Consider the following 101345-nt stretch of genomic DNA (forward strand, 5'->3'; position numbering starts at 1 on the left):
CTTAGTGGTAGTAACACGAGGGAGAAATGTCATGATCTGGAGTACCTTGACTCTGACTTGGAGCACTTTTTTTTCCAGATGGAGTTTTAGTGCATAGTCATAAACTGTAAAATGATGTAGGCAAGATTCTGCTTGAACTAGTGCAGCTATAGGGATGGTGGAGGCTGTATTGTCTAGTTCTTTCAGAAAATTATTTAAAAAAATTTCAAGAAAATGTGTCATTTTTGGTAGTCATGGGAATAGCCAGGGAAATTTTTCTACAGATTTGTATGGACAAGTAGACCTAGTTGAAAATTGTTCTCAGCCAGATCCGTCCAGAAGATAAACTCCGAGGCATATCCTCATGGAAAGCCAGGGCTGGTTCTTTAACGGCGTGTGGCATCGTCACCACATTTCATTCCCGAAATATTCGATTTAAAATGAGATAAAACTGCTCCTCGTGAGTCAGCAGATTGCTTGAAGTTATTCGAGTGACTGAAGCACCCTTATTGACCGGTGTATCAGCAGACTGGTGGTGCAGCCCAGAGGGTAAGCTGACCAGACCTGGGGAGAGCCTCCAGCATCAGACAGACCGCTCCACGGGGGCACACTAGGGGGGGGGGGGGGGGAAGGACAAACTGCCCTCAGCGCCTCGAGGTCAGCCCGCGCCGACCACGACCCTGCTTCAGCCGCGAGTGCTGGACCACGAGTCTGCGGGCCCGTGCTTCATCCCCCCCTCGCCCCCCCCCCCCCTCCTGCTTCCCCGGGCTGAGTTGGAAGTAACAGAGAAACCTTCGTTCATGAACCAGTATCTCCCGGACTTTCCTTCTTGAATAATTATTAGTTCAAACCAATATTCCTTGAGACAGACGTACAATCCAAAAACGTCATATATCAAAGAGAACAGGCCTATAATTTTAATTCCTCATAACTTCAATCTAAAAAAATGTATCAGGGATATGAAAAAAATATTATATTGTTTTAAATATGGCTTTTCAACCGAAGAATTAGGCTGATTTCAATAAAAGTCATCTTAGTTTTTTTTTAAAATATATACTGAATAAAAACGCGTGCTGCTATTGGTTGGTTGGAGATAACTGGCACTTCGCGTAAGTAAAAAATTTCTGATTCGAGCCTAAAATGTGGATTTAGGTAAAAAATGTTTTTGATAAATCATTATATAATTAGACAAACAAACTGAATTTTGACTAACAGAATCTGTATGAAATACAGGTTTTAAACCAAAGTTGCTGGGTTTATATCAATTAAATTTTTAAAACAGAAAAATTGAATGAAAGGAAATTGTGTACTAAGAAATGAGCTTAGCGGGAAACAGACTTATATTTGATATTTGTAAGTCGTGTTTGGTCAGGAGACTCGTAGAGAGACGGAACACACTGCAGTGTCAGTAGCGGAGTCCTGCCTGATGGCGTCACAAAGTCAGTTTGACGGACACAGTGAAACATCTAGAGGTGGATTTGAGAAAGATCGCAAAAGTTTACACGTGACTACTAAACGATTTCAACTCCACTCGTATTTTTTATCTGAGTACTTATGTTGCTATGTGAGCTGCAGGTGTTCCGACATTCATTTTTTTTCTCGTCATCGAGAGGAAATCTTTCTATCGCCGGTGACAAGTAACTATGGCGACCGGGGCAAAAAAAGGGGAGGGGGTTTAGTTCGAACGATGGAAGGGGGAAAGTAATTTACATTCGCTCTCCGACCTGTCTCTACAAACCTCCTTCCCCTCACCGCCTCTTTGCAAACACACGTCCTTGGCTCCTGGACGGAAAATATGATATATGATATTTTTAAAACACGGAGCTCGTAACCAGCTAATCCTGACGAGTCCTGCAAGCGCCCAGGTGGAGGGGGGGGGGGGGGGTGTTAGCGCTCCAGAAGCTGCCGCCAAACGGGATTCCCCCTCTCGATTCCGCCGAATGCGCCTCTCCATATTCGGACATTTAATAACAGAGTTCATTACTACCTCTGACAAGTGACCTGTTCTCTCCCGGCGATACTTCACTTCTCGCGCCGGCATCCACTTGTCCACCGAACAGGATGTAAAAAAATGATGAGAATCAAAGCGGCGGCGTGATGAAACAATCTACAGCAGCAGCATGTGTTCATTATTGCCACGTGAGCTGGCATGATTGCAATACGTCTTATCATCTCGTCGTGATCAAGGCCACTGGCCATGAGAACTGAGCGTTGACTATTAGAAGCTATGTAGCAATGATATATGCGCCGTCAATCATAACATCAGGTAGGTCAGGGAATAATTTTCAATTGAAAAAATATGTTAATATTTTGCTACATAATTTAACTGATGAAGAGATGGCTTTAGTATTTAAGTAAGTTTTATATATTGTTATAACTTTGTACCTGTAATTTACTTTAATACTAACTTTTATTTAATTATATTTTCATTTATTCATGTAACAATGTTATAGTTTATACGTTTTTTGTTTATACATAATATTGAATTTTAATAAATTGCTCTTTTTAACTTTCATCTTTATATAACTGATGTAAAGTGTCTTAGGTTATATATTATATATTTAGTTATCAGTTATTATATTTTACAAATGTTTACAATCGTCTAAATATCGCATGTAATTTGAAGTGACTAGATGCACTCACATACAAGCTTGCTTTCGTGAGTGCTAAATTTCCTGGTTAATTAAGTGAATATTGTTAACAAAGTGTAAAATAAATGGGAAATAAAAAAATATTATTATTATTATACATTGTTTACCATTATTTGAAATAAAATTATAGTACTAATATTTCAGTCTCAACACATGTTAAACTTAATAATGTGTTGTTAATTATTTCAAAACTTTTATTTATGCAGATGAATGCTAACGACATCAGGCATTGTATTGTACGGTCGGTCAAATAGTTTTATTACTGTTAGTGATGGTGATTTAAACTACAATGTTAGGCTTCAATAAATTTCGTATAGTGTCTGCAAAATGTATTCCTCCTGTCTTATAGTCTCGGCTTCTGAATGAGCCAATAAGAGCGTAACTGCTGCTTTAGATAATGTCCGAGAAATTCGTCTGAAAACTATATACATCCTGTTGAAAACCGTTCTTCCAAACACAATAATATAGTGAGGGCTAAGTGTCTTGTAAGCATTGCGGGTAAACTGGCTTCAATGGAGCACAGCTGGTATTGCGTTTTCATAGAGTGCCAATCACGTCCAAAATATTCATATCGATGGCTGATGTTTTTACAACAGTTGATGGGTAACCGGGCCCTGCACTATATAGCGCACTACTGCTAGTCTCTGCCGGTCCGTTGCGGGTAAAGCTTTCCCATCTAACAATACAGCTAGGCTCGGCAGACTTTCTACCCGCACTATACGAAAAAGTTTCGTTGTTTTGTGGACCGACTTGAGCCCGAAAGTAATTCCTATTAATCATCGCCTGTCAGGAATGTAAGCATTCTCCCTACGCCCCGAGTCACTCGTGACAGCACCGGCCAGCGCTGTCACGCCGCTGACAGCTGACAGACGGAGCCGACGACAATATAACTGGAATACGGGAAACTCTACCTTGTGTTTCTCTACCCTCATAGAATCGCCGAATACACTGCCATCTATGAATCTACAAATGAAGCAACGTGATAAAAATGCTTGGCGATAGAGCGTATTGAAAAAAAATCGATTGTCAATGGGTTTCGAGTTCGAATGGAGGCACTAGATAGCATTATATTAATAATAAACGCTTGAGTACTTGTTTATCGTCCAATTCTTACCTGCAGGATGCTCGATACAATTTCAGTATGCTGACAATGTTCCTCCTTTTTTTAAAATATGGACAAAATTACACATACTCATTTAATTTTTTCTCAGTTATCATAGAAGCGATACCCTGGAAAAACACACATTCTTTAAACAGTGATAATAAATGATTATATTTAAGTTTTTACAAACATATATATTTTAATATATACATTTAGTTCCGTTTTGAACATTTCAATGAACACTGTATCACGAATGTTAGCGCTTTCTTTGAAATTAAAAAAAAAAGTAGTTCGCTATAGTAGAGCTAGCTATCGTACAGATTTCGAACACTGCCTGGCTCTTTAAGTTTCCACCCGCTGTACGAAGCTGTGTGGCAATATTGCTGTGTTGCCGTATTGCTGTGTTGCTGAGCTGCAATGTTGCTGTGTTGCAATGTTTCTGTGTTGCTGTGGTACAATGTAGCTGGGTTGCTGTGCTGAAATGTTGCTGTGCTGCTGTGTTGCTGTGCTGCAATGTTGCTGTGCTGCTGTGTTGCTGAGCTGCAATGTTGCTGTGTTGCTGTGCTGCAATGTTGCTGTGCTGCTGTGTTGCTGAGCTGCAATGTTGCTGTGTTGCTGTGTTGCAGGCAGGTGGACCCGCGACCTGGAGAGCAACAGCGTGAGCGAGGAGTTCACGAGCGGTGAGTGTCCACTCAGCCACGGGGCGGGAGTACCTCACTGCTCAGCGGTGTACCTCACTGCTCGACAGTATCTGATACGAGATGTCTGTTTAAAAGCCTGGAAGGATCTCGCTAGGGCCGTCATGAAGCGAGGATGTCAAACAAACATATAAACAACACATCAGAAAGGAATTATAGTTAAACTTCATCAAAACCCAAACATGTGTAACTATCCTGATGGGAAAGGGGCTTGGTGGTAAGAGGGGTTATCATCTAGACTTCAATTGAGGAACTTTCGTGCAAAACTCGACATGTCCATCACCAGTAAAAATGTATTTTTCACATGTTTTGAGACAACCTTTTTCACAAAAACCCATACTTCATACTTGTAAATGACTTGGACATGTTGGGGTTTGTATCGTCGTGAGATGGTAGTGTTCTTCGCCTCAGAAAAAAAAGTCTCAAAACATGTGAAACATACATTTTTACTGGTGATGGACATGAAGAATTTTTGCACGAAAGCTCGTCAATTACTCTGATGGCAAAGACTGCAAGCACCTCACCTCGTCTACACGCAGGGCTGGGTCTCGCCCAGACGTCGCCGCGAGAGGGTGTCCGGTGCCAGGCCTCGTGGTGCTACAGTTAAGCCCCGGACACGACAGACATGTCTTTACACATAGCGACAAGTTCTTGCGCAACGCAAAACTAGCACAGCGCCCGGCTACAACGGACACAAACTCAACCCCATTCCTTTGTTTATTATGGTTGTTTTAGCCTTTGAATATCTCTGTTGCTGTCGTTGGTAGTGTGCAATAATAAGAAAAAATAGCAAGTCTCAGATTTAGTTCAAACGTTATTTCCAAAAATAATAATTCAACACGCCCAACTAAATTTTGTGTAATGACTCCAGGTCTCCATGGAGTGGCTGGAGCTCTATGGAAAAGGGTGTAGTGGGGGAGGGGGTCAAAGGGCAAGACCAGGGACTTCAGAACGTTTACAGAATAAAATCTATAATAGCACAGAAATTTCGAAATCAAGATCATATATTTTTTTTTTTTGCCCTGAGTTTGTAACATAACTTAATCGGAACACAATAAGACAAAAGTATATTTTATCTTTCAAAACCCAGTCAACACAAGCATTTTCTAATTTGTTCAGTAAAGTCCTCAAATGAAGACGTGGGAGGTTCAGAAAGCGTGTCGTGGTTCTGGCGATGGCACGGTATTGTTGCGAGGACGCCAGCGAGGAGACTGGCCGGAGAGCGCGCGCGCCATATTCGCCCGCGACTGCGACTGTAGCAGTATCCCGTCACTTCCAGCCACGTGTCCGTGTTAGCTGCGTTGCCACGTGTCCGTGTTAGCTGCGTTGCCACGTGTTCCTCGCGCGAGGCTGCGAGGCCGCCACGGGGAATATTCAAAAGGCGCGACTTACGCCCTCACATAACCGTTGTAAGCGAATACGGGGAACACGGCCGCCCGCTACGCAGAGCCCGCCTTTCCCAGAAGCCGGGAGGAAATGTGTTTCTCCACATAACAGCGCAGTTCGTACCGGAAGTTAGTGTCAACTGTGGGGGGCGGAGACGATGGCTCGGGGCCAACCACGAGGCCACCAATCAAACCACGGCCTCAGCGCGCTGCTTTCTCCCCCCCCCCTCGCCAGGAAGGCATACAGGTCTGTGTATATCGTGAGCGCTGGTCCCCAGGAGGACTTATACCCTTACGTTTTCTTCCCTTCCTTCTCCGAAACCCAATATTTGGCGATACCGCATGTTTTCTTTGTGATATGTGAACAAATACTCTTTCCAGACTAAAGATACTTTTATTTCTCTGCCGTAAGTCTTCCTCTCACAGAATAAAAGGTTGTCTCACTTGATACTCAATGTACGCATATTTATTTTTTACCGACGTAAATTTCAGTTTTGACATATTGGCGGAAGAAAGTCTCAGATTTAGTTCAAACGTTATTTCCAAAAACACGCCCAACTAAATTTAGTGGGTCACAGGGTATGACTAGGGACTTCAGAACTTTTTTTCAAAATTGATGGAATTTTTTAAAATATAAATATTCCAATATGTATGTACCAATTCTGGGAAGATAAAAAGAGTGAGCTTTTTTGTAAGAAGTACGTTTGAAAAATACTGAACTGATTTTTAATATTCTTTCACTGTAATAAAATTACTTTATACCTACCTGTGAGACGTCTAATCGAGGTGCTATAAAAGATTTAAGAGCTCGGGCATATGTTTAGAACAATCTAAGCATCCCAAAAATTTAAATGAATTTAAAGTTATGAAAGAAATAACGAAAAAAATGATATATCATTTTTATTTTATTTTCCGGTAATGAATTTACGGTGATCACATTATTTGGCCTTACGCCTGAGGTTTACTGGTCTTCATGCACAAGCTTAAAATTTATGCCTGATTCAGTCTTAATTAATATGCTGCAGCGCAAAAAGTTTAGCTTAAATTAAACATCATGTAGCACAAGGTACTAGCATAAATAAAGCATTATACATTGTGTGCATTTATAGGGCCTCTAAATAGCATTAAAAGCTACTGGAATATATTCCAAAAGATTAAGGCACTTATACTTCAAATTCAAAATTACTAAATGACTCACAAAAAAAATACAAAGGACCCATAGCTAAAACTATCCTTAATGTTTTGCTAAAGCCAAAGTATTGTTTGCTAAAATAGTTTTACGTAGACCGGCCATCAGTTCTTATGGTCACTGATGAAGAAGCATGGATTGACCACCTCCATGTTTCTAAACTTCGCACAAACATGGCTGTCCGGGAAAGCCCACAGCAGGCTGCGGCCACGAGTGTGTTAAGTATTAGTGACTTTTTGACCCACAAGCTAATGTCCGCGCAGGGGACAACCAAGCGCACAGACGTCTCGCTGTGATTGGTCAGTAGTGCAAGAACATTCAAGTTTTTAAAAAAATAACTTCTTGCCTCTACGTGGTCTCGACCTGGCACTCTGAAAGTTTCGAGTCCAGGGCAGGGCTCTTATCAATGTTATACATCTGTATAAGTGAATATAACTGTCCGATATCAAACCAGTTTCTCTGTAACATTGGCTAGGTACTGGTTAAATAAATTTTAATTTAATGGTCATACAACAGAAATAAGTTTGTGTACGTTGTCATTAATGTAAAATGTAAACATTAATGTAAATATCAGTTGTTTAAAGTTGGTATTAAAATAATTTTGCTCTGATAAAATTATTTATCAATTCGTGTAAAGCAGGGTTCCTCGGCTAGAATATAGACAGAGTTTTAGTTAGTAACTTTTCGTTGATAACTTAAACGTCTTAACATACAACTTATAAAAATTTGCAACTGATTATGAACAATTTTTTTTTCACGAAATGTGAGTTTTAAAAACGAAAAATTTCCAAATTTTTTAACAATTACCAAGAGTTAAAAAAAGACAACTGTTACCAAAGGAGTGTTAATCACTATCCAGACATAACCATGCGTGTAGAATGGCACAGGGGCAGGGAGGGGGGAGGGGGAGTCCTGACAGCACACAGCCGGCGTGCGCACGAGCGCCCTCTTGTTCGCGCTGTTTCCGAACACGCGGCTGCAGGAATCCTTCCGCAGTCACGTGCAGCTCCGCTTTCCTCCGCCTGTCATATGTAAAGTGCGCGAAGAGTTATATTCGCCCCCGGAGGAGCGCGACATCGGGCGACAACGCCTCAGGCCAGCGCATGCGCACAAGCGGGGCTGTTCCCCGCACCTGCAGCAGCCGTCACATTCCTCTTCCTTACTCGGTCCCCGTCCTCGTCCAGCCTGTTCCTCCGGCTATTCTCCTGCCTTCTCCTGTCTCTCTGTTCCTCTGACTCTTCTCCTGCCTTCTCCTGTCTCTCTGTTCCTCCGGCTCTTCTCCTGCCTTCTCCTGTCTCTCTGTTCCTCTGACTCTTCTCCTGCCTTCTCCTGTCTCTCTGTTCCTCCGGCTCTTCTCCTGCCTTCTCCTGTCTCTCTGTTCCTCCGGCTCTTCTCCTGCCTTCTCCTGTCTCTCTGTTCCTCCGGCTCTTCTCCTGCCTTCTCCTGTCTCTCTGTTCCTCTGACTCTTCTCCTGCCTTCTCCTGTCTCTCTGTTCCTCCGGCTCTTCTCCTGCCTTCTCCTGTCTCTCTGTTCCTCTGACTCTTCTCCTGCCTTCTCCTGTCTCTCTGTTCCTCCGGCTCTTCTCCTGCCTTCTCCTGTCTCTCTGTTCCTCTGACTCTTCTCCTGCCTTCTCCTGTCTCTCTGTTCCTCCGGCTCTTCTCCTGCCTTCTCCTGTCTCTCTGTTCCTCTGACTCTTCTCCTGCCTTCTCCTGTCTCTCTGTTCCTCCGGCTCTTCTCCTGCCTTCTCCTGTCTCTCTGTTCCTCCGGCTCTTCTCCTGCCTTCTCCTGTCTCTCTGTTCCTCCGGCTCTTCTCCTGCCTTCTCCTGTCTCTCTGTTCCTCTGACTCTTCTCCTGCCTTCTCCTGTCTCTCTGTTCCTCCGGCTCTTCTCCTGCCTTCTCCTGTCTCTCTGTTCCTCTGACTCTTCTCCTGCCTTCTCCTGTCTCTCTGTTCCTCCGGCTATTCTCCTGCCTTCTCCTGTCTCTCTGTTCCTCTGACTCTTCTCCTGCCTTCTCCTGTCTCTCTGTTCCTCCGGCTATTCTCCTGCCTTCTCCTGTCTCTCTGTTCCTCTGACTCTTCTCCTGCCTTCTGTGTCTCTGTTCCTCCGGCTATTCTGCCGTCTCCTGTCTCTGTGTTCCTTTGACTCTTCTCCTGCCTTCTCCTGTCTCTCTGTTCCTCCGGCTCTTCTCCTGCCTTCTCCTGTCTCTCTGTTTCTCCGGCTCTTCTCCTGATTTCCCCCGTCTCCACGAGGAATGCACCGAGACGCAGTCTGGCAACACCGCCGCTATACCGTCACCACAGCTCGAGGTCCGCGGGTCTAGTCCCAGGTCCACCGACTGCCTGCCTGCACTGGAGAACACAGCTGTCAGGTTGCAGTGGTGGTGTGGATAAGGGATGCTCGGTGCTACTGAGCTGTGCGTGAGTTGGGTGGTTCGGCGGGGTTGCATTCAGGACTCAATTCGCGCTGTGCTGAGGGCTATTTCCAGAAGCACGATGGGAGGATGTGGGTGGATGTGGGTTGGAATCCCAGCGGGAGCTGTGTGCGCCAGGTGCGGTGTCTGGTCGCTTCACGTGTCTCGACTGCGATGCAGGGGACCCGGGGAGGGGTTGTCTCGACCAATAGCCGGCCAGGGGTCACCGGCGCGGCCAGTAATCTGTCGCTGGGGCGGCTAGTGGCTCCCGCAGGAGCCCTGGACCACTCCCGGCGCCGCGCAGCCGGACTCAGCCCCGGATGAATAAAAGATAGCCGAGGCAGCACTAAAACAAAGTAGCCGCGGGACCGCGCGCGAGAGAGAGAGCGCCGTCGTCTTCATTCGAACCCGAATTTTGATCGACTCCGGGCGTGGCGAGGGTGGGGGCAGGTACCCCGGCCCCACCAGGGAGGAATAACAACCCGCCGCGGCCGGCCATGCTCTCTGTGGGAGCGGTGGGGGTGGCTGCTCCGCCGTTATCCGCGCCGCTCTTGTTTTCCAATTCAAATATCCCGCATGCGTTATTCCTCCCCGCGCGGTGGGGGGCGGAGGGGGGTGGAGGGGGCGGTAATCCCCGCGAATGGCATCTTGTTCAGCGCGTCTCAGGGCCGGAGGCTGTGGGTATCGATCCCCTACCTGCGGCGCGGTGTCAACCAGATGTCCCCGGTGCTCAGGGAGGGACCAGCCTCCAGGCGGTCTGGAGCCCGTTCCTCTCAGGGGAACAGCTGTATCCTGAGAGTTCACAGTCATGTTTGGTATAATACAAAGGTATATATATATATGTTTATAAATGAAATTGAGTGCAGTAACTACCCTTATCAAAATAAATTTCTCTTAAAATATATAACTCAGCTACCCCCCCCCTCACAAGATAAAAAAAGTAAAAAACTGATTAATACAAATAAAATGGAGGCAGGCGAAGAGTCGCGACGTGCCAATAGGAAGCGGACCTAATAATTAATCTAAAAAAAAAACCAAATATTTCCGAATCATCCTAATATAATTTTCAGTTGGAGTGAGACAATGCCTTAACTTCCTTATATTAACAACTAATAGAGATAAATAAAGATAAAAATAGAGAGAGATAGAGAGGTATAGAGAAAGAGAGATAGAGATAGGTAGATAGAGATCCATATGAAGATATAGAGATATAGATAGGTATAGCGAAATGAAGATATAAAGAGTTATTGAGAGAGATATAGACAGACGTATATATAAAGAGAGAATTATATAGATGGAGAGATGCTTTGTATGTGTGTAATTACGTCAAACAAATTACAAAACGAAAATTGAACTAGGCATTGCAACGCAGTAGCTAGTTAACTTGTAAAGATACTCGATGGTTCCGTGTGAAGTGAGCAGTCAGGTCGGCAGGACGGCAGCTCACGGGGATGTTGGGGGTGGACCCTGCCGACAGCTCGCCGCAGTTTGGCTCGGGGTGACTGCGACTCTGGAGTGAAGTCCGCCTTGCTGCAGACCACGTGGCGGGTACTGAATCCCGCCTTAACAAGCCACGGACTATCTGCAATTAACTTTATTCCACTGTGAATCAGAGTTAGAGCCAGTGCAACTCACAGAATTACACGTAGAAATAACTATTAAACTATTAAATTTCAGTCAATGATATAAAACCGCACGGTTGTCGGACAGATATTTTCGTGAAACAGCTTTAAATCCGTGAAGTAAGTTATCAACGGTCTTCGTTCAAACCACTCCCTGCACTGCTCGAGGCTTGCGGAAATTCACGTTCGAAATTTTTTTTTTCCAGTACAGGCCCCGCAGAGACTTACGTAATAAAGTCGGTGCCATTTATCCACAACCAACCTTTTGGCCCGGGTTTATAGCACGGAGCATACATGAAGCAGCATTGGGGTTTGCAACACGCCTTAATGTCAACAACCACACCATCAGATAAACAGACAAATAGAGCGCATTCTGGCTGAATGACTCGCAAAGACGAAGTGAAATCTTTGCCTCCACTCAGATCCTGCAGTCAGCATTGGACTACCAGCTCGCAGTTCATCACGCCCAGGCTGCGCTCACTTCCTCACTTCCTCTTCTGTGCTATGATTCAAGAGCGTGTCACTTGTCTTTGGGCGATGAGTGTACTATGAGCTCGGTGCACGATGTTTTTGTTCATACTACTAGAGTTATGACCCATTTTTGACGGGTTTTCTACCCATTTCGACGCAAAACACTATGACACACAAGGCTTTATTTTATGTACTTTTGCTCAGTTTTGGACGTTAGAACGGACGTTGGTTTCAGCAAAATAAACTCTCTGACTCTTTTTAAAAACAAATGTTATTTTTTCTAATAGTACATATTAAGCTATTTTTATATCAATTAAAATTACTATGAGTTATTATTTATTTTAACTATTGATGCCCATATGAAATAAGTTTTATCTTAAAATTGTTTTTTAACACTGTAAGTGTTCTCAGTTTATAATTTGACATTCTGTCTGATCGTAATGTGCTATCCTAAATATCGTAAAGGGTCTATACTCGGTTAATACAGCAAGGCTTTAAAACAGCCACCGTCTTAAAACGGTGAAACAAAAGGGAATAATTATAGTACAATGTACTTGTCAGGTATTACATCTACGTCCATGTGAAATTTCAATTCTATAAATTGGAGCTTTCACGTGCAAACATTTGTTTCGAACAAATTTCGTGTGAATAGTGATTTTGCAAATAGTTGGACAACACAAAAACTGAGCACAGTAGAACCAGATTTAGTTTGTAATACCAAAATGATCTTTGACAGCAGGCCACTATTTGAAATCACAAAAACAAGAGCTTTCAAAGCTCTTATCGAGCCTGACATTTCTCGTGGAGCCGAAGAGTGGCTCTGAGAAAGAAAACAAATAAAAGTTGGAGATGGCTGGACCTCGTATCAAGAAGAGAAGAATACAAATGAACAAAAAAATGTGGCTGAAGAGCCCAGAAACACTGACAGTTTGAAAGATCAGGAAAGTGATAGACTTAAGACCGAAGTTGCTAGAGAAATCACCAAATTTTAGGGTGCATGTAATTTTCGTGAAAATATTTCAAGACCAGCTGTGTATTAAAACACTGTATCATCCCCCGTGTATTGTGATTGGCTTAGCTTCTTTTAGCCACACATCTGCTGTCAGCTCATGGTCACAGCAATTATGTGCGTCCCGAGTGGCCGGGTCAAATAAGGCTTCGGCTTCTAAGAAGAACAAAGAAGAACGCCAGCCAAGAATATGGAGACAATATGTCAGCGGTGCCAGAAATCCTGTAAGCTTAGGTAATGACAAGTAAGGCAAAATTAAGTCAAAACATAAAAATGTATTGCGAGGGCTATTCGTAAAGTAAGCTGCAATTGTTCATTAAAAAAATTAATTTTTAAAAAAGTTTTTAAATTACTGTTATAGTTTACTAAAAATAAACTTCACATTTTCACATAATTGCTATTCAGTCACAAAAACGTTTTGCAATGCTGCGTCGTTTCTTTAACTACTCTGCATAAAAGTTCACCGCTAAGTGGAACGGACGCCTCCGCCATAGGCAATACGGACTTCGAACACGTAATGCGCGGAGCCTAAGTACATGCGCTTAGAAAAATCTCTGGAAAACGTTTAACCAATCTCCGTACATGAGCTATAATTTTTTTAGGAACGAAAAAGGCGTCAATTTGGTTAATTTCATGAAACGTGGGTCAACAATTACATAAAACATTACACAGTTACGATTGTCAACTGGTTTAATTTCCAGGCGGCGAACTTCTATGCAGAGGAGTTACAGAAACTGGTGCAGCGTTACGAAGGGTGTTTGGAACTGAATTGAAATTCCGTGAAAATGTGAAGTAGATATGTAGTAAACTAAAACTTTCAGTAAAAAAGTTTTCTCGCGATTTAGTTTTTTTTTTAACAACCAAACGGAGCTCACTTAACATATGGACACAAAATAAATTACAATATGAGAAACACACACGACCTCACAAGTAGGCAGTCTTCTACATATGTAGTTATCGTACGCAGTATCTGTGTCGTGCGTGCTTGCAGGGAGGGGATGCTAGCGTGGAGACGCGGCGCCACTGCCTGTTATCGCTGCTGGGGAGGGGCAGACACGAGTCTCTCTCGCAGTGACTTACGCCCTCCCGCGCGCCGCTGAAACTTTAATGCCGCGGCATGAGTGCAGATTTATTGGGTGTTTTGTGCCCGAGACGCCTGCCCCCTCCCTACCCCCCCCCACCCACCAACCCCCGGGCGCCCTGAATGTTTCATGCGCGCGTTTAAAGACGACGCTCTCTTGTCCACGGGTCGCTGGGCCTAACTGTCCGCGCGTCACGTGGTCGTGGCCTTGAAGCTCCAGCAACATGGCCGTCTGCGTGCTCTGTGGTAGCACGTGTTTGGCTCACCCGACAATATGATTTCCCAACTCACTGTGTGTTTTGCTACACGTATATATTTAATATCACCCACCAAATATTTTGTTTCAAGTATACATTTGTTTCGCAATATACAAACACGTATTTGTTTGCCTTAAAAAAAACCCTTTTTCTCTCTCTACATGTCTACTTTGTTCCACTTCGTTTTCAATTTTATATAACTTTCGAAATTAATGAATCAATTTTGTTCAACTGTAGTATTTATTAAATTTAAAAAATCTGTCTAGAAGTTTCAAAATCAACATGTCATTAAAATTTACTTAGTCAAAGTTGCTCCTGTACTATTTGTACGTAATGATTTTTATTAATTTTGACAAGTTTTAGTTCTCATGCATAACAATATTTTATCTATTAAAACAATCTTGCAGCACAGTATTGAGTAGCGACACAGCGATTGGGGAAACCCTGGCTAGCACAGTCGGCGAGACGCAAACCTAAACGAAAGAACAAACATGATCAATAAGCTCAGTAGCAGATGAACACAGGGGTGCACTCGTGTCTCCGGTTAAATGAAATAAGCTATAAAACACTACATGACGGCGTTAATCCGCCGGTAACGAGGAGTCACAGGGGATCAATGAGCAGCCTGAGGGGGGAGGGGTGTGGAGGGGTGGTGCGGGGCGCGACCCGCTAATTGCAGAGTAATCCTCGGCACCCGCCGTGGCGCGAGTAGCGCGAGTAGCGCGAGTAGCGCGAGTAGCGCGTGTTGCGCGTGTGGCGCGTGTGGCGAGGAGGGGCGTCATTACCACCGCGTAGGAGCCCATTAGCTCGCGCCAGGTGTGATCCCACCCTCCTGCACTGCTGCCACCCTGCAAGTATACTCCTACCTTACGAGTATACTCCCACCCTCCAAGTATAATCTCACCCTCCAAGTATATTCCCACCCTCCAAGTATACTCCCACCCTCCAAGTATACTCCCACCCTCCAAGTATACTCCCACCCTCCAAGTATACAACCACCCTTCAAGTATACTCCCACCCTCCAAGTATACTCCCACCCTCCAAGTATACTCCCACCCTCAAAGTATACTCCCACCCTCCAAGTATACTCCCACCCTCCAAGTATACTCCCACCCTCAAAGTATACTCCCACCCTCCAAGTATACTCCCACCCTCCAAGTATACACCTACCATCTAAGTATACTTCCACCCTCCAAGTATACACCCACCCTCCAAGTATACTCCCTCTAAGTATACTCCCACTCTACAAGTATACTCCCACCCTGCAAGTATACACCCACCCTCCAAGTATACTCCCACCCTCCAAGACTACTCCCACCCTACTAGTCTACTCTCAACCACCAAGTCTACTCCCACACTCAGCTAGTCGTGTTAGCTAACACATGATGAGTCGATACGGTAAGCAGCGCGTGTGAATTTTTAATCGGGAAAGATATTACGTCATTGAAGTTGACGAATGATAAAATATTTGAATGGAGGAACGAAGGTACTATTTTTAGTTAGGGAAGGTCAGCTAAATTATATATTTTATGTGGCGGTGTAGCACAATTTACTTTTCTTGAGAAAATGACATTATAGTACGGAAAGTAATATATCTTCGACATCGTGTTCTATACTATATTGGTTAGGATTATAGAAAAGTTGGTTTCATAAAGAAATGTATTTAGTGTAATACAAGAGTCTGAATGCTTCCTGCCCGAAAAACCCCATATCCCCGTGAGATTGTAGCCAGACAGTTTGTTCTACTTTCCATCTCCCCGTTTACGAGCTAAACAATCTGGGTGAATTTTTTTTTGTTCTGCTTGTCCTGACAAACTGTTTAAGTATTTTTAATGTGACTCGCCTCACACAGGGGTGGGATATAGTCCTAGGCCAGGGGTGGGATATAGCCCTAGGCCAGGGGTGGGATCTAGTCCTAGGCAAGGGGTGGGATATAGTCCTAGGCCAGGGGTGGGATCTAGTCCTAGGCAAGGGGTGGGATCTAGTCCTAGGCCAGGGGTGGGATATAGCCCTAGGCCAGGGGTGGGATCTAGCCCTAGGCAAGGGGTGGGATCTAGCCCTAGGCCAGGGGTGGGATATAGCCCTAGGCCAGGGGTGGGATATAGCCCTAGGCAAGGGGTGGGATCTAGTCCTAGGCCAGGGGTGGGATATAGCCCTAGGCCAGGGGTGGGATCTAGTCCTAGGCCAGGGGTGGGATATAGCCCTAGGCCAGGGGTGGGATCTAGTCCTAGGCAAGGGGTGGGATATAGTCCTAGGCCAGGGGTGGGATCTAGCCCTAGGCCAGGGGTGGGATATAGCCCTAGGCCAGGGGTGGGATCTAGCCCTAGGCCAGGGGTGGGATCTAGCCCTAGGCCAGGGGTGGGATCTAGCCCTAGGCCAGGGGTGGGATCTAGCCCTAGGCAAGGGGTGGGATATAGCCCTAGGCCAGGGGTGGGATATAGCCCTAGGCCAGGGGTGGGATATAGCCCTAGGCAAGGGGTGGGATATAGCCCTAGGCCAGGGGTGGGATATAGCCCTAGGCCAGGGGTGGGATATAGCCCTAGGCCAGGGGTGGGATATAGCCCTAGGCCAGGGGTGGGATATAGCCCTAGGCCAGGGGTGGGATATAGCCCTAGGCCAGGGGTGGGATATAGCCCTAGGCCAGGGGTGGGATATAGCCCTAGGCCAGGGGTGGGATATAGCCCTAGGCCAGGGGTGGGATATAGCCCTAGGCCAGGGGTGGGATATAGCCCTAGGCCAGGGGTGGGATCTAGCCCTAGGCCAGGGGTGGGATCTAGCCCTAGGCCAGGGGTGGGATCTAGCCCTAGGCCAGGGGTGGGATCTAGTCCTAGGCCAGGGGTGGGATCTAGCCCTAGGCCAGGGGTGGGATCTAGTCCTAGGCCAGGGGTGGGATCTAGTCCTAGGCAAGGGGTGGGATCTAGTCCTAGGCCAGGGGTGGGATCTAGTCCTAGGCCAGGGGTGGGATCTAGTCCTAGGCAAGGGGTGGGATCTAGTCCTAGGCAAGGGGTGGGATCTAGTCCTAGGCCAGGGGTGGGATCTAGTCCTAGGCCAGGGGTGGGATCTAGTCCTAGGCCAGGGGTGGGATCTAGCCCTAGGCCAGGGGTGGACAGACCGCGGCTCGCGAGCCGCATGGGACTCTTGTCACGGGAATGTAGACTCTACAGCTGACTGCACTGCCACAAACAAGTCCTCAACTGCGCTGCACCGACCATCGCAGCGCCAGCACTCACCCAGTTGCTTTTTATTTTAAACATTCAATAATTACAATTTGGTATTCTTGTTTTATCAGTAAAACTCTACTAGTGACTATCATAATTTTTCCATTTACAGGAGTTTTTTGTTTTCACGTAGCCTTTATTTTTGTGCGTCTTTATGTTCAATTTATGAATAAAATTATTTGTTTTTCTGTCTTTTTTTTATCGTCTTCAAATTCCATGCAGATACAGACAAGAGCATGTTGCGGCTCTCTACAAAATAAGACATGTTTAGTGATAAACAGTTTTTTAAGCATTCCATTCTTTAAAGTTTACAAACAAAATGTAGCGTAAGTAGTAAAGTAGTATAGAATAACAATTTCTTGAAATGTAGCCACTTATGAAACTGAATTTCGAATTATTCCTATCTTTAGGAAAGAAATGTCTTAAATTGCCTTAATGGGAGCTGTATAAACCGAAAAACTCCATGTTATTATCAAAATTTTTGTCAAAATTATTTTCTGATTTTTAATTAAAAATCTTAATTAAAGAAAAATAATTATTTAATGAAATGAATTATCTTAATACTCACTGGCACAAATAGTTTACCCTGTGAAGCCATTGACACTTAGTATTGAATGCAATTTCAGAATGAATACAACTGAAAAAAAAAATACTGTGGTTAAACGCTACCTTACTGCAACCTGGTGTACCAAAGAACACAGATTTGTAATACTTAACTATAAAAAATTTAATGCGATATGGTGTCTTTCAATTCGTGTCATTCCTCCTTAAACTGTAACAACTATACTTTATGCTAGTGTCCTTCATCCTTGAAACCCGCAACAACTCTACTTGACGCTAGGGTCCTTCCTCCTTAAACCGTAAGGAATCTACTTTACGCTAGTGTCCAAGTTACAGCATTACGGACATTTGGGATGCGGGGCTTTCAGACACAAAGTATTTTTTCTCTAACGAGGCAATAAAACTGATAGCGCTTGGAGGGGGCTGGCAGGGGCCGCGCCTGCGAGTCAGGCTTCCCGCCTCGCAGTAGGAGTGGCACGCCGCCAGCTCGCCCGCGCTGCGCTGCCGGTGGCGGCGATTCAGGCGGCGATAAGGGGCTCCGCGCTCTCTCGCTCTCCCTACCCCCACCCTTGCTCCAGCGGGGAGGATGCGACTATCTGCGGCCCAGTGCCGTCCCCAGCCTCCCTGGACCCTGGACCAGAGCAGCGCCGCTGGCGGCGGCTCACTGCTTTCAATCCAACACCCTTCCGCCTCGCTGGCTGAATAAACACCCACTACTTCAAGGCAATTACTGAAACATGAATTTAACGCGGCTATTAAATTCATGTGATTTCTCGAGTGGAGTAGGAAAGAATTTTAAACGCCCACCAAAATATTTGTCGGTTGCTTAAATCAAATAATAAAATTTTTTAAAAAAAGGGGATTTCTGTAAAGTCGGTTTACGGACGATAATTTTACGCGATAACGTCATAAGAAAACATTTATGAAGAATTGCATACTTTTTAATTTTCAAATATTATTTACAGTTTTTGCAAATTTAATTAAATTAATTTGTTCAAATATAATCACGAACAATTAAACAATTAGTTAAAAAGACCCCCTTAACCTGTTTGATATTATAAAAGATTTTCACGCACTGACGGACTGTTGTAACTGCGACTTCACACGGCTTCACACGGCTTCACACGGCTTCACACGGCTTCACACGGCTGGTGGCTGACTCACAGGTGGCGAGAGACAACCCTCTCTGACTGTACTTGCGAGAGGCAGGTGGTTATTCGCACCTACACATGGCCATATATTACACGATTTTACTGGATTTTAACCGTATCATTGATCAACGAAAAACATTTTATAATAGCGTTTGTAATCAAATGGTGTGCTAATAATATTTACTCAATATATGAAAGTATTAAAATCAATATTATATATATATAAACACAAGTAACGTGTTAATATAAATAAAGTTCAATATATGCAGACACCTCGTGTACCATAAGCCCCCGGAAGACTATAAGGCAGGCAAGGGACATGAAGAACAAAAACAAAGAAACTAAATCCCAGGACACGCACATCAGGGATAATACCAAGGAGATGGAGGATAATGGCGGGATGGCAGCCGCCAACACTGGCCTTCATCGGGCAGTCGCCGGCCGGGTGAGGGGGTGTGAGGAGGGGGTAGTGAAGCAGTGCGAAGAATGCCCGCGCAGTGAAGGAGCGCAGAGAAGGTGGGGGGGGGGGGGGAGTCCTGCGGGCGGTTTGCCCACATCTTGACTTGGGGAGGTTCTTGGAGCGGACACGGCCCTGATTTACACCCTCCCCCTCCCCCTCCCCCCCTCCTCCTACAGGGGGCTGGCCGCTGCCGCGTCGCCCGCATTCCCTCTGGTGATTCACGCCAGCAGCCACCGCCCTGGTTCCCGTGTGCCTGGCCGCGCTTTCCTTCCTCCTGCAAGCACACCGCCTCCTGCAAGCACGCCGCCTCCTGCAAGCATGCCGCCTGTCTCACGGTCAGCACGTCCACGCAACAACGTCCCAGTTATACACTTCAATAGTGTCAACTGTGAGCCGCTGTAGAGTTTCAGTCCAAAGTCTCAGGTAAGTAGGAACTCAAAACAGTTTCAGATAGGCGCATACGCGAGTAATGCTTTCTTACTCTTTCTCCAATGAGCAGAGGGTGAACCTGTAAACTTTATTTGGCAACAGGATGTAGCCCCTCCCCATTGAAATCTCTGGTTGAACATCCATGTTCCTCCCTGACCGTTGCATTGGTCGCGATGGTCGAGACGAGCGTGTGAATGACTTGTCTTGGAAAACCTTGACGTTTCTATTCTTTGGCCCGGAATTTCCATTCCTCTCGCACGACGATACCACGTCATCTGGCTGGGTTGTTGTTGGCTCAGGCCGTCAAGGGCGTGTCAAGACCAGCGACGTGAAGCAGTCAGTATGTGTGCTCCAAGTGTGATTTTCTTCCCAATGAATATGCGAAATGCGAGTGGGAAGAGAAGAAGTAATCGAAGCTTGCGGGCAGATTGGCAGATCCTGACATACCACCGAGATCTGATCCCAGTTAGGGGATACTAGCGGTTGTGCATCTGAGTCTCTTGTGGCCTTATTCATCCTGTTTTTCCATCTGGGTTCTTATTCTTGTCGTTGCTTACATCCCTGTTCTTGTGTCTTGATCTTGTTTGGTGCTTGGTCCAATTTTATTCATACTTCCTTTCCAAGACGTCTAGATAAAAAAAAAATGGTTTGTCTGTATAGTCGGTTTACGGACGATAATTTTACGTGATAACGTCATAAGAAAACATTGATGAAAAATTGCATACTTTTTTTAATTTTCAAATATTATTTACAGTTTTTTTTTCAAATTTAATTTTAAATAATTTGTTTGAATATAATCACGAACAATTAGTTTTAAAAGCCCCGCCTTAACCTGTTTGATATTATGGAAGGATTTTCTCGCACGGTGGTCGGCCGGTTCTCGCACGCTATAGGCTCAGGCGGAACGTGACAATTTTTTCGTGCGTGGCAGCCGGCGGTCATCGATTTATAAGACGTTATCACGTCGATAAAAAATGCTGGTGATCATGTCGGTGCATGTTCTCGTCGGACAGGCGGGCAGCTGCAGGGGGGGGGGGGGGGGCACGGACCACGAGGGGCGGCGCGCTGGGAAACAGCACACGTGGCGCCCCGGGCTGCGGGCTGGTCCAGAACTTGCCCCGGCCTCGCCGACGCCTCTCCGGGCGAAGCAAAGTTTCACCCCATTCGATTAACCTCAGCGAGCTCTCGGCGGGATCTGCCCCATCTGACTGCGGCCTCATTCTTCCCTTCCCCGCCCCCAGCTGCGCGACCACTCCCTGTCAGCACCGCAACTGCTGTCCGCTTCCCAGGAAACCGCCATAACTTGTCAGGAATTTCTGTAATTAATGCATTTTGTAGAGACCGGAAAAATTCGCGGGGTCAATGACCTCCAGGATAGACTCCAATATCCTCTCCACACTCGGGGCAAATGCCACCTGTTCATTGGCTGCTGACTTGTGAGTCGTCTCGACTGGGTGGTCTGTGATTCGACACTTCTACGAGTGAGGGTCTCTAATTGGCCCTCAGTCCTCCAGATTAACAGCGAACCAATGGCAGAAGCAGCGCTAAGGTATAATTATTTGAATTTTTAGCATAACAAGAAATTAATCCACGAATTTTCCAGGTCTCTAACATTTGGTGATCGGGGACTCTTGTCGCGCGAGCTCTTGCCGCTACAACGGCACAAAAAAAAACTATTTTAACTTCGCGCTGGGCTAAAATGCTAACACACAAACGTTAGGGCAGCTTTTATGACTAGCCCGAATGTTTCTTCTAGAGTACCACCATCAACTGAAGAGCACAGCTGAGACGTCCCACAATAGTTATCAGTCGACGAACATCCGACATTCCCCGGGGTATGTGAGCGGTCGTAGAGTCCAACTGACAGGTCATTAGACTTTTGAAAGTTTCTAGTCCCTAAATACTTTAACATTACTTTGATTGCTGGCAGAGGCCAGAGTATATTCGTTGGCTGATTTGAACAAAGCTCTTTGAACATGGCATTTACATTTCTGAGCCTGTGATGACTACTTTGCAATGAAGTTGCATGATAATGTGCAACTAATCCGCAAAAGCAGTTGGCTCCTCACAAATAAATCAGTCAGTTCAGTGAAAATTGTTGAATTGTTGTACTAGTAAAAATATGACTGTCTATTTCAGCCAGGTACCAAATGACTATGCGAAATTTCCCGGTCTTTGTTGATTGGACCATGGTTTGAATAGAAAGGGAATGGTACAAGTAATTGTTTCAGTGCTATTAGACTAACTTCACACTTCTCTGCAAATAAGAAAAATATATATATATTTTTTTCATTTGCTGTTGTTTTCGATTTCTGACACACGCCTTAGAAGCAGTTAAACCGAAGGAAAGTGACTTCGCAAATGAGCCATGTCTTAACACAGTATTTAAGTCAATAAGTAACTTACATTAACCGGTCGTCACAAATAGGGCAATGGTATAAATACAGTGTAAGCCCAACTGGGAGCATCTCATAGAGAATTTATCACCGCAAAGTGGCGCATAAAAATGCATCTATTTAAAGTATTTGAAGTCCCAATTGGAACAACTCTATTAATTTAAAGAATTTGGTGACCAATGTGGATTCACGAATTAAATAATAAGAAAACTGACCATTAGCTGAAACTTTGTTGAATACTGCCTGCAAAATATTTAATAGATTTTCTTACATGCTATTGTGCAAGAGTATTTTTTTGCTTGTCTCTGGTCTTATCGTAGAGTTAGGTTAGGAACCCTTGTGTTAGGAATCCAGGTGTTAGGAATTCAGCTGGTTATTGAAACCATTCTTTTCTTCATCGCTTATAGAATAACATGAAAGTTGAATACTACTATTCCAGCCACATGAGAAAAATTGGCATTTGCAGGTCAAAGGTTGGTGTAAAATTATTGTTAATACTACCTGTAATATAAATGTGCCAACTTAAAATTTGTGTTGTACTTTAATAGTGTAGCCGAGACTTGTTTTCAATGAGTAATATTCCTTATTCCGATGTCGCCCGCCTACTTGATCCTGCGGTTCTCCAGAGATCCTCATGAATACAGCGTAGCCGAGGCGGTTTTCTGAAAGGCAGAGATGAAGTTTAGTGTTAGTGCGTTACGGCCAGGGCAAATATTGTTTTCTATCCTATTTGGTTTTCCATTCAAAGCGAATATTGTTCGATATTTTTTTGACGTGACAACATCTAATAAATCGATGAACGCCAGCTGCACGCACGAAAAAGTGTCCCGTTACGCACATTGTTCCGTTACGCGGTGTCCCGTTACGCTAATGGTTCCGTTACGCTGTGTCACGTTACGCTGTGTCCCGTTACGCTCATTGTACGCTTGCGCCGCATCTCTCTCTCTTCCACTCGATTGGCCTATGCGTCCGAGGAGAAGAAAGACAGCGGCAGCACACAACTTACATCTACACGTGAACTGTTTCGTCGACTGTTTATAAAGTGAAGTGAAAAGTTAATGTGGTTTTCATTGCTTATTACAACAAAAATTTCGGCAATAAAGGTTAATAAAGGTTAATTATTCTTGCATTTTAAAAATAATCTGATTACTAGTATAATTTCAAGTATTTATTCTGTTATTATTAAAATTAAAATTATTCAAATTTATTCATAAAAGCGTGCAATCATTTCATCAAAGTTTTGTTATGACGTTGTCACGTTAAACTATCGTCCGTAAACCGAATTTACAGACAACCAAATATTTTTAATATTAATTTTTTTCCCTTGAATTCGGGTGCATCTGCGTGCCCGAGCGGATCTTATCGGGCACCCTGTAGAGAGTCAGCAGTTGTGGCACCCGGTAGAGAGGTGGTAGAGGGGCAGGGGGGGAGGGGCCAGGTGGTAGAGGGGCAGGGGGGGAGGGGCCAGGTGGCGATCACCCGGCGCGTGTCGGAGGTCGCCCAGACGTGGTCCATGTCTCCGGAGTGGCTGCGACAAGGGCCGGAGGGCGGGAGGGGAACTCGATTAGGGTCCCTACGAGGCACCGCCATTACACCCCGGCCCCCCTGCACCTTGGCCCCAGGGCTGAGTGCTCCTCCTGATTAATAAATGCCCCGACCGAGTATGGCAGTTCCATCAATAATTCCACACACACTCCCTCGCGCAGTATTGTTCTTCCCTCGCCTGGATCCTGTGGGGGCAGGGGGGCGGGGCAGGGGGGACGAGAGAAGAAGGCGCTATCTTCGCGGGTGATGGATCTGCGCCATCACAGCCCGCGAGGCTGTCGATAACACCGGGGAGACGCGCCCGGCAGGTTGGTAACAATGACGACATTGATCGCTACTTGGGGGGGGGGGGGATGTCGCAGTGTCAGTTGCTACGCTGTGTTACAAGTGCAACTTCACATGTAACTTAGGTTCACACCTCATAATTCATCAATACTCCCCCAGGCATATGATCCCGTTGCGGTGTGGTCCTGGTTAGGAAAAAAGATGGGTCTTTAACATGCCAGACACTGTTAACCAGTGCCCAACATGGGTTCCGAGAACAAGGTAAATAGATTCGCCATATTTCCAATCGCGGCATGTTGCTGGCGAGCGCACGGCTAGGTCGAGAGGTTGAGGAGACTTCACAGTCGGACTAGTGTGCGGGTACAGAAGTATGCAAGTACAGAAGTACGCACGTGTACTACGATGCAGATATGTCATCGAGTGCTCCTGCCATCTGTGTTTTGTTTTCAACTTCAAATTAAAACACGCGATACAGATTCACAGTATGGGAGTCCACAAAACGTGGCGACCGAATTCCTGTAACGTGTCTTACAGTCGTCCCTCTGCTTAATTCGTTATTCCCCCTCCCCCTCTTTCATTGGTGCACTTTCCCGCTGCTCTCGGATGAGTCATTGTCTACGTGTTCCGCCGACAGCACACATGTCGCCCTTCAAAACTTTGAAATCGGTCTGGAAAATATTATGCTCTCCAATACATCCAACGATTACCAGTTCTTGGGCGGTTTTGACGCATTAACAGAATTTGTAGTCTTTCAAGTAAAATACGCTGTTACTAAGAGTGGCTGAAATTTAATCTGACTGTTGACTTTCAGTTAGAAAACCAAGTTGGTAACGACGAAATTGTGGTTGTAAAATTTCTCTTGATCTGCACTTAAGTATTAAAAAGTTTAAAAAAAAAATACCGAAAAATCAGTGGTGTTTCACTGGAAAACTTTGAAAACGTCTTCTTGGAACTGAATGAAACAAAGCAGTAGCTGTGGTAGTGTTTAGTGAAGTATTACTATCCGCAGTAGCAGCTCATACAGAGCACGAGGCTTGGGCGGAGCTCCAATGCTCTACCTCGAGGTCCTCTAGAGGGGGCAACGTCCGCCACGCTTCCCAGCGCGGGATACGCCCCCCGGGGACCGCTGCCCCGCCATCGTCTGCGCGCGGAGGACAAGCGACAACTAGCATTCCTCTGTTCATTGTTCACACTACAGCGACGCTAAATGTTTTTGGACGTGATAACGTCTTATAAATCGATGAACGCCGGCTGCACGCACGGAAAAAGCATTACTCATTGCCACGTTCCGCCTGAGCCGAGCGTGCAAAAACCGGCCCAACCACCGTGCGAGAAAAATCTTCTATAACATTCAAACAGGTTAAGGCGTAGCTTTTTAAAAGCAGCAATTTAATTTTTTTTTAAATTATTTGTCCAATTTTGTCATTTAAAATTAACAATTTATTGACATTGATTTGATTTCAGTTTATTTCTATAACTAATTGTTCGTGATTACATTTAAACAAATCATTTAAATTAAATTTGCAAAAACTGTAAATAATATTTGAAAATTAAAAAAAGTATGCAATTTTTCATCAATGTTTTGTTATGACACTATCACGTAAAATTATCGTCCGTAAACCCCCCATTTTTTTAAATCAATGAACACAGAAATTTTTAAGTTAAATAGAAATGTGTTCTTGAAAATAAGAAGCTAAGCCACGTCGACAGGATTGAATTGAGCTGAGTCAGTGAAACACTGTCGGTCCGGCGCCTGGCAGGATCTGCGGGTCGCTGCTTCACTGGAGTCGGAGCCGCGCGCTCGGCTGACGGCAAGTCGTGGCGTGGCTCGCTGCGAGGCGCTAATTAATTCACTGCAAGTGGCGGGCGGAGAGGGAAGACGAACGAGCGATGGAGAAAGTGACGCGGGTTTTCGCTCGGTGCTGCGGGGAGGGCGGGGGAACACCCTTAGCTACATGTAAACACCATTAGTTCCCCCACCCCGCCGACCATGGCGGTGGATCACTAACGAGAAGTGTGTGGGGTGGGGGGATGGCTACGAGTTCAAGTTGTATCGGAAGCGAGGGGAGGAAATGGTCGCCAATCAATGCTGCCAACACCTTGTTCTCACGCCAACCTGGTAAAATTAAATTTCGCCTCGTTTCCCGCGCGGCGCGAGATCGCGCGCGGCACGCGACGGCAGGCGGGCAGGTGCCTACCGCGGAGCTCCGGCGGGATGTCCCGTGGGAGCCGGCGCCTACTGCGGGGCTCCGGCGCGAAGGGTCGGCGCACTTTGACCTACTTTTTATATTCTTGTTCCCGTGTGTTGTCACATGCATAGTCATTTTTTAAAGATAAATTTCTTAAGGTACGTTTTGAAAAAAAAATATTGTGAGAGTGAGTGTTCACGATGCACGCGCAACATACTTTTTTTTCTTTTAAATCATATAATTTAATGATTCATATTGAATAATGGTCCATACATTATAAAAAAAATTATTTGGTGAATTTTACTGATAGAAATTGTGTTTATAAACTTTTTCAAGTGTATTTATATAAGTCAGTTCAGGTTATGTTTGTTTGGCGCGTTATAAAAAAAATTACGAGAATGAATTTTTACGTTAGGCCTCAGCATTCATCAAAATTGACAGGATAAACTATGACTATATGCAAATAAAATTTTTATGTCTGCTATTATAGCATATACTTAAGTGATTGATATTGAATACTGGCGCATATAACTTAATACGTTTTTTTATTGTGAATATAACTAATATAAATTGTATTTATATAAGTGAGGTTATTTTCCCGTATGTTTAATTCATTTGCATTATAAATTATTACATCAATATTTAAAAATAATCTAAAATTAATTACAATATATATACAACGTATTTTTGATTTTAATTATTAACTAAAAATTTTCTCAATACTTTTACTAAATGAAATTACTAATTTTATACACATTTTTATATTAATATTGAATACTGAGTATTTTATTAAATGTTTTATTTGATTGAATTTATGTTTTACCAACAGTATTCATAATATCACTCCAGTTCTTCTATTATTTTGTTCCTATTAATTATTTACATGAAAAATTAATACTAGTTTGTTATCACGCCCAGTAAATATAACTTCTAACGCGCGTACATAGGTACACGCACCCCCCTTTTTTAATAACAAAGAAGACATATATTTGTGCATCACAAGACACACATAAAAGTAATATTTTGTTGAGTGAAAATATTGTTCCACCCAAACTGAATTTAATTTGTATCACATGCATCCTGTTCATGCAAACAAATTTAATTTAAGTTTTTATATTTTTTTACTGTTTCGCGAAATAAGATTTTCAAACAGATATATATTTTTTTGGATCAACAAAACAACTACGCGTTTTAGTCGCATAAAATTAAATTGTTTATAATATTTTTCATCAGTGAAATAAATTACGCTTACAAGATAAACATATATTGATAATATTTTGTCGACCACTTTAAAGTCAACTAAAGAGAGTTTCAACTTTTGCTGTTTTATATAATAATGCATTAAATAAACGGTAAAACATTAGAAAATTACAGGGGCCAGTTAGAATACTGGTTGTGTTAAATGAATCTGAAACTGTTTCAGTCAAAATAATTTAAGCATATTTAAGTTTTCAACAGAATATTTGCGATAAACCGAACTTGTTACTTTGGAACCCGCCGCAAAGTAACTTACAAAGTCGCACTGCTATTTGCGTCGCCACTAGAGGAGGTCGCGCTGTGCAGGCCTGCCAGTGAGGCAGGTCATGCCAAAACAGTCTCACTGCTTCACGCGGTGCATGCCGGGAACCAGGTACTCCAAGCCGCTCAGGAAATTGAATCGATCAGTGCTCTGGCAGCGGGGGCGCCTGCGGGAAATACTCCAGACACACGCTAAGCAGCGCAGTAGTGAGGGTCGTGTACCACGCAGGGGGCTAAACTGCACCCTTTCAACCAGTGTAGGTAGCAGGCTGAAATGATGGCGTGCGAAGCGGCTAAATACCCTGCACTTTGGAATGATAAAAAAATAAGTTATCACTCGAATTCCTGGAGCCGGATTGTCAGGCATTCGGGGGCACTTTATTCCATTGCCATATTTTAATAATGCAAATGAAAGTATTAGAAATATTTATGCAAATACTTAACTTATAATGTACTTTGCAAATTACTTTCAACCATCATGGGACATGCACTTTAGTACATATAAGTACCCTTAAAAGAAACGGATATTTTTTAGTCGTTGGCAATATTATAACGCTATTATTGTCCTGAAAGATAAAACAGATTTCTATACAGGAAAATTTCGGAAAGTTCTTGTATCAGCTGGCTAAACCCCAAACGCCTCTAATTAAGCTCAACTGATGCCGAATCAGAGTAGGTTCCACACACCCTAATGGGCTGTTAGGTTGAACACCCCTCAAGGGAGTGTTTTAGAAAATGATTTTCATTTTGTTATTTAGAAATTTTGCCCATTAATTCAATTTAATTTTTAATATAACTACATTTAATGGTTTTTAAATATCTTTTTTAAAATAAAAATATATGTTTATTATTTGGTTTTAAAAACTTTAAATATTGATTTATTTTTTTAAACTCAAGCCTGAACTTCCAGCATTTTTTTCTTGCTGCTAAAAGTGTCAATTTAACCGTTTGTATGTAGCCTTCATTATAAATAAAATTGTCGTTTTTTATGTGTAACATCTTAGCTCTCGGTATGCGGTATTTGGTGCGAGTCATTTCGTGAATGGAACGGAAGTCGCATGGGACAGAAATGTGTAACCACGGTGCTGCCATCTGTGGTGGATGGCGCGAACCAACGTTCTAAAAAAAAAAGTTTAAAACATTTATATAAGATGGGCAGTATTTTAATAAAATTACTTGTCAAAAATCAGGTCCGAAGTTGGGGTTTAGCTTTTTTGTCAAGTATTTTTCGCTTTCGCTATAAAATACTGGAAGTTCAGGCTAGAATTAAAAAATATAAGTTAAACGGCACTTTTCAAACAAACACCGGCACTTGTCAAACATAGACCAGCACTTGTCAAACATAGACCAGCACTTGTCAAACAGAGACCGGCACTTTTCAAACAGAGACTAGCACTTTTCAAACAGAGACTAGCACTTTTCAAACAGAGACCGGCACTTGTCAAACATAGACCAGCATTTGTCAAAAATAGACCAGCACTTGTCAAACAGAGACCGGCACTTGTCAAACAGAGACCAGCACTTGTCAAACAGAGTCCGGCACTTGGCAAACAGAGTCCGGCACTTGGCAAACAGAGACCGGCAATTATCAAATAAAGACAGGCACTTGTCAAACAGAGACCAGCACTTGTCAAACGGATACCGGCACAATTCGAGTTGTTTGCTTGCAACAGGATGAGCTCCACTCGTGTGAACAAACGAGTCTGCTGTGCCACAGTTCACCTTCCGGCCGTATTGCGGGTGTTTGCGTCATTTGAATACAGTCTCGTCGTTCTTGGGTTCTTGTCACAGCATGTTGAAGAGTCCGTCGAGAAAGCAGTTTAAGTGTCTGGTGTCATGCATTCGATAGTCCCTAAAAAAAAAAAAAAAAAAAATTTCGCGAAGCCTTTCAAACATTTCCAAGCGCGGAGCTAGCGGGGAAGCCTACGATTCACTCGTCCTTCTGGACATACCCGAATACTCACGTTGGCAAGCCTTCTTTTCACAGACGAGAGAGCCAAACCCGAAGTTCCCCGAAGTTCATGCTCGCGTTTTTTTTTCCCGTACCACAACATGTGTATTTATTTGGGGGAAACCGTTTACATGATTTCACAGTATCTTTAGTGTAGCTATCCTAACCAAATCAACAGTCCACAATGTTTTAAAGTATTTATAATGTAGCTAACCTAACCTAATTGACCATTAGTTATCATGAGTTGTATATTTATTTACAATGAACAAAAAGAAACCGAAGATGCACGATCGTGCGTTTGGCTCTCTCGTCTGTTGGAAGAAGGCTTGCCAACGCGAGTATTCGGGTATGTCCAGACGGACGAGTGAAAAGTAGGCTTCCCGAGCTAGCGGGGTCTGTGTCGATAAGCAGCCCAGCCCTCGCGCTTAGCTGGACAGTGGAGGGGGTGTGGGGGGAGATGGGGCGGGGAGGGAGCGCATTAAAAGCGTCGTTGTTTTCATTACTTGGCCGTTGGAGCGACGGCGCTAATCCGGCGCCAGGCGGCGTCCATGCGCCGGCAGTGCGTCTGGCCGTCCGCCTCGCTTAGCCGCGCGGGGAGACGCTGCCCCCCTCCCTCCCCCCTCGTCCCAGGCCGGCGTCACTGCTGCCCGCACAGCATCCCAGCTTCCCTTATGTACACGATATACACGAGTTGAGACCCCTTGCGGGACGTTTTACATGTCGGAAATAACGTTCTGTGATTATTTTATTAATTTATTTAGACTTCAGTGTGACGTGTACGCCTTTTCTTACACTGAACCATGAGGCGTGAACAACGCATAATAAGTTATATCTAGGAAGCAAAAATAAAATTACGTTATATCAAACTACAAATCACAGAAATTACTGATTTGATTGATCATCTACAAATTTAACATCCACGTTTAGTAAGAACTTAAACTATGTAAAATGTTTTTAATATAAGAAAATTAAATTTAACAAAATACAAAAATAAAACATATAAAATATGGTTTTAAATTTAAAAAAACATAATACAATTAAAATTCTTATTATGTTGTCATCACACACAATCATTCAGTATTCCCTTGGTTACGTGTTGGGAATTTAGAGCCAGTTTAGTTTAAAATAAGAGTTTTTTTTAATATCTGGGCAGACCGCTCGTGTCCAGCATCCTGTACGGGCCCGCTCCAGGGAAGATGCAGTGACTGTGGAATGATTTTGACATCGTTTTGGTTTTCCGCAGGGCGAGACACAACAACAAGTAAAAGAGCTCTGTCATAAAGAACTACCTATAACTGCCCGAGTTGTGGTGGGGTAGGCTGGGGCTGGGGGTGGGGGTGAGGTCCCTGCACCAGGTGTCCCGGCCTGATTGGTGGAGCCAACCAGGCCTGCCACCCGAGGCAACAGTCACTAGGGTGACCACCTCTGCGAATCCAAACTACCGGACACTGTGGATAATAAAAAAGTCACGTTTAAAAAATATCTTGTTTCTTAAAAACAGAAGAAGGTTTTTTTAATGTTAAAGTTGCACCAAATTTCAAATTAATATCTTTGAAAATAAAAGTACAGTGACGAAGAGAGACGGATTTTCCCCCCAAATGATTTGTAATGCGATGTTGTGGATGATGATTTAAGAAATGTGAGTGAAACAAGAAGTGTTCACACAAATAACTTTATTTAAGATGAGCTAGCCTTCATTTTGTTATAAAACCATTTTGAATGCTATGTAAAATAAAATACCAAAAAACACCAAGTAATTTAATAAAATGAAAAATACAAATGGTGGAGGACTGAGAGTAAACCCTCAACAAGAGAAGTGTCTAGTCGCAGACTCCGCAGCTGAGACCTGGCGCGGCTCCAGGAAGGCTTCTTGGCAGGCGCTGCAGTTGCAGAACACCACACTAAGGGCGTGCCTCCCATTTCAGGTCAAGATTTTATATTTACAGTAATTACAGATAAGCTTGTAGACTTTTTCAATTGTTTAACTTTCACGAAATGAAAAATATATACATCCCATACTTTTTGTATAATTAGCTGCCGAAATTACATTTTTAACGTTTTTGGATTGTACAAATAAGGAGAATTCAATTTATTGCAGAACTGAAACTTTTTAGGTTTAACTGCAATGCCACTGGCTACTCCAATAAATGGTTTGAATTTATTTCAGAAAATATTAATTAATTATACCTGGAATTTCAAAATTCTCAAATTTGTTACGATTTTGACAGTCAAGAAACATGAAATGATGTTTTTGTGGTAAACGTGCAAACCATATCATGAAGTCGCCAACGGCATTGCAGTTAAACCTGAAAAGTTTCAGTTCTGCAATAAATTAAATTCTCCTTATTTGAAAAACCCCAAAAAATTAAAAATGTAACTTTGAAAGCTAAACATGCAAAAAGTATGGGCTGTATATTTTTTTAATTTCGTGAAAGTTAAACAATTGAAAAAGTTTAAACGTTTACCAGTGATTAATATAAATATAAAGTCATGACCTGAAATGGGAGGCACCACATTAAGGTCTCTGCGAGCACCAACAGACACGCGCCACTCCGTGGTCGCGTGGCACCAAGCAGAGCCACTCACACTGAGTGGCGCATTCACGCCAGCATGGCCGGGGTCGTGCGCACTGGCGCGTCTATACAAGCCACTTCCTTCCAGCGGCGGCGGGATCCAGCTAGAAGTGCAGCAGGGAATCTTACTCTGGGTTATTACTCAGAGAGTTGGTTAGAAATTATTATGTTACTGCTCAGCAAAGGATCGGATGAACCCAATATCTTCTCTTTTTTTACGGTCTTTCTATCTCTGTAGCAACAACACGAACACTGCACTCGCTTCCTCCAGATCAGCGACTCTTGCGCGCTTCTGAGTGGTCCAGAGTGGAGCAGCCTGGGCAAGTCGGAGATAGACTGGGAATATTTACAGGTTTATGTTCTCAAACACTGTTATTTATAAGTTATACACCCTACACCCTACAATATAACAATGCGTGCTCGGGAGGACTGCCGGTATATCTGGAGCCGCTCTTGGTGGAGACATCCCCTGACGTCACAGCCAGGGCCTGACCCTCGACGTGTGAGCCTCGAGGCGAGGGTCGGTGCCTGCCCGCAGGTCAGTGACTCGCCAGGGCCTGGCAGGCCTCCAACACAACCCCGAGCTCTTTTATCTCTATCTCCGGAGAAGAATAAAAGAAATGGCTGGTGCGCCAAGAGAAACTGTAAAAAAAAAATATCCACACGCCCTTTAACCCTTTCTCTCTCTCTGTCTGTCTGTCTCCGTCTTCCCGCACAGCATTTCGCCAAACAACGATGTTTCATAACGCGAGGAGACGAGAATTTTAATAACATAAGAACCTCACCGTCTCAAGGAGGGGAGGGGGGGGGGGGTGGGAGCCACGCCCCGCGGGTGACGCAGGATCACAATCCTGCGCGAGGGGGGGGGGCAGGATCTGCTCCCTATCCTGATCGCAAGGGTTCGCGTCTTATCACTAGGGTCTGGAAAAATTCGCGGGTTCAATGACCTCCAGGATGGACTCCCAAGATACTCCGCACGCTCGGGCAAACGTCGCTTGTTCATTGGCTGCTGACTTGTGAAGCGTCTCAACCGGGTGACTCGTGATTCGATACTACTTTGATTGATATATGTGGTTTCTAACTGGTCCAGAGTTTCTAGGATTTAAATTAAACCAGTAGCAGAAACAGCGACAAGGTATGCATATTTGTATTTTAGCTTATCACGAAATGAATCCGCGAATTTTTCCGGTCTCTACTTATCACACGTCCCACAACCCGAGACGAAATCTACACTTCGTTCAGCTTCGCTTCGCAATTGGGTCCGTGAGGGGTTTTTACTTTCATTATCTACCTTTTAGCCTGCAAATATTTGTACACCTGAAACACCCTTGTGATTGGAATACGTGTCATTTGAATCTCCCTGGAAAACTAAAACCTGCTACAGGCATTTTAAAAAGTATCGCCGAATCACGTATTGTCCGACCAGGATGTTGAATGCGAAGGCGACCAATGAATGAGCAGATGATACCGACTTGAATACGTACAAGTTAATGCAGTCTGTCGTTCAAATTAGAGTCGCGAGAATTCTTCCTGTGGATAAGCACAGAGAGTGGAGATTTGAAATATGCCTGGGGAGCACAGACCATGCTAGTTTTATAACATTTTTACAACAATCAAAGATATAATTGCTTTTTTTCTAAATATTTTTCAATGTTCCAAATTATTTCCGATACACTGTAGCCCATACACAATAGCTACGGTTGTTTCACAGTCTGACCTAGACTCTAATCACACATACATCTCCTTCACGAGGATGGATTGACCACAGGTCTCTTAACACGTCTGACACCCTGGGCCAGTAGTGAACAAGTAGGAGAAGAGGTTACTCGTCAATCACATGTAACCCACAAAAGAAAGTTGCCTTATTATTAGGGTCTGGAAAAATTCGCGGGTTCAATGACCTCCAGGATGGACTCCCAAGATACTCTGCATGATCGGGAAAACGTCACCTGTTCATTGGCTGCAGACTTGTGAGGCGTCTCAACCGGGCGACTCGTGATTCGATACTTCTTTGATTGATGGTTTCTAACTGGTCCAGAGTTCTCAGGATTAAAATTAAACCAGTTGCAGAAACAGCAACAAGGTAAAAAATATTTGAATTTTAGCTTATCACGAAATGAATCCGGGAATTTTTCCGGTCTCTACTTATTATTTACCAAAGATAATTATATATGTGCATGTATATACATGCTGTAGTCTATCCTGAACTAAAATGAATCCACAATATAATCGTGACTCTAACCATAAGCAGAGACACGGGATTTTTTACTCATCTCGATGACCCTGTCTATTCTCCAGCCTTAATGACTTGAGGATTGGGCCCTTTTCTCCAGGACTGCTTGAATGTGATCAGTCCGTCCAGGTGTAGCTGGCTTGGTACTGGTTTAGTGTTAGCTCGCGGCGTGTCGGAACAACGGTGGACCAATTGAAGACGTGTTTGAATTGAAGTGAACTCGGGTCACTAAGCACGGAGAGAGAGATGACGTTACAGAGCTGTCTCGGCGCAGAGCACGATGTATAGAGACTGGAATAATTCGCGCTTTCAATGACCTCTAGGATAGACTCCACAACCCCCTACACACTCGGGCAAATGCCGCCTGCTCATTGGCTATTGACTCGTGACATCTGTCAACTGGGACGCTTGCGATTCGATACTTTTTTGGTTGGAGGTTTTCCATTGGCTCAAAGTCCTTCAGACAAACTGTAAGCCAATCACAGATCCAATATGAAGGTACAGTTGTTTGGATTCTAGCATGACGCGAAATGAATCCGCGAGTTTTTCCGGTCTGTAACGAGACGGCCGTATGTCCTGGCTGACTCCGTGTCCGTTGCGAGCCCCGTGGAGCTGCTGTGACGTCACTGGGGCGGTGGCGGCGTTAGCATTCATATCGCCCCGGCGACGCCGCCATGTCGCTCACTGCAGCGGCGGGGAGGGGGGGGGTGGTGCTTATTGGCCGAGCAGCGGGGTGCTGGCAGCAGCAACCACCCCCCACTCCTCTAGTCTCGGCGCTCGGCGAGGGGTTGTAATATTCCAACTCGACGAGCACCCTCCTAGAGAGAGCTATCTCCCCCACCACCACCCCCCTCCTCCAGGGCTGCGGACAGCCACCAGCACTTGACGACTCGCTTCCCTGCGGGCTAGCCTCGACTCGCCGCGGCACAAGAGAGCTCATTGGTCGAAAAACAAGTCACATCCTTTGGCGTATCAGCTAGGGACCGGGAAAATTCGCGATTTCAATGACCTATAGGATGGACTCCAATATCATCTACGCACTCGGACGAACTACACCTGCTCATTGGCTACTGACTCGTGACACCTGTTAACTGGAATGATCGCATTCGATACTTCTTTGGTAAGTGGGTTTTTTATTGGTCCAGAGTCTTTCAAATAAACTGTTGCCCAATCACTAGAGACCGGAAAAATTCGCGGATTCATTTCGCGTTATACTAGAAACCAAACAACTGTAATTCATATTGCTTCTGTGATTGGCTTACAGTTTGTCTGAAGGACTTTGCGCCAATGGAAAACCTCCATCCAAAAAAGTATCGAATCGGAAGCGTCCCAGTTGACATATGTCACGAGTCGATAGCCAATGAGCAGGCGGCATTTGTTTGAGTATGTAGGGGGTTGTGGAGTATATCCTAGAGGTCATTGAAAGCGCGAATTTTTCCAGTCTCTACCAATCACTGAAGCAGCAAGAAGGTAATCGTATTTGGGTTCTAGCCTGTCGCGAAATGTATCCGCAAATATTTCAGGTCTCCACGTATCACCATGGGCGAACTCCACCCTCTACTTCCTACGGGAATAACAAGCCCCTCACTAAAGGAGGCCCGCTTGCACTGGCAAAAGCGCGACTGTCAAAACGAGGTTGATATCAACATTTCAGCGATACCCTGAAGTGGCACGAACGAAGCCAGTGCTTGATATTTTATCTTTTCAACTGTTCAATTCAATTTCCAGTTTAATTTTTTTTATAATTATTCATAAAACTAAAGAACATATACACACGCATTAACATATACCAATCAAGAGTCTAATAACAGTTATCTATCTTGCCCTATTTATTTTCTCGTTTGTCTATTTTATTCTTGTGACCTTCTGTCAACCTAAGTAGATATTTAGTTTCCTTTCCTTTAATTTCATTCTTCATTTATTATATCTTCTCTTTTTTTCTTCTACGTTTGGTTGTCAAGTATTCTTTTGTTATCTTCATAACCATCTTCAAGTCTCGTATCCATGACATCCATTATTTATTTTATCTTTCCTTCTCTCTTCCCTTTTTTTCATTCTTTCTTTTCCCTCTTTGCTGTATCTTAATTCATGCCTTCATTTTCACTCTTATTTCTTCTCAGATTCTCGGAAATACAGATGTTTCTGGTTATCGACTGAACCACAATACAATTTCAACACGCAAGGCACAAAGGTTGTTAAGTTGCCTGAACATATACAGATTGTTAAATGAAATAAAATTAGTTATATATTTTTTTGTTCTGGATCTCTGGGGCATGTGTTATCAACCCGTGATGCAATTACATAAGTCATTCCAACACATATGGGTGGGGACAGAAAAAATTCGCGGATTCAATGACCTTTAGGATAGCCTCCATTATCCTCTGCATTTCTCAAGTAAACACGCTTGTTCATTGGTTACTAAATTGTGAGTCGTCTCCACTGGTTAGCTTGTGATTCGACGCTTCTTTGGTCGATAGTCTCTCATTGGCCCAGAGAGCTCCAGTTAAACTGCGAGCCAATAGCAGAACCAGCAGAATTGTACACATGTTTGAATTTCAGCCTATCGCGAAATGAATCCGCGAATTTTTCCGGTCTCTACAATTGGGTGTTTATGTAGTATAGCTTGTTGCTAACTTTTGTGGTACCAACCGATGGTCGAAGCACAACCCGAGCCGTGGTCGCTACCCGAGCCGTGGTCACCGAACAGGCCCGCGGCTGGGAGACAGGTAGATAACGTCGCCCGCGGCGAGCTAGGGTCATAACGCGCTAACTGCGACGGTAAAAGGTTGGAAAGGAAAAGAAAAACTACAAAATTACAAAAAAAAAAAAAGTTTGCGTGGCAAGTGTCTGAAACAATCCCGCCGGAGAGTCCACCCCCCCTAGGGAGGAGGCAGGGGGCGCGGGGAGGGGTCTAGTTCGAGGATGGTGATTCCGTGCTGCGTTCAATTTGCGCGCCGAATTGGTTCCGCGAGGAGGTGATACCGTGGCGCAGCAGCGGTGATAGGGGGGGGGGGGGGGCTACACCGTCATCCCGCCAGCCCTCATGTCAGCTGCAGGGGTGCTACAGGCCTCACCAGCACACGTGGTACCTCCCCTCCCCCCGCTCCCCTGACCACACACGCCGACCACTGGCCGCTTCACATTTGTACCAAATATAATTTTTTTTTGAAAATTTGTGATCTCATGTAAGTAGTCATAGAAAGTTTTTCGAAATTTTGTTAGGTTCAAGTGTGTGAAATTATGTGGTTTTAAATATCGCTACAAGTTATTATTTTTGTATATTTTAAATTTTTACTTTCGGGCCGACGATCAAAGTTTTTTTATTTCACTGCTGTCCCTCTTGACAAAACCCTCTTTTATCCTTCTCTATCCACCCGTTTCCCATCAAGCTATATCTCTCTCTCTTACGCCATCTATTAGACTGTCAGAGCTGCCAAACATTGTCCGTAAAATGGAAAAAAACGAAAACTCTTTTAATGGAAATAATGCGTTTCCACAAATTACAAACCTGCTGGGACACAGAGGACATTGCCCAGTAACACTCGTGTTTCTCCTGCAGTGCATTTTTAGCGGCGTACGGGATGAAAACTGCGCGAGTGAAGGAATGGATTTTCCGCCGGGGGAAAGAGACGCGGGGAAGAGATTGGGTGAAAAAGAAGGGAGACAGGGGGGTTGGCCCCCCTCAGGGCTACGGCCGTCAGGTTCGATTTTGAAAACGTCACTCATTGCTATTCAGGGATTGTAGCTCGCACGAGCCCGCGGCGCGGCAGGGGGGGGGGGGGGGTGAGGTGACTCCTGGGACGTCGCCCCTTCGCCCTCGACCCTCGCCTTCCCGGCCAATCAGCGAGGGCTGTTCGCAGGCGAGGCGTGGGCTCACTGCAGCTCGCCCAAGTGGCTGTGCCATCGCCGGCCGTGCTTACCGCTGACGCTTTGTAAATACCCTCTAACGTGTAAACACCTGTGCATTTACACGTCCCGTGCAGTTGCTACACACCGGGGAAATTCTTGATGGATCCAAATTTCAACCACTGATAGGTAGAAACGTGAAAAATTCGCGGATACATTTCGCGACTGGCTAGAATACAAATACGTTTGCCTTCTTGCTGCTTCAGTGATTGGGCAACAGTTTATTTGAAGGACTCTGGACCAATGAGAAACAATTAACCAAAGAAGTATCGAATGCGATCATTCCAGTTAACAGGTGTCACGAGTCAGTAGCCAATGAGCAGGTGTAGTTCGTCCGAGTGAGTAGATGATATTGGAGTCTATCCTGTAGGTCATTGAAATCGCGAATTTTTCAGGTCTCTAGTAATAAGGTATGGCCGTGCCAGCGGTTTCTTCCTTGTAGTTGGACACGGTCTGAAGCAGTCCCAACCAATCACATCCCAGCTGCAAGTGGACAGCTCAGGCCCTCGAGAAAGAAGCGAATGAACGAGGAAACAGCAGCAAGTCCACCGAGCGGGCTGGTGCAGTGGTAACACACTGCACATCCAGTCCGGCCACCCCTACGTCCCACCAAGTGGGGGGCAGACTCGTCCTGAATGGCCCGGCCGAACAGGGCAATGGCCGCCAATTAAAAACTAGCGTTAATATATTTTTTTTGACGTGATAACGTCTTATAAATCGATGAACGCCGGCTGCACGCACGGAAAAATTGTCACGTTCCGCCTGAGCCGAGCGTGCAAGAACCGGCCAACCACCGTGCGAGAAAATCTTCTATAATATCAAACAGGTTAAGGCGGGCTTTTTAACTAATTGTTCGTGATTATATTTAAACAAATTATTTAAATTAAATTTGCAAAAACTGTAAATTATATTTGCAAATTAAAAAGTATGCAAATTTTCATCAATGTTTTCTTATGACGTAATCACGTAAAATTATCGTCCGTAAACCCACTATACAGACAACCCCCCCTTTTTCGTGAAAAATACGTATCCATGACAACAGACAAAGTCCGGTTCTTCGCAATACGTCCTGCCGGTTGTGTCGCCGTCCATAATGACGGGACGTTAAGCAGACTTTGAAAAAAATGCTCACCGGAGACCCGTTCACGAGTTGTTATTAATTTGTCTGGGTTTCTGTCGGACGCTAACATTCCCGGCGGTGATTGATCGTCGTGGACCCAGGTTGTTGTGCTCCTGCGGGGGGAGGGGGGGGGGGGAATTGTCATCGGCCGTGTCAGCCGTACTCGTCACTAGGCGTGTGACAGCTGTCACCCGCCTGGAGCTTTTCATCTCGTGTCCTGCTGCAGTTCGCGCTGTCGACACACGGGACACTCGCTCTGAGAGGTTCCTGACTCCGCCGCCAGGCGGTGCGTGGCGCTGCAGTCGCTCTGCAGGCGCAGTACCCCGCATTCTGTCGCTTCCAGTTTCTAGTGTTTAGTGTTTCTGCACGGCATTCGTTCGCTCAAAAACCTTAAATCTCAGTAGTTATTCACCGATTTAAGTAGCTTGGCTTCTGGTTTGTAGCCGTGTTCTTGGCGAATAATTCACCGAGGTTTCGGTCGAAATTGCAGTCGCCATCATCAGGGAGCAGTTACCTACTCGTAGCCGTGTTCTTGGCTAAAAAAAAAAACAGAAACCAAGCTACTTCAGACAATGGCCGTGTAAGCCTGCGAACATTATTCTTCACCGATTGATTAGAAATTTTGGACACAACGTTGCATTCGAATACGCGTGTGTGTTTATCTCACCTGTGATAGGTAACAAGATAGATGGGTAGAGACTGGAAAAATTCGTGCTTCCAATGACCTCTAGGATAGACTCCACAACCCCCTACACACTCAGGCAAATGCCACCTGCTCATTGGCTATCGACTCATGACATCTGTCAACTGGGACGCTTGCGATTCGATACTTTTTTGGTTGGAGGTTTTCCATTGGCTCAAAGTCCTTCAGACAAACTGTAAGCCAATCACAGAAGCAACATGAAGGCACATCATGCAGGCGAATCTGAATTCGACCGAAAATCTTCCACGACCAAACAAGTTGAAAACCTCTAAACGACTTGTGCTCTAAATTGTTTTTCAAGTCTAGTATACGTCTTTGTAGTTGGGGCTGAACAATTTTATTGTAAACTAGCCGTGTGCCCGATGGATAAGTATTTGATCCTCATTTCTGATGAAGTCCAAATACCGATTTCCACATTTCTAAATTCACAAATGACAAACTTCCATGTAAAATGTTATCCCCTTAGGGGATGAACGTTCACAGATCCTTTCCTAGTGCTCACAGACGTAACATAAGGAGCTTCTATGCAAAACTTCGTTATTCTAGACCAACCGGTTTAATCTGTACGATGTCTGTCAGCCGGTCAGTTTTATTAAGTAGGTAGTAAAGTATTTAAGATGAATCTCTGGAATTATCGATTATGTTTAATTGGATGATGTCCTACGACCACCATGGATTTTGCGGCTGAAGCGAAATTATTTCATTGAAATAATTTGTATTACACCTTTATTTCCCTCAAAATGTTTGTGACGTATTATTGCTAGGGACCGGAAAAATTCGCGGATTCAATGACCTCTAGGATAGCCTACATTATACTCTGCACATCTCAAGTAAACACGCGTGTTCATTGGGTGCTAAATTGCGAGTCGTCTCCAATGGGTAGCTTGTGATTCGACGCTTCTTTGGTCGATGGTCTCTTATTGGCCCAGAGAGCTCCAGTTAAACTGCGGGCCAATAGCAGAACCAGCAGAATTGTACACATGTTTGAATTTCAGCCTATCACGAAATGAATCCGCGAATTTTTCCGGTCTCTAGTTATTGCTAGCCCGGAGTCACCCCAGGGAGTGCCAACTGAACAGACTCGATAAAACCGTCCCAGGACCACACGCGCCTTCAGAAGGAAGTCAGCAAGGTCGTGCAGTTGGCACGACTGGTCTTCCCTCCCCTCCGGCTGTATGAGGGGAGCGATGCCACCCCTTCCCCTCTCCCCTGAAGCCGTCCTGGCGTTCGGGGGAGCATTCAACCCCTGCAGTAACTCGATTGTGAAAACGCTCGCTCTCAAACCCCATTTGGAAGCTGAGCCCCGCGCAGGCAAACAGCTGGGGGAGGGGGGTAGTCTGTGAGGGGAGCCCCCCTCCCCCCACCCTTCTCCACGACATGCAGCCACAGTTGCGCTCAGCGGCGTCCAACTTACGTCACGCGCCTTGAGTTGACATTTGAACAACATTTGTCGTACGTTTACCCCTTCTCCCAGCCTTACTTATTAATGACTATTAAGGGTAGTTGCAGGTGTTAAGGTTTAATTGAATACCATTTCAATTATTTAAATTAGCCGCATGTATAGGTGATTATTTGATATTGGATATTTTTAAAATTATATTTCTAAAAATTGAATAAAACTCCACATTTATGATATGGTGTGTCAGGCAATAGAAAAACTCCTACCACTTGGACCAAAAATATATATTATTTAAATCCTTATTACGTAATGGCGGTAATCGTGGATGCGCCATTTGGTTTTTGTCTGCTAGGGTGCACTATTGCCAAATTTTTTTTTCTCTCTCGCTAGAGTGCACTAGTGTTAGTCACCAGATCGCCGTCTATTGCGTCCACCGAATTGTCAGGCGTCTTGGCAGCCATTTTGAAAATATGTCCTTATTTCCATCCTTTATTGATGCAAAAAAAATAATTTTAGCTTAAAAATACTTATTATAAATTTATTAATTACATTTTATGAAATATCCAAAAATTTGCTTAAGATCTCCTTCCCACACACCGGCAAGCCGATAAACATTTTGGCCACCATCTTGAAAGTTCGAAATAATCGTCCGAAAATTAGGGAAAAAAGCATTAAAAATATTTAATACCGTCCTTTGTCAGATCACAGGCAGTACAGAGTTAATTTAACTGTCTCATTACTAGGGACCGGAAAAATTCGCGGATTCAATGACCTCTAGCATAGCCTCCATTACCCTCTGCACATCTCAAGTAAACACGCGTGTTCATTGGTTACTAAATTGTGAGTCGTCTCAACTGGGTAGCTCGTGATTCGACGCTTCTTTGGTCGATGGTCTCTCATTGGCCCAGAGAGCTCTAGTTAAACTGCGAGCCAATAGCAGAACCAGCAGAATTGTACACATGTTTGAATTTCAGCCTATCACGAAATGAATCCGCGAATTTTTCCGATCTCTACTCATTACACATTCATGTTCCATTTACAATTAATAAAAAAAAACCTTCAATATCACATAAAACAGCTGGACAGAGGAGAAAGGAGGTAGCACACACAAAGTGACAGTCACTCATGTGGCGATGGTCGTGTGCTCTATTCCTACCTCAGGCATAACAGCTACTCTAAAATATTCATTTCACTAATTATTACTGCAAACAAGGCTGAATAAATATGTTACTTAATATCACCACGCATACCAAAAAGGCCTTTCTCGATACTTGGCATACATTTACACCTTGTCATGTACAATTTAGGGCGTATAGGCCAAGCGAAACCGAGCCATGAAACCTCTTATTCGATATCTGGAACACCTTTCAACAAGACATGTCCAATGTCAGGCTTATATAGCTCCGAACATGAAGCCTTATACGCCGATAATTGTTATATGTTTCAAACAAGCCATGGCATATTTCAAGCAAACAAGACAAGAGTCTCCGAACTGCTAGACCTACGGTTTGGATATAACCTATTACAATATGAAAGGCTAATTAACTAAGTATGTTTTATACTTACTATAGGACCAAGAAACCCTGAAAAATAATTTCCGCTTATTACAAGACCAAGAAGTTTTGATTCAATAAATATTCAGACCTGACTGCAGGTATTTTTACGTACAGTGAACGGAGAGGACACACACTGGACACAGCCTGAAGTCTGGCCTCAGAACCGGACCACGGGACGTTTGCTATCTCCACTTTTTACAACCTCCCCCCTCCTACCCCACCCTTCGCTACTCGGCGGCACTAGGATCCTGCAAGACTCGCAGTGTTATTCGTAGAGAGGATGGAATGCACACAGTTATACGTTGGAACTGAGTTCTCATTATTAGTAGGGACCGGAAAAATTCGCGGATTTAATGACCTCTAGGATAGCCTCCATTATCCTCTGCACTTCTCAAGTAAACACGCGTGCTCATTGGGTGCTAAATTGTGAGGCATCTCCACTGGGTAGCTTGTGATTCGACGCTTCTTTGGTCGATAGTCTCTCATTGGCCCAGAGAGCTCCAGTTAAACTGCGAGCCAATAGCAGAACCAGCAGAATTGAATTTTACATATGTTTGAATTTCAGCCTATCACGAAATGAATCCGCGAATTTTTCCGGTCGCTACAAATCACCCTGCCAGCCGCGGTCAGCTGATTGGCGTCGCCGCAGAGTGACGTCATGCACCGCGCGGCTAATTAAAACCTCCCCCCCCGGGTGTTGCCCCCCCCCCCAGCCTCCTGGTGTCTGCGGCTCTACCCCGGGTGCACAGCGGCGGCAGGTGTTTCAAAACACTGTTGCATCGCCGGTGCTTGTGACTTCTTCCTGAGCGGGCCTGATCCCGCGGGGAGCTGATTGTTAGAGACCGGAAAAATTCGCGGCTTCATTTCGCGATTGGCTTGGATCAAAACACGCTTACCTTCATGCTGCTTCAGTGATTGGGCCACATTTTATCTTGAGGACTCTGAGCCAATGAAGAACCCTTAACAAAATAAGTATCAAATCACTAACATTCTTTTTGGCAGGTTTCAGGAGTTAGTAGCCAATGAGCAGGTGGTATTTATCCAAGTATGTAGATGTTTGTTAGGTCTATACTAGAGGTCATCGAAATCGCGAATTTTTCCGGTCCCTAGTGTTTGTCCCTTGAGGTGTCGGAGCTGCTGCCGGCTCTAGTATCCGAGACATGATCCAACAAGTGCATTGAAGCGAGTACATAGCCTCTCCGCACCAATGGCAACCCCCTGCCTTCACGTGGGCACCGCTGTTGGGGGGGGGGGGGGTGTTTGCTGTGGCTATCCTCGGCCTCTGGTCGTAGCTGCGTCTCCGACTGAAGAGGACTCTGCCGTCGGCTCGAACCATGTTCTCAGGGCGCGAGAAGAAGACATAGATGATGGTCGGAACGTAGTGTTGCCATTTCGATGCGTAGAAAACACACACACACGAGCAAACAGGGGGCCACAAAAATTGAATTGCGGACCAGTAAAACTACTTGCGAATTAATAAAATTTCTTGGACATACGCCATTTCAGTTTTGTATTGTTTGTCATAGAAAAAAAATCATAAATGTAAAATAATTTTTTTTAAAAAATTAACCTACATAAAACAAACATAAATCAGTTAATGACAAACAGATAGACCTAACGACGAACCTTGACAGGTGTTATCGTCAACACAGCGACGACAGCACAGACGATCACATTCAAACTTGACGCCTTGGGCATAGGCATCACGGACTTCAAGTACGCAATGCGTGGAGCCTAGTAAACATCTCCGGAAAACCGTTTAACCAATCCTCCGTACTCGAGTCGGAAAAAAAAAAGTCTACCTGGTTTAGCCGGGCCAATCAGCACATAGTTGCTGTGCTCGGTGTGGCGACAGACGACGCGACAAGCAGGCGATGTTACATGACGAGTGCATGCCTCCAGCTGCGACATGCCTCACCCGTGCGCGCATCAGGTGACGAGGGCTGGTCTTGTTCCTGGACGTGTCCCCTCCCCCCTGGGGACAGCCCTCGGTCCCGCCGAGCCGCATGCGATATTCAGGAGGGGGGGTGGGGAGTCTAAGAGGCCGTCACGAGCTGCCGTGAATTATCCAGCCGCCGCTGCCTAATTATTCATGCCGTCCCGTCTACCCTTAAACCTCCCCTGGCCGAGACGTCTGATTGCCTGCCTCCCCTCCCCGACCTAACCGGCCAATCACTCCGCCCCTTGACGGCGGCTTGAGGCAGCTCGTCCGCCAACCAGGGCCACGACAGCTGTGACTGGCTAGAGACCGAGCTGGCGAGGCTGTGATTGGTTGCGCGTGATCCGGTGTTTACCCTGGGTACTGTCAGGCAACATCGCCCTCATCACAACATACCGACAACCGGCCCAGCTCGTCATCGCGTTGAGATATCATAAACGGACTTGCTGAAACTGGTACAATCTGAGCGACAATCGTTATTTTTGACGTGATAACGTCTTATGAATCGATTTACGCCGGCGGCACGCACGAAGAATTGTCACGTTCCGCCTGAGCCCCAGCGTGCGAGAACCGGCCGACCACCGTGCGAGAAAATCTTCTACAATATCATACAGGTTAAGGCGGGATTTTTAACTAGTTGTTCGTGATTATATTTAAACAAATTGTTTAAATTAAATTTGCAAAACCTGTAAATAATTTTAAAAATTAAAACCTATGCAATTTTTCATCAATGTTTTCTTATAAAGTTATCACGTAAAATTATCGTCCGTAAACATATTTTACAGACAACCCCCCTTTTTTATGCTAGATAAATAGTCATTTGAAATAGTGTTACACATGGTCTTGTATGGCCTAAAAAATTTTTTTGAGCCTGAATGTATACCTAATAATAATAATTAAAAAACTGGTGTTGGTTCCGGAATTTTAGGAATGTTTACTTTACCGCTGCTGCGACATAAACCGGGCGCTTCAGTTTTCCATTTACATGCTCGGCAATTGTTGCAAATATTATTCATTTTGTCAAAGTTGTTTAGCTTGGAATAATCTACATTAGAGTCATAAACAAATGCCAAACTTAGTAATTGGGTTTGACTACGTCCTCTGATGACATTTAACCTCACTAGTTGCTGGGTTAAACGCTGAGAACGTTCAGTTTTCGATTCCCTGGGCCGGTTTTGTTCGGTAAGGTTACATTGACTGTCCAACCTATTCATACGCTCATATTACGTTTCATTTTCACGCAAATGTCTAAGACGCTTTGATGTTGCAGACTGCCAAGAAAGCTGAGATTTTCTTCGAGGCATTTCGAATTAAACAAAATAATCAAAAAGGTAAACAAATATATCAACTATATATATATATATATATATATATATATATATATATATATATATATAAATATCTTGAAGAATAGTTTTATTGGCAGAAGAATAATAAGTTTTGTATACACATTTTTGAAAAAATAAAATAAAGATAGCAAATCAGCCTACTTTTGTTAAGAAAATTATTTATACTAACATATCTATGGAACAACCAGTATTGTTTCCCACCTCGCACCGCATTGCATCACTCGCCCGCGCTGTTACGTCGTTTTCGCTTAGCGTTCTTTCTGACTTTTTTTGGTTTGATTTCTAAGGATTTCAGCGTGATATTAAATAGCTTACAACCTCCTTCCTAAATAATTGTCCTATCAAACGCAAAAAAAAAAACAAAATTCAAATCCGAAAGGTAGTTCCAGAGATTAGTGCGTTCAAACAAACAAACTCTTCAGCTTTATTATATTAGTATGCACTGAGAGAAAGGATTGTTTGCCTCAACAAAATATTTGTTCGTATACGGCGAAATAGAAATAATTTTTTTTAATTCAAACAAATATTTTGTAGTAGGAAAGATGCTGTTGACCCAACAAAATGTTTTTTTCAACTTAACTGTATATTTGATTAGGTGAAACAAATCATTTTTGTTACATACCAAGTTTGGTTAACCTAATAAAATGTTTTGTTACAACAAGTAAATATTTGTTTCACCCTTAGTAAACAAATATTTGTTTGATTCAAAGAAACCTTTTTCTCTGTGTGGACTTCACTGTGTAGAACTCTAACCCTGCCCATTGATGCGGCCTGGCCACGTGATCAACCCCCGCGGGACTCTTACCTCGGCACCCCCTCCCCCCCTCAACCCCCCAGGCCAGGCACGACACCAGGGACTCGGAATACCTGGAGGCGGCAGCTCCCTGCTTCTGGGGGCGGTACTCAGGCCGTGTCGTGACTCTACCAGGAGGAGGGGGAGGGCAGCGATTCGTCACGATAAAGCACGTGAATGAAATGAAGGTAACCGACAGCCCTGTCGGAAACCACCCCTCAGCAGTGTTGCCTACCTGCCGACTGCCTCACGTCGTTTCTAACCATCCATCATGTCTCTGTTGCGAGTTACGTCATGGATGATGCTAGCGATGGGGAAGATTTAAGTAAAATAATTTCATATACTGGTTATCATAGAAAAATCTCCAAAAAATGAGGTTGTCTGTAAAGTCGATTTACGGACGATAATTTTACGTGATAACATCACATCAATTTTTTTAAATTGCTGCTTTTAAAAAGCCCGCCCTAACCTGTTCGATATTGTAGAAGATTTTTCTCGCACGGTGGTCGGCCGGTTCTTGCACTCTCGGCTCAGGCGGAACGTGACGATGAGTCGTGCTTTTTCCGTGCGTGCAGCCGGCGTTCTTCGATTCATAAGACGTTGTCACGTCAAAAAACGGACAGCAAAGAGATCAGGCCAATATGAAATGTGGACAGCACAGATGGTTCTCTTGGTCGGCGAGTTGCTCGGGTACTCGAGCAGCTGGTGTGGGTGTTCAGAGCAGCGCCTGACGAGCCAGCACACGAGGACTAGGGCTGCCCGCGGGGTGAGGGGGTTGTCCCTCGCCGGCGTGTGACGTCACGCTGGCCTCTCAACGATGGACGAGATCGCCGCTCGCCGCGCGCGGACTTATCTCTGGCCGCTGACGCCTCGAGGCCCTGACTCCACCTGCAGAGACGTGACTCGACTAGTGTCCACCCGGGGCTGCAACTCTATTACCCTCCCCCCCTTTTCCTTTTACCCCTTTTTCCCTTTTTTTTCAAACCAACCGAACCGAAACCCTTCCCACCAAACCTCATACCACCACCACGTTAGTCCACTATTCCAATTTTTTTAAATCAACTTAAATGGTAAATGAATAGATTTATTAGCAGTCATTTCATTTTTAATGCATCGCATGTCGTATATATATAGTACGTGAAAAATACCAGTTTTTTTTTTTTTTAAATATTTGACGATGTACAAGTATGCATCTTTCAATACAAATAATTAATTTTATCTGCCTCCAACCTTTTTTTTTTTAAACTACGATATTCAAGTAAATGTCTACAAGTAGTAAAATTTACTCTGCCAGTTTAGTGTCCCCCCCTTCCACCAAACAAGGCGCCTGGTACACACACCTCGTCTGCCCCCTTCCCCACCCCCTGTATACGTCAATGATCACCGGAGTGCATCCATGGCAGGAAATAGTTTCATTAGCCCAGTCAAAAGCGTTACGAAAAATCGATGATTCAGGATTTTATTTCTTGGGTGGTGGAGACTGAAAAAAAATTCAAACAAGCGTATTAAAAAAAAACATTACATAGCAAGCTTTTTCATACAATCAGATTTTGTAACGAAATATATTTGCAGACGCGAACGTAAACCGAATGTATCGTAATTTAATGAACAATCTGTTATTTTTCCCATGACAACTCATCAAGTCCAAAATTATTTTTGTGGATACAGATTGACTGAGTGCTTGGACGGTGGTCCCAAGTTAAGGAGTCAGGTGTATAATATTTGAGGTTTGCGAATTCTTGCATGCGTGTCAGCGGTACACGTGAGCACATTTAGTGCTACAGGCAGGCCTACTTTGTTAAAATGTAGAAGTATATTTTTATGCTGTTCTGTTGGTCTGACAACACATGTAAAATGAAACTATTTCAAATAATTTATGTAACTCACCAACGAAGTATTCGTAGGACAGTTTGCCATTCGTATTAAAGGCTTGTAACTAAATACGTACACAATAATTAAGAACGTACGATAAGTTCCTCTCCAACAGAAATCTCGAACTCGGTAACACAGTGGGTCTACACGCCGCCCTCTGGTCCCAGGTGTGGCTGCGGCGCCAGAGGCCAGCTTCTCTGGCTGTCGAGAACCTTCCATAAATGTTCCCGAATATTGTCGTGTTTTATTTCCCTCCCTCCCTGCAGGCCTGCCAACTTGGCTGGAAGTTCCTACCCGCTCCAGAGGCACGGCCCCGGAGGACCGCCTTGGAAAATGTTGACGCGGGTTCCAGGGGATTTGCCCCGGCAACTGCCCTCGATACACCGTGGGCCCGGGGGGGGGGGGCTAATCCCTGGGCCTCGGCGAGACGTGGATAAATAGTAAACCAGGTGGAGCGGTGGGCCCGCAGGGGGGGGAGAGGCGAGCGAAAGTACTGCCCCCCCCCCCAGGTTACCCGTGTACTCGTGTAACCCCCCCCCCCCCTGCAGGAGCCCTGGAAGAAGTCAAGAGAGCCCCCCCCCCTCCTCTTCCTCGGGCCCAGCACGTGCTCTCCCAAGACGGAAAACTTTCCTCTCCGACTTCTTCTCCGGCAGGTCTTTCCTCGCCCCGCCCCCCTCACCCCCTCCTGCCCCCTCAAGTGTCGCTAACGACATTCGAAAGAGTTCTCCAGTCGTTAGCATCGAGTGGCGTCCCGCCGTTTGTTACCCCACCTCCTACCTCTAGTGGAGGGGGGGGGGAGTCAGACGACAGATGCGCCCGCGCTGTTGGGGTGGAGGGGGGGGGGGGTTAGGGGGGTAGCGTCCCGACGCCGTAATTGTCGGCGGGCGCGAGACGCGCTAAGGCGCCTTGCTCCGTCCGCGGCAGCTAACAGCGGCGCCCATTTCCCTGCGTCCCACCAACCCCTATGGCCGGCTTATCCTCTACCTCCCCTCGCAAGTCTGCACCCTGATAGGGTGGTTCGGGAGCCAGCCCACAGATCTGAGTTTAAGAGGCCACTACAGTGTTTCAGGGGCACTACGCAACCCGCGTTAACCTCATAACATTCAATGCTATTTTAATTTTGCTTATAACTAATTAACTAATTTAGATTTCGAAATGATGCTTGCTTGATATGTAAGACAACGATGCTCTTATCAAAGCCCCTTTCTTCAAAAACGTGGATAAATTATGTTTTAATACTAATCTTTACTAATATGTATAAGTGTATTGTCTAGGTTTGAACCATAATTTATGCACGTTTTTGAAGAAAGGGGCTTTGATAAGAGCATCGTAGTCTTACATATCAAGCAAGCATCATTTCGAAATCTATATTAGTTAATTAGTTATAAGCAAAATGAAAATAGCATTGAATCTTATGATGTTAACGCGGGTTGCGTAGTGCCCCTGAAACACTAGAGTGGCCTCTTAATCATTCAAGAGCCGATGGATGAAGACAGGACTGTATAAGGGATCACCCCTCAGGTTTGATCAGGAAAGGTGTTAGAGCTTCAGCTAAGACCAGAGGCCATACAGCATATTCACCACCTCAGCCCCCTGCCTCATTGTGTCCTTAGACCTTAGACCTTATCAGCACTGATGGCGCCTACATCACACTGAGACCCAGTGAACCTGTGGTCCGGTGGAGGCCTAGCTGTCCAGGCTAGCACCGGAGCTGTGTCGTCGCTCACCACGTCGACTCCGCATCGGGCTAGGGAACCCTTGGAGCCTGCTCCAAGCGATCAGAGCACCACCAAGTACGAGTCCTACCCAATCAGAATCCAGGGCCTTGGAGGAAACCTCAACGGGGATCCTTTCACTTTCACGGATCGTTCCAGCACTAATACCAACTTTGGTGTCTATGCGGCAAAAGACAGTTCGTCTAAACAGCTAGCCAACAGCTGCGTTTCAGAGTCACTCCACTTCCCTGTCATATTCTCATCGAATTAATGTTTATTGTTGTTTAAATTTTTATATATTGTAAAAAAACTTTTGTTGAATTAAATTTTATGCAACGAAAACGTTAATTCATGGGTGGAAATAAAAAGTGTATAAAGACCAAAATTATTACTTTTTTTAAAAATAGATATACTATTAAATCCGTAATAATTTCTTGGTAAACTCCTAAATTTGTCTAAAAATTTGGCTGAAACAATTTTTGATGAAAGGAACTATTACCGTAAAAACAGGGATTGAAATTAAAAAAAAAAAAAACTTTAGTATCGAATTCGTCGGAATTCATTTGTAACCATCTTAATATTACTTAAAAGCCTATGTCCAAAAAAAATTGTTTTATATGATCACTTATTAGTGCAAGGAATGAAAAATAGTGTTTGACGGTCAAATATAATTGCATAGCTACCTTAGAGAGCATAAAATAAAATTCTTTTAGAAATTCAACGCTGGATACAGTAAGTTCAAAAAAGAAAATTCAAAAATTTTCGCTGCATGAAAATGTTTAATCGATCTTCTTTTTAAAGAAGAGTTTATAGAAGCTTGAAGTAGCTTGGCTTCTGGATTGTAGCCGTTTCCTTAGGTAAATTCTCCCTGATGATGGCGACTGCAATGTCTACCGAAACGTCGGTGAGAATTATTCGCCCAAGGACTGCGGCCACAACCCAGAAGCCAAGCTACTTCGGACGATGGCCGTGAAAGCCTGCGAACATTTTTCATGAATGCTTCCAATGCGTCTCCGCAAGTAATGGGTGATTCTGATTCGAGCTGCGCCTGGAGGCTGAGCCGAGGGTTGCCGACTGTTGGCCCAGTGAGGGTCCCGGGAGATGTAACACCTCCAGCCCAGCGCCCGGGACTGCGCCCCCCCCCCCCCCCCCGGGTCTCGCGCGGCGCTGATTGGCTCTCCAGCCGGCATGGCGGGCGTGGAGCACCCCCACTCACACTCACCGTCGCGTCGTTAGAATACATCTCGAGTGTGGTCGTCACCTCTCGGCACACTCGGTGCTTGTATTGCGTTATCCAATTTCGAAGTGAAACTTCCTTAAAGCTGACAGGGTGAGTCTGAAAGATGACTCATCGGAGCGTAACGAAATGTGCTGCGCTCAGGAGTGGGGCACTCGATGGTGGAGAGAAGGAGGGGGAACTTTGAGTGTCTCACTCTCGACGCCACACTACGCCGCTGACCGCAGTTCCTCGTGGTAGTAGCGCTGGACACACGGTCACCTGCTCATGAAGATCGTGGTGTGTATTTTATTGTGTATTTTTTTTTCAATTTTATTTTATTGAAATTTTTATGTGCCTTGTCTGATACTATCTAACCACACAAATCATTTCATGTAGATTAGGTTAAAAAATATATAATCAAGAAAAAACGAAAAGTATCTACAAAAACGATAAGACATAACAGAATCAACAAATCAACCGCATAAATAAAAAATTCAGGAAACAAGATAAACATGAGAATACGTTTAAGAAATTAAAAAAAAAAATGTAATTTAGAAAGGATTTTTCTAAAAACTTAATTTAATTCTACAGTTTTAACGATGTTTAAAAAAAAAAAGGAATTGGTGGCCGAACATTGGATAAAAGATAACCACTGAGAGCCGGGATGTGCGGTGTTGTTGCAGAGGCGCTGTTCCCGCGCTTCGCCGAGCCCATCCCCAACGTGACCGTGACGGTGGGCAGAGACGCGCTGCTCGCCTGCGTCGTCGACAACCTGCGCGGCTACAAGGTGCGTCCCGAGTGCATAGTGCCGGCCAGACAGCGTCCCGAGCAACCGGCACTATGTCCGCCTGTCTCTCCGGGCAGACTTCTGGTCGGCACTATGTCCGCACGTCCCTCCGGGCAGACTCCTGGTCGGCACTATGTCCGCCTGTCCCTCCGGGCAGACTTCTGGTCGGCACTATGTCCGCCTGTCCCTCCGGGCAGACTCCTGGTCGGCACTATGTCCGCCCGTCCCTCTGGGCAGACTTCTGGTCGGCACTATGTCCGCCTGTCCCTCCGGGCAGACTCCTGGTCGGCACTATGTCCGCCCGTCCCTCTGGGCAGACTTCTGGTCGGCACTATGTCCGCCTGTCCCTCCGGGCAGACTCCTGGTCGGCACTATGTCCGCCCGTCCCTCCGGGCAGACTTCTGGTCGGCACTATGTCCGCCCGTCCCTCTGGGCAGACTTCTGGTCGGCACTATGTCCGCCCGTCCCTCCGGGCAGACTTCTGGTCGGCACTATGTCCACCCGTCCCTCTGGGCAGACTTCTGGTCGGCACTATGTCCGCCTGTCCCTCCGGGCAGACTCCTGGTCGGCACTATGTCCGCACGTCCCTCCGGGCAGACTCCTGGTCGGCACTATGTCCGCCTGTCCCTCCGGGCAGACTCCTGGTCCGCACTATGTCCGCCCGTCCCTCTGGGCAGACTTCTGGTTGGCACTATGTCCGCCCGTCCCTCCGGGCAGACTTCTGGTCGGCACTATGTCCGCCCGTCCCTCTGGGCAGACTCCTGGTTGGCACTATGTCCACCTGTCCCTCCGGGCAGACTTCTGGTTGGCACTATGTCCGCCCGTCCCTCCGGGCAGACTTCTGGTCGGCACTATGTCCGCCCGTCCCTCCGGGCAGACTCCTGGTCGGCACTATGTCCACCTGTCCCTCCGGGCAGACTTCTGGTCGGCACTATGTCCGCCCGTCCCTCCGGGCAGACTCCTGGTCGGCACTATGTCCCCTGTCCCTCCGGGCAGACTTCTGGTCGGCACTATGTCCGCCCGTCCCTCCGGGCAGACTTATGGTCGGCACTATGTCCGCACGTCCCTCCGGGCAGACTCCTGGTCGGCACTATGTCCGCCTGTCCCTCCGGGCAGACTTCTGGTCGGCACTATGTCCGCCTGTCCCTCCGGGCAGACTCCTGGTCCGCACTATGTCCGCCCGTCCCTCTGGGCAGACTTCTGGTTGGCACTATGTCCGCCCGTCCCTCCGGGCAGACTTCTGGTCGGCACTATGTCCGCCCGTCCCTCCGGGCAGACTCCTGGTCGGCACTATGTCCACCTGTCCCTCCGGGCAGACTTCTGGTCCGCACTATACAATACCTCAGCCCACACAGTCCCTTGTTGCAAGTTCACATCACTTATGTTTAGAGACCGGAAAAATTCGCGGGGTCAATGACCTCCAGGATAGACTCCAATATCCTCTCCACACTCGGGAAAATGCCACCTGTTCATTGGCTGCTGACTTGTGAGTCGTCTCGACTGGGTGGCATGTGATTCGACACTTCTACGAGTGAGGGTCTCTAGTTGTCCCTCAGTCCGCCAGATTAACAGTGGACCAATGGCAGAAGCAGCACAAAGGTATAATTATTTGAATTTTAGCATAACACGAAATGAATCCGCGAATTTTTCAAGTCTCTACTTATGTTACTCTCCTCTTTTGATCTCAAGGGCCAGCTTCAACTTAACTAACAAATGTAATGCAATTGTTATATTCTACTTATGAGGGGTAAATAAGATTTTTTTTTAAATTTCTTGGTAACATCATGCCCTATCGTTCAGAAACATAGAGAGTTCACGGGAACAGTGAGATTGCGGAACTGCAGAAAATTAAAAAAAAAAAAAAAAACCTATAAGTAACGACATAATAAACTTGCTCGATTCCCCGTTGGCGTGTATATACTTTCATGCATTTACATATACTTATTTTAAGGGTCTAACGTATATCGCTATTAAATTATTTCTAAGCCTAGATGAGCCCTATCCTCGGGGGAGCAGTAGTGTATGATTGACGAAACATATATTGTAGTTGTAATCAAAAATTTTGAAACTTGAAAGTTTAATAAAAAACAGGTAGTTGGTGCTTGCATAATTCATTCTGAAATCAAAGTAGGTTTGATGACTAGAAATAAATGTAAAGTTATTGTTTTGTTTTGCTAAATAAGAAAAACCTGCCCAAAGACCGCCAGCAGTACTTGTTTGAGGACCTGATAGCTGTGTGACTGCCTCTGAAAGAGCAGAGCAGAGTGGTCGTGGCTGGTAGCAGAGCGGGGTTGAGCTCGGGTCTGCCCGGCAGGTGGCGTGGGTGCGCGTGGACACACAGACCATCCTGTCCATCCACCACAACGTCATCACGCAGAACCCGCGCATCTCGCTGTCCTTCAACGACCACCGCTCCTGGTACCTGCACATCAAGAACGTGCACGAGACGGACCGCGGCTGGTACATGTGCCAGGTCAACACCGACCCCATGCGCAGTCGCCAGGGCTACCTGCAGGTGGTTGGTGAGTGGCGCCTCTGGCTAGACACACGTGCCTGCTCACCATGTGCCAGGTCAACACCGACCCCATGCGCAGTCGCCAGGGCTACCGGCAGGTGGTTGGTGAGTGGCGCCTCTGGCTAGACACACGTGCCTGCTCACCATGTGCCAGGTCAACACCGACCCCATGCGCAGTCGCCAGGGCTACCTGCAGGTGGTTGGTGAGTGGCGCCTCTCGCTAGACACACATGCCTACTCGTCATGTTGTGTGTCACGGAGGACACAGTCAGTGCGATGTTGAAGTTAAAATGGTTTATCGTATAATAATGTTCGCAGGCTTTCACGGCCATTGTCTGAAGTAGCTTGGCTTATGGGTTGTAGTCGTGTCCTTGGTGAATAACTGTTGAATTATTCACCAAGCACACTGCTACAACCCAGAAGCCAAGCTACTTTGGTTTATCGTATTTTGCACATCCCAGTTTTTCAAAGCATCAAATGCTTCATTTTCTCGACTAGCAAATTAATATCAGTGCTGCATCAATAAAAAAAAAACTTTACTACTAACAATAGAGTGTAAGTTGAAGTACCACTTGTACAATTGTACATAAGGATGGTATTCGTTTGACAGTTCTTCTACCAGGTAGTGTGCCAAAGTGAGGGTTCCTTGCAGAGACAGGAGTCCAAGGTACTTCCAGGAATGTCTCTAAGAGGCTGTGACCTCCGGAAAACAAATCATACGTCACACAGCGCTATCCGAGCACATAAGGGTGGTTGATGAAGGGAAATAAGGGTGGTTGATGAAGGGAAATAAATGTGGTTGATGAAGGGAAATAAGGGTGGATGATGAAAGGAAATAGGTGGCGCTGCTGACGGTTTCATCTCTTTTACACTCCGGTCTTCCATTGCGTATCATTGGACAATAACCGAGAGTATTTGCAGGTTATTGGTGTGTACTGTCCTGATCACGTGCAACTAAACTCTACAGCTTTGCCTTGCTCGAATCTGCAGTCTTGAATTAGCAGTCATTGAAAACACCGCTGCAGTCCAGTCACATTGGCGCACAGATGGAGCATAAAGCAGGACTAGAGACGAGGGGAGTAAAGCCAAAAGCATCCGACTATATTTTATTTCCATCCATGCTAAATTATTGAATGAATTTTATGCCCTCCACATTGGAAAGACATACTGCCCGGTCGTGGCCTAGTGTCCGAGCAGAGACCTCCTGTTATCACCTCCGAGATGGGAATTGAACGTCTCTCAGCTCGAGATGAAGGCTGGAGCAGGTCGAAAGGAAGTGGAGATGGCGCTGGCAGGAGGAGTGGAATCGCTCTTCAGTTTCCAGTTCTTCAGTTTGCCTGGAAGTCTGGATGGAGGTCTCTTCCCAGCTCGGAGTTGACGTGCCTAATGAGCGCCTCTGCTCTGCGACCGTCTTCAGCCAACTGGCGTGCGTCAGCAGTCCAACAGGAGGCCTAATTATTACACATATATTTGTGTCCCACGGTTTCGTAGTCACGCATATGCATAAGTGTTATTAAAGCACTTAAAAGTTTGAACTTAACTTTTTACTGTGACGCCTCTCTTAGATCTCCCAATAACGGAAACTAGCTACCACCAGCTGAGGTAAAGATCATTTTGTTGCTCTCGCAAATATTTCAATAAAAATACATTATTTCAAAATACAGAATAACAATAAAAAGTTCCCTCTAATTGATATCAGGAGAACTATAACAATTCGATCTTAACATAGACCGGATATAACCTGTTAAATCACTGTCCCATGATAAATTAAAAAAGGTTTTAGTTACACGAGCAAAATTTCAAATAGCATAACACTCAAGTAATAGCAGCGCCATTTAGCATTATTTACACATACCTCTTACAGTATAAGTACTAACATTTTGTGCCATGCGAATAGTAGGCCTGAACGTCTGAAGACAGACTCGATTGCGGCCCCTGCAGAGTCGTGGTCATGCATCCCGCAACGCACGATAGTTAAACTGGCTACATACCTTTCCCACCTTATGGGGCACCTAGCTGCTTGCCTACCATAGCACACACACGGTGCGCAGATCTTCAAAAGAAACCACGCATTTGAAAACTGTTAAAGATATCAGGGTTGCGTCTCTTTAAGAAAATTATTCAATAATACGCTGAAGGCGGATGAATAATTCTGTTTCCGTATTTTTTAAAAAAAACTGTTTATTCAGAAGATTCAAAACTGCTAAAACACGTGTTTTTCAGAATAATTTTTAGGCAGGAAACATGTTGTACAGATACGTTAATGCACTAAAGGGCCTTTCGTTACACTTTCATCTTCATTTCTTCTGAGTATTGTGTTTGATTTCCGCTCAAAATGTGCTGTCTGGTTCACGACAAGAAGGTCTACAGATCACGCTCAGAGGCGACACCGCGCTAGAAGCACCAGCCAGCTCCGCTGACCCAACATCCCTCCTTCCCCCCCCCCCCCCCGACTAGGCATACAACATGACACTTTTATTGGGTGTTCTGTTTGACTTGATGATGCACACGGAACATTTCCCCTTCGCGTGCTGGTGGTTGCCAAGATTAGCCACTTTACCGACCAGCAATGACTTATTTTCAGTTGTTTTAATTACTTTCGAGGTTCTGTCAACATAGTTTGAATTCCTTAATTATAAAAATTCATAATGGGTTTGGTTTTTGAACGTAAACGTGAACTTTTATAGTGTTAAATATTGGATTAGGTGAGCGGAATTCATAATATTTCCGAATAAAGGAAGAAAAAAAAAGGAAATTTTGCAGGATGATAAACCTACATTGTGTGGGTTGAAACAGATATATTTTCTGTATTTCTAAAAAAAAAAAATTCTGTGAAACGTCGCCGGCGAAGGACGCTCGGCCCGGGAACAGCCCTGCAGGACCTCTAGGACTCGGAGGTCCTGGAGCCACCCTCCTCCCCTCCTTGAAGGATGCCGGGTGCCGCTCGCCTTGCAGTCGGAGCAGGGACCGCGCGCTATTGGTCCCGCGAGGATGCGTCCTGGCTCCTGGTGGAGGGGGGAGGGGATACGCCCATTTCCGTGTCGGGAGCATAGCGCGTTAAACAAACCTAATGACCCGCGCCGTCTCTACATCACAAGCGGTCCTCTGGGAGGCTGCCTCTCTCTCCCCCTCAACACCCCCGCCGCTGTGGCCTGCTTCGGCCCCTGCATCCTCGTGTGGCGCGTACTTGATTTCACAAAGTTACATTCATATGATTATATACAGTGAGTGTAGAGCTATTATAAATATAATTATATTAATTAATTTATAAACAGATTTACATATATAATTATTATACTAAAAATGAAAAAAAAATTTTTATTCATCTTTAATATATATTTTAGTAAGTTAATAATTTAATAAATAAGAGTGAATTGATATGCTAACTTAGCAAGTAATTTGTTGTATTTTAAAAATATATTATAGTAAGAATATTATTTTTTTGACAGTATGAACTGTCAAAGTGATACCGAGGGTGACTTCTCTCTCAGTCACGCTTCACTAGTTACCAAATATTATTATATAATTTCTTATTTTAAATAAAGTCTCTTTTGGATATTTTATATATTGATACTGTTAATTTTATTATTATATTTATGTATATTATAATATATCAAATTACATTAAAATTTATTTATTTATTAGCAGTAGAGTACAATATTGATTATAATGTACATTCAAGGTTTGATCAACTCCATCTGTTATTGAGACATAAAATGTTCATTTCAGTGAACGAATATACATAAACGGTTATCAAAATTAAAAAAAAAACTTTTCAATAAAATACAAAATAATGCGAAGTAACTTCTAGAAATATTTTAATCCATCCCTAAATAATACTATAATTGTTTCACTGCGTTTTTTACTAACTTAAATGTTTTACAGGTGAAATCTACACCAAAATAACGTTTTTAATTAGTTCACTCATGCATAAAATATTTTTGTAAATTTTTTTTGCAATATTTAGATCAGATAGTGCCCATTGTGAAATCATATCTGTAAAGCAGGCATTAAATTAAAAAATTTTAAATGTAAGAATAGCTTAAAAGAGAAACAGAATTTGTGGTGGCCGAATAAAATAGTTCATAAAATTTACCCTCGCTTTTGTCACTTCAGAGATTAATTTTTGACGTGATAACGTCTTGTAAATCGATGAACGCCGGCTGCACGCACGAAAAAAATTGGTCACGTTCCGCCTGAGCCCGAGCGTGCAAGAAACCGGCCAACCACCGTGCGAGAAAAATCTTCTATAATATCAAACAGGTTAATTCGGGCTTTTTAAATTAATTGTTCGTGATCATATTTAAACAAATTATTTAAATTAAATTTTGCAAAAAAAACTGTAAATAATATTTGAAAATTAAAAAAAAAGTTTGCAAATTTTTCATCAATGTTTTCTTATGACGTTATCACGTAAAATCATCGTCCGCAAACTGACTTTACAGACAACCCCCTTTTTTTTAATTTTTTTTCCTAACCAACCTAAGGAGAAATGCCGTGAGGTGTTCCCCGCCGACTGAAGGCAGTGCTCCGGGGCCCGCAGACCGCGCCTCAGAGTCAAGGTCACGCCTCGGCCTGGCAGCTCCTCGCTCGGGCGAGACGCCTCCCACCGGAAACCACGCCTGCGAGAGCCGGAAGTAACGAGCGGTCACAACGCGGGCGGGCGTGAGGCCGTGAAGCTCCGAAGGGAAATATGTTTTTATTTCCGTCCCCGGTCGCCGATGGGACGGACGCGCGGGAGACAGACAAATAAACAAATATAATAATACTCGGCGATGATAAGGGTCGTCGAAGAGAGCTGGCGGCGAGGTGAGGATATCTCCGCCCTTTCTTCGGCCGACGCCGTGCAAGTTATCGGAGAACCTGCTCTTCTTTTCTTCTCCTCTCGTAGGCGTCGCGAACAGTCGCGTATAAATGAATCTGGCGATAACATCTAAACGGCTGTCGCAGGGCGCTGCGGCGTAAACATGGCCGGCACGGGGGGAGGAGGGAGGGAGGGGTGTGGTTGACGTCACGGGCACAAACGAACTCCTCCCCCCCTCGCCTAAGCTATCTGTTGCGACGATCGCGCGCGACGAGAGGCACGACCTAGAACTGTCATCGCTTAGAACTCTCGGAAAAAATCCACATAGCCTTAGAACGGTCATAACATGTTAGAACGTTCAAATCTTAGAAACACATAACGTAAAAACTCGCAACTTAGAAACTTCGTAACTTAAAACTCACAACTTAGAACTGTCGTAACTTAGAAACGCTTAACTTTGAAATACACAACGCAGAACCACACACCTCAGAATCGTCATAACTTAGAAACACACAAATTAGAACAGTCATAACTTAGCAAATTATAACTTGTGTGTTTCTAAGTTATGACAGCAACCCCTGCACCAGCAGTAACAGATCCTCTGAAGCTGAGCCTGGATCGAGCATACACCGGAACACCGCCAGGCTTATAGGCATGTCTGGAAAAGGATGAACTACTGACATGACATCTACCCGCACGCGTCTTCGTGGTAGCCTGGTCCACTACTCGTCAGTGCTACACGCTGCGGTAGACCTCTGTCCTGGGTTCTGATCCCGGGGAAATGCAAGCTGATGCGTGGGTTAGCCCATGCAAGGGCATAAAGGCGGGGGCCTAGTAAGTACACTTACTAAGTGCGGGGTAGATTGCTGAAACAACTGAGGACAAGTTCTTGGGTGGTTTCTTCTGTAAGCCATGGCCTAGTTTCCCTGGCTTTTTCGGAGTTAGTCGTCTACGAAAGGTTAAAACTAAAATTAAAAAGAAAATAGCGGATGTAACTCAGTACATGTGATAGAAGTGAAACTTCTTTGGCAATTCAAACACGACTCATAACTAGATTGCAAAAGTAAAACGGCAGAGAGAGAAAGAAAGAGAGAAATAGGACGAAATATAAATAAACATGATTAACCAAATTATTACTCACTTCAAAATAACTGCTCAGGATATCAATAGTTATTGATTAATCAATAATAATTAATTAACAATAAATATTATTCACTTTTTAAATACTCACACCATAATGAAAAACTGAACGTGTCACTGTTTTTTCAAACAATTCTGCCATTTGGAACACGTCAAAACTCTGAACGACATATGAAATATGACATTCATAACAGGTAGCTCTATCCACGCGGGACATGTAGGGACTGTCTCAACAGCGCTCTCTACACTGCTGGTCGAACAAGGAGGAACACGAGCTCGCTGGTAGCGAATATAAATTCTTTACCATAATGGACTGGAAAAAAATATTGATGTTCATCAGGACACAATATTCCCGCAGTTGTTCGCCAAAATGGGCTCGAGCTTCTCTCGCCACCTGCTGCCCGTTAATCACATTTCAGCATCCACGATAGCGTCCATTCCTGCAATTTCGGAAGGAGTTGATTTGTGGGGAAATTAAAACGAATACGAAAACTAAATCACGCGAGAGTTCTGTCTGGTAACGATTGCAGTAAATTTGTGCAATTTAGATTATTTTTTTCATTTTGGAAACGACAGTGTGATCTAATTGAATTCACATTCCGTGCAGTGACACGTTCGTAATCTATTAATGTGTTGCTGGAACATGACAAAAAAGAATACAGCAAATTGTTTTAATAAACAGCACACTTTATTTTACAGAAATTAAAGTAAATAAACCCCCATAAGTGACCTTGCTGAAAGACATTCAATTTATGTAACTGTAGTAAATTTTAAAAAGTCAAAAATATGCTTAGAATCTCTCCAAGCATATTGCTAACAAAAATAGATAGTTTGATATTGATTTTGTTTTATGTTGGTATTGTAATTATTATAAATGAACAGAGAAAAAATTGTATTTATTTACTGTTACGAAACCTTTAATGCACCATTTTATGACTGATTGTAGTGAATCTGAAGAGAAGGCTCATTCCTCCTTACTGATCACAAATAACAATGAATTAAACACTGTTTCCTGGGTAAACCTGGAGACAACATTTTCCCAACAGAGGCCCAAACCCTAGAAGTAGGTCCTCGGCTGATGTCCAGTGACTGTGGTGCCGTGGCTGCCCACAGTGCCGCCGAGCATAGTGGACAAGGAGACCAGCACGGACATGGTGGTGAGGGAGGCCTCCAACGTGAACCTCACCTGCAAGGCGGTCGGCTACCCGGAGCCCTACGTCATGTGGCGGCGAGAGGACGGTGCTGACATCAACTACAATGGCGAGAACGGTGAGGTGCCGCTGGCGGAACCCGGGACCTCCACCAAAACAATACCTGGCACCTCCACCAAAATATACCTGGCGCCTCCACCAATAAATACCTGGCGCCTCCACCAAAAAAAAAAAACCTGGCACCTCCACCAAAAAAATTCCTGTCACCTTCACCTAAACAATACCTGATGCATCCACCAAAAATGTTTTAGCATGTTTAAAAGTATAAAAAAATTGTTATTAAATTTAGGTAAATTCAACCTTTTAAATATATTACAGAACAGATCATTATAGTTCATTGGATATCTGTTTCCTCATAGTGAAAGTAGTTGTCAATACTATCTAGAGTTTCACCAAAATAAGTGTTCCTACAAAGAGTACTTTAAGTGATTATTTTAAATTATAAATTTATATTTTCCATTCATATATTTGATGGTGTTCAAAGGTAGGTCATATGGCAGTAGAAACTTTGTTGCTCTCTTAAAAGACAATTGAACAGAAAATAAATAGCGAATTTATGTGCATAATATGTAAATATTGTTAGCAAAAATATTAATGTTTTAACAAATTATTTAATACATTATACACGTTCACTTGTTGTTATTCAAGAATATAATTTTTTTGCAAAGAAATAGTAGTTGCATAAAAAACAGTGATAAAAACTTGGTTTGATTCCCGGCCGAAACAGATTTTTTTCAGATAAAAAATATTAGCTGACAAAGCACAAATCTGTATTCTGTGTTGCTCATCCATCCCACTCCATCCTCGGGTACCCGTGGTACTTCATCACTGGCATTTGCTTTGTGTTGAGAAGGCGTGTGTGGTCTGTTATGCAAACTGGTGCAATTTGTTTACTGATTCATGCTGTTATCTCATACACGTTATGACATTAGACAAAAATGAATTTTTTTTCCGAAGAATTGGCTTCGACAAATGTTTGCCAGCAATGTTCTCACAAATGTTGTAAGGATATCCAGCTGTGGAACTGAAATGGCTTGACTGAAAAGAGAACTCGTTAGTGGAATGCACTACAGGTGCGAGAGAAAGGAAGGACGACGGGCAAAGAGAGCCCCGGGTAGGCCTGCCGGAGGAGGAAGTTCTGGCGCGTCGTGGCGGCAGAAGGGCCGCTAAGCCCTTTCCAGCCGGGGGGGGCGGGGATAAGCCGACTTGGGCGGCAGTTGGCATAATCCCGCGACCAGGCCAGCAGCTGGGGAAGCCACGGAGGCGCCGGCTCATCCCTCAGTCGCCGGCACGCCCCCACCCGGGGAGTTGCGAACTGCTGATCAGGGTCGCACAGTCGCCCTGCTGTTCGCCCTGCTGTTCGCCCTCCTGTTCGCCCTCCTGTTCGCCCTCCTGTTCGCCCTCCTGTTCGCCCTCCTGTTCGCGGTCCGCGCCGCCGCCACAAAGGACCCGTCAGACACGGCCGACGTCAGCAACTTCCGATCCCAAAGATGAATTTCCTGCGAGATTCTACCTCCGGCTTTTCTGCATTCACGTTAAAACCTTCAATGAGTTTTTTTGACGTGACAACGTCAAATAAATCTATGAAAGCCAGCTGCACGCACGAAAAAGTGTCCCGTTACGCACATTGTCCCGTTACGCTGTTTCCCGTTACACTGTGTCCCGTTACGCTCATTGTACGCTTGCGTCGCATCTATCATTTCATCAATGTTTTGTTATGACGTTGTCACGTTAAACTATCGTCCGTTAACCGACTTTACAGACAACCAATTTTTTTTGTATCAGTGAAACGATACCAAACTGAAGAATAAGATGAGTTAATTGGGAATATGCACTTAACGTGGAATTCACTGCGATCTTCTGTCACTAAAATAATCGGTCAGGAATCTACAAAGTGAAGTTATCAAGTTTATTCGTTTCGGAGTGAAATATTCCAGATTTTAAGCGTTTTCCGCCAGTTAGAATTTAATTCAGTTACATTCCGGCATTTCCCTGCAGGTTTTTTTAAAAATATTAGTTATCATAAATGTTTATACCATCTTCGCTCACAATGTGAGCTTCACAACCCAGTGTATACAAGACAAGGTCCATGTTTTTGATGGTCCGCTATCGCCATTAGATATCAGTAGTTACTGCTACGTCTAATTCCGATAGGTCGAATTGGTCGGAACTGCTCCAATCCGAGAGCTCAGAGATCTAAACGCTGGACTTAATTTTATCAATGATGAAATTGGATAAGCATTTGTCACTGGTTACAGCCACAAACTGTTGCACTATTGCAGAAGTATCACCACATATATAAGTGTTTGAATTTTAGTCCATCATTATTTTAACGAGAGAAATGTTCCACTTCCTAGAAATTGTTGGTTTAATCCACGGTAAGTGGGACAATCTGTTACCCAGTTGGTGAACTGAAAAAAATATGTACAAGTTTAACAAACAAAGTCCAGCCTGTTATCGAACGAATTTCCAATACATTCCTCCCGTTAATATTATGGGGTATTCAGGTTAAGTCGTGATTTTCCATGTATATTTTTTACGTCTTGCTGAGAGAATATTTATTGTTATTTTGGAAATAAAATAGAATACCAAAATTCAGAATAAACAGAATGTTAAGATCGAGAGTTCAGCTATAGTCTTCTAAAATACAATTCTGGATGTTCACTAACGAGACACTTTTATGAGTTGATTGCTGCTTGTCTGGATTTTGAATAATTGCAAGTTAGTACCACCGTATCAAGTTGGTGCCACTATGGCAACTTCTTCATTACTCTCTGAGCCACTAGTTCACCCAGAAAATAACAAGTTCCAAACTATGACAGTCTAGTTTGGAATAACAGCAGTAATATTCCTAAAAAAAAGCAAATGTAGTTACTAACCCACTGAATTGTTCAGAACATTTACCATACAAATATACTTAGTACATTTATTAAAACTATTACATTAAACGTTTCCAAAAAAAAATATATTCAACAGAGATACAATAGAGTCATGGGAACATTGATTTAATACAATTTCTTGGGCAAATACCATGTCATGGAAAAAACCCAAGAACGCAAATTAAGAAATAAATGATAGCACTGTGTTCATTTCTGCTGTTATTATTTTTTTCCCTGACTAAATTCCTTCCACGGAATTCTTGTGCTGCCGGATATTTGAGTTTGAATGTGTTCTTCTGTGCTGTCGTGGTGTGTGGTCCATAATACCTGTATAGGATAATTGTTGGAATTATCTATTTTATGTTTCCATTTGTTGACGTGATAACGTCTTATAAATAGATGAACGCCGGCTGCACGCACAACAATTTGTCACGTTCCGCCTGAGCCCGAGCGTGCAAGAGCCGGCCAACCACCATGCGAGAAAATCTTCTATAACATCAAACAGGTTAAGGCGGGCTTTTTAACTAATTATTCGTGATCATATTCAAACAAATGTATTTAAATTAAATTTGCAAAAAAAAAACTGTAAATAATATTTGAAAATTAAAAAAGTATGCAAATTTTTATCAATGTTTCTCTTATGACGTTATCACGTAAAATTATCGTCCGTAAACCGACTTTACAGACAAACCCCCCCCCCCTTTTAATTATGAATTCGCGTTATTGTTTATTTTTCCGTGAGGAGCAGTGCAAAATTGCAACGGCGAATGCGCAAGAAATTGCGTTAAATCAAAACTTGCCATCGCCCGTATCATGTGAGTGCTGTATCCTCGGGAGCTCGGAGTGGGGAGTGGACAAGTGGAGTGTGGAGTGTGGAGTGTGGACAGTGGACAGGGGTGTGGTGTGGTGTGGTGCAGTGGAGAGGGGTGTGGTGTGGTGTGGTGCAGTGAACGTGGTGGACGGCGAGCTGCTGCACCTGACCAAGGTGAGCCGCCTGCACATGGGCGCCTACCTGTGCATCGCCTCCAACGGCGTGCCGCCGTCCATCAGCAAGAGAGTGGTGCTGCGCGTGCAGTGTAAGTGCGCCTTGCAGCCCCCCGACTGCTGGTCTCCAGTGGGGAACCGCTGCCTCGCTCGTCGGGACCCTGTAAGCTGGACTTGCAGTCTTGCGTCAGCGCAATGCCATCGCTGCTGAACCAGAAATTAATGATTTTATTGTTCAGTTGAAACATCTTCGGTCGAGAATTTGCCACCGGTCGCAGCCATAAACTGTGACCCTGTTGCAGAAGTAGCACAAACATGCGAGTGTTATGATTTTTAACGCTCCATCAGAGTGTTAACAAGGGAAATGTTCCACTCCCTAGAAATTCCTGGTTGATTCCGTGGTGTGTGGAACGATTTGTCACCCGGTTACTGCTCGGTGTCGCCGACTCCGCGGTGGTGACAGGATCCTGGATCCTGGAGTGATCATGTGACTGCCACACTTCACCAGCCGACATGCCGCTTGACTGGGCCAGTGAGAACGACGCGCTCATAGAATGACCATGATTTGACCAAAAAAAATTACATACACCATGCTAAAATACAAACATAAATCTTACAAATTTTTGGTTTTGTCTTGGTGAAAAATACTTAAATCATGTTCTGTATTTACTACTAGACATACTTAAGTTTCGCATGTTTAGTAACCTTCAGGACAAAGTTGTTGTTGATGTAGTATCTCAAACTTCAGTGCTTGTCCATTGACTGTATTTCTTGAAAGAACAAATTTTGAATGATCTGTGTGTGATTGTTTTAGAATATCTAAGGAGATTTAAAGATAACTATGCTACAATTGAATAAGTCGTAACAAATATCCGATTTTCACCATCGTGAACTGGCTAGACTTGTGGGTTTTAGCTGCATCAAAAGTTGATATAAGAGGTACAAACACAATAGGATAGAGACATGGTACCGTACCCGGCTACTCTGCATGAAGTTTAACACAAACCCGTATTTTTTTATTTGCTTTAGATGTTGCAACATTTCTCTCCTCTATCAATATGGTTTATTTTCCTTCAAGGCGTGGGAAAACACTCATGGACCAATGAAAATGACGGTCAAGCTTATGATGGCATTCAGATAAAACGACATGTCCGCAGGTCTCTAAGAACAGGAGATTAGATGCGGCTGAAGCCCACGCACCCAGCCAAAGTCAGAGCCTGTGAGCCTGTGTGTAGCACTGCGGCCCGCTCTGTGGCAGTCCCGCCGATGCTGTCCATCCCCAACCAGCTGGAGGGCGCCTACGTGGGCCAGGACGTGTCCCTGGAGTGCCACACCGAGGCCTACCCCACCTCCATCAACTACTGGACCACGGACCGCGGGGACATGATCGTGTCTGGTGAGTGGTCACTCGCTCCTGATGCCCCACATGTCGCAGTGCGGTGCAAGCTGTCTTCACGGCTAACCTACATTTCACACCGGCAAAAAAAAATTAATAGCCGCCAAGAAATATTTTTGTTGAAGTAGCTTTGGCTTCCTGGTTGTAGCCGTGTTCTTGGCAAATAATTCACCGACGTTTCGGTCAACCATCATCAGTAGGTAACTGCTTCCTGATGACGACTGCAATGTCGGCCTCACGTGCGACCTCGCTTCGGACCGGCTGTCGCTCGGCTGCGCAGGGGCCGCGCTGCAACCCGCCACGCAGCCGGGCGGCGCGGGTCGCCCGCCGCGCAGGGGGATTGAATTAGCGCGCGCGTGACCAATTAGCTAAAACGCGGAATTACGTGACACGCCACGGGCTGGAGCGGGGAGGGGGGGGGGGAGACCTGATCGTTTGTTTCACGGGAGCACGAGGCGAGCGAAGAGCTCACTTATTCACGGACCCCGAGCGGAACTACGCAGTCCGTGAACTCAGCGGGGATCTGGTCACAGCGTGTCTGTGCCTGTCCGTGTTGTGAAGTCACACTTCCTTAGGCGCGTTATGAGAAATGGACAGAGTGAGTTATTACGATGCGCGCGCACCATGGAAGGAAATATTCACAGGATGAAAAAAAAAATGGTACGCACAAATATAAACTGTATATGTGTTTTTAAATGGTATACTTTAGTTATTGCTATTGAATAGTAATCCGCATCATTAAAAACAATTATTTACTGTCAATATTAGTGATAGAAATTTTGTTCTGAAATTTTCAGGTGTATTTATTTAAGTAATGTTATGTTCCCGTACGTATAATATGTATAATTTATTTTACTAATTAAAATTTGTTTCGATTACTTTAATAAATCCGATAGTTAATTTATAAATGTTATTATTTTAATATTGAATATTGAGTATTTATTTAAAAAAATTTAATTGTGTGAATTTATACTTTGCTAATCGTATTTGTAATATCACTGCAGTCCTTTTGTATGTATATTAATTATTTGCATTGAAAATTATAGTTTTTTTATTACTCCAAGTAAGTATAACTTCTAACGTGTGTACATAAGTATATGCGCCCTTATTATTTGTAATGAAACTTGAAAAATGGTTGCACTTCACAGCGAGCGTGTTTGGGCTCGTGAATCACGCTCTCGTGGTCTCGTGACTGCCTCGCATCCTTAGGGCTTTACGTTCGTTCCCGGCAGCAAGGGAGTCCTCCGTCGCCGGTCCTTACAGACGTCGAACAGCTTATAAGCATATGCAGCTCCACTTTAATATCTCGCCTTACCGCAAGGGCTGGTCAGTGATGACTCCAAGTCGTGGGCGAACACTCTCTTAAACTTCCAAAATTGTAATTAAATAATGAGTCGATGACTAGAGATGACTTTTTTATCACCGGAAAATTTGACTGCAAAGCTTCATAAAGTTTGCAAAATGTGTTACCTTACTGATTCTTTCAGGGAAAAGAAGCTCATGTGGCGGTTGACTGGGCCAATAAGAACATAGCTTCTGCATTAGATGCCCTTGGTTCGCCTTTATTCCACCCAGAATAACAAGAAGAAGTTACAGTGTTTTGTAGACTCTCCTTACACATTTCATGTTCGTAGGGCCGTGTATTTTTTTTCGCGAAAGGATTTCTAGAACAGCTGTGTGTTTAAACTGTGTAGCATTGTCTGTGTTTCGTGGTTGGCAAAAGTTGGTAAAAGTATACTGCCAGCACACCAATAATAGCCGTGCTTGCTGAATGGCCCAGCCAAACAATGCAATGGCTTCTCTCCAGGGACATACCTTATGAATGACCAGATTTTTTTCGTGTAAAATACATGGTCCGACATGTCTATGATAGACCATCGCCTCTGGCAACGAAAATGTTGGCTATGCACAGCGCCCAGAACGCGAGCCCGACTATCACCAACTAACAGTTTGATGGTGTAATCATTCGACCTCTGAAGCCTCAGCCCAGTGGTTTGACACCGTGCATAATTTTCGCCATGTGATTTCGATCAGTTTATGGACACAGACAAAAACCATCCCTTGGCACTAGCTGGAGCCCTGTGTCCCACATTCCCACCACGGACGAGACGAATACTCCCTCCTCGCCATAAATGTCTAACTTTATTATTTTTTTATTTTCTCGTGCGATGGAGGGTGGTCCAATCACATCACGACCATAAACACGCCTGTCGTAAAAAAATATATAATACGTGTCTTAATGGCTGCGGGCGGAATTAACGACGGAGAGACAGCAAGACGGGAACTCGACAACTCGGAGTTGGAGCGGCGGTCTGCAGTGGATCTAAGAAGGCGAGCCAGTGGCGGATCCAGGGTAGCAGTCAGGAGAAGATGGCGACCGAAGCATCGACCGCAACGTCCGTGAATCCTCGCCGTCCACGAGCTGAGTAGTCTCGGACAATGGCGACGAGGTCTGCCTGCCTCGCTGAAGGTCGGCGCCTGTCTTCGGGCCTGGCTCCTCGTTAAGGGGCTCGCCTCGTCAGGGGCGTATGTGTGTTAGTAAGCGCAACCCTCAATGGTATTTCTAGCGCGGTATAGCCTCTAAGCGCAAAGCCCTGAACTGGCACGCTGTCTTCTCGTCATCACAGGATAACTGTGAGGTTTGAGCGGTGACCGTAACATTAAATGTCCTAGAAATGAAGATAAAGGTGAGATGCAAGTCCCTTAAATGCTCTAAAGAATCTGTACCGGTTGTTTCACGCCTAAATATTACTCTGAAAACGTGCGTTTCAGCCAATTTAACTCTTCAAAAAAAATTGGTGCGTGTACTTATGAACGCGCGTGAGAAGTTATACCTCTTTGGCATCATTTAGAAAATAGTTTTTAATTGCATGCAAATAATTAATTACAATAAATTAATAAACGGGCTGGAAAAAATTAGTCAACACAGTCAATAAAGTTCAGTTTAAATTTGAAAATTTAAAAAAATAAAATTTAGAGAATAATAAATATATATATGACATAATTTGTACTAAATATTATTTGATTCTTAATTTTAAATATTTATTATTGATTATTTAATATTTTAAAAGAAAATAAATAAATATATTAATAAACTCAAAAATTTAATTTAAGTTTAGTCATTTTTTTTAAATATTTATTATTTTCTTAATTTAATATTCACTTTTCATTTTTATCAAAAAGTTTTCATTAAATTTGTTCATTTATTTTATAAATATTATTTATTTATTCAATTTAATAATAAATATTAATATTTTAATTTGATGTTAGATTTTAATTTTTATCAGAATTATTTTATTAAATGTTTTATTAAATTTATTTCTTTATTTTGTAAATTTTAAATAACCAATAATAAATATTTAAGATTAATAATTTAATAATATTAAGTAATAAATATATTAAATAATAATATTTTAATTTATATAAATAAATAATACATACGGATAGTTAATCTCAATTATATTGGAGCACTTGAAAAAGTATAAAGGCACAATTTTTTTTACTAGTTATTACGAATAGTAAATAATATTAATTTAGATCACTACTGAATATAATTTATTAGCACATATATATATATATATAATTCGCACTTGTATGAAACTAAAACACGTGTTGTGAGTGTAGAAAAGAGAGTAATCTATTCAGTGGCGCGAGGGGGCAGCCGCACAGGTGCTGGTGGTGAGGCGTGGTGTGTTCCGGCAGGAGAGAAGTACGAGTGAGGCGTGGTGTGTTCCGGCAGGAGAGAAGTACGAGTGAGGCGCGGTGTGTTCCGGCAGGAGAGAAGTACGAGTGAGGCGCGGTGTGTTCCGGCAGGAGAGAAGTACGAGTGAGGCGCGGTGTGTTCCGGCAGGAGAGAAGTACGAGTGAGGCGCGGTGTGTTCCGGCAGGAGAGAAGTACGAGTGAGGCGCGGTGTGTTCCGGCAGGAGAGAAGTACGAGTGAGGCGCGGTGTGTTCCGGCAGGAGAGAAGTACGAGTGAGGCGCGGTGTGTTCCGGCAGGAGAGAAGTACGAGTGAGGCGCGGTGTGTTCCGGCAGGAGAGAAGTACGAGTGAGGCGCGGTGTGTTCCGGCAGGAGAGAAGTACGAGTGAGGCGCGGTGTGTTCCGGCAGGAGAGAAGTACGAGTGAGGCGCGGTGTGTTCCGGCAGGAGAGAAGTACGAGTGAGGCGCGGTGTGTTCCGGCAGGAGAGAAGTACGAGTGAGGCGTGGTGTGTTCCGGCAGGAGAGAAGTACGAGTGAGGCGCGGTGTGTTCCGGCAGGAGAGAAGTACGAGTGAGGCGCGGTGTGTTCCGGCAGGAGAGAAGTACGAGTGAGGCGCGGTGTGTTCCGGCAGGAGAGAAGTACGAGTGAGGCGCGGTGTGTTCCGGCAGGAGAGAAGTACGAGTGAGGCGCGGTGTGTTCCGGCAGGAGAGAAGTACGAGTGAGGCGCGGTGTGTTCCGGCAGGAGAGAAGTACGAGTGAGGCGCGGTGTGTTCCGGCAGGAGAGAAGTACGAGTGAGGCGCGGTGTGTTCAGGCAGGAGAGAAGTACGAGTGAGGCGCGGTGTGTTCCGGCAGGAGAGAAGTACGAATGAGGCGCGGTGTGTTCCGGCAGGAGAGAAGTACGAGTGAGGCGCGGTGTGTTCCGGCAGGAGAGAAGTACGAGTGAGGCGCGGTGTGTTCCGGCAGGAGAGAAGTACGAGTGAGGCGCGGTGTGTTCCGGCAGGAGAGAAGTACGAGTGAGGCGCGGTGTGTTCCGGCAGGAGAGAAGTACGAGTGAGGCGTGGTGTGTTCCGGCAGGAGAGAAGTACGAGTGAGGCGTGGTGTGTTCCGGCAGGAGAGAAGTACGAGTGAGGCGTGGTGTGTTCCGGCAGGAGAGAAGTACGAGTGAGGCGTGGTGTGTTCCGGCAGGAGAGAAGTACGAGTGAGGCGCGGTGTGTTCCGGCAGGAGAGAAGTACGAGTGAGGCGGGGTGTGTTCCGGCAGGAGAGAAGTACGAGTGAGGCGCGGTGTGTTCCGGCAGGAGAGAAGTACGAGTGAGGCGCGGTGTGTTCCGGCAGGAAAGAAGTACGAGTGAGGCGCGGTGTGTTCCGGCAGGAGAGAAGTACGAGTGAGGCGCGGTGTGTTCCGGCAGGAGAGAAGTACGAGTGAGGCGCGGTGTGTTCCGGCAGGAGAGAAGTACGAGTGAGGCGCGGTGTGTTCCGGCAGGAGAGAAGTACGAGTGAGGCGCGGTGTGTTCCGGCAGGAGAGAAGTACGAGTGAGGCGCGGTGTGTTCCGGCAGGAGAGAAGTACGAGTGAGGCGCGGTGTGTTCAGGCAGGAGAGAAGTACGAGTGAGGCGTGGTGTGTTCCGGCAGGAGAGAAGTACGAGTGAGGCGCGGTGTGTTCCGGCAGGAGAGAAGTACGAGTGAGGCGCGGTGTGTTCCGGCAGGAGAGAAGTACGAGTGAGGTGCGGTGTGTTCCGGCAGGAGAGAAGTACGAGTGAGGCGCGGTGTGTTCCGGCAGGAGAGAAGTACGAGTGAGGCGCGGTGTGTTCCGGCAGGAGAGAAGTACGAGTGAGGCGCGGTGTGTTCCGGCAGGAGAGAAGTACGAGTGAGGCGCGGTGTGTTCCGGCAGGAGAGAAGTACGAGTGAGGCGCGGTGTGTTCCGGCAGGAGAGAAGTACGAGTGAGGCGCGGTGTGTTCCGGCAGGAGAGAAGTACGAGTGAGGCGCGGTGTGTTCCGGCAGGAGAGAAGTACGAGTGAGGCGCGGTGTGTTCCGGCAGGAGAGAAGTACGAGTGAGGCGCGGTGTGTTCCTGCAGGAGAGAAGTACGAGTGAGACGCGGTGTGTTCCGGCAGGAGAGAAGTACGAGTGAGGCGCGGTGTGTTCCGGCAGGAGAGAAGTACGAGTGAGGCGCGGTGTGTTCCGGCAGGAGAGAAGTACGAGTGAGGCGCGGTGTGTTCCGGCAGGAGAGAAGTACGAGTGAGGCGCGGTGTGTTCCGGCAGGAGAGAAGTACGAGTGAGGCGCGGTGTGTTCAGGCAGGAGAGAAGTACGAGTGAGGCGCGGTGTGTTCCGGCAGGAGAGAAGTACGAGTGAGGCGCGGTGTGTTCCGGCAGGAGAGAAGTACGAGTGAGGCGTGGTGTGTTCCGGCAGGAGAGAAGTACGAGTGAGGCGCGGTGTGTTCCGGCAGGAGAGAAGTACGAGTGAGGCGCGGTGTGTTCCGGCAGGAGAGAAGTCCGGCAGGAGAGAAGTACGAGTGAGGCGTGGTGTGTTCCGGCAGGAGAGAAGTACGAGTGAGGCGTGGTGTGTTCCGGCAGGAGAGAAGTACGAGTGAGGCGTGGTGTGTTCCGGCAGGAGAGAAGTACGAGTGAGGCGCGGTGTGTTCCGGCAGGAGAGAAGTACGAGTGAGGCGTGGTGTGTTCCGGCAGGAGAGAAGTACGAGTGAGGCGCGGTGTGTTCCGGCAGGAGAGAAGTACGAGTGAGGCGTGGTGTGTTCCGGCAGGAGAGAAGTACGAGTGAGGCGCGGTGTGTTCCGGCAGGAGAGAAGTACGAGTGAGGCGCGGTGTGTTCCGGCAGGAGAGAAGTATGAGTGAGGCGTGGTGTGTTCCGGCAGGAGAGAAGTACGAGTGAGGCGTGGTGTGTTCCGGCAGGAGAGAAGTACGAGTGAGGCGTGGTGTGTTCCGGCAGGAGAGAAGTACGAGTGAGGCGTGGTGTTTTCCGGCAGGAGAGAAGTACGAGTGAGGCGCGGTGTGTTCCGGCAGGAGAGAAGTACGAGTGAGGCGTGGTGTGTTCCGGCAGGAGAGAAGTACGAGTGAGGCGTGGTGTGTTCCGGCAGGAGAGAAGTACGAGTGAGGCGTGGTGTGTTCCGGCAGGAGAGAAGTACGAGTGAGGCGTGGTGTGTTCCGGCAGGAGAGAAGTACGAGTGAGGCGTGGTGTGTTCCGGCAGGAGAGAAGTACGAGTGAGGCGTGGTGTGTTCCGGCAGGAGAGAAGTACGAGTGAGGCGCGGTGTGTTCCGGCAGGAGAGAAGTACGAGTGAGGCGCGGTGTGTTCCGGCAGGAGAGAAGTACGAGTGAGGCGTGGTGTGTTCCGGCAGGAGAGAAGTACGAGTGAGGCGCGGTGTGTTCCGGCAGGAGAGAAGTACGAGTGAGGCGTGGTGTGTTCCGGCAGGAGAGAAGTACGAGTCGGTGGTGATGGACAACGGCTACACCAAGTACATGATGCTGAAGATACGCAGCGCGGGCAAGGCGGACTTCGGCTCGTACCGCTGCGTCGCCAAGAACTCTCTGGGCGAGACGGATGGCGTCATCAAGCTGGACGGTTGGTAACACTGCCTTATACCTCCACCCTCCTGCCGGGGTCGGCGAGACGAGATGAGCGCGCGCGAACGAGTTCCATTTCCAGCGCAGCGCGGAAAAGACGTTACTGAAACGAGCGTCAGAACTCTTATTTTCAGGAGACGGTTAAACTGGTTTTCGTTTGGCTGTGTTTTGTCTGTGAAACCTTTCAATTGGGTTAACTTGCCGGGATTTTACCGAAGAAATATTAAAATTTTAATTAAAGATAATTTTTTTTATCAAACATTACGGTTAAAAAATAATTCACCTGTAAATTGCACGGAGAGCTTGTATTTTGATGCGTTTGTAATCGCAAGAAACTTTTTATGTTTAATAGTTTATTTTTTTTTGTTTGTAGCGTTGGTAAGAACTGCGTGTTTTCAATAACTGTGGTCCGGTGTTCGATTCCCGCCGGCATCCAGCCAGAGCCTTGTTCCGCTAGCGGCAAACATAGCGGACGTTTCCTCAGAGTCGAGGGTTCTATCGTCTCCATCGTCTCTTGTGACATGGATGTCGGACAGACGTAGGGAGTTCAATTCATTATCTCTCTCTCTCTCTCTCTCTCTCTCTCTCTCATTTCCAGCATTCTTATTCACATATCATATGCGTGATAGCCCTGTCATGGCGCATGAAGCGATGTTACTTATTTATTGATTGGACATCCAATAAGAGCTTAGGACGAAAACATATAGAAAGTATTAACTTTTTCGATGATGTTTTTTTAAGACAAGTAATTTTGTTAACAGTGCACAATGAAATTTGTTATTACACATTTAAACGAATTAAATAAAACAATATCAATGTAAGTCTTTCGCGTGCGTATTATTGTTTTCAGAAATACCTGCACCATCCACCACTACGGCAGTCATTAGCGTGACGCTACCAACCAACGCGAGGAAAAAAGGTAAGCATTTGTTTCCAGGGAGGTACGTTACATGCAGCTTAAGATCTTTGGAACAAACTACCACGCAAAAAATCACGGACGCCAGCTCGTCCGTTTCTTCCTAATTGCTGAAAAACTTCTCTTAGATTTCTAATGGATTTATAGGATGTTTCCATAATTCATTACTTCTCGATTTATCTCTTAGCAACGCTAAGAACTATTGTTATCACTTTCTCCCTTGTTGTGCTGCAATTCTTTTTGTCTGGCATTTTTTCGCTTATCGTTTATTTTATGATTGGCTGGTTACACGAAAACATATATTTCGAATGTCTTGGCACGAAAAATACCACTAATGGTATATTTTAAAAATACTAAATTTGTCAACTGAAAGCTTCCTTCAAATTTAATTATGTTATATAATGACAGAATAGCATTAAGTTGGTTTGAATGTACTAATATAGTCACGGTATGCACTGTCCCTAATAAACGTCTTCTACTGGTATTCGTACAAAAATATATAGTTCTAGTATCTCAAGCTCAAAAGCAAACGCAAAGGAAATTTTAAACTACCGCTGGCGACTTTAACGAAGTAAGAAAGAAACCTTTTTTATGGAATGATTTATTAAATTGCCTCTCATAATAAGTCCAAAATTTTATTTTGTTATTTTTATGAATATTGTTGTTTCCATCTTTGTGAGCTGTTATTTCCACTATGAGATACTTAATAATATAGTAAAAAACAGTTCAATGCTGCGTATCAAGGTATATATGTTTACAATTTGCATACAAAATAAAGTTTAAAAAACTCATAGAAAGCACTAACAACTATAAGAAATATTTCTTGTTTTGATAACTTTCTTTAAAGGAAAACATTAATTCATCCAAATGATTTTTTTTTCATAATAACCCGTGCTAATGAAAACAGTCCAATTACCTACTTGAGTTACCTACTGTGAAAGGTCTCTGAGTAAATAAATATTCAGTTCAGTTTTCATTGTTGCCAATCTTTGAAATACATTCAAATTGGTCGATTGTATTTAATTACTTGGAGTGTGGACACGCCTTAACACACTGGGCGTGGGGCCGCAGTGGTAACACACTGCACTCTCAACCTAGAGGACTGGATGTCTGTTTCCTGTGGTACACTGTTAGAAATTACAGTAGGCCTAACTTACGGACGTTTCAACGAAGAATTTAATTCTTCGTTGAAAAGTTCGTAAATTTACTGTAATTTCTAACAGTGTAATATATACGCACCAAACGTTAACAACATCCAATTTTTGTAGCTTTTACTATCGACTTATTCGAGAGAAATATTTTTATTTAATGCAATTTCATGGACATACACCATTGCAGTTATGCACTCGCTGTTCTTCATGGGAAAAATTCAAGAACGCAAATTAATAAAAAAAAATAAAAAAACACAAGCCCACATAGGATAAGCCAAAACACAGAGATGTGCATAAACAAGTATTATGGACCACACAACCACGACAGCACAGAATAACACATTCAAACTGAAATATCAAACAACACAAGAATTCCGTGGGAGGAATTTAGTCATGAAAAAAAAATAACAACACAGATGAACACAGTGGGCTAACAAAAACGAGACAGTAAAAGCAGGCAAACAAAAAAACCTATTCGTGCCTAATTACGGGAACAGACGCCAGTTCCCGAAACGTTTTGTCATAGGATGACTTACCGTGTTTGTCAACGTTTCCGTCGTGTTTTCCATTATATGTGTTCAGATCAATCCTTTGGGTTCATCTGTTTGACATCAGCTGATTTTTGGGCTTGTTTTCCCGGGGATTCGTGTTTTCGTTTTTTATTTCTTGATTTGCGTTCTTGAAATTTTTTTCCCTTGACAAGCAGTGCGAAAAATTCAATGGCGTATGTCCCATAAATTGTGCTGAACCAGAGTTCCCCATGCCATGAATAGGGGCATGCATATTTCGCGAAAAGATTCCGAGACTAGCTGAAATTTAAAACACTGTAGCATCGTCTGTGTTTAGTGATTGGGTGAGTTTCTTTCAGGTGCATGTCTGCTGTTAGAACACCAATCACAGTAATTCAGTTCGGAAGGTAAACGCGTCCTGAGTGGCTCGGTCAAAATAAGGCAATGACTTCTCTCGCAGACGACCGCCAATCACAAGGAAGAAACACCTGATGTGGATATACATTGTTGCAGTCTAATAGGTATTCAGTTGTTTTTTTTTTCGCGCAAAATTCCTGCCCCTAGCCATGGACCATGTAAAGAACGCGAGGTGACGGGGAGACGTGAGCCGGCGCGGTGTGCGCAGGTCGCGGTCGCAGCCAGCAGCGCCAGAAGCCCGGCGGCAACACCAGCAGGGACCACGAGGACGGCTGGAGGAACCACGGTACCAACCCGCCTCGGCCCCTGAGCCACCCGCTCCCAGCCAGCCAACTAAACACCTTCAGTTCGCAGCGCGCCTCCCCGAACCAGTCTGTGAAGTCTGGGTTGTCTGTCAAGTCGGTTTACGGACGATAATTTTACGTGATAACGACATAAGAAAACATTGATGAAAAATTGTATACGTACTTTTTTTAATTTTCAAATATTATTTACAGTTTTTTTTTGCAAATTTAATTTAAATAATTTGTTTAAATATAATCACGAACAATAAGTTAAAAAGCCCGCCTTAACCTGTTTGATATTATAGAAGATTTTCTCGCACGGTGGTTGGCCGGTTCTTGCACGCCCGGTTCAGGCGGATCGTGACAATTTTTCGTGCGTGCAGCCGGCGTTCATCGATTTATAAGACGTTATCAGGTCAAAAAAACCTTCAAATTTAGCAGAGTCAAAAAAAAAATCCAAGTACTTACCTATTAAGGAAGTGGCTGTAAGAACTATCAAGTAAAAGAAAAGAAAGGGTAAACTTGGATTGATTCTCACAAAAATTACGTTAAAATATTATGCAAACTTTACATTAACATACAATTATTTTAAGATGACGCAATATATTGTAAATCGTTTCACCTTTAAGAAAATATGTAATAACTAGGATTTCTGTAAATATGCAAGCACAAGCTTGAAACCTCTTACATTAAAGAACGTAAATTGCAACAATTTTTTAAAATAAAATATATTTTATAAGCCCGGGCTCCTTTGCTTTGAATTAACCACAACATCTCGAGTCCGAGGCCTTGTGGGCGGGGCAGGGCGGTGCATGTGACGCACTCTCTCTCGCGGAAACTGTGAGTTCCTCAGAGTCCGTCCGCCGTCCGTGTGTCCGGACACAGAGGTCGCCAGGCGACACGCACGCAGCGCCGATGAAGTGGATGGGTGAGGGAGGGAACTGCACAGTCGGGTGGCAACGTCCGCCACGTACCCCGCCTGCGTGCTCCGTCCTGATTGGTGCTGGGGAGCGTGACGTCACCGGCGGCTCTCTGGCGGCGCTCACGTGAGAGACAGCCCCGGTGCCAACACGATGCAGAACGGCGAAACCTACATTCGCATAAAAAAATATATACTACATGAGCTGAGATAAAAGTTAAACAACAGAAAATTGTCACATCTGCTTATAGTAAGAAATAAAAAAAAAGTCTTCTATAAAAAAAATACGTTAGTGATTTGAAATATTTTGTGGTTCAAACATTTGCGTCCAAAACTGGATTTTCGTGGATGAGACAAACTAATAGGACACGTTCTTTGAATGTTCTCTCCATGTGGAATATAAATTTAAGATTTTTTTTGTACATACGTCACTGGTGGTTACACTGTATGTCATAAGAAACCTCAATAACTGACAAAAAATATATATACATAAATGTATACACAAATACAAGCCAAAATATAAATAATAAAAACAACATAGCAGAGAAAATTGCGGTGAAGAAATAAGTCAAAAATGACTACAGCACAGACGGACACAGTGAGCTAGCAACGACGAGACAGTAGCAACAAGAACATAAAATAAAACCTTTGAGAATACAGCGACCAACAGAACCCAGCGATGACGCAGTACGGGAACAGTTATCTCTTCCCGAAACATAGCAACTGTTGTCTTAGCAAGCCTGCGTCTTTTCCTTTGGCTAGTAGCGAAAGGAAAAGACGTCCCTTCAGACCGAGAGAAATACTGGTGGATAGCTGGCTAGACTATTTGTTCAGAAAGCACAGTACCTTATTTTATTTTGTGTAATGTGTAGGGACCGGAAAAATTCGCGGATACAATGACCTCTAGGATAGCCTAATTATCCTCTGCACTTCTCAAGTAAACACCCGTGTTCATTGGGTACTAAATTGTGAGGCGTCTCCACTGGGTAGCTTGTGATTCGACGCTTCTTTGGTCGATAGTCTCTCATTGGCCCAGAGAGATCCAGTTAAACCGCGAGCCAATAGCAGAACCAGCAAAATTGTACACATGTTTGAATTTCAGCTTATCACGAAATGAATCCGCGAATTTTTCCGGTCTCTAGTAATGTGTCACGAGACAGACTATAGTTAGGGACAGGAAAAAGTAGCGGGTTCAATGACCTGCAGGATGAACTCCATAGTTCTACTTACACTCGGTCAAATGTCACCCACTCATTGGCTGCTGTCTTGTGAGGCGTCCCAACGTAGCAGCCTCTGATTCGATACAGCTTTGGTCGGGTGTCATAGGCGTGCGCACGGTAGGTGCCACAGGTGCCTTAGCACCACCATTAGGGTTAAAGTTATTTTATTTTTTACAAGCAGAAATAATACATACTTACAAAAATCCGTTTTATTTCCAAAAAAATATGTTTTCCAATCGTGTCGAGTTACAGCTCATAACACTATAAATTATCAATCGAACCAACTATACGCACGGAAACAAGCCAGTTGCAATTACTTGTGTTGTACACGCGGGCCGCGGCTACGAAACTTCTGAAATGTAAATACTTCTCATAGTTCTCCTCGAATTACACAGAATGCGCGCTCGGTGTCCACTGTTCACTCCACTCGGCAGGCGCACGGAATAATAGCCGCCGTCCGCCAGGGTTTATTTAAAAAAAGAGAGAGAGTTTAGTTAGTTAAAAGGATAGGCTTACTTGATGACTTATATGCAGTCACCGACAAAACATTTTTGTTGTATTCCAAAAGTTTAAACTTTTGCCCACTCTTATTTGTGTATTTTTATTATTTTAATATTTTACATATTTTAGGTATGTTACAAAAACTCCCTTGATTTGTTGATTTTAAAACTTAACATTTGAGAATGTTTTTTCTAGCATTTATTTGGCGTCTTCAGAAAACGTGTAAGTACGGTTTTTCAAAGCCATCAGCATGAATTCCGTGCAAACAATTTGTGCAATTTACTTTATGGCTAAACAAAGCTTAAATCTGTAAATAGTTTAGTAGTTTTCCTGATGATTATAACGTTCAAAGCCATAATTTGTCATAAAAAATGTTAAAATTTTTACATCTGTGTATTTAATGTTTTTGTTCGGAAACACCTTAAATAGCACCATTTTGCGCTTTCAAATCCAAATTTTTTCGGGGGAGGACCCCCGGACCCCCCGCTTTAGGCTCGGGGTCCGTGAATGACAGGGCTGTTGTGTAATCTGACACCACCAATACTGAAGTCCTGCGCACGCCTATGTCGGGTGTTTCTAGAGCTGTAGCAAACCGTATGTATTCGTTACTGAGTAACGGGTGCGGCATCTAGTAACGAGTAACGAAACGTTACACACGAATGCATTTCGTTACTCGCATCTTTCGTATGTTTCACGCATGCACGCGCGTATTCGTTACAAAGAACGATGTTTGTTTATTAATAAAAGTATAATTTGGAAATTCGTCGTCCAAGTCTTTTACTGTTTATTAAAGGTATTGTGTGTGTAGACAAGTTTTAGATTCGAACAGAAACAACGTAAGAAAGTATTTTTTACAAATTATAACTATGTATGTTTTTGTTTTTTATAATCACGTATTTTCACGTTTTATGTTCTTATCTTAAAAGATATATTATAATAAAGCCGCTCTAATGAGAGTTAATTGTTTCTTGGTTAACAAAAGCTGTTAATTATCAAATATTTTTAATTGTTTATATTCGATTTATTTTTATTTACGCGACGTCATACTGTACGCGTACGAAATACGACTCGATTCGATGCTGTTACATAACATAGAATGTGCCATGTCATGCGGTATCAGAAGTAACGAGTAACGATACGAAAGTAACGAGTACTAATTGTTATAGTAACGAATACATACGGGTACACATTTTTTCGTTACTTTTACACCTCTATAAAATATATATTATAATAAAGCCGCTCTAATGAGAGTTAATTGTTTCTTGGTTAACAAAAGCTGTTAATTATCAAATATTTTTAATTGTTTATATTCGATTTATTTTTATTTACGCGACGTCATACTGTACGCGTACGAAATACGACTCGATTCGATGCTGTTACATAACATAGCATGTGCCATGTCATGCGGTATCAGAAGTAACGAGTAACGATACGAAAGTAACGAGTACTAATTGTTATAGTAACGAATACATACGGGTACACATTTTTTCGTTACTTTTACACCTCTAATAGGTGTTTCTCATTGGCCCAGAGTCATCCAGGTGAATTGTGAGCCAATAGCAGAGGCAGCACTGAGGTATAACTATTTGTATTTTAGCTCATCGCGAATTGAATTCGCGAATTTTTCCGGTCTCTAACTATAGTATAGTTTATTATGAAGTGGCATGGCTGATTGTTCACGTGGCTCTGGCCGCGCCTGTTCGCAGACTACGACTCGGACTACACCCTACCATCGCTCGGGCCGCCTCCTGGACAGGCCAACATGGCGGGGCGCGCCTCCCTGCAGCCCGCGTGGCTGCTCGCCAGCGCCTCGTGCGGCCTGCTGCTCAACCACAGCTGATGCCCGAGCGCGCGCTAGTGCTGCGAGCCCGTGGCCTCCGCGCCCGGTCGTACGGCCAGAGACGACCCCGCATCGGTCCGAAGGCCAGTCGGAGACCCGCCGAACACACCACAACGAACCGGCACGGAACACGACCGAAATAAATGAACCTATTTGCTATGAGTGACCGAGCACGGCGATTGTTGTTGACTTGAAATCCTAGTGACTCTAACATATGCCTTTTTTATAAGGAAAGGACGCGTCTGGAAGTTTGTCCAGTCTTATGCTAGCTGATGACAACCATGCAAAAAATTTTCCCTTAATGACTTAAGATTTTTTTTTCATGTTTCTGAAATGCATTGTTGTAAAATTGCATTTGTTTCCACGTCTTATGAGCTCATACCTTTTTACTGTAAGAATGTATCATAGACATATACGACTGCTCGTTGCCTAGAAATGCCTCAGTATACTCGATGTAGTTGTTGATTCTTGTGAGATGGCTTCAGTCCGATGGTAGCAGAATTATTTTTTTCGAGATATTCCGTCCCTTATTCAGGAATCCAGTTGCGTTTCCGGCTGTTTGTCAAACACTTGAAGACATCTGTGAGCACTTGTAGTTTCCCGTTTGTTTAAATTGCCCTGTTGAAAAGAAGACTGCAAATTTTGTTTGTGCTTTGTTCAGATTAAAGTGTTGAGACATAGGTACTCAGCTGTTTGCACTTCTGCAATGTACTTGGCTTGAATCCTTACGGTATCTATAAATTTGTTCCTTAATATTCGTTGAAGAAAAACCTTGAGTTTCTGTTATTTAGTTAAAAGTTGACTTGTGTGTCTGAGTCTCGTGGAGAGATGCCCTCCGCACGCAGTGTCCCGGGACTGAAGAGAGTGACAGTCGAATATGGTTCCTAGACGCAGGTGGTGAAAACTGTGACGTGCTCTGCCGAAGTCAAAGAGGCTCTGGACGCAGCCTCGTCTGTCCAGAGGACGGACAATAACGCCCCAAGACTGGACTGCAGCAGAGGACTCACTGGAATACGGGAGCCTCCAGAAATCATGCCAAACCAAGTCCTGCTTTTTGAAGAGATTTGCTTTAGAGTCAAATGATTTTGTATGTTTTACAAGGAAATTCTTAAAAATCTAGTTGCCAAAATATTTTGTTCAAATGCCACATTTAAAATTTTGTACTTTCTATGGTACGCTGATGTGCGACATTACAAATTGTTTTCTAATACTCCATGTTTATCATAATTTCGGAGACTATAATACTTGCTTGTCCAGATGTACAAGTGTTATATAATACACAGGAATGTGTTCTGGTAGAGTATTTAGAAAAAAGGACTTTGTGGCCGGAGTCGCTAACTACTGCTTAGCTTCTGGGTTAATACCACGTTCGGGAAGAAGATGGTTTGCCAAGCATTTCGGTGTGCCTTGTCGCAGCCATCTCCGCTCTTGAAGGCAACAGCTTCAAGACATGCTTAAACTTCGGGTAATATATCTTTTTATCTCAGACGAGGGCTCAACCCATAAGGCAAGGAGAAGATAGTTTTAGATTAACAAGAAGATATATTTGGTCAACTAGAATGTTTTTGTCACAACAATTTTCTTCGTAAAATTACAGCAGTGCTGTTACCACTCTTGATGGCTAACATGAGCCGTCAAAACGGATTCACGATTATTCGGCAGAAACAATGTTTATTCTTCAGCTTTCGGAATGCAAGCTTGTCAAACTAACCTCAATACTGAGCTTTTCTTTGTTATTTCATTTGGAGCGAGCTGATAAGTGTACCCATAGGCTTGTCTCAACGATTTTAAGACTCGGTGTAACGCTACAGCCTATGCAGAGGGTTTAACTTTGGCACTTAGGGTTCATTTCGTCGCAGCACTCGTGAATCTCCTTCGCTGTGATTACTGGGCCATGGTGCTATACTCCTGCGTCAGTGATGGCCATAAGACCTGATTATGCTCGTCCTAAACAATGGGGAACCATAAAAAATAATTTAAAACTGTTTCCGCAATGCAAACACTACACTTCAGACAATGTTTCGGTTGTCTAACAACATGGCGCAGAGAAAAAACTGAAAGAAAAATCACAGCTTCGCCTGTTTAGCATGTGATCATGCATATGTGACCACCCTCTGCCTGGGATCGATTGGCCGGTGAATGAGCATTGTTTCTGCACACTTGACTAGTCTATTTTAGCCCAAGAGAATGCTGTAAATATTGAACTAGATGATAAGCAAGTTGGCTGACGGGCGCCAGGTGGCGCGAGGCGGGGCTGAGACAGCTACGGAACACACACTTTCTCTCGCGGGAACAAAATGGCGTGTCGGATACTTCGATGTGGACCACAGACTATACATGGATACAGACTGTGCGCACAAGTTGTGCAGTGGGGGTTTGGATCCGTCATGCAACTGCTTATTCACCAAGAGAACTGAGTTCACGCCAGTCCATTCCGAGGTCCGAACAGTTCCATCTGATTGGCCATATCACTCCACACTGTGTTTGGCCCTGCCATCTGATTGGCCATAAAACTCAACGCTATGTTTGGGCCTGCCATCTGATTGGCCATATCACTACATGCTGTGTCTGGGCCTGCCATCTGATTGGCCACATCACTCAACGCTATGTTTGGCCCTGCCATCTGATTGGCCATATCACTCCAGCTGATAGCCGGGCGAATGTAATGGAACTGTGGAGTGGGAGCCAGGGATGTGAACCATACTATAACTATAGCACATGTAGCCTACTATAATTTACAGGTTTGTACAATAGTCTTTGTACTTGAAATTCATTAAAGTACACAAAAATACTATTTTTGTTAAGTGAACAGTTGTCTCCAACCTTTTATAATTTATATATGTGCATCTTACCACAAAAATATATAAACTTTCATACATAAATTAATGTTTTTTTATAACCATGTAAACACAAAAACACGTTTTCACAATTAACATAAAGTTTATTTTTAAATATATATTTTGAAATTTACAGTTTCCATTTTGAATTTTCGAACATTAGTTTTGCTAAAATGACTATTATTCTGTTAGCATATGGTTTGCATAGCATTCACATTTTAAATCCATATTTTGTTTAATTCAGAAAATTGATCACATTTTCTTCTTAAAATAAAATAAATAAACATATTTGCTAGAAATAAAGTTCAAAGTAAAGAAAACAGTCGAATAAATAATGTGTTATACATTTGAATTTCCAGTGTTTTTTTTTCAACCTTTACACAAGAATAATTTGTTTGTATATTATTTGTAGAGTAATTTTGTACAAATTACTTTATTTCTTAGCAACATGTTGAATTTTTAAACTTTTGAGGTTGCCATCCCTGGCGGGCACCCGCCGAGTCAAGCTCCGTGTACGCATGCGCAGTAGCGCTGCTCTGCTCCGTGTGCGCATGCGCCATAGCCCTGCTTAGCTCCGTCTCGTGGCCAGCTGTTGTAACGGACATGACGCCACACCAGTCGCCTCGTTCAGCCGCTCTGTATCGACATAGCATTATTTTTAACTATAATAAATTATATGCTTCATAAATATTGTGTTTCAATCCCCTACCCCTGTATATATATTCTATTCCGTGGACAAGTCGATTATTGTTGGTTTGTTTTTTTACAGATTCATGTGAGGCATTAAGCTGTCATTCAACACAAACTATTAAAGTTAATTTGGTTAAAAAAAACCGACTTGCCTACTATTCGCCATTTTTTTTTTCTCAAAAATAATGGAAGAGTGTTAATTTGTCAAATTAAAAAGGTTCATGAAGTTTCAGTTACAAAAGTAGCCTACACTCGCCGTGAGCTAGACTATTGCTACACTCTTCATTAAAAACTACGAAGACAGTTGTAGTTCACAGAAATTTGTCTTTAAAACAGTTTAGCCGTGGTTTTCAAAATTCCATATTTAGAGGTTACAGGAATTTTTCAAGAAAATAAGGAAATATAACCTTTTAAAAAAAAGAGTAACGAAGTCCGCAGTACAGTCGATGTGAAGAGCTAAGTTAAAGATGCGGGATGATTGGCATGCCTCATCCCTAGTCTGCAGTGAGCACTCTAATGGGCATTACTCTCTCTTTCCAATGCTCGATTTCTGCCATTCGGAAGAAAATCTCAAGATATTCGAGTCGTGTCTTGTTTCCGAAAAGTATTTAAAGAAAATACTGATGGCGAATGAGAAGTTCAGTTTCTGTATTTCTTTTTCTAAACTATATCTTTAAGAGAGTTTATTTTTCGGAATAATAATAATATTTAGACATGAAACGCCCGGTTAAGTTTCTTGAACGCAACCAAGGACTTTGCATTAAACATTTATCTTCATTTCTCCGCCATACGGTTACCGATAAAATTTAATAGTTGTCTTGTGCATGATGAGAAGACTGCGCACCAGTCCAGAGCCTTGAACTTAGAGGCGACACCGCGCTAGAAGCACCAGCGAGCGTCGCCCTTATCATCCCGCCTCACTGACACAACACACCGCTGACCAGGCGGGCCCCTTAACTATGAACAGACGGATGATTTTTTTTTGACGTGACAACGTCTAATAAATCGATGAACGCCGGCTGCACGCACGAAAAAGGATGACTCATTGTCCCGTTACGCACATTGTCCCGTTACAATTTGTCCCGTTACGCTCATTGTACGCTTGCGCCGCATCTATCTCTCTTCCACTCGATTGGAACAACCATTGATTTGACTTTTTCGAGGCACATTAAACTTGAAACACTCCCATTCGTTTTCTACTTTTCCTATCATCGTCCTATCATTAACAGAATAACACAGGTTGGAAGAAGTCAAATAGCAAACATGTATAAAAGTTATAGTTAAAATAATCTGATCGTTAAAGTAATAAACATATTTGAATTAATGAGTGCAAATAAAAGTAAATTTATCAATTAAATTGTAGATTTAATTTCACTCCTTCTTTGTATCCGTACAAAATAGTGATAATTCAATAAAAATTATTCAATTTTATTCATAAAAGTATGCAATCATTTCATCAATGTTTTGTTATGACGTTGTCACGTTAAACTATCGTCCGTAAACCGACTTTACAGATAACCAGAGTTTTTTTTTTTTACAAATATCAGATAACACATACTAGAAGAATGAATGAATGAATGAATGAATGAATTAAAAATGAATAACTGGGCTGGATGTCTCGACGCCACCGAGGTCATGCAGACGACGAGTGGTGAGGGGACGAGAGGGGAGCACTAGCTGCGGGGTGAGCCGGAGCACCCAGAGAAAACCCAACGCTTCACGGCAACGTCCGTCACGTTCCTCTCCTGCGAAACATCGGCGCGGAACCGTGCCGGGGCTCGAACCTGGGTCGCTTCGGGGGGGAGGGGGTGCCTGGTGCGGCCAGTCTGCCATCGTGGGCCTACAGGACATCACTTTACTCCTGAGCTGCACTCGCAATGGTCGAATACTTATATATTTCGTCGCTGCCAACTGACTAGGAGGCTTAACGAAAGGTGAAAATTTCACTTGTTAGGTTAACGATCATTGGTTAATGATTATAAGTCTTTAATCAATTTTTTTTTCGTTCTGTTATTTACTAATTTATTTTCAGTTTTAAACATACGTAATTTCTTACACTTACATGTCTCGGACAGATTTTATATCAAGCATCAAACTTAAAAGTATATTTAAACGTAGGTTCAAAAACATTTAAGGGAAGCAACTAAATAAACAAACCAACTTAAAAACCTGTTAAGATAGTAAAACTTGGCGGTTCAAGGTCCCTTACTAAAATTATGGAGGTTATTTTATCTATCCGTCAAAAAAAGGTTTCCGGTGGTCGGACGGATGGCCATCTGATTGGCTGAAGGTCACGGGTCACTGTGAGCGCAGCTTCAATCAGCGGTACGTCCGTGGTAACTGACATAATACAAAAAACAATTTCCCGGAGGCTGCTCCAGAGCAGGATTGTCTAGTGTTTGTTAAGTGTTCTGTTAAAAGTATGGACACCAATGGGTAAAGGAGAATTAAATTTTTATGATCGTGTAACTTAATGTGCTGGTTAATACCTATCTCAATTCAGGATTTCGTATTAGAGAAAAAAAAAGGGGGGGGGGGGTTTTGTCTGTAAAGTCGGTTTACGGACGATAATTTTACGTGATAACGTCATAAGAAAACATTGATGAATAAATTGCATGCTTTTTAATTTTCAAATATTATTTACAGTTTTTGCAAATTTAATTTAAATAACTTGTTTAAATATAATCACGAACAATTAGTTAAAAAGTCCGCCTTAACCTGTTTGATATTATAGAAGATTTTCTCGCACGGTGGTCGGCCGGTTCTTGCACGCTCGGCTCAGGCGGAACGTGACAATTATTTTCGTGCGTGCAGCCGGCGTTCATCGATTTATGAGACGTTGTCACATCAAAAAAACAACGTAAAATGATGTGATAATGCCGGAAAATTTGATATTAAGCACTCATAAAACTGCCCCGGGGATGATAATTGTCGAGGAGAGGTGGCATTTAGCGGCGTGGAGCGTGAAGTAACTAGAGAGCAGTGCTCGGCCAATGCTGTTCGGCCAGAGTTCCCCGTGTTGAGGACGGGAACTGAAGGTGGCGAGTCGGGAACTGCAGATACGCCCTCCGGAGGGCAATACGACGAGTAGCTGCACTGAATGAGCGCAGCTCGACAAGGGGGGGAGACGCTCCATAATTGCAATCCGAGTCGTCGCCCCGCTAAGTGATGGATGGCTTCTGGACGCGTCAGGCGACCCTAACCGCCGCGACGCAGCCACCAGGATGGAGTCCACCACCCCCCACAGCCCCTCGGCATCCTGGCAGACGTGCCGAGTCCTTCACCCCGGCCACGTGTCTCGCGCCAGGAGGCCACACGGCGCCAGAAGCAGCAGTGGGCGGGTGGGCCGTGAGGGGGAGCTGAATTTTTGTCCCTTGGAAGGGCAGCCCTTCAGGATTTTCCTGACATTGGTTAGTTTAGGTTAGGTTAGGTAAGGTTAGGTCACTTTACAAACTAACCACTGTCAGAAAAATCCTGAAGGGCTGCCCTTCCAAGGGGCAGCATTTCAGTCGCCCCGCCAGTGAGAGCTGCTGGGACTGCGAGCTGCAAGGTCTCGCCAGTCGAGGCTAGCCTCAGCGGCGTCATGTTCACTTTAAACAGAAGTACAATTGCTTACAAATACTATACTAATGTATAACTAATCGCTCTTGTGAATGACAATTTATTTATTTATTGACGTGATAACGTCTTATAAATCGATGAACGCCGGCTGCACGCACGAAAAAAATTGTCACGTTCCGCCTGAGCCGAGCGTGCAATAACCGGCCAACCACCGTGCAAGAAAATATTCTATAATATCAAACAGGTCAAAGGCGGGCTTTTTAACTAATTGTTCCTGATTATATTTAAACAAGTTATTTAAATTAAATTTGCAAAAACTGTAAATAATATTTGAAAATTAAAAAGCATGCAATTTATTCATCAATGTTTTCTTATGACGTTATCACGTGAAATTATCGTCCGTAAACCGACCATACTGACAACCCCCTTTTTTTAATTTTTATGATAAAATAAATTTCATTCCTTACTGAATACTGTCTTCTGGGCTATTTTCAACCTGGTACTCATAAGTTATAATTGAACATTTCGTAAATATTTTTTTCACTATAACTGTAGTTAAGCCACTGGGAATTGTATTTATTGCTTTTTCCTCACTACCAGTACGAGAAATTCTCAAGGAAACCGTTTGTTAGGGGAAAAAAACGATGAAGTCTTACTAAATATTGTAGATTTTTTGTACCTTACAAATGAAATTCAAATAAATATTATAACTTACTCCGAGAAAAGAATCATTTTCATTAATTTATTAAAACAAAAATTACAGATAATAAACATTAGTTTTCATTTTAAATTATAGTTTCCTATTTTAGTCCTAGTCATAGTGCAAGAGAACTTACATTTTTTTAGTTAACTTTAATTGAAATACGTTTAGTACGTAATCTTCGTAAAATATAATTTTTGTCTTTGGCCAATCAACATTGTTTACTAAAATAAGCAAAAAAGTTCAATGATACCATTTAAAATATAAATACTTGTTTTGTACAGTTAAATTTCTTATAATTAATGCCAGCCTTGAACTAACATGGTGTTTATCAGACTCCAGACAAAAAAAGTAGGTTGGCATTACAAAGTCAGTAGGCTTACGATTACGGAGGTACATATATGCATAATGTAAAATAATAATATTGGTTGTAATTGATTGATTATAACTTTTATTATGTATACAATAATTCGGGGGATTTTATCGTAAAATACAAGAAAACATTCAACGACGTTTGATGTCTAAGTCACTTACACTAACACTGCACATAGCTGCTCTAACAAATAAAATTGTCTCCAAAATAACAAACGAAAATTATCAAGCAAATGAAAGTTTCCTTTGATAAATTTATTAATAATCTGGATAGTGAAATAATTATATTCACCAAAAGCATAAAACTAAAATAGTTCGATACTAAAGCTGTAGCCCAATTTGTTCCTATAAGATAATTTAGAAACTTTAAATATTTAACTATGAACTATTGAATTCAGTTGAAATATTATTTCTGGTGAAACTACTTTTCCAAAAATATTTGTAGATATCATTTGCATAGTAAGTAATGAACACTTTCATATACAGCATCGCAACGGTGCAGATATAAATTTATTAGCCAACGTATTAGTTGATTCTTAGTTTTCTTAGTATTACTTAAACAAAATCCCCTAATGCCCTCCCCCTCTTCCTCACACGGATGCCCATGCAAAAATACATAACTGAGTAAAAATGGCAATACCCATTATCAAACTCATCCCGTTATTTTTTTTTAATTTTTCCACAGATGTGAATTCAAAAATATGTATATTAAATTTAAAGATATCTTACTAAAACTGATTTAACGGATTTCAAAACTTTTATTTTATTTTTTAAATAATATTAACCTCTGTTACAACTTGAGACGTGATATTTTAGAGAATATTGAATAAGAGAATATATAGCTTAAGGTATTTTATTAATCATATCCGATAATTTAATTTAATATATTGTTAATTTAATATAATAAGTTAATATACCTAACTTTTTTTAATGTTAAAACTTTATATATAGTATTTCACCTGTCAAGAAGAATAAATTCAGCAAGAAGTAAAAAAAAATATAAAATTTTACATAAATCATACCGCATACGTACATTCCGGTTTCTCTCTCTACCAAACCACCTCATTTTTCTTGGTTATATGAATTATTATTATAAAAACCAACGTTCCCCTGATACCCTAAGTAATTAATTATAAAAGTTACTCATGCTAAGTTTTTCACATCCAGCTTTATTTTCTATAGAGATATGAGTTATAATAAAAAAAAACATACTCCATTTTCACTACCTTAAAAGTCGCAATCTGTAAAATTGAAAAAAAAAAAAATACAATTTGTAACTCCATATGCTTGTTGTTCATCCTTAATTTCTTACCCTTAGACCTACAAGATTCGTAAATATGCATTTTTTAAAACCAAACTTACCTCTTTTCACACCCCTCAAAGAATTTTATCAAAATGGGCAGTATTTTAATAAAATTCCTTGCCGAAAATCAGGTCCATGAACTGTGTTTAGTATATATTCATTATATAGTTTAAAATGTAGGTGTGCAAATGGTATGGTTCGATAGTCGACGTAGCTGCTCCGGCAGCGAGTTCTAGCGGCGGGCGCGGGAACTACGTGTGATTCGCGTCCAAGCACTTAGTTCAAAACACTATTTTCGTATATTTATCACGTTCGGCATTTTTTTTATTTAATGATTCTACGTCAAATTTAATATCAAAGTTCTGTATTATATGTGTATCTGTAACATGAGAAAATATGTATTGGCTCGTTACGGAGTCTAGATGTTACATATTCCTGGCGTGTACTGAAACACTTGCTCACTTTTTTTTTTAATATCCTACATACGTACACGATTAGGCTACTTCCTAAATAAACTGTCAGAAGTAAGCACGTGTTTATGATAAATAAAACTACAGTAAACGACTTGTCAGTGTTAAGAAGACTGCCGATAGTCGCTCTACCACTCTGGTTCTGGGGTAGAGCGCCTGCCTTGTGACTTGTAGGACCCGGGTTCGCGCCCCGGCTCCTCCAAGGCGGATTGCCCAGATAAAATGGTGGCATTTTTTCTGGTATGAATACAATCCCTTGTAACAAGTCAGGCTACCAAAAGAAACGGTGGGTGGAACAGAAAAAAACCTTCCAGGTGGCTTCCAAATGGGGAGCCCGTTTCTTTTCTTGGGCTCCCCATGCGGTGGCCATTCCGGGGGTTTCTCCGGGGGAACGGAGTTTTGCAAAAATATATTTTTTTTTTAGTTTTGTAGATTTCGTTTAAAAAAAATGCGTATATTTATTTTTAAGAATTCTACGTGTCCGAGTTTCGTATTGTAAATGTATTTGGAACGTGAGTATTTGTTTGTCACTGAGATGTGACGTCACACCTCTCTGGTGAGATGGTGAGCGCTGACCATGCTGACGGAGCTGGACCTGTCTCTCGTCTCTCTATGGAGTTCTATGGGCGGTCCAAACTGCGCGTAAGGTAGTCTATTCTTTCATTTTCATAATGACTGTGTTCTGAAACAACAATTATTAGAAGAAAATTTAAGACAGCTGATACCAAGCAACTCACACTTGGTTTTCATTAAATTAGTTGTGGTGTCATTTCTTTATTCTTATTTTGTTTTTTAAAAAATACGCATTCTTTATTCTGTCGCTGTTGAATAAATTCAAACATTATTTTTATTTTAAAATTCTTTTAGAAATTTCAAGTATATTGTTTTGAAATAACTATTTTAAATTGTAATTTTTTTACTAGTGTATGTGTGGAATGGGAAAAAAGAATCACTAATAAGGTAAAAGTCATATACTTTAAGTATGGAAATTAGTAAGAAAAAACAGCATATATGGTGGTTAAATTCCATGTTTTAAAAAACCAATCTTTTGAGCAAAATTAATTGCAATAAACTTAATCATACTATTTCTTTAGAGAATTATTCGCTATCTAATTTAAATATATCCAGGCTAAGTGGTCAATCAAAAATAATAATTCTCATAGGGCCACTGAAGATGTGTATATTCTACAATAGGAAATATTATTAATGGTTTTTGATTTATTTTGTCAGACCTTTATTTCCTACAATTAGAATGCCTGAGCATTATACAGTAGACACTGCGACATTCACTACTCTGGCAATCCATCAGATCTGACAGTTTACTCTAATAATTTATTTTAAAGATGCAGTTTGTGGGTTGATGTAAGAAGCTATCATTTGTACGTGTATCTGTGTGTCGAAAGTTTTTATGAAAGTAAACTTTTGGTTTGTTAGTAGGTATGGTCAACTCCTTTTATTTCCTGGACTACAAATGCTTTTTACAGTGTTGATAAATATAAGCTGGAATAGAAACTACAGCGTGGGGCAAAAGGTGTGTACCGGTTTTGAAAGGATATTTAAAAAAAAAACGGAGAAACTTACATAAATGAGATTTATTTTATTGGAATCAGTATACATCCCCATTTTTTTTATCATAAAGTTCTGATCACATCAGAATGATGGTGGCTATCAGCAGCGAGACATTGATGAAGGTGGTTTCGGAACTCTTCAACTGCTTTTCGGCATATTTCGAGAAGTGTAGCGACGATTCCCTCCAAAATTTGCTCTTCAGTTCTTCCAAGGTGCGAATACAATGTTTGAATTTTTTTTTTAGGTTACCTCACAGGAAGAAGTCACAAACACTTAAATCCTGTCAGCGCGGTGGAGCTCTGATTTATGAAATGATCGGCCACGCATAGGTATATAGTTTGTTACGTTTTTTTTTACAGCGTGGCGTCATTTATTGTTGAGAGCGAACACCGTCACCATTAAGGCTCTTGCTTGGCTTGACATTCATGCCCTTGCATTTCTTAAGTTTACGGATATGAGATTTCAGATTCAAATAGTTGTTGTGATCACGTGTTATTGGAATGCACCTTAGTTTAAGTTGTCTTGCGACCCTTCCCTGTTTGTTGTCAGTAGTACACTGTACTTGTAAGCACAGACGTATGTCATTGTAAAAGTGCAAAATATTTGTCAGAGTAAATTAACGATGACCAGGGACAGCAAAAAATAATCATCGTCCTTTGAAATTTTTACTGGCAAAACCACATTTAATTTACATTAGAATTAAAGTTGTAGTTTCACTACACATTATCGTGGGTACTTTAATTGGCTTAGTCACTCTGACTGTTTGGAAAGTCCCCAAATAATCGTTACCATGGCGGAGTAACCACATATGAGAACAGACGAAATACTGACCCTTTTTACTTCAAAAACAGGACCGTAACGTGAATAATATTTTAAGATATAAATTCAGTTGTTTAAGTACACTTATTATTAAAGAAACGTATGTAATCATTGTAGTCTGCTGAAAACTATGCGTTCGTTCCTATATTACTTAAATATGAACATATGAAAACTCTGTTGTACTAAAATGTATATTCTACATTAACATAGCAATTTGAATATCTACAGAAAAATAAAATCCCCCACATAAGTGAACAAATATATTTTTTGTTTATAAAAATTGCAACAATAATAATGTTTTCTCATTTATTGCAGTCAGAAGGACTTAATTAGTCGTGGTGTTAGTCATAAGAAATCAAATGCATTGATGTGTTATTTCTTAAGATAAGGAATTGCATTATATTTTTCCTTGCAAGATATGTGTCAACATTTCATAGCCTTTTATTTATATGGTCCATTTTCTTATGGATTGTAGATAATGTCATAAGGAAATAATGAAACAGTAATGTGTGAATACAATTTAAATTGAGTGAATCACTTAAACAACCTTATTTTTATTTTCCCTTTCCTCCACAAAGCACACACTTCCCGCCATGATTTCTGCTTCTCTGCAAGATCCATAAAAGTATCGCCGTCTGATTGGGAGGTACCCAGGGACTGTGCATGGCCGGGAGGTACCCGGGGACTGTGCATGGCCGGGAGGTACCCGGGGACTGTGCATGGCCGGGAGGTACCCAGGGACTGTGCATGGCCGGGAGGTACCCAGAGACTGTGCATGGCTGGGAGGTACCCAGGGACTGTGCATGGCCGGGAGGTACCCAGGGACTGTGCATGGCCGGGAGGTACCCAGGGACTGTGCATGGCCGGGAGGTACCCAGGGACTGTGCATGGCCGGGAGGTACCCGGGGACTGTGCATGGCCGGGAGGTACCCGGGGACTGTGCATGGCCGGGAGGTACCCAGGGACTGTGCATGGCCGGGAGGTACCCAGGGACTGTGCATGGCCGGGAGGTACCCGGGGACTGTCCATGGCCGGGAGGTACCCGGGGACTGTGCATGGCCGGGAGGTACCCAGGGACTGTGCATGGCCGGGAGATACCCAGGGACTGTGCATGGCTGGGAGGTACCCGGGGACTGTGCATGGCCGGGAGGTACCCGGGGACTGTGCATGGCCGGGAGGTACCCGGGGACTGTGCATGGCCGGGAGGTACCCAGGGACTGTGCATGGCCGGGAGGTACCCAGGGACTGTGCATGGCCGGAGGTACCCAGGGACTGTGCATGGCCGGGAGGTACCCAGAGACTGTGCGCGGCTGGGAGGTAGCCAGGGACTGTGAATGGCCGGGAGGTACCCAGGGACTGTGCATGGCCGGGAGGTACCCAGGGACTGTGCATGGCCGGGAGGTACCCAGGGACTGTGAATGGCCGGGAGTTACCCAGGGACTGTGCATGGCCGGGAGGTACCCAGGGACTGTGCATGGCCGGGAGGTACCCAGGGACTGTGCATGGCCGGGAGGTACCCAGGGACTGTGCATGGCCGGAGGTACCCAGGGACTGTGCATGGCCGGGAGGTACCCAGGGACTGTGCATGGCCGGGAGGTACCCAGGGACTGTGCATGGCCGGAGGTACCCAGGGACTGTGCATGGCCGGGAGGTACCAAGGTACTGTGCATGTCCGGGAGGTACCCAGGGACTGTGCATGTCCGGGAGGTACCCAGGGACTGTGCATGGCCGGGAGGTACCCAGGGACTGTGCATGGCCGGGAGGTACCCAGGGACTGTGCATGGCCGGAGGTACCCAGGGACTGTGCATGGCCGGGAGGTACCCAGGTACTGTGCATGTCCGGGAGGTACCCAGGGACTGTGCATGGCCGGGAGGTACCCAGGGACTGTGCATGGCCGGGAGGTACCCAGAGACTGTGCATGGCCGGGAGGTACCCAGAGACTGTGCATGGCCGGGAGGTACCCAGGGACTGTGCATGGCCGGAGGTACCCAGGGACTGTGCATGGCCGGGAGGTACCCAGGGACTGTGCATGGCCGGGAGGTACCCAAGGACTGTGCATGGCCGGGAGGTACCCAGGGACTGTGCATGGCCGGAGGTACCCAGGGACTGTGCATGGCCGGGAGGTACCCAGGTACTGTGCATGTCCGGGAGGTACCCAGGGACTGTGCATGGCCGGGAGGTACCCAGGGACTGTGCATGGCTGGGAGGTACCCAGGGACTGTGCATGGCCGGAGGTACCCAGGGACTGTGCATGGCCGGGAGGTACCCAGGGACTGTGCATGGCCGGGAGGTACCCAGGGACTGTGCATGGCCGGGAGGTACCCAGAGACTGTGCATGGCCGGGAGGTACCCAGAGACTGTGCATGGCCGGGAGGTACCCAGGGACTGTGCATGGCCGGAGGTACCCAGGGACTGTGCATGGCCGGGAGGTACCCAGGGACTGTGCATGGCCGGGAGGTACCCAGGGACTGTGCATGGCCGGGAGGTACCCAGGGACTGTGCATGGCCGGGAGGTACCCAGGGACTGTGCATGGCCGGGAGGTACCCAGAGACTGTGCATGGCTGGGAGGTACCCAGGGACTGTGCATGGCCGGGAGGTACCCAGGGACTGTGCATGGCCGGAGGTACCCAGGGACTGTGCATGGCCGGGAGGTACCCAGGTACTGTGCATGGCCGGAGGTACCCAGGTACTGTGCATGGCCGGAGGTACCCAGGGACTGTGCATGGCCGGGAGGTACCCAGGTACTGTGCATGGCCGGAGGTACCCAGGTACTGTGCATGGCCGGGAGGTACCCAGGGACTGTGCATGGCCGGGAGGTACCCAGGTACTGTGCATGGCCGGAGGTACACAGGGACTGTGCATGGCCGGGAGGTACCCAGGTACTGTGCATGGCCGGGAGGTACCCAGGGACTGTGCATGGCCGGGAGGTACCCAGGTACTGTGCATGGCCGGGAGGTACCCAGGTACTGTGCATGGCCGGGAGGTACCCAGGTACTGTGCATGGCTGATGGCATGCCACAGGAGCAGTGAGGTCTGTGCTTCCCGGACGCCCCGATGCTCTGACCGACGCCTGTGGTGGAGGGGGTAGACGTGGCACCGACAGTTTTACGACGGCTCGTGGTCTTTGGGCCGGCTGTCAACCCGAGACGTGGTCGCGCGCGCGACACGACATCGCACTTCCGGTAGTCCCTGCTGTCCCTGTGGAGGCCCCCCCCCCCGGGGCTCATGGACCTTCAGAGAGGGGGGGGGGCGGTGCTGGAGTCACCTCCCTGGATCATGAACAATGACTACAAATAAAGCAACTTAGCTACATGCAGTTGCAGAAAGAATATTTTATAAGGTCTAGTATAAACCTTAGTATATTACCTCCCCATTAAAGCCCTGCACACCTTATACGCAGAAGCAACAGGGATTGTCTTTCCTTGTCAATGTAAGCATGCCTTCTATAAACACTTCATATGTGTGTTTTATGTATTTGATAACATTTATTTGGACACCTTTTTAGCAGAACAAAGTATTAGAAACTGTGTTCCGTTTTTCTTTTCTCAAGTAAATTCATTACTTATATTTATACCTACCTATATGTAAGTGTTGAAGTTCTGAAAGTGTAATATTTCCTGAGATTTTAGTGTGGCGATTAATTTTAATTTGAATTAAATTATTTTTTACCCATCTTTCACAAAATTATAAATATATTTTTTTACCCAATTCAACTGTGAAATCTCTTAAATGTGTTTATGCACTTTGTTTTTACAATGGAAAAATTAAATTTGAATGAAAAAAAAATTCCCTTAAATATATTGATTAAAGAAACCTGCACCCACTGATGGCTGCCTAATGATTGGTATGTAAACCATCTCATGCACATTCGTTCATGTTGGTTGTCGCGCGGGAGAAAACAAAAGCATCGCCGTCGCAGTTGTGATAGCCTCAGGGTCGCAGCTAGGATTGTATGGAGATCCAGTATGGCCAGTAAATCATTTCTCATTAGTTTTAGTTTACTAGTATCTGTATTATATTACATTAGTACTTGGAGCATACCGGCATTGATAATTTGTATGTTTCCTCGACTTAGTGGTTTAAAAGTACTTTCTATGAAGGTGGGTGATATTTTCCATAATTTACTGCACTACATTTGCCGCTGGTTGATGCTAACTGTTTGAGCAGTCCTATTGATACATAATTATATTGCCTATATGGGTAATGGTGACAGTGTGTGTTTAGCTCATGGTTACCCTGGCCCCCTCGCACAGGATCCATACCTTTGGCATGCACTGTAGGTTCTCCGCATTCATTCTGAGTGTATGTGGATGCTGCCACTGGTGACAGTTCCTGTCAGGTGGGGTAGATTCACATAAGGCGCAAGTGCCATCACAACACCTGCCTCTAGTTGTGGGTAGGATTTCAATATCAGCACAACATTTAATCTTCTGACTTCAAAAGAACTTGTGTTACCTTCTATTCAGATAGTTTACATACACATGTGCAAGCAGTAGTACTATAGTCAAACTTAGTTTAGGCAATGTGAGTCCTGGTATGCCTTTAGAGTCTCCCTCAACTTTCAACTTTTGCTCCACCTTTGATCTAATGGTATGCTTGAGTTTGTTTTCTATAAATGATATAACACTCACATGTGGACCCTGATTCTTTCGTTTTGACGCCGTCCCCGCTGCTTGTTTTGAAATTACGCTAAATTACTAGGTTTTGCTGAATTTTGATCTCAAGGGCGGGGTTCCTGGCCTCGTGGTTGCAGGCAGGGACGCGTCGTCAAAGGGCTCCCCGGGCTGTTATGGCCTCCCAGGACGCCGTATTAGAGAAAACACACACACGTACGTTTAACTGATTTATTACGTCGCACATGTTACACTTCGCTACGTCACATATGGCACTCTCACGCGACTGGCCGCATCATCGTCGACCTCCACTCAGCCTACACCACCCTCAATTGGCGGTACCGTAAACTGTGGTGAATAGGGACAGTTTTTAATTGTTTTTACAAGTAACTTTTAAACGTAATTTTTTTGTGAACAGGCAGTATTTTTTCCTTCTTGCACTACCCTTAAGCTATTCATAGCCTGTTATAAATGTTTGCTACCTGCGGTCATTTAACATATATTAATTTTTTTATTGGTGTCCCTATTCACCCCAATGTCGGGGTTAATAGGGACAATAGTGTATCATTAATGGTAGTCCCTATTTTTAAATCACTGGGGTGTATAGGGACATAATTTACAAAGCATCAAGGACATTTACATTTGTACCAAATAAGGAAATAGTAATTATTTAATTTTACATGGTATTTTCTATTTTATTTAATGAAAGGAGGCTCCTAACGAAATGTTGACAATATTGTTCTGTTTACAAAAAAAAATCTTTATAGCAACGATCAATGCACACTAATAATATTTGGAACACATGTCAATAATTATAAGAATCATGAAACTGCTCTCAAATTGACACTGAGTTCAAGTCGAAAGTGGATTTGGAGTGAATGAGTAACGTCCCCTGCGCACAGTTGGTTCATTCAGGACAGCTAAAATGTCATTCTTTGAGAAGTCACTTTCATCTGGCACATTGGGAAAAACAATGTTTGAGCACTTGGTTGATTGCCACAGAAATGTTCCAATGTACCGGTGCTCATCCGTCTCAAATTTCTTCACTATCCTTCCTATGAAAATCTTGATGCCCCGATCGTATGCAAATCTGACTTTTACCCAGTCCCCTTCTGTTAGATCTTTTTCTCCTTCCTTGCCGTTAGGTGTCTCACATTCACTGGATGCGTGTCTATTTAAAACCAATTCATCATGTTCTGACATCACATGTTCTGATTCAGAATCACTTGTATCAGATCCCTCTAAATCTGCAACTGTCACACTACGCCCTGCAGGGACATTTAGTCTCTTTTTTCTGCCCCTTGTTACTTCTTCATCAGAAGTTCCATACCTCATAGTTTTTTAGGAATTCTGTTAGGCTGCTGTCTACAGTCTGTTCTTTTTGTTCATCCTCATTATGTCCAGAAGGTAGCTTGTCGAGCACTCTTTTCCTGTTGAGAGGGAAAATGCCTGCCTTAGCAAATCCAGCCTGGATGTTATGTTCAAGTTCCCTCTCCATCAAATTCATGGTCTTTTTCAGGAGGGAAGGGAAATATTTCTTATCAAATGGCTTGTGTTTTCCTTGAGCGTTGGCCTTCGTTTCTTCTAGAACTTTTCTCCAGCTCATCTTGAGAGGCCTGAATAGACTGACATCCAAAGGCTGTGTCAGATGTGTCGAGTTTTGAGGAAGGAAAACAAACAAGATTTCATTTTCCTCGCATAATCTGACTACTGTAGGAGATAAGTGTGA

At 44.0% G+C, this 101345-nt stretch overlaps 1 protein-coding gene across 1 annotated transcript; it reads left to right on the forward strand.

The window, feature by feature from the left end:
- The first annotated feature begins 24141 nt into the window (after nt 1–24141).
- On the forward strand, nt 24142–86205 carry LOC134543217 (lachesin-like). Its single transcript, XM_063388119.1, has 11 exons — nt 24142–24159; nt 25659–25797; nt 52617–52720; nt 55035–55242; nt 62293–62448; nt 66217–66345; nt 67512–67649; nt 74772–74921; nt 75774–75842; nt 78125–78202; nt 82547–86205. Exons 1-11 carry the CDS (start codon nt 24142–24144, stop codon nt 82678–82680), a joined length of 1323 nt encoding a protein of 440 aa, XP_063244189.1. The 3' UTR covers nt 82681–86205.
- The last annotated feature ends 15140 nt before the right edge of the window (nt 86206–101345 follow it).

This window comes from Bacillus rossius (assembly GCF_032445375.1).
Source record: "Bacillus rossius redtenbacheri isolate Brsri chromosome 9 unlocalized genomic scaffold, Brsri_v3 Brsri_v3_scf9_2, whole genome shotgun sequence".
In the NCBI taxonomy this organism is placed as follows: domain Eukaryota; kingdom Metazoa; phylum Arthropoda; class Insecta; order Phasmatodea; family Bacillidae; genus Bacillus; species Bacillus rossius.

Coding starts and splice junctions, on each gene's coding strand:
- LOC134543217 (XM_063388119.1), top strand. Junction 52,721..55,034: donor ACAACCTGCGCGGCTACAAG/GTGCGTCCCGAG, acceptor TCTGCCCGGCAG/GTGGCGTGGGTGCGCGTGGA. Junction 62,449..66,216: donor CAACTACAATGGCGAGAACG/GTGAGGTGCCGC, acceptor GGTGTGGTGCAG/TGAACGTGGTGGACGGCGAG.